The 135434-nt window shown below is 37.6% G+C and overlaps 3 protein-coding genes and 1 pseudogene across 8 annotated transcripts; 2 read left to right on the top strand and 2 right to left on the bottom strand.

The window, feature by feature from the left end:
* Window positions 1–17250: 17250 nt before the first annotated feature.
* TMEM19 (transmembrane protein 19) lies at window positions 17251–49999 on the bottom strand. 6 transcript variants are annotated; one of them, XM_045073357.1, is made up of 7 exons: window positions 49903–49999; window positions 49235–49357; window positions 46757–46870; window positions 39151–39288; window positions 38508–38762; window positions 37292–37501; window positions 17251–17352 (listed from the first exon to the last, which is right to left on the bottom strand). In XM_045073357.1, exons 1-7 carry the CDS (start codon window positions 49937–49939, stop codon window positions 17315–17317), a joined length of 915 nt encoding a protein of 304 aa, XP_044929292.1. In that variant the 5' UTR covers window positions 49940–49999; the 3' UTR covers window positions 17251–17314. The 6 variants fall into 6 exon arrangements, with proteins under 6 accessions (XP_044929292.1, XP_004752480.1, XP_004752485.1 ...); XM_004752423.3 differs by lacking the exon at window positions 17251–17352 and adding an exon at window positions 33863–35865 and having other exon boundaries at window positions 49903–49998; XM_004752428.3 differs by lacking the exon at window positions 17251–17352 and adding an exon at window positions 33863–35865 and having other exon boundaries at window positions 49235–49273; window positions 49631–49949.
* Window positions 50000–56364: 6365 nt separating this feature from the next.
* On the bottom strand, window positions 56365–67205 carry THAP2 (THAP domain containing 2). Its single transcript, XM_004752431.3, has 3 exons — window positions 66591–67205; window positions 59010–59205; window positions 56365–57181 (listed from the first exon to the last, which is right to left on the bottom strand). Exons 1-3 carry the CDS (start codon window positions 66659–66661, stop codon window positions 56792–56794), a joined length of 657 nt encoding a protein of 218 aa, XP_004752488.1. The 5' UTR covers window positions 66662–67205; the 3' UTR covers window positions 56365–56791.
* Window positions 67206–67304: 99 nt separating this feature from the next.
* On the top strand, window positions 67305–121831 carry ZFC3H1 (zinc finger C3H1-type containing). The gene is made up of 35 exons (XM_004752430.3): window positions 67305–68137; window positions 73384–73800; window positions 81395–81459; window positions 84405–84603; window positions 84844–85067; window positions 86878–87001; window positions 88927–89024; window positions 90414–90623; window positions 90807–90971; window positions 92170–92307; window positions 92920–93041; window positions 93627–93776; window positions 96669–96843; window positions 97136–97267; window positions 97642–98181; window positions 98267–98376; window positions 100573–100704; window positions 100800–100921; window positions 101964–102065; window positions 102369–102488; window positions 103321–103504; window positions 105037–105223; window positions 106804–106992; window positions 107616–107853; window positions 110765–110870; window positions 110954–111152; window positions 111697–111791; window positions 115702–115812; window positions 116087–116191; window positions 116321–116486; window positions 117541–117641; window positions 119754–119855; window positions 120488–120527; window positions 120764–120826; window positions 120956–121831. The coding sequence occupies exons 1-35, from the start codon at window positions 67543–67545 to the stop codon at window positions 121091–121093; spliced, it is 5964 nt and encodes a 1987-aa protein (XP_004752487.1). The 5' UTR covers window positions 67305–67542; the 3' UTR covers window positions 121094–121831.
* On the top strand, window positions 91131–91279 carry LOC123390099 (annotated as a pseudogene).
* Window positions 121832–135434: the final 13603 nt, after the last annotated feature.

Raw genomic sequence — 135434 nt, 5'->3', positions numbered from 1 at the left:
TGGAATGTGGAAGGGCAGAACGTTACGTGCTTGCCCAGGGAGTGTTCACCAGGCTAATGACCTCTCACAGCGCGGGGTCGCTGTAAGGCAAACCTGCCAGGGTGCACTTCGGTCTCTGGACGTTTTCTGTGAGATCCCAAATCCTAACTCTTGAACTTCCTTCAGTTCCCCAGACCGCCAGGCTTCCTCCTCATCTTTCAGTTCTCAGCTTGAACCAGAAAGGCTTGCCTGACCACGCGTCCATCTTCTCTTTGTCCCTCCCCTCTCTTCCCCTACCCTCAAGTGAAGTATTTCATGACGCTGGCTTACAGACCTTCCTTAGCAGCACCTCACGGAAGTTACTAGACCGAATACAGTCTCTTAGTACGCTATAGGTTTAAGGTTTAAGGACAAGAACTGTGTAAGACTTGCCCGCCTTTGAATTTCTAAGTCCCAAGTTCCAAGCACGGAATAGGCGTTGAATGAATGAAAGAACAGTACACCTTAAGTCACTACGTCTTAGCTACCCTGTTTTTCTCTCTTCCGTGAAGCTTCTGATGTTCCTTGTTGATTCCACCTTGAGAGACCTGGTTTGTTTGATGATTGTTTAGATTTCTTAAAGAGGATTTTTTTTTAAGATTTTATTTATTTATTTGACAGAGAGAGATCACAGGTAGGCAGAGAGGCAGGCAGAGAGAGAGAGAGAGAGAGAGAAGCAGGCTCCCCGCTGAGCAGAGAGCCCAATGCGGGACTCGATCCAAGGACCCTGAGATCATGACCTGAGCCGAAGGCAGCGGCTTAACCCACTGAGCCACCCAGGCGCCCCAATGATTGTTTAGATTTCTTGATCTGCCTCTCCTTCTTTTACGAAATACACTCTTCCCAAAAACCTAGTGGTGTTTCTGAAATTTTACAACTAGAAATCTGGTGTCAGTCAAGCAAACATATTATTTTTCATCAGGCTCCCTTTCCACTTCAAACCTGGTAGTTCATTCATTCATTCAACTAATGTTTGAAAGTGCCCACCAGGTGCCAGGCACGATACTGAACAACCTACAATGTCCCCGTCATCAAGAGTTTACACTTTAGGAGCACCTGGCTGGCTCAGTTGGTAGAGAATGCAAATCTTAATCTTGGGATTGTGGGTTCAAGCCCCATGTTTGGTGTAAAGAGTGCTAAAAAATAAAATCTTAAAAAAAAAAAAAAAAGCTTACATTTTAACAGGGGAAGACAGTCATTTACACGATGAATGCTTTTATCTTGATAAAGCAGTTCAGAGTATTTTGCAAAGCTGTATTGGGACCCAACTGGTTTTGCATGCCAGGGAAGCTGTTCCAGAGATTGTTGCCTTTGGTTAGGAGTAACCTAGGCCGGAAGGGAGGACAGGTTTGCAAGAAAAGAGAACAGTATGCCCAACAGTCTTGACATAGGAAGGAGCATTGAAGGTTGAGCAACTCAAACTGTGATAAGAATGCAGAGAGGAAGAGAGCTCTAAATGAGACTGGCAAGGAAGACAGGGACCAATAATGAAAGGGCCTTTCAGCAAATGAAGAGTTTTAATTAAGGGGCGGGCACAATCAGATTTAACTTTTAAAGAAAATTACTCTGCCTATAATTTGAAAAACGGATTGGAGGAGGATAACACTGTAATCTGATATGCTCTTCTTTGGGGGCTAGAACTGTGTCTGTCACTTTTTAAAAATCTAGACCTTGGAATGTAATGCCCAACTAACATTTATTAATTACAACAAGTAAACAAATAAAGCTAAACCTATAACGTACTGAAGTTTGAGAAATCCTCTTGGACATGTGGGACTTCGTTAAATAGAACTATCAAAGTATTTTCCATCTACTAAGACTAATTAGCAATAGAAAGAAAATAGTTATCATCTGTGAGCTTGCTACAAACTAAACCCATTTGTGAGTGCTTGGGTGACTCATTTGGTTAAGCATGGAACTCTTGATCTGGGCTCAGATTATGATCTCAGGGTGGTGAGATTGAGCCCCCTGTTGGGCTCCATGCTCATCTTAAAACACACACACACACACACACACACACACACACACACACTCTAAAGCCATTTGTTCCTTTATTTGCTCATTCAGCAACCTTTGTGGAGTGCCAGGCAAAATGTCTCTCCTTTATGGGGCTTATATTTTAGTGTGAGAGGCAACACAGAAACAATTACAATAATGTGTATTGGCCGTGTTTGATGCCAACTTGGCATCCACACATCCTTCTGCTTTCAACCAGAATCTGGTCCTTGCTAAGGTATCCACTAGTCGCATGCATCCCATGTGCCTCTAGCTTCTAGGGGCCTCTTTCTCCATGGTTCTTTCCAGCTTTTAGAGGCAACCACGCATCTGAAACAACAATTCAGATGCTTCTGGCTGGTGAACAGTACTAAGCTGTAATTGTAAGCACCGGCCACAAAGGGGCACAAGCAGCTCAATGAAATTTACCAGGTTGGCCACTTTACACTCAACACTAACTCAGAATTGCCTCCACGTGAAAAAAAAAAAAAAAATTGGGAGATTTTCTTCCAAGTTATAGAAAACAAGAATATTCCAAAAGATCTGTGCTCCAACGGAAGGGAGGAAAGGATCATTTTCAAGCTGTTTGTCCCTCAGATGACAATATTAATTAAAAGTATCTCCAAAGGGGCGCCTGGGTGGCTCAGTGGGTTAAGCCGCTGCCTTCGGCTCAGGTCATGATCTCGGGGTCCCGGGATCGAGTCCCGCATCGGGCTCTCTGCTCAGCAGGGAGCCTGCTTCCCTCTCTCTCTCTCTCTGCCTGCCTCTCCATCTACTTGTGATTTCTCTCTGTCAATAAATTTAAAAAAAAAAAAAAAAAAAAGAATGGGAAAAAAAAAAAAAAAAGTATCTCCAAAAATATAGTGTCTCAAGAAACTTTACATGTTTTTGTCAAAGAAGGAATTTAAGGGGACGTCTGGATGGCTCAGTGGGTTAAGCCTCTGCCCTCGGCTCAGGTCATGATCTCAGGGTCCTGGGATCAAGCCCCACATTGGGCTCTCTGCTCAGGAAGGAGCCTGCTTCCCTCTCTCTCTACTTGTGATCTCTCTCTGTCAAATAAATAAATAAAATCTTAAAAAAAGAAGAAGAAGAAGGAATTTAAGCCAAACTTTGAGATTCTCAGAACTTACCAATTTCTACTAAAAATATATGATCTCAACAGTTAAAAAGTGAGGACAGGAAGCCACTTTGTTTACTTGTGATGTGTATTATATTTATACTTATAAATTGTATTTTGAGATAACCAGAGCATGAGTCAGGCCAGTATGCTTGCTGCTTAAACTAGATGTCAGAAGTTGTATGGAACTGGAAATTCTAGAGACTTGTCCACTTAAACTAGGCCTGAATGGCTATACTTTTCCATTTTCTTGAGAAATAAATCAGTAGAGTGATGGAAAAGACTCTTAACAGATAAATCGTTTTGTTCTGGTGAAATAATTTAGTTGAGAATTCTTATGGGACATAAGATTTATGATTTTAGAGAGCTTTTTGAAAGCTGTGGATGCTCCCATGGGAAGTCTGTAAGAACATATATACTGAGGATTATAGCATTTTCAGTATCACTTGCTTAAGTGTTTTCTCCTATTGGTCACTCACTCCTGCTTGGTACGGCGTCATTTTAAATCTTACCATTCCTCTATACAACATTCTAAGTACTTCCTACATGTATCATTAAATATTATAATGACATATTTATTTATCAGTATTAAAGCTGTCAGCTGTAAGGTAGAAAAGATCTGTCTGCCTTGCTTACCATTTGTTATATCCTGTGTCCAGAATAATGTCTAGAATGTGGTAGATATAAAATAAATGACCAACCCTCCAAATACCAGCTCTCTTTTGCCTTCATTTTCAATAAATCTCTTTTTTCTTTTGTACAAATGTCTAATTCTTTGAACCTTCATATGTGGTCGACTCCCCACTCCATTTGCATAAGTGAACCTCCCTTAAATCATTTAGACTAAATTCCAATCTTGTGTATAAAGGGTGAAACTCCATGAGGCTGGTCAAAGAACAGCTGCTGAAAAAAGAATATTTACCTCCATCCTGAGTCCATCTAGCAGCCCTATCTCGGTCTCTCCATTCCCCCTACTTCTAGCTCCCTCATATCCCTACCTTCCAAAACCACCAGTTTTGGACTCTGTATTGAGGATCTAAACTCTTCTTTTACCACCATCCATTATTGTCTTATATCCTTATATTTCCACAGCATCATCACACAACACCAACCTTCAAGTAAACTTCTGGAAAAATTGTCTGAGCCATCTAGATTTTGTGCAAGTTCATAGTAATCAACTTCATTCTCGGGACTACCTATTAGTTCCTTTTCTTTTCTGGCTTCAGCTTCTACCTATACCTTTTTATCACTATTAACAAACTTGACTCAGTCTACTTCTGGTTCTAGTTTGAGTTTTTCATAGTATTTCCTTATTAGTCTTTAATGCGTGTAGGTCTTTACTGATCTTCCTTTTATTCCTCATAATGGTTATTATGTATTCTCTTCTTCCCTTGGCCAGTATTCCTAGAGATTTATCGATTTTATTCATTTTTTTCCTAAGAATCAGCTTTGGCTGATTTTTCTCAATTATTTTTTCAGTTCTCAATTTCATCGATTTCTATCTTTATTATTTTCTGCCTTGTACTGGTTTGGGTTTAATTTGTTCTTCAGTTTCTTTCTTTTTTTTTTTTTTAAGATTTTTATTTATTTATTTGACAGAGATCACAAGTAGGCAGAGAGGTAGACAGAGAGAGAGGAGGAAGCAGGCTCCCTGCTGAGCAGAGAGCCCGATGCAGGACTCGATCCCAGGACCCTGAGATCATGACCTGAGCCGAAGGCAGAGGCTCAACCCACTGAGCCACCCAGATGCCCCTGTTCTTCAGTTTCTTAATGTAGAAGTTTAGATTACTGATTTGAGATCTTTATTCTTTGCTATTATAAGTATTTAAATAGCTAATAGCTGCATCCACAAAATTTTAACACAATGTGTTTTCACTATATAGTGAAAATACATTGAAAAAAGAAAACCACACATATATATATATATATATATATATATATGTATGGTTTTCTTTTTTTCCCCTTGAGACTTCCTCTTCTTTGACCCAGTGATCATTGTGGAAGGCAGGATGATGTCCCTCTTCTTCCCCTCCTGGCCTCTAATTACGGGAAACTGTAAAAGTGTTACATTATATGACAAAAGGGAATTAAGGTTGCAGGTGACATTAAAATTGCTAATCTTCTGACCTTAGAATAGTGAGATTATGCTGGATTATCCAGGTAGGCCCAATGTAATCACAGTGATCCTTAAGTGGGAGCCAGAAGCAGAAAAGATGTGATAACAAAAACAAGGTGAGAGTGATGTGCTCCGGCATTTCCAGATTTAAAGATATAGAAAGGGAATCAGGGACTAAAGTATGCAAGTGACCCCTGGAAGCTGGAAAAGGCAAGTGGGGCCCCATGTTATATGTCTTACCTATGGAATTGTAAGATAATAAATGTATTTTGTTTTAAGCCATTAAAATTGTGGCAATTTGTTATAGTAGCAGTATAAACCTAATAGTTACTTATAAATGTGTCATATGATTTCCAGATATTTGAGGATTTGCCATATGTCTTTCTGGATTTTAATTTGTTATAGCTTATATGATGTTTATTTAAATTTGTTTTAAATTGTTTCCTGGTCAAGAATCTGGTCTTAGTGAACATTCTACGTGTATTTGAAAGGAATGTACATTCTGCTGTTGGGACAAGTTTTGTTTTGTTTTGTTTTTAAATTTTTCTTTTTTTCTTCTTTTTTATGTACTTTTTAACATCTTAATTTTATTTTATTTATTTCAGTGTTCCAAGATTCATTGTGTATGCACCATACCCAGTGCTCCATGCAATACGGGCCCTCCTTAATACCCACCATGAGGCTCATCCATCCCCGCATTCTCCTTCCTTCCAAAACCCTCATTTAGTTTTTCAGAGTCCACAGTCTCTCATGCTTTGTCTCCCACTCTGATTTCCCCCCATTCACTTTTCCTTTCCTTCTCCTAATGTCCTCCAGGTTATTCCTTATGCTCTACAACTAAGTGAAACCATATGATAATTGACTTTCTCTGCTTGACTTACTTCACTCAGCATAATCTCCTCCAGTCCCATCCATGTTGATACAAAAGTTAGGTATTCATCCTTTCTGATGGCTTAGTACTATTCCATTGTATATATGGACCACATCTTCTTTATCCATTCATCTGTTGAAGGGCATCTCAGCTCTTTCCATGGTTTGGCAACTGTGGACATTACTGCTATGAACATTGCGGTACAGATGGTCCTTATTTTCACCACATCTGTATCTTTGGGGTAAATATCCACTAGTGCAATTGCCGGGTCATAGGGTAGCTCTATTTTTAATTTTTGAGGAATCTCCACACTATTTTCCAAAGTAGCTGCACCAATTTGCATTCCCACCAGCAGTGTAAGAGGGTTCCCCTTTCTCCACATCCTCTCCAACACGTTGTTTCCTGTACTGTTGATTTTGGCCATTCTAACTGGTATAAGGTAGTATCTCAATGAGGTTTTTATTTGAATTTACCTGATGGTTAGTGATGATCTTTTTTTGATGAACACTTTTTCATGTGTCTGTTAGCCATTGGTAGGTCTTCTTTGGAGAAGGGTCTGTTCATGTCTTCTGCCCATTTTTTGACATGGTTATCTGTTTTTTGGGGGGTTGAGTTTGAGGAGTTCTTTGTAGATCTTGCATATCAGCCCTTTCTCTGTAGTGTCATTTGCAAATATCTTCTCCTATTCCATGGGCTGCCTCTTTATTTTGTTGACTGTTTCCTTTGCTGTGCAGAAACGTTTTATCTTGATTAAGTTCCAAAAGTTCATTTTCACTTTTGTTTCCTTTGCCTTTGGAGGCGTGTCTTGAAAGAAGTTGCTGTGGCTGATATCAAAGAGTTTACTGACAAGTTGTTTTTTTTTTTTTTTTAAATAAATGCCAGTTAGGTTAAGTGAATGATAGGGTCATTCAGATCTTCTCTATATTGATTTTCTATCTAACACTTCTGTGATGAAATCTCCAACACCAGTTGTGGATTTATTTCTCTTTTCAAGTTTTTGTTTCATCTATTTTGAACCTCTGTTGTTAAGTGCATATACACTGACTACTGTTACATCTTCTTGGAGAATTGATCCCTCTATTATTATGTAATACTTGTCATTATTCCTGATATTCTTTGTTTTGAAGTTTACTGTGTCTGATATTAATATAGCTATTGTAGGGGTGCCTGGCTGCCTCAGTTGGAGGAATGTGCAAGTCTTGATCAGGGGTTTTGAGTTCAAGTCCCACATTTGGTGTAGAGAATAATTAAAAATAAAATTTTAAATAAATAAATAAATATGTGTGTGTATACACACACCCCCCCACACACGTTTTAACACTTTTTAACACTCTTAATTATCTTTTGCATGGTTTATCTTTTCTTTCTTCTTCTTTTTTTTAAAAGATTTTATTTATTTATTTGACAGAGAGAGAGAGAGAAAACACAAGCAGGGGAGTGGCAGGCAGAGGGAGAAGAAGCACACTCCTCACAGAGCAGAGAGCTCGATCCCTGGACCCTGGATCATGACCTGAGCCAAAGGTAGATGCTTAACAGACTGAGCCACCCAGCGCCCTTATCTTTCTACTTTTAATCTGTGTTTATGAGTTTCTTATAAATGGCATAAAGTTAAATTTTGTTTTGTTTTAAAGCTGGTCTGACAACCTCTGGCTTTTAATTGGTGTTCCTGGTCTTAATCAAACCCACAACAGTTACTCTCGGTAAATGACTCTGCTGAGATCACTAAAAACTAGATCAGCAGGTATATTCTTGCTCAACTTCCAACTCTCTTACCTAATAATAAAAGGAATAGCTACAATTATTCAGTCTTTTTCATGTACCACAGTTTTATTTACAAGTATTTAGTAATTTAATTCCAATAACAGTGCTATGTTGTGGGTACTATTGGTTTCATCCCCAGTTTACAGAGAAGAAGAACCACAGTACAGAGAGGTTAAGGTTAAGTAACTTGACTAAATCACATTAGGAAATTTTAAAGGCGGCTTCCAAATGGAAACAGTATGGCTCTAGATATTAATCTTACATTGTATGACCCATCTTCATTTTTTAAAAGGATTTTTCTTATTTGACAGAGAGAGAGAAATCACAAGCAGGGGGAGGGGGAAAGGGAGAGGGAGAAGGAGAAGCAGACTCCCCAGTGAACAGGGAACCCAACACAGAGCTCAATCCCAGGACCCTGAGATCATGAACTGAGCCGAAGGCAGACATTTAAATGACTGAGTCACCCAGGTGCCCCTTGATCTCTATCTTTAAAGGAGTCTTCCATTTCAAATTCATGTTTTAAGTAAGATGTTATATTGCATTATCTCTGCTTTTTCAGTTAAAAAAACCATTCCATTTGTTTCTATAGCATTCTTCAGGTATGATTAAAAATGATGTTTATCTTACAAAATCCAGTAGACATGTCTTAATTATCTGTCTCTCTCCTTCTACTGCATTTGACTTTATTAACCACTCCTATCTAAACTGGATTAGGTATCTCTTTTTTGTGCTCCCATAATGCACAATATATATTCTTTTTCTTTGTTTTTAAATTATTGAGAACTTTCTCTTTTTGTTATTGTTAATATATAGTGTAATATTGGTTTCAGGAATAGAATTTAGTGATTCATCACTTACACATAACACCCAGTGCTCATCATAAGAATTGCTCTCCTTAATACCCACCCCCTTTTGTCCACCCCCTACTCACCTCCCTCCATCAACCCTCAGTTTCTTCTCTATCATTAAGAGTCTCTTATGGTTAAAGAGAGAGAGAGAGAGAGTCTCTTATAGTTTGCCTCCCCCTCTTTCCTCTCTCTCTCTCTTTTTTTTTCCTTTCCCGTATGTACATATGTTCTGTTTCCTGAATCCCAGATAAGGGTGAAATCATATGGTATTTGTCTTTCTCTGGTTGACTTATTTTGCTTAGCATAATACTCTCTAGATCCAACCATATCATTGCAAATGGCAAGATTTCATTTCTTTTTTACAGCTGAGTAATATTCCAGTGTGTATATATACCACATCTTCCTTAGCTATCTATTGGTTGATGGACACTTGGGTTCTTTCCATAGTTTGGCTATTGCTAATAATTCACTATGAACATCAGGGGTGCATGTACCCTTTCAGATTTGTATTTTTGTATCCTTTGGGTAAATGCCTCATAGTAATAATCTCTGGATCATGGGGTAGTTCTAGTTTTTTTCTTTCTGAGGAACCTCCATACTGTTTTCCAGAGTGGAAAACAGTTTGCATTGCCACGAACAATGTAAGAGGGTTCCTCTTTCTCTGCATTCTCACCAACATCTGTTGTTTCCTGTGTTGTTAATTTTATTCATTCTAACAGATATAAGGTGGTATCTTGTCATAGTTTGATTTGTATTTCCATGATGATGAGTGATGTTGAGCATCTTTCCATGTGTCTGTTAACTATCTGGATGTCTTCTTTGGAAAAATGTCTATCATGTTTTCTGCCCATTTCTTAATCAGATTATTTATTTTTTTGGTATTGAGTTGCATAAGTTCTTTATATATGTGGATACTGACCTTTATTGGATATGTCATTTTCAAATATCTTCTCCCATTCTGCAGGCTGCCTTTTAGTTTTATTGATTGTTCCCTAACTGTGCAGAAGCTTTTTACCTTGATGAAGTCCCAGTAGTTCATTTTTGCTTTTGTTTCCCTTGCCTCCAGTGATGTGTCTGGTAAGAAGTTGCTACAGCTAAGGTCAAAAAGGTTGCTGACTGTGTTTTCTAGGATTTTTATGGTTTCCTGTCTCACATTTAGGTCTTTCAACATTTTGAATTTATTTTTGTGTATGGTGTAGAAAAGTAGTCCAGTTTCATTCCTCTGCAAATTGCTGTCCAGTTTTCCCAACATCATTTATTGAAGAGAATATCTTTTCTTCCCATTGGGTATTCTTTCTTGCTTTGTCAAAGATGAGTGGACCACATGGTTGTGGGTCTATTTCTGGTTCCTGTTCTGTTCCTTTGATCTATCTGTCTGTTTTTGTGCCAGTACCTTACTGTCTTGATGATTACAGCTTGAAGTCTGGAATTGTGATGCCTCCTGCTTTGCATTTCTTTTTCAGTATTGCTTTGGCTATTCAGGGTCTTTTGTGGTTCCATACAAATTTTAGGATCGTTTATTCTAGCTCTCTGAAAAATGCTAGTGGTATTTTGATAGGGATTGCATTAAATGTATAGATTGCTTTGGGTAGTATAGACATTTTAATAATGTTTGTTCTTCCAATCCGTGAGCATGGAATTTTTTCACATTTCTTTGTGTTCTTTTTCAATTTCTTTCATAAGTGTTCTATAGTTTTCAGAGTACAAATCTTTTATTTCTTTGGTTAGATTTATTCCTGGGTATCATATTGTTTTTGGTGCAATTGTAAATGAGATTGATTCCTTAATTTCTTTTTCTGTAGCTTCATTACTGGTTTATAGAAATGCAACAGATTTCTGTACATTGATTTTATATCCTGTGACTTTGCTGAATTCCTGTATTAGTTCTAGCAATTTTTGGTGGAGTCTTTTGGATTTTCTACAGAAAGCACAATTGTCTGCAAATAGTGAAACTTTGATTTCTTCCTTGTTGATTTGGGTGCCTTTTATTGCTTTTTGTTGTCTGATTGCTGAGGCTAAGAACTCCAGTACTATCTTAAATAGTAATGGTGAGAGTTGACATCCCTATCTTGTTCCTGATTGTAGAAGAAAAGCTCTCAGTTTTCCCCACTGAGAATATTAGTTGTGGGTCTTTCATATATGGCTTTTATGATGTTGACATATGTTCAATTTATACCTACTTTCTTGAGGATTTTTATCAAGAAAGGATGCTGTATTTTGTCAAATGCTTTTTCTGAATCTATCGAGAGACCATATGGTTCTTATCCTTTCTTTTATTAATGTGGTATATTATGTTGCTTAATATCACCTCTGCAGCCCAGGAATAAATCCAATGTGATCATGGTGAATCATTCTTTTTTTTTTTTTATTAAAGATTTTTATTTATTTGTTAGAGAGAGAGAGAGATACAGAGCGCAAGCACAGGCAGACAGAGTGGCAGGCTAGAGGCAGAGGGAGAAGCAGACTCCCTGCCGAACAAGGAGCCCGAGGTGGGACTCGATCCCAGGACGCCGGGATCATGACCTGAACTAAAGGCAGCCGCTCAACCAACTGAGCCACCCAGGCATCCCGTGAATCATTCTTTTAATGTACTGTTGGATTCATTTTGCTAGTCTCTTGTTGAGAAATTTTTGCATTCATCAGGGGTGTTTGTTCATCAGGGATGTTGTTCTGTAACTCTCCTTTTTTTTTTTTTTTTTTTTAAAGATTTTATTTAGGGACGCCTGGGTGGCTCAGTTGGTTAAGCAGCTGCCTTCGGCTCAGGTCATGATCCCAGCGTCCTGGGATCGAGTCCCACATCGGGCTCCTTGCTCCGCAGGGAGCCTGCTTCTCCCTCTGACTCTGCCTTCCACTCTGTCTGCCTGTGCTCGCTCTCTCTCTCTCTCTCTGACAAATAAATAAATAAATAATCTTTAAAAAAAAAATAAAGATTTTATTTATTTAACAGACAGAGATCACAAGTAGGCAGAGAGGCAGGCAGAGAGAGGAGGAAGCAGGCTCCCGGCTGAGCAGAGAGCCGGATGCGGGGCTCGATCCCAGGACCCTGGGATCATGACCTGAGCCGAAGGCAGAGGCTTTAACCCACTGAGCCACCCAGGCGCCCCTGTAACTCTCCTTTTTAATGGGATTTTTGCTTTTAGAGTCAAGATAATGTTGGCCTCATAGAATGAGTTTGGAAGTTTTTCTTCCATTTCTATTTTTTGGAATAGTTTGAGAAGACTAGGTATTAACTCTTCTTTACATGTATGGTAGAATTTCCATGGGATGTCATCTGGCCCTGGACTTTTATTTGTTGGCAGATTTTTGATTACTGATTCAATTTCCTTGCTGGTTGTGGGTCTGTTCAAATATTCTGTTTCTTCCTGATTCGTATGTTTCTATGGATTTGTCCATTTCTTCCAGATTTCCCAGTTTGTTGACAAATAATTTTTCATAATATTTTTTGTTTATATTTCTGTGGTGTTGGTTTGATCTCCCCTTTCATTCATGATTTTATTTATTAGGTTCTTTCTCTTTTGTTTTTGATATGTCTGTCTAGGAGTTTATCAATTTTATCAATTCTTTCAAAGAACCAGCTCTTAGTTTTGTTGACCTGCTCTACTGGTTTTTTATTTGTCTCTGTCATTTATTTCTGCTCTAAATTTTATTATTTCCCTTCGTTTGCTGGATTTAGGCATTATTTGCTCTTCCTTTTCTAGCTCCTTTAGGTGTAGGGTTATGTTGTGTATTTGAGAATCTGGCTTCTTGTGGTGTGCTTGTTTTGCTATGTATTTCCCTCTTATGATCACTTTTGCTGTGTCCCAAAGGTTTTGGACTGTTGTGTTCTCATTTTCATTTGCTTCCATGTATTTTTTTTATTTCTTCCTTAATTTTCTGGTTAACCCATTCATTCTTAAGTAGAATGAATGCATTCTTTTTTTTTTTTAAGATTTTATTTATTTATTTGAGAGAGAGACAGTGAGAGAGAGCATGAGCGAGAAGAAGGTTAGAGGGAGAAGCAGACTCCCTGTGGAGCTGGGAGCCCAACGTGGGACTCGATCCTGGGACTCCGGGATCATGACCTGAGCTGAAGGCAGTCGTCTAACCAACTGAGCCACCCAGGCATCCCGAATGAATATGTTCTTTAATCTCCATGCATTTGTGGCCTTTTCAATTTTTTTCCTTACAGTTGACTTTGAGTTTCATAGTGTTGTGGCCTGAAAAATATGCATGATATGCTCTCAATCATTTTGTACTTGTTAAGGGCTGACATGTGACCCAGTGTGTGACCTGTTGTGATGTAGAATGTTCCATGTGCACTCAAAAAGAATGTGTATTCTGCTGCTTAAGCAGCAGATAGCAGATATAGTCTGCTTTAGCCGAATATATCTGTTAAGTCCAGTATGGTCCAGTGTGTCATTCAAAGCCCTTTTCTTGTTGATTTTCTGCTTAGATGATCTTTCTGTTGCTGTAAGTGGGGTGCTAAAATCCCCTCCTATTGTATTATTACCAATAAGTTTCTTTATATTTGTTATTAATTGATTTATATATTTGGGTGCTCCCGAGTTGGGGGCATAAACATTTACAATTGTTAGATCTTGATGGGTAGACCCCTTAATTATGATATAATGTCCTTCTTCATCTCTTGTTATAGTGTTTGCTTTAAAATCTAGTTCGTCTGATATAAATATCACTACTCCAGCTTTCTTTTGGCATTCATTAGCATGACAGATGATTCTCCATCCCCACACTTTCAATCTGCAGGTGTCTTTAGGTCTAAAATGAATCTCTTATAGGCAGCATATAGATGGGTCTTGTTTTTGTTTTTTTCATCCATTCTGATACCCTATATCTTTTGACTGGAGTATTTATTTATTTAAAGATTTTATTAATTTATTTAACAGAGAGAAAGACAGCAAAAGAAGGAAAACAAGTAGGAGTGGGAGAGGGAGATGCAGGCTTCCCGCTGAGCAGGGAGCCCTATGCAGGGCTTGATCCCAGAACTCTAGGATCCTGACCTGAGCTGAAAGCAGATGCTTAATGACTGAGCCACTCAGGTGCTCCTTAAATGGAGTATTTATTCCATTTATATTCAGAGTGATTATTAAAAAGTATGAATTTAGTGACACTGTGTTACTGTTAAGTTGGCATTTCTGGTGATGCTCTCTGTTCCTTTCTAGTCTTTATTGCTTTTGGTCTTTCCCTCCCACTCGAAAATCCCCTTTAATATTTCTTGCAGGGCTGGTTTAGTGGTCATGAATTCCTTCAGTTTTTGTCTGGGAAATTCTTTATCTCTCCTTCTATTCTGAATGACAGGCTTGTTGGATAAAGTATTCTTGGCTGCATATTTTTCCCATTCAGCACATTGAATATATCATGCCACTCACTTCTGGCCTTGTGAAGTTTCTATAGAAAAAGTTTCTATAGTTATGTCTATAACTGCTGCAAACATAATCTCTCTTCCCTTGTAGGTTAAGGATTCTTTTTCCCTTGCTGCTTTCAGGATTCTTTCCTTGTCCTTTTATTTATGTTCCTTGTATTTTGTGAATGTCACTATGATATGTCTTGGTGATGGCAGCTTTTGTTGGATTTAATGGGGGTTCTCTCTGCTTCTTGGATTTCAGTGTCTGTTTCTATCTCCAGATTAGGGAAGTTTTCAGCTATAATATAGTCAAATAAACCTGCTTCTTTTTCTTTCTCTTCTTCTTCTGGGAATCCTATGATACAAATGTTCTTACACTTTAAGGAATCACCGAGTCCCTAAGTCCCTTTCTTTCCCTCTTATTTTTTAGCTTCATTATTTTCCATAATTTTATTTCCTGCATCATTGATTCATTTGTCTAATCCATCTGTTTTCATTGTCATTGCATCCATTTGATTTTGCATCTTGGTTATAGCATTTTTCATTTCGGCCTGACTAGTTTTAGGTTCTTTTATTTCTGTAGTAAGGGATTCTCTATTGTCTTCAATGCTTTTTTTTCAAGTATCCTTATGATTATTGTTTTAAATTATGGTTTCAGACATCTTACTTAATTTAATCAATACATCTGTATTGATTAAATCCCTGGCTGTGAATTCTTCTTATTCTTTATGTTGGAGTGAATTCTTCCATCTTGTCACTATGTCTGAGTCAATGATTTTTGTGTGTACCTATGTGATTGTTACGAAAGCCTGTCGTATTCCTCCTCCTGAGTGTAATGGCTACATTAAGAGGGGGAAAAAAGAAAGAAAGAAAGACAGGAAAAAGACAGATAGACAGACAGACAGCTAGATCCTAGGTGTATTTTGGTCTGGTTGTTAAAAGAAGCTAGATCAAAACAAAACACCCTATAAAAACAAGAAAGGAACCTAAATCCTCAGTGTGTATTGGTCTGCTCATTAAAAACTAAATTAAATACAGTGCAGCCATCAAAAGAAATGAAATCTTGCTATTTGCAACGACATGGATGGAACTAGACGGTATTATGCTGAGGGAAATAAGTCAATCAGAGAAAGACAATTGTCCTATGATCTCCCTGATACGAGGAATTTGAGAGGCAGAGTCAGGGGCTTGGTGGGTAAGGAAGGTAAAAATGAAACAAGATGGGATTGGGAGGGAGACAAACCATAAGAGACTCTTTTTTTTTTTTTTTAAAGATTTTATTTATTTATTTGACAGAGAGAGATCACAAGTAGGCAGAGAGAGAGAGAGAAGGAAACAGGCTCCCTGCTGAGCAGAGATCCTGATGTGGGACTCGATCCCAGGACCCTGAGATCATGACCCGAGCCGAAGGCAGCGCCTTAACCCACTGAGCCACCCAGGCGCCCAAGAGACTCTTAATCTTATAAAACAAACTGAGGGTTGCTGGGGGGAGGGGGTTGTGGAGAGGATGGTGGGGTTATGGACATTGGGGAGGATATGTGATATGGTGAGTGCTGTAAAGTGTGTAAGCCTGACGATTCACAAACCTGTACCCCTGGGACAAATAAGACATTATATGTTAATAAAAATAATTATTTTTTAAAAAACTAGATCTAAAATAAAGTAAGACAAAATAAAATAAAATAAAGCTATATTCTATTTCCCCCAGAGCTGAAGCTTTGTGGCACTCCATGATCAGTAGACTTGGGGTGTACAAGGGGTTTGTGCTAGTCTTCTGGGGGAGGGCCTGCCCCTATGATTCTCAGGGGGACTTGCCCTAGTGGAGATGTACCTGCAGGGCACAGGGCTGCGGGGCTTGTTATAAGCAGCTCTGGCCTCCACTGGGTGGCGCTGTTTTCTCCATGAAATCAGTCAGTGCTGATGAGGGGAGAGAGGGAATGGTGTCGCCCCACTCTCTTGTCCCTGGAGTGAGGTGCTCGCTCCCTCCACTTTTCATGAAGCATTCACAGAAGAGCAATCATCTCTCGTGTGTCCCTGGCTTCTGCCAGATCCTCACCTTCACGTTGCCTGCATCCAAGCTGTCCCGCTGTTAGGCACTATAGCACTCCTGTGTTTAATCTCAAGCACACAGCTGGGTTCAAAACTTCAGATTTTAGCCATAGGCTTGATACAGACCAGTGCTGGTCGTCTGGGGGAGGATCTTGCTACTCTGTGGCCAGTACTGGCTTTTTCCAGAAATCGGTTGTGTGACTGTGCAGCAGTTCAGAGTTTATGGTAAAGCAGAGCTAAAAGCTAGCACCAAAGTTTGCTGCCCTCAGCCTGTCCCTTTGTTCCTGCGCTGGGGAGGGCAGGTCAGTGGCACCGGTGGGTCTTTTGTCCCCACACTGCCACTCCCAAATGCACACCAAGCAAGGGAACTGCTTCTCCCAATGCAACCCAGGGGATCATAAGACCATGCTGCCAGCTCCCAGGTCTCCACCTCCTTCCCTACTGGAGCACAGCTAAACCCACCAGGCATGACCCTGGCGATGGTGTAAACCACCGAACTTCAGATTCTGTGCTTCACTGTTTATAAAAACTTGTATTCAATCCCTTTCCCAGTCAATGGTTTTGAGGAGTTTTTCTTGTGCAGTTCCTTGCATACTCTCTCTCTCTCTCACTCCTCTCTCTGTGATTAGGGCTCCCTCCCATTTGCCCCATCTGCAGCTCTTAGCTCCCCCAAATCAACTTTCTGAAGCTCCTACCTTCCATGATGTGGCAGTTTTTCCAGTCCATAGTTGTGCAGTTTTGCTCTCTCACTTCTCAGATCAATTTCCTGGGTCTTCAAAATGATTTGATACTTATCCAGATGTTTTCAAGGGATGAGGCAAGCCTAGGGTCTCCTTACTCCTCCACCTTCTTAACTCCTCCACTTTATATATATTCTTATTTATGCACTTATATAATGCATCATAATTAAACGTTCTAGAGCTTGTTTTCTTACTATCTCATAAGCGCCCTGACATTAGAGACTTGTTTCTTGTTTTTGTATGCCCAGTGCCTACTATAGTGCCTGGCACATTATAGGCATTTAAAAATATTTTGTCAAATCAATGAATACTTGAAAGCCATTTACTGATAATGACTATACTATTTGTTATCACTTCTATACAAGCAAACAGAAAAACCTCTCAAAGTCACAGATTTTATGAGCTACATTATTTATTAAAATTGAATAGAAAGAAGGTGAAGCTTGGCTGAAACTCAACTATTCTTCTCTTTCCCAATGAAATCCCTTAGGATGCTCTGTGGAAAAAAAAGAAATTAATGAGATTTGTCTCCTTAATGTCCCCATGATACTCCTCTAGTGTGGTTTTCATTAAAAACAAAACAAAACAAAAAACAAACAAAAAAAACTTTCAGTGAACTATGGACTTGGCAGCATTAATAACATTTTACTGCTTCCACCCTCATGTGTTTTCTCTGCATTTAGGAACAAAGACACTTTTATCAACCATTTTTGGATGCTTTATCTGTTAAGTTCGAGAACATCAGGGACTCCTACTAAGAATCAGTTTAAGTTAAGGCTAGATCTTTCTGCTGCTCTGGGATTCCTCTTCCCTAACTATGAACGATTAGAAAAGGAGAGGGGGGGGGAATGAAACAAATAGACATAGGAAGCACAGAACTGTGATCTTTGAGCAAAGGAGAAACCAACTAGGTAAGCAGTAAAATTGCCCCAGCTTTCTGTGGGCCATTTTTGGTCACAATGCAGGAAGGTCTCATTAAGATGAGAAGATAATGATTAAAGTGCAGGGGTGCCAAGACAGCTAACATTGGTGGGACACGGAAGAGGAAGGAAAGATGCTAGAAAAAGAACTCTAGAAATTTGCGTAGGTGTCCTTCCTTTGAAGCTTTCGATATGTGTGATCGATCTGTGTGTGAAGGGTGAAACTCCATGAGGCCAGGCAATGATCAACTGCTGAGGAAGGAACATTTACAGAGGAGCTGTAATGCAGAAAATTCCTGAAGCTCAAACAAGTCTTGAGATTATTCTAGTGCCCACCCGACTGAAAGCAGAGGTCTCATTGAATAAATGGGTCATTCAGTAGAGATCTCAGAGGTTCCACCTTAGTGGTAGAGCTGAACTAGTTCTAGAAAAAAGATTACCTATACACACATGCACCTAAAACAGTTCAAATCAAACCTCAAAAAAATGAATTTGATCCAAAAGTAAGTTAACTACCTGCCAGAACACAGTTCAATACTGCACAACATTTAAAAGGAATATTACCAATAAAGTTCAAAAGGCAGAAATCAGAGTTAAGGCTAGAACTTCTGAGACAGAGAACTGGAGAATAGGGCATTGCCCAGAGAAACTTACAGAGAACTGTAGAGGAGTTCCTCAACTATATGACTAAGAATTGATATACATATAAGTGAGAGGAATCTTGGAAATAGCCACTGGAAAGAAGTAAGCAGACAATTCCTGGAGTTCCCACAGGATAGGGAATAGTTTATGTTCTCACCAGTCATGGTAGAGAGACTTCATTCTACACAGGGCATTGGGTACAGCCCTCAGAAGAGCCAGGACTTAGTAGGGATAGAAAGCACAGAGTAAAGTCTTTGCTGGACCTGATCTACTATAATAAATTTTGATAATAAGCCTGAAATGGATCAAGGTGATCCTCAAGTAGATTTAACAAAATCAGTACTCTCTCTCTTTTTTTAAAGATGTTATTTTCTTATTTGCCAGAGAGAGAGACAACACAAAGCAGGAGGAGCAGCAAGCAAAGGGAGAAGACAAATCTGGCTTCTCGCTGAGCTAGGAACCGGATGCGGGGCTCGATTCCAGGACCCTGGGATCATGACCTGAGCTGAAGGCAGATGCTTAACCAACTGAGCCACCCAGGCGCCCCCACAATCAATACTCTTCAAAAGGATAACACTTGTGTACTGTTAGTGGGAATGCAAAATGGTACAACCACTATGGAAAACAGTATGCAGTTTTTTCAAAAAAATAATAAAAAATCACATGATCCAGCAATCCCACTCATAGGTACATATCCAAACTAATTCAAGGCCAGATCTCAGAGATATTTGTACATCTGTGTTCATTGAATATTATTATTCACAAATAGCCAAGAAGTGGAAGAAATTGGAGTATCCATTGACAAATTAATAATTGAAAATGTAGTACACACACACACACACATACACACACTGGAATATTATGCAGCTTTAAAGAAAGGATATCCTGTCACATGCTACATGCAGCATGGATGAACCCTGAAGACATTATGCTAAATAAACTAGTCACAAAAGAACAAATACCATATGATTCCACTCATATAAATCTTCTAAAGTAGGGGCGCCTGGGTGGCTCAGTGGGTTAAGCTGCTGCCTTCAGCTCGGGTCATGATCTCAGGGTCCTGGGATCGAGTCCCGCATCGGGCTCTCTGCTCGGCAGGGAGCCTGCTTCCTCCTCTCTCTCTCTGCCTGCCTCTCTGCCTGCTTGTGATCTCTGTCTGTCAAATAAATAAATAAAATCTTTAAAAAAAAAAAGCTCTTAAAGTAGTCAAAATCATAGAGACAAAGTAGGAAGGTGGTTGTTAAGGGTTACAGGAAGGGGGTGAAGGGAGGGGAAAAGAGTGTAGTTTCAGTTTTGCAAGGTGAAAGGTTCTAGAGATCTATTACAATATGAATATACTTAACACTACTGAACTGTATACTTAAAAATAGCTAAGATGGTAAATTTAATGTTATATGCCTTTTAACCCACAAAATATATCTTTCCAGTTAATCTGTCACCTCTGTAGTATCATATATTCACATATGTATATGTATAAAAGATTTTTCCCTATTCTAATCCATCAAATATGTCTTTTTATAGTATCATATTGATTTGATAGAATATTTGTATTAAATGCTCAAAATGTAATAAGACAAATCTCAATGCAGTGTACTTACTTCTCTCTCACAATTTTCTTGACTGTTCTGTAGAATTTAACCTTCCACATAAATGTTAGTTATATTTTATCCAATTCTGTAATACACATAATTTGGGTAACAACTAATTAATATATTACTGGAGCTCCTGGCTGCCTCAGTCCATACAACATGTGACTCTTGATCTTGGGATCATGAGTTCAAGCCCCACATTGGGCATAGAGCTTACTTTAAAAAAAATTAGTAATTACTTTTGGGAGAAATTTTTTTTTGTATTTTTATGGTTTTATTAACAGAGATATGACATGCACAACAAGCTGTCTATTCATTTTCTTCGCTGCATAACCTGGCATTGGGATTGGTGACTCTGATTGCCAGCTGGGCTGCTTTTTCCACAATAGCTTTGCGGTTCTCAGAGGAGACGTTGCCCCTCCCCCCTGCTTGTTCTCTGTCTCTAATAAATAAATAAAATGTTTTTTTAAAAAAAGATTTTAAAATACATATTTTTAAAAATTTATTCTGATTTCTTAAAATAAATGAAAAAGCTTTCTAATTTAAACAATAACTTTCTTAAAAAAGAACAGAATTATCTGTTCTTTAAAAGTTGTAACTCCCATCTGGTACTGGAACCTTTTTCAAGTAGTAAAAAAAAAAATCATCTTTACTATATCTCTTATAAAGATGGCAATTTTATACAGAGTGCACATATTTGATTATAGTTTGCTAGAAAATTATCCATTTCATCAAAGGCTTTCAAATTTGTTATTATAAAATTGCTTAGTTGTATTCTCATAATTTTTGTGAATATCTGCTGAATATGTTGTATGTCTTCTTTCTCATGCCCACTTGTATCTATTTTGGCTTTCTTTTCACTTATCAGACCCATGAGTTTATCTATTTGTTATCCCTTCTTTAATATTTTTCTGGATGAGTCATGTGAATGATCTATTCTCTGAATTACTGCACATTTTCTTTTTTTTTTTTTTTTAAAGATTTTATTTATTTATTTGACAGAGAGAGAGATCACAAATAGGCAGAGAGACAGACAGAGAGATGAGGAGAAGCAGGCTCCCTGCTGAGCAGAGAGCCCTATGCGGGACTCCACCCCAGGCCCCCGGGATCATGACCTGAGCCGAAGGTAGAGGCTTAACCCACTGAGCCACCCAGGCGCCCCATGAATTACTGCACATTTTCAAAGACTGTTCTTTCACTTGACAGGCTAATGTAAAGAATCTTGCCTTTTCTCATTCTAAAGATGCTATTCTATTGTCTTCAAGCTTCTAGAATTACCAGTAAGTCCAATGCGAATCTGGCTCTTTTTTTCTTTCTCAATGCTTTGTTCTTTCTAAATGGTGGCAAATAGTATTTGCTCTTTAGTCTTAGAGTTCAGAAATTTTTATCAGATTGTGTATGTGTGTTTTCTCATCAATTCAATCTACTCTGGATTCTGAGAGCCTTTTTAATATGCAAAATTAGGTCTTTTAGCTCTCATGAATACTTCTTGTCTGTCCAGAGTGCCCATTGTTTATATGTTAGGTCTCTTGCCTTTCTGTTCCGGTTGCTTGTTTTCCCTCTTGATTTCCTTGTCTGCTTTTATTTTGCTCTTTAAAAGGCTCTTAAACTTTACCTTCTAGGCCACTATAGTGACCAATCTTTTTTCAATTTATCTACTATCTATATTTAGTTGGAGATTTCTATTTTTTGTATTTCTAGTAATTGTACTGCACTTGAATTTCATTAAGTAGTTTTAAAAAACCACGTTGAGTTGTTTTCTTTGGGGTAAGAGATTATTTTCTTTTTCTTTTTCTTTTTTTTTAAATTATTTTGTTTATTTGACAGAGAGAGATCACAAGTAGGCAGAAAGGAAGGCAGAGAGAGAGAAGGGCGGAGGAAGCGGGCTTCCTGCTGAGCAGAGAGCCGGATGCGGGACTCTGAGATCATGACCTGAGTTGAAGACAGAGGCTTAACCCACTGAGTCACCCAGGTGCCCGAGATTATTTTCTATTTATGACTTTTTTCCTGGTCTTACCTATATAGGGTTCTTTTCTTTTCCCTTCCCCTTCCTCTTTCCTTTACTCTTCCCCTCCCTCCACTTTCCCCTCCCCCTCCTCTCCTCTCCTCTCCTCTCCTCTCCTCTCCTCTCCTCTCCTCTCCTCTCCTCTCTTCTCCTTTCTTTCATAAGCTCTATGCCCAATGTGGGGCTTGAACTCACAGCCCTGACATCAAGCTTTTGTTTTTCTTTTTTTTTTCTTATTAGGGATCGTGTCTGGATTTTTGAAGAATTTGAAGTCTAACAAGCAGTTATGCAAGTTTACTAGCAATGCAGGAAGCAGGCAGGTTATCACCTGTCTTCTGATTCCAAAAATAGAGATCTTAAAGTAGATAAGAATGAAGACTTTGGAGCCAGATTGCCTCATTCCAAGTACCAGCTCTGGTGTTTACTAGTGATGTGGCCTTGGGCAAATTATTCAAACTCTGTCTCGATTTCCTTATTAATACAGTGGGAGAAATAATCAGAGCATTCTTGTGTGGTTATTGTGAGAATTATAAGAGTCTACTTTTGTGAAATACTTAGAACAGTTCCTGGCAAGCATATGGGCTATTTTTAAAAATTCCTTCTGAAAACTGATGCATATGTGGTAGAACAAAAACTTCGAGCTTTCTAGCTTTCCCTCACTATTGTTCCCAATTTTGGCTGGACATTTCAATCACTGAGAAGCCTTTAGAAATTCTCTTGCTGTACCCCAGGCTAATTAGGTGAAATTTCTCAAAAGGGGGAACAAAGCAGTGGAAGTTTTTAAAACTTCCCAAGGGATTCCACTCTGTAGCCAACACTGAGAACCATTGCCTTAAACCCTATACCAAAGAAAATTCACTGTTTGCCTATTGATCTACTCGTGAATTAGTCATGGTAGATATGAATTTTTTTCAGACAGGTTCTTTTGCTCTTCAGAATGCAGATTTTAAAGAGAGGTCTATAGAGTGAGGCTAAATCTGATATTCAAGAAACTTCGGAAAAATGCTGCAGTTATTTTCCACCAGACTAAGAAAGAGCCCCAAATCTGACAAGGCAAGGCTCTTTGGGGATCCAGTCCCTGTCTGCTTGCTCCTCCAGTCTCCTCACAGCATTTCCTCCCTGCTCACCGGGCTCCAGCCTAGCCAGCTACTTTTGTGTCAAACTCTTTCTGTCTCGGGGCTTTTCTGTTCCAGGAATGCTCTCTACTTCCTACCCTTTCTTTACCTGGCCATTACTTGATGTCACGCTCAGAAAAATACTCCTTGAGCTTCCAATAAAATCAGTCCCTCTAGGGCTCCCTATTCACCAACACTATAGTTTTCTTCAAAGAACCTACTACAATGTGTAATTATTTGCTTGTGTGATTATTGGCATAATGCCTAACTCCTAGCTAGACTATAAGCTTTATGTTTATTTTATTCTACTTATCTTAATGCCTTATGGCTAACACTGTGCAATATACCCAAGAGCTCATGAATAAATATTTAATAAGTTAATAAATGGAAAGTATTTGTTCTTAATTTTGATCAGTGATTAAAAGATTGAAATTTATGGGCACTTGGGTGGCTCCGTTGGAAGATTGTGTGACTCTTGATCTTGAGGTCATAATTTTGGGCCCGACATTGGGTTAGAGATTACTAAGAGAGAGAGAGACAGGGAGAAAGATTGAAATTTAGTCCTGAAAGGGGTTTTTAATTGTCTATTTCAAATAGTTTGTGGTTTGAAGAAACTGATACTCAAGGATGTAAATTACTTGCCCCAAATCATTCAGCTAACTGGTGATGGATTGGGACTCTGTCTCATTTCTTCCATTTCTAAATCTAGTGAACTTTCCAGTACTAAGTGATTTGCTACTGTAGATATAAAACAAGAGGATCAAGAAAGTAAATTTTAAAAAAGATTTTATTTTATTTATTTGGTGCAGAGAGAGAGAGAGATCACAAGCAGGCAGAGAACAGGCAGAGAGAGAGGGGAAACAGACTCCCTGCTGAGTAGAGAGCCCAATATGGGGCTCAATCCCAGGACACTGAAATCATGACCTGAGCCGAAGGCAGAGGCTTAACCCACTGAGCCACCCAGGTGCCCTGAAAGTTATTTTTATATATGGAATGAATGAAGATTTAATGCACTCATCATTCAGAAAAACAATCTTTACTGAATAATACAAAGTGAGTGTTAGAAGATACTGAAAACTAACTGAGTTTCAGTTTTCAAGTGGAAGCAGAAGTGAATAAAGGCTTTGTTAATCATTGTGAAAGGTTGCTAATCCTTAGTCCAGATTAGATTACTATTTGGAATGTGCCCAGATCCTCAGAAAAGTATGCTATCTACAAATAGTAAAGCAACCATTCATTAAATTCCTATACCATGCTAAGTGATTTGCATGCATACAACCCAAATCTCTGCAACTTTGCCAAGTAGGTATTATTATTCACAGATGAGAAAAGGAGACTCGTTATCACACAGTTCATAAATGGTTAACATTGAAACCACACCGGTGATTTCTGATTCTCATCAGACACATAAAGAGCTTGGAACTCATCACTTCCAACCTCACAACAAGAAAAAAGCTGAACAAATTGAAATCAACAATTCTTAGATGTAGCTGAGAAATGAAGTCCCAGGGCAAACTGCTTTCCTGAAAACTGAGAGACAAACAGAATCACAGTTTATAAGAGCAGAAGCCCAGGAGCAAAAGCCAGCAGCTGGAGCCACTAATTAGCAAGAAATCTTTAAACTGTAACTAACAAATTGCTGGAAAACTCACTGCAGACTAGGCTGAGAGTTAAAAGTTCCTAAGGGGCCCAGGATTAGGGGGGGCCCTACACTTTCCTGAATTTTACCTCTAAGAGCTATACCTAGTTTTTACTGTAAGGACCAAAGAACCTATAAGGACCCTCCAGGGGGAGGGGAAAAGTAATCATTTTTATTTTTTTAAGATTTTAAAATTTATTTGACAGAGAGAGAGAGAGAGAGCACAAGCAGGCAGAAGGAGAGGGAGAAGCAGGTGCTCTGCTGAGCAGGGAGCCCGACCCATGGCTCGATCCCAGGACCTTGGGTTCGTGACCTGAGCTGAAGATAGCCACTCAACCAACTGAGGCACACAGGTGCCCAGAAGTGTTTATTTTTAAAGTGTTAAAGAGCTCTCAGTTATCCTTAACAAAGTTCTCCCTCAAGGAAAACTGCTTTACCAGAGCCTAACTGACTGGCGTTTAACCAAAGCCTAAACCTACCTGGGGGAAGGGAAATACCCAACTCCAGCCTCCTCTAGCCTTTGACATGGAGGAAAAGGGAATACCTAACTCAGGCTCACTAAAAGTCTGAGACTTAATTTCAGGATTATAGAACACTTCTCCTCCCACACTCGGCCACCCCATCAATAGGGCTCCTGCATAATAACAGGAGATTAAAGCTAAAAGAACTACAAACTTCAGACTCTATTCTTACATTCCTCTTCTAGTAACACCCAAAGACAATTGGGGAGACAAAAACAAGGACACTAGAGGAAATTTTAGCCTTTGACACCACAGCAAAGCAAACATTAAACATAGTGCAACTCCTTGCAGGTAATCATAAAACCTCATACTAAGGCCTACACCTGGTATTGCATGTCCAGCTTCCAACAAAAAATTACAAGGCATGCTAACAGGCAAAAACCAGTCTTAAGAGACAAAGCAAGCATCAGAACCAGATTCAGATATGGTAAAGATTTTGGAATTATGAGACAAGTAAGTTAAAATAATTGATATACTAAGGGCTCTAAAGAAAAAAGTGGACAATATGGAAAAACAGATGAGTAATATAAGCAGACAGATGGCTATCCTAAGAAAGAATCAGAAGGCAATGCTAGATAGAAACAGAAATGAAGAATGCTTTTGATGTTCTCATCAGTTGCTGAAGGAAGAATTAGTAAGCTTGAAGGTATGTGAGGCAAAAACTGATAGAACTGCAAGGAGAAACAGCTATATCCACTCTTAGAGACTTCAATACCTATGAGTAATTGACAGATCCGACAAGCAAAAATCAGTAATGATAGAGCAGAACTGAAGAGCACCATCAATCAACGGAATATGATTAACATTTATAGAATTCTTCATCCAACGAAAGTTAAATACACATTCTTCTCAAGATCACTTGAAACATTCACCAAGATAGACCACATTCTGGGCCATAAAACACACCTTAGCTAATTTAAAAGAATAAACTTCGTACAAAGTTTGCCCTTAGACCACAAGGGAATTAAACTAGAAGTCGATGACAAAGATAGCTGGAAAATCCCAACGTATTTGGAGGTTAAACGATACACTTCTAAATTGTGCATGGGTCAAAAAATAAGTCTCGACAGGAATTAGAAAATATTTTAAGGGGCACCTGGCTGGCTCAGTTGGTAGAACATACAACTCTGGATCTCAGGGTCATGATTTCAAGCCCCATATTGGGAATAGAACTTATTTCATAATAAAAAAAATTTCAGAAGGTATTTTATAATAAGTAAAAATTAAAATACAACCTATCCAACATTGTGCCTTACAGTGAAAGTAGTGGTTAGATGGAAATTTATAGCATTGAAATGCATTTTATCTTATTTATTTATTTATTTATTTATTTTTAAAGATTTTATTTATTTGACAGACAGAGATCACAAGTAGGCAGAGAGGCAGGAAGAAAGAGAGAGAGAGAGAGGAGGAAGCAGGCTCCCTGCTGAGCAGAGAGCCCGATGCGGGACTCGATCCCAGGACCCTGAGATCATGACCTGAGCCAAAGGCATGGCCTAACCCACTGAGCCCCCCAGATGCCCTATCTTATTTATTTTTAAAGATTTTATTTATTTTGACAGAGAGAGAGAGGAAGAGCAGGGGGAGTGAGAGAGGGAGAAGCAGGCTCCCTACTAAACAGGGAGCCTAAAAAAAAAAAAAAATAAAAAAAAAAAATAAAAAAATAAACAGGGAGCCTGATGCAGGTTTCCATTCATGTGCGTGCCCTTTTCCTGACCTAATCACCTCCCTAAATCCCCATCTCCTAATGTCATCACATTGGGGATTAGGATTTTAAAATGTGAATTTTAACAACATATCAACCAGTATCAGCAAAAATTCAATTTAACAAGTCTCAATTGGCTATTCTCAATTAGAATAGCCAAACCTGGATTAAGAAAGCAAAAGCAGGGGCGCCTGGGTGACTTAGTCAAGTATCTGCCTACAGCTCAGGTCGTGATCTCAGGGTCCTGGGATCAAGCCTCATATCGGGCTCCCTGCTCAGTAGGGAGTCGTCTTCTCCCTCTCCCTCTGCCCCTTCTCCTGTTCATGCTCTCTGCATCTCAAATAAATAAATAATTTTTTTTAAAGCAAAAAATTAACTAATTAATTCAGATTTGACCTAGTCTCCCCACCCACCCTCAGCTTGAACCTACTTTAGGCTGGAAGCCTGCAGTGGGAAAGAGGAACACGGTTCTCTGTTCTCTCAGTTCATCGACCTACTCTTCCTCTAGTTTCTAAGAACAAGAGAAATGTCAAGGGCTTTTTGGAGTTCTTATATAAGGTTATGGGAAGTTGATTCAAGGGGCAACAGAAGGCAAAAATAAAAATTACCAAAAAAAAAAAAAAAATCACAGTAGGGGTGCCCTGGATGGCTCAGTGGGCTAAGCATCTGTCTTTGGCTTAGGTCATGAGACCAGGGTCTAGGATGGAGCCCTGTATCAGGAGAGCCTGCTTCTCCCTCTCCCTCTGTCTGCTGCTCCCCATCTCCCTCTGCTTGTGCGGTCTCCTCTCTCTCTGTCAAATAAATAAAATCTTCATTAAAAAAAAAAAATCACAGTAGACACATATTTGTTTGTGGTAGTCACACACATTTCTCTCCCCCATATTTATCAGAAGTGCCCGGTTCTTGTCCTATACATCTTTGATTCACCAACTTCAAAACACAGTACCTAAAGCACAGAAGCACCACACAAATGTTTTTGGGTGACTGGAGGCTGAAACTCAGGTTTCCTTACCTCAAGATTAAACTCTCTCTCTCTCTCTCTTTTTTTAAGATTTTATTTATTTATTTGACAGAGAGAGAGAAAGAGAGCGATAGCACAAGCAGAGGGAATAGCAGAGGGAGAGAGAGAAGGAGGCTCCCCACTAAGCAAGGAGCCTGAGGTGGGGCTCAATGCCAGGGCCCTGTGATCATGACCTGAGCTGAAGGTAGATGCTTAACCAACTGAGCCACCCGGGTGCCCCTTAAGCCCTCTATCACATGAATTCACTGCTCAGGTGTGAGACTAGGGACATCATATAGTGAGAATCAAAACAGAATGTAATGCCTGGGACCAGACCCACTTAACAATCATGGTTTCTTCTATACCAGGACACACAAAAGGATTTAGATATTTTCTTTCCTTCCTAAAATATTAAATATACTAAAATAATAATCCTGTCTTTGAGAAGGATTATGAATCTTTTTCCCTTCTACACCTTTTTCTTTTTTTAAATTTTATGTAATGAATATATTACCTTAAAATTGAGAAAAAAACGGTTATTTCAAAATATATTTCGATATATGCCAGGGTACAAGTTGTGTAACTGACAGAGAAGCTGCTTATTAATCACTGAGGAAACACACTTGAGAATGGTTAGTGTTTGGACACAATTTAGTGCCCTACTTTATGGAAAAAACTGAATTAATCTTGTTGAATAATATATTAGTCCATTATAAAGATCAACTTTAGGATCAAATTTTATTGGAATTATAACTGAGTTGTTATATGCAGCATTACACAGATTATCACAATAGAAATATGGGGACCTGTATCTACCACATCCAGTTCTAATGAGTTTATTCTCTGGTAATCCTATATGGTAACACCATTTATTGATTTATTTTTTATTTTTATTTTTTTAACACCATTTATTTTTATTTTAAGATGTATTTATTTGGGGGAGAGAGAGAGGGCATGCAAGCAGAGGGAGGGGCAGAAGGAGAGGAAGACAAGCAGACTGCCCACTGACACAGGGCTCAATCCCAGGACCCTGAGATCATGACCTGAGCCAAAATCAAGAGTCGGATGCTTAATCAGCTGAGCCACCCAGGTGCTGCTAATCCTTTATGATATTGCTATTTAAGACATTGTAGCCTGATGAGATTAAGAGAAAATAATAGAATCCCTATCATTAGTCTAGCCCCACAAATGGACCTAAAAACTATATTTCGTCCTAAGGAAACGTTTAGTGCCCTTTCTACATGTGCATTTCTAAGAACATGTACACAGTTCTTAGCAATAGGGAGACCAGTAGTTTGAAGAAAAAGGTTAAGTATTAATATGCTGAATTAGTAAATGTTCATTGTGTGGTAACTGCTGTAGTTACAGCGTAGAATGTGTATGGGGATACCTAATTGACCCTGAGAAGATTTTTTTTTTTTTTTAAAGATTTTATTTGACAGAGACACAGCAAGAGAGAAAACACAAGCAGGGGGAGTGGGAGAGGGAGAAGCAGGCTTCCCGCTGAGGAAGGAGCTCCACTCGGGGCTTGATCCCAGGATCCCGGGATCATGACCTGAGCCGAAGGCAGACACCTGGTGACTGAGCCACCCAGGCGTCCCTCCCTGAGAAGATTCTTGGAGGAAGCTCCGTTAAGCCATTAAGCCGTTAAGCTGTGTTTGAAGTGTCATTAAGGGAAGGGAGAGGGTAGGAATTCCAGGAAGGACAGGGTATGCAAAGGTCGGGAGGCATTCATGTTAGAAAACAATACACTCACTCCTGTAAAATGGTATTTTTTAGTTTCAAGTCTGGGCAATGAGCTGAGAATATTCCTGAAGGTTCTTTGTTCTAGAATTCTATGACAATGTGTTGAGAATTTTGCCAAGGTGTTTGTCATGTATAATTTCAAATGCAAACAGTTAAGATCAGAATGATGAAGTCCCAGAACCTAAGTCAGGTTCGGTGGGGTGAGGTTCGGAGCTGATGACTAAAGAAAGAATTCTTAAGACATCTTTGGTGCAAAATGGTGGTTTATTAAAGCATGGGGACAGGACCCGTGGGCAGGAAGAGCTGCTGCCCCGGGTTGTGAGGAGTGGTTGGTTATATACACAGGAGTTGGGTAGGTGAGGACAAAGGGGTGTCCAGAAGGGCTATTGGGGCAAAGAATACTATCAGGATATTGAAGACCTGGTTACTATCAAGTAAAGACAATTGGAAGTCTGGTGGAATGTTACATTCCTGCTATCAAGCATCCTTGTTAATGAGATTTAGGTTTAGAAGAAATTTAACTTTACTTTTCCTTCTACCTCTGCCTCCTTCGCCTCCTTTGGTTTTTTATGGAGGGGAGGGTGACATTAGGGCTTGAGGAACTGAGTTCTGTGTCTTTGGAAATTGGGCTATTGATAAGGTAACTTCTTTGTTGTAATCTCAAGGACATTTGCAAACCAAGGGAGACTCCTGTCTTGCAGGATTGTGATCTCAGCAAGTTAACTATTTATCATTTTATGGCAGTCAGGGGTGCCTGAGGAATGCTACACATATGGAGGGGAGCGGGTGAAGGGGGGTGGTGCAAAGCGCCAGCTCTTGCTTTGTCCTCAGCCAGCCTCCTGCTCCCTCATCAAGAATTTGAAAAAAATGGAAAAAAAAAAAAAACCCACACTCAAAATACACCATTCAGGTAGAGATTTGTGATACTTGTATTAATTTTTGCATAAGTGCAAAGTATTAAAGTATTGCTTTGAGTATCCACTGTTAATTTTCATTACGTTGTATTCAACATAAGAAGATTCTTTTTTTTTGTAAGAAGATTTTATTTGAGAGAGAGCATGCAAAGGCAGAAGGAGAAGCAGGCAGAGGGAGAAGGAGAAGCAGGCTCCCCCGGTAAGCAGAGAGCCAGATGTGGGGCTTAATCACAGGACCCTGGGATCATGACCTGGACTGAAAGCAGACGCTTAACCGACTGAGCCAGCCAGGAGCCCCTAAAGTTAAAGCTTTAACACTTGGATTACACTGGTGCTTCAGGCTTCAAGATAGGGAATCTCAAACAGACAAACAAATTTGTGTTTCTTTTTTTTGAAGATTTTATTCATTTACTTAAAAGAGAGTACACAGCAGGGGGAGGGACATACGGAGAAGCAGGCTCACCACCAAACAGCAAGCCTGAATGAGAACTCAATCCGAGAACCCTGGGATCATAATCTGAGCTGAAGGCAGACACTTAACCGACTAAGCCACCCAGGCACCCCCATTTTATTCTTGTAATTGATTGCTAATAAGATAGTTTATAAAGAAAAGGAATACCATTTAAAACGATGATGGGGAGGGGAAGATGGGGAAGAGGAGTAATTTCTGGAGATTATTTTGTTTGAATATTTTGATTGGTAGAAGAAACACATTTGACTGTAGAAATTTTAGAACACATTATTATTTTGGTATATACCCTTCTAACCTTTTTTCCTTGGAAGGTAGGCATCAACTTAAAAGCAGCAGAATGATAGTATTAATTATAACAAAATTTCATTAAGAAGAATGTATTAAAACACACCCAAAACAGGGATGCCTAGGTGGCCCAGTCAGTTCAGCATCTGCCTTCGGCTCAGGTCACGATCCCAGGGTCCTGGGATTAAGCCCCACATCTGGCTCCTTGCTCAGTGGGGAGCCTCCTTCTCCCTCTCCCTCTGCTTGCCCCTCCCCTGCTTGTGTACTCTGTCAAATAAATAAAATCTTAATAATTAAAGAGATTTAAAAATAAACCCAAACATGGGCGCCTGGGTGGCTCAGTGGGTTAAGCCGCTACCTTTGGCTCAGGTCATGATCTCAGGGTCCTGGGATCGAGTCCTGCATCGGGCTCTCTGCTCAGCAGGGAGCCTGCTTCCCTGTCTCTCTCTCTGCCTGCCTCTCCATCTACTTGTGATTTCTCTCTGTCAAATAAATAAATAAAATCTTTAAATAAATAAATAAATAAATAAGAATAGATCCAAACAATTATTTGTAGAAAATATGTCAAATTTCTAACAGTAGTTATTCTGGGGAAGATAGAAAGCTTGGTTTATTGAGGGGGTTGTGGAGGCAAAAGGATATTTTAGCTTTAATATTCTAACATTTTAAAAATAGATTCAGTGTAGGGTACCTGCATGGCTCACTTGGTTAAGTGCCTGATTTTGGCTCAGGTCATGATCTCTGAGTCCTGGGATAGAGCCGTGTCTGGCTCCCCACTGAGAAGGGAGTCTGCTTCTCCCTCTCCCATTCCCTCCGCCCTCCCCGACTTGCGCACTGACGCACTCTCTCTCTCAAATAAAAATTTTAAAAATCTTTAAAAAATTAAAAGAATAGATTCAGTGTGTTACATAAGTAATTAAATATCAATTGAAAAAGAAAAGAAAAAGAAAAGAAATAAAGCCAAATAAATTGGCTCAGTCAATGGAGCATGCAACTCTTGATCTTGGGGTCGTGAGTGCAAGCCCAACAATGGGAGTAGAGATGCCTTAAAAAAATAAAAAATGCAAAAAAAATCCCCAAACATAAAAGGGTTACCACATGTATAAAATTTTGAAGGGGGTGATGAAGAACAGTTAACAAGTCTAGTCTTGGCAGAGAAAACAATTTTAGGAGCCTTGCCCTTACTATCATTTCCTGACTCATTAGTTCCGGAACCATTAATAGTGTATCACATGATTGAGAAATGTTGGATTCATCACAGTACTCAGAAATTCAAGTAGCCAAACTGGTTTTTTTATTTTTTATTTTCCTCCAGAAAAATGTTCCTGATTATCAACTGTCAGTGACTCTTAAAGAAAACACTGTTTACAGTCAAACAACTTAATTTAACAAACATATATTGGACATCTACATATTTTTAAAATATTCAGGACCATTTGGAAGTACAGCAACAGATACTCCATAAGGAGATTAAATAATTTAGTTGCATAATTTTGTTTTCATCTTTAAAGCATATATAATTCACCTGAAACTTGATGGCTACGACACTTTTTTTCTCATTGTGATGACATCAGAACAGCAGACGAAACACCAGGGACATCAGATGACTGGGCTCCAGTATACCCGCTGTGCACAACAGGGAGCATCTGTTAATGCTACAGGAATGAGGCAAAGTTTATGATTTTTGCATGATTTTTCTCTATACTAGGTCTTTATCTAATTGGGATGGGGTTGGCATTTCTAAAGCCAGCACCCTACATAGGTAGGAGTTAGAAACAATAAAGATATATTCAGCTTGGCTGAGGCATACATAACCCAAGTAATGAGAAAAGCTAAGAATGGAATGACCGATTTTATCAATTCATTATTCTCCTGGTACCTCCACTGATGAGTCCTCAAATGCCACTCCTTTAAATTTTCAGGTCTTCTTCAAAAGCTTCAAAAGCCTTGGGCCACATACACCTTCCTCTCCTCTACTGCATAATAGTGTTTTAAGAAATGGTATGTATACCTTTAAGCTGCTGAGATAGGCAGTACATATTTTTTTATTATACTGTTATATGGAATTCTATGAAAGTGGGTTTTTTTTTTTTTTTTTTTTACAGATTTTATTTATTTATTTGACAGAGAGATCACAAGTAGGCAGAGAGGCAGGCAGAGAGAGAAGAGGAAGCAGGCTCCCTGCTGAGCAGAGAGCCTGATGCAGGGCTTGATCCCAGGACCTTGGGATCATGACCTGGGCCGAAGGCAGAGGCTTTAACCCACTGAGCCACCCAGGCGCCCCTATCTTAGACTCTTGAGAATTTGAGGAAAATATATGTACTCTATTAGTGTTCTAAAATCTGAAAATTTTGATTTCAAAACACAATTAGCCCTAGGTTTTCAAATAAAGGCTTGTCAAGCAGTATTTCCCTAATCTGTTAATGATATGGTGATTCTATCAAACCCAAAGATGGTTACAAAAAATATTTTTATTCCATGGTATGTCATGAGGATGAGTCACCAGGAAAAGAGAAAAGGCATATTGGAACAGCTATGGGAATAAACAGGCTGCATCAAAAACACAGGAATGAGCTGGTAAGTGATATAGGTATAATTATTAGAAGATATCACTGTATAAAGACAGCATATAGCACTGCTACTAATAGCTGCCTGTATAAAAATGCAAAGTCCCACTCTTTTGAAGCTTCTTTTATGCATAGTGCTTTAGGACATTCTGATTTAGTAGTTCTCAACCTGTTTAAAATTTGAATCTCCAGGAGAGCTTTCTAGAAATAACCTATGCATGAGCCTCACCTTCAGATATTCTGATTTACTTGATCTAGGAAGGGGCCTTGGCAAGTGTTTTTAAAAATGCCCTACCCAGGCTGGCTAAGTCAGTAGAACATGCAACTCTTGATCTTGAGGTTGTAAGTTCAAGCCTCACGCTGAGTGTATAGATTACTTTAAAAAAAAAAAAAATCTTAAAAAACCAAAAGACACCCTAGATGATTCTCATGTGCAGGAACAAGAACTCTTAAAAAGTGCTAATACCCAGGCTCTAACCAGGAAAAGGTAAATTGGAATCCTTCCAAGTGAAGCCCAGGACAAGATACTCAGGTGATTCCAAAGTATACCCAAAGGTGAAAACCAAGGATTGAGACCCCCTCTGTTGCCTGGATTAAGTGTGTCAACTGCATTTTTCTTTCTTTCTTTCAGAATCAACTCAGTTCTCAATTATCACTGTAGTAGAGTCACCAGTAAAGAAATCTAAGCTTTATCCACTCTTAATAATGGTGGGTTATTCATGGAATCTCTCTTCAGTTTCAATTTCAATGTAAAAAAAGTATGGGGGCGGGTGTATGGAAATCACATGAAAAATATTTTTAAATAGTTTCAGCAAAATAATCCACACCATTTCAAACTCCTTTAGCATACAGTAAATCATAGTGAAGGATAAAACAGAAAAGTAGAATTCATTTTAGTTGAGTCTATTATTGTACAGGAGAGCATAACTTCAGCACAGAATAGGAAATCATAGCATCTTCCAATCAATTCTAGGTAGCAAATAAAAAAATAATTATGATAGTTTTCCAGTGACTAACTGTTCAGGGTGCCAAAGTAAAACAGATTTCTATATAAATTTCAAAAAAAGCTAGAAATACATTAAAAAATATTAAATTCAAGATAATGTCTGCTCAAAAATCAACTAAAATATAAGTAAGGTGCACATTTTATTGACAGAAGATAAATCTCTTTTGCTTTTACTTAAAAATAATTTTTTTCATGCATTCTAATGGTCATATGAAAAAGATATTTACTTTTTTTTCATTACTAACCCTGAGGAAGGAAGAACACATGTGGAATAGCTCCCTAAGAACCATACTCCACACTTCTCACAACCGGAAATGGCAAATAATGGAGGAAGTGAAGAGTATATTTATTCAGGCTTCCACACACATCAATTTAAACCACCCAAAACTAAAATTTGGGCAACTGGCACAAGTGGCATTACACTTTTAGGCCAACATACAGCAATATTTAGGGACATCAGAGCTTCATTGCTCAAGAAGCTCTATTTAGCAGAAGAAAAACACAAGTAAGTTCTATGTACACTTATCTTTCACTACAAAGAGGTTGGCTGTTTCAAGGGAGTTAATGAGAAGAAAAATGTGGAATCTCATCACAATGAATATGGGAAGAGCCAGTATTTTCTCTTTGTCAATTACAATTATTCTTCTTAGGGATTAAACTTGGAATTGCAAATTTAGCTGAATTTACCACAGTTTCAACCTTTGTAAATGAAAAGAAGTTCACTCCCTGGGCCAAAATCCCCACGCAGCAGTTGGGAGTAAGAGGGCAATGAGGACAGAAGAAAACAGATTCACTGCGTTGTTATCAAGAATTGGTTTCCCTGCTATGTACTTCACGTCATTCGCTGGGCTATTGACCACCATGCCAGTGCTTTCATCTAAACCTAGAGTGGAAAAGAAGCAAGTGAGGTGGAAAATCCAAATGACTTGATTTAAAACAAATTAGCTTTTCTCCTCCAAAGAATATAATCTTTGAAAAAGTCTCAACCACTTATAAATTGACTTCAGTGGATAATTATAAGGTGAGAGATATGGAACCCTTGATTACCAAGAACTTTTTTTGAAATGTGAGTTTTAGTACACTTCAATACTGTTTTCTCAACACTGCTGGAATTCCCTCACCGGAAGAAGGAAGAACATTAAAAGCAGAGATAGCATGAAACTAGAAGACTAGGTCTCCAAGACCAACCTGTGAGATCTTTGAGAAAAGGAATCCTGTATTTAGCCTCTGCAATGGAAACCCAGGACCCAGTGTGGTGCCAGCACAAAGTAGGCACATAAAGAATTTACTGAAGGAATTAATCTTTCCCACAGCCCACATTAATTTTTTCAATCCACTCAACATGATCAGAAACGTCCCCAGTTAGGATTCAGTGTAGAATAAAACCTAGGCTCCTAAATAAACAAACAGAAACCCAAAAACAGAGAGGGAGGGAGAGGGAGGGAGGAAGGGTAAGTGTGTGTGTGTGTGTGTTTGTGTATGTAGAGTTAGTGACCTTGATCTTGAACTAAAATCAGACTGCTTCCTCCTTGGTATTTAGATAAGAGAAATGAATCTGAAAGAAAAAACATTCTGATAGGTGGGGAGCAAAGCAGAAGGGTAAGAACAGTATCTTGGTAGATGAAGAGAACTGGAAGGATTGTACACAAGGAAACTCCCCAAACTCCCAGCCTCTTACCTGTATGAATCAAAGGAGAAAACATGGTTGGTCAGAATGTGGAGGAAATACACACCTAACAGAATATGTCAGTACACTGAAATGACAATGCCTCAGAAGCAAAAGCATAAAGCAAAAAGCATAAAGTAAAAGCTCAGAAGCAAAGCATAGAAAATTCTGGGGAAAACCAACTCTCCCATATACCTTGAGTTGGGGCTAAAAATTCAGTGGGGACAGAAAGCATTATGTCACAGTAGAAAAACAGGTCATATGTGTACAGAGTAGTACAATAATTCTCTCTCAAAGAGACTTGGAAGACAAATGGAAGGTGGAGCATTAAAATGATCTGATCCCAAATGTTCTGCTTTCCTTGGGATTAGGTGAAGTCCCCAAAGCAAAAGTATCTGTTTCCTGCACTATTATCTTCCCCAAGCAGGTTCTACTCATTGCTCTGTGGAATTAGTTCTCTTTCAATTAATTTAACAAAAAAAATTTTTTAAAATCAGAATTGTAGAAAAAACTCTGTCTTGTCATTCCCTGGCCTCTTGATTCTTCTGTCTTTGGGACTGTTTCCATTGCCATGTTTTTCTCCCCCATATTTCTTTCCCATTTACTACACCAACAAGTTACAATAATAAAGTGATATACTTACCAGTAAACTGCATTGTAGCTCCTAAATATGAGTCTACAACTGATCCTAGTAATCCAGCCAGACCCCCAAATGCAATAATTGGCCACTGGGGAGCAGAAATGTCTAAATCATTAACAAAAACCAACTGGGTGAGGAAGTATGTGATGCCCACAAAGGTGCCACCAAGTAGACTGGAAGCAAGGCCCACCATTGTGACCCCTCCATTGGTCCCTGAAGAAAAAAAAAAAAACCAACCATAAAATAATCTGGTTAACAATCAACAAACACATAAAATCAAGGAAACAAACAACAAAATTGGTACCTATCTTATCAAGACCAACTGAAGAAAAGGTTCTCTTTCATACAATCCAAAGACCACAGTCTACTCAAAAAGTCTTTTCTCCCCATTAACTCCTGACATTGTAAGCAATGCAAGGGAATGGTTCCATGAAGCCAAACTGCCTGATTTCAATCATAGTTTTGCCATTTCTAAGTTATGTGCCTGTAGTTAAGTTACTTAACTTCTCTTAATATCCTTGTTAGTAAGATGGAAATAATAAAAGAACTAATTCACATGAATACTCAGGGTATTAAAGAGGATGATGATAATGATTAAGAGAAAAAAATGAGGGACGCCTGGGTGTCTCAGTGGGTTAAGCCACTGTCTTCAGCTCAGGTCATGATCCCAGGGTACTGGGATCGAGCCCCAAATAGGGCTCTCTGCTCAGCAGGGAGCCTGCTTCCTCCTCTCTCTCTGCCTGCTTGTCATCTCTCTCTGTCAAATAAATAAATAAAATCTTAAAAAAAAAAAAAAGAAAAAATGAAAAGGATATGAAGAAGAAAAAGAAGAAGAGAAAGTAGGGGAGAAAAAAGCAAGGAGGAGAAGGGAAGAAAAAAGGGAGGGGAGGTGATGATGAAGATAACAATATAGTAGTATTAGTAGTTAACAATAACAGGCAAGATCTGTGTTAAAGCACTAACCACATACCAGGTCCTCATGAAACACTCTAACATTCTCTTCTTTTTCCTCTCCTCCTGATACATCTCTGTGTTTCTGTATTGTTTATCTAGGACTTGCTATCATCTCCTGCAAATATTATTTATCATCAGCTTAATAGCCAACAGCAATTTTCCAGTTAAGAAGACTAAAATTCTTAACAGTCTCTTAAGTCAGAAACATAGTAAGTCAGATTTTTTTTTTGTTCATTTCATTATTTAAAGAAACTTAAATACTCACCAACTGGAACTTTTTCCCAGGTTGTTATTAGCCTTGGTGGACTTTTACTCAGAATTGGACCAACTTCTGAAGCCCATGTGTCTCCAGCAGAGCAGGCCAGTGCAGCCAGGAGAGACAAACACATCCAGGAAGCAGTATACTGCTTGGAAAAATCTATTGGGATTTCCCCGGGGCCATTTTCTATCATGTAGAGCAGGGCCAGCTCAGTGGGCACAGCTCCATTACAGAACACCTGAACCCAATTCCTCTGCCCACCTACAAACAAACAAGTGGATAAACAGGACAAGAAATGTTTTCTCTTCAGAAGGAAAATCATGCAGTTACAGGAACTTAAAGTTTAAAGAAAGAAAAATTACTATAATTTTAATAATGACTAAAAATCAAATGGTACCTTTGCTTACATTCTATATGGTTTTAGAATAATGATAGATTTTAATGCTTCTAAAATTCCACTGTTACTATTGTGCTGAAGTAAGGATAAACTAAATTAGGCCGCTACTTAAAGTTATTCTCATGCAAAATTTATCTGTTTCAACAGTCTAAACATGTTCTGATTATAAGCTTATAGTATCTTGGGATGAAATAAAGTGATAAATTATAAGTAAAATAAATTATAAGTGATGTCAAACATAATTCATTTTACCTTCTTTGTATTCTGAATCTAGACGCTTCTTTATTTCTCCCTTCCATTTAGTGAGTTTTGAAGAAGAAAGGAAAAACATCAGCAAAGAGGTAAAAAAGCTGAAATTTGCAATGGTAAGGATAAATCCAACCACAAGCCCTGAAAGAAAAACATACATACACAGAATTATACTCATTCCATACATTAATGCAGTGAAAAAAAGAATGGGACTTTTTTCAGTTATTTTTTACATTATGACCTGAAATGTACATTACGAAAACATTTTTATTTTTACCAATTCAGGTATTACCAAATAGTAAACTAAAAACTGGTTTGATTAAATTGAGATAAAATTTTTTTTTTAAGATTATTTATTTATTTATTTGTCATAGAGAGAGAAGCGAGAGCAAGCACAGGCAGACAGAGTGGCAGGCAGAGGCAGAGGGGAGAAGCAGGCTCCCTGTGGAGCAAGGAGCCCGATGTGGGACTCGATCCCAGGATGCTGGGATCATGACCTGAGCCGAAGGCAGCTGCTTATCCAACTGAGCCACCCAGGCGTCCCAAATTGAGATAAAATTTTTTAGCATATTTTTACCTCCTTTCAAACAAACTATAAATATATGAATGTATGTTATCATTCTAGACATACTTTTTGTAATCAAATTGTAGAACACAATAAATAGCAGTAATTTATATGTAATATTTGGATAGATAGCTAACTTTCCAAATTAGCTGTGGATCTCCCAGGGAGGTTTAGATTGTACAGTCTTTCTAGCTTCTAATTTTTATATTTTCCCTTCAGAGCCTGAATCTTTTTTTTCTTACAGGCTAGCTTTTCATGCTTTTCAAAACACTTTCAAATGCCCTTTTGTTGAGCCTCATAAACTACGTGAGAAGATGGAGGTAGTGTTTCTTAGTTATGTTTTAATATGTAAATCTATCAAAATAATCCTGGATTTTATGTGGAATCAAAAATGGAATACTTTCAGGGCGCCTGGGTGGCTCAGTGCGTTAAGCCGCTGCCTTTGGCTCAGGTCATGATCTCGGGGTCCTGGGATCGAGTCCCGCATCGGGCTCTCTGCTCAGCAGGGAGCCTGCTTCCTCCTCTCTCTCTCTCTCTCTGCCTCTCTGCCTATTTGTGATCTCTCTCTGTCAAATAAATAAAATAAAATCTTTAAAAAAAAAATGGAATACTTTCTGTAAATGTGATTTCAGATTTTTAGACTTTTTTTTGTTTCTTTTATTTGGACAAAGAAGAAAGGGGACATCCTTCATTTTTCCATGGGTAGACAATTTCAAGGAAGGCTTATAATACCTACAGTCTAATCAGAAGAACAAACAAGATTGTGCACATGCATGATTGCATGTGCAATGGGCGGGGTGGAGGTAGAGGCAGAGGGTGAAGGAGAGAAGCAGACTCCTAGCTGAGTGTGGAGCCTGACACAGGGCTTGATCTCACGACCCTGAGATCATGACCTGAACCAAAATTGAGTTGGATGGTCAACCAACTGAGCCAGCCATGTGCGCCCCTATAGGTTATTATAAAGAGAAGATGCATATCTGAATTAGCTTTTTTTTTTTTTTTAAGATTTTATTTATTTATTTGACAGAATGAGACAAAGTGAGAGGGAACATGAGCAGGAGGAGTGGGAGAGGGAGAAGCAGGCTTCCTGCCAAGCAGGGAACCCAATGTGGGACTTGATCCCAGGTCCTGGGATCATGACCTGAGCCGAAAGCAGACGCTTAATGACTGAGCCACCCAGGCACCCTGGAATTAGCTTCTTAAATTACTCAGATTAGGGGTGGCTTAATTGGTTAAGTGTCAGAGTCTTGATTTGGGTTCAGGTCATGATCTCAGGTGGTTAGGTCGAGCCCTGGATGTCAGGCTCTAGGCATGGAGCCTGCTTGGGATTCTTTCCCTCTCCCTCTGTGCCTCCCAACCCCCCCACTGAAATGACTCAGATAATCTTTAAAGGTCTTTGTTACAAATTTTGAAAATGTTCTTAGAGTAAAATTGGTGGTTAAGCAGCAGAGTACTCGTGTTTCTATTACCACAATGGTTAGTTAATACTACAAAAATGAATGGAACAGAGGATATGGGGAAGACAGAAGAGTAGGAAGCACCAGGAAATCTGTCTTCCCACCTAGACAACAATTGCACTGGAACAATCTAAAAAAACTGTTTTGGAACTCTGGAGTCTACTGAAGGCTTGTAACTTTCAAAGGAAGGCTTGGAAGGGGAAACTGCACCTAACTTTGGTCAAGTTCATTTCTTAACAGTGTAGCCCCCTACCCACTCCCACGGCAGGAAGGGCAGGAACTGCAGGTGCAGTCTGTACACAGCTTGTGGGAGCCAGGTTGGGCAGGAAAGACTTATTGTCCACCTACCAGGATTTGATATTTTTGAAGATTTCATTTACTTATATGACAGGGAAACACAGTGAAAGAGGGAACACAAGCAGTGGGGAGTAGGAGAGGGAGAAGCAGACTTCTCACTGAGCAGGGAGCCCACTGCAGGGCTTGATCCCAGGACTCTGGGATCATTACCTGAGTCAAAGATAGATGCTTAACAACTAAGCCACCCAGGCATGTCTCAGGATTTGTATTCTGATCAATGATTGCTGCTTCTGATTATGGAGGTATAGACATAGAGGCTGGCAGCTGTTATTACACTCCACCCCCCAACTGTTACAAGCCCTTTCTTGTCTGGTTGAAGAGACTTCCAAAGGATTTAAAGGACTGATGCTAACCTTCCTTCATTTTTCTGTTTTTCCTCCTTTGGAAAGCCAGACATTAAAGACTAGGACATTCAAAAGAAACTCCATTTATGGGGAAAATTAGAAGGTGATAGTGCATACCCAGGGAAAGGTATAGGCTCAGAAAAGACTGGGAAGATCTTAGGTTTATACATCAAGGTGATCCCTGGCACAAAGACAGATGCAACAATCAAAAGCAAGACAAAACAAAATGAAAGAAAGCAAACCCTGGGGACAGAGGAAATTCTGATTTCCAGAGCTGCCACACTGTTAGATTTAAATGTCCAGTTTTCAACAAAAATATCTTGAAGCATATGAAGAAACAGACAAGTATGGCCCACTCAAAGGGAAAACAAAATGAATGGAGACTGGAAGGCCAGATGGTGGACCTACTAAGCAAAGACATCAATCGTTTTAAAGATGCTCAGAGAACTAAAAGCAGACATGAAGAAAGTCAAGAGAACAATATGGGACAATATAGAAATAATAATAAAGAGACAGAAATCTAAGAGAAACTGAAAGGGAATACTGGAGTTGAAAACAATTCAGTAGAGATTCAAAGGCACATCAGAGCAGGGAGAAGAAAGAATCCACAAACCTAAAGACAGGCAATGGACATGATTCCATATGAAAAACAGAAAGAAAAAAGAATGAAGAAAGGAGAACAGAGCCTGTGGGACATATAGGACACCATCAAGGAGAACAACACACATGTGGGAAAGCCCAGAAGGAGAAAAGAGAAGGAAAAGGGGGCAGAGAAATTATCTGAAGAAATAATGGCTGAAACCTTACCAAGTTTTTTTTTTTTAATTCCAAAGTTTGTTGAAGACATACATATAAACATACAAGAAAGAAGCCTAGAAAACTCCAAGTAGAATGAATTCAAAGAGAGCCACACTGAGACACATTATAACCAAACTGTTCAAAGACAAAGACAATCTTGAAAACAGAAAGAGGTAAGCAACTTATCACATATGAGGGATCCTCAATAAGATTATCAACAGGTTTCTTATCAGAAACTCTAGAGGCCAGAATGCCAGAGGCCAGAAGGTTGATATACTCAAAGTGTGAAAAGAAAAGGAAAAAAAATCTGTCAAACAAGAAGCTTATATCCAGCCAAATCATTTTTCAAAAGTAAAGGAGAGGGGTATCTGGGTGGTGCAGTTAAACATCCAACTCTTGGTTTCAGCTCAGGTCATGATCTCAGGGTCCTGGGATCAAGCCTCACATCGGGCTCTACACTCTGCAAGGAGTGTGCCTGAGATTTGCTCTCTCCAGGACACCTGGGTGTCTCAGTTAAATGCCTGCCTTCGGTTCAGGTCACTATCCCAGGGTCCTGGGTTCAAGCCTGCATCAAGCTCCCCTGCTCACCAGGGCAGTCTGCTTCTTCCTTTCCCTCTGTCCCTTCCCCAACCGACATACACTTGTACTCTCTCTCTCAAATAAATCTTTAAAAAAAAAGAGATTCTCTCTCTCCATCTCCTGTTTGTATTGTTTCTCTCTCTTAAAAAATAAATAAAATCTAAAAATAAATAAATAATAAATAAATTTTTTAAATCTTAAAAAAAAAATAACATATAATGTATTATTAGCCCCAGGGGTACAGGTCTGTGAATCGCCAGGTTTACATACTTCACAGCACTAACCATAGCACATGCCCTCCCCACTGTCCATAACCCAACCACCCTCTCCCTACTGACCTCCCCCGCACCCCCGGCAACCCTCAGTTTGTTTTGTGAGATTAAGAATCTCTTGGGGCACCTGGGTGGCTCAGTGGGTTAAAGCCTCTGCCTTCGGCTCAGGTCATGATCCCAGGGTCCTGGGATCGAGCCCCGCATCAGGCTCTCTGCTCAGCAGGGAGGCTTAACCCACTGAGGCAGAGGCTTAACCCACTGAGCCACCCAGGCGCCCCAAGGCAATGTACTTTTTTTTTTTTTTTAAAGATTTTATTTATTTATTTGACAGAGGGAGATCACAAGTAGGCAGAGAGGCAGGCAGAGAGAGAGAGAGAGAGAGAGGAGGAACAGGCTCCCTGCTGAGCAGAGAGCCCAATGCGGGACTCGATCCCAGGACCCTGAGATCATGACCTGAGCCAAAGGCAGCAGCTTAACCCACTGAGCCATCCAGGTGCCCCAAGGCAATGTACTTCTAAAGAATGATTTCTTTCACGTAGTTTAAAAATACCTTGGTATTTTCTGCAACTCCTAACTATGTCTGAACTCTGACTCATATACTAGTCCTATGAGACAATGAGCAACAGAAACTGGTTTTATTAGGTCTGATCAGCTCTGGCTATCTGACAAAATGACACTTTTATTTCAGAAAGACTGAACACCAGACACAATTTGGTGACTTAAAAAAAGCAAGGCCACTCTTGTGAAATCACATGAAGCACAACCACTGGCCTTTCTAGACAGTTCTCCATTTGCGTGCATTTCCACTACACTTACAGCATATAGCTCTGGGGATTAAATGCCTCAAACCCATCTCTTTTATCATCTGTGTCCCCTGACTAAAACAGTAAGCTCTCTGACAATGGGATTTTTATCCATTTTGTTTATTACTAAATCCTAGGTGCCGAGAAACGTATGTGGCATATAGGAGACCCTAACAATACACTTGTTGAATGAATGACTGGGAAAAAAAAAGTAAGCCACCAAGCTGAATAGTTCTGGTAAGTGAAATTAAATTTAAACTTGTCGAATCCTATTGGCTAGTATTCAAGTGATGCCTGTGTGGCTCAGTTGGTTAAGCATCTGCCTTCGGCGCAGGTCACGATCCCAGGGTTCTGGGATCAAGGCCCACATTGGGCTCCCTGCTCAGGAGGGAGTCTGCTTCTCCCTCAGCCTGCTGCTCCCTCTGCTTTTGCTCGATGTCAAATAAGTAAATATATTCTTTAAAAAATAATAAAACCTGTCAAGCCAAAAATCCAATGACAGACTATCCATACTGAAGGAACCAAAGGAACACAGTGAACAACTGGACTATATAATACCTCCTTCGAACAAATCATCTACTCAGTGCTTTACAGTTTATAGTCATATTCCCATATGTCCCCTCATGTGATCCTCCTTATTCTCAAAATAATCTCTCAATGAGATCAGAGGCAGCAGGGTGTGTTTACAGTGCTAAATTAGGACTAATGACCACTAGTATTTTGAAGGTTGGGTAGATATCTGGCTTCAACGTGAAGGCGCACTTCTAGGAGAGGCACCTGGATGGCTCAGTTAGTTAAGTGACTGACTCTTGATTTCCACTCAGGTCAAGATCTCAGGGTCATGAGATGGATTCCTGTGTTGGGCTCTGCGCACTCAGCACAAAGTCTGCTTAAGATTCTCCTTCCCCTCTCCCTCTGTCCCTCTGTTCCCCAAGTGCATGCTCTCTCTAAATAAATAAATAAAATCTTTAAAAAAAAAAAAAAAAAGACCTCCCAGTTCTAAATAATCGTCATTCTGGGGGCACCTTTGGCTCAGGTCATGATCCTGGGATCCTGGGATCAAACCGCGAGTTGGGCTCCCTGCTTGGTGGGAGACCTGCTTCTCCCACTCCCACTCCCCTCTCACTTTGTCTCTGTCAAATGGGTAAAATCTTTAAAAATAAATAAACAAACAAATAAATAAATGTCATTCTGTAGTGATCTCATCCTGCCTGTAGTATTTGAGGGGTAATCCTCATGGTTTGGGGCTTATAACACTAGCAGTATATCAAAGTCCTGATGTCACATCAGATCATGTCACCCCCTTGATTTGAGGCAGGGGAGATTCCACCTAGTTTGGAATAAAATCTTTACTATGGAGCACCTGAGTAGCTCAGTTGGTTAAGCATCAGTTTCAGTTCAGGTCATCACCTCAGTGGGGACTCTGCTTGGGACTCTCTCTCTCCCTCTGCCCCTCCCTTGTAATGAGCTCTTACTCATACACACACGCTCTCTTTGCTAAAATGAATAAATCTTAAAAAAAAAAACTTTACTGTGTCCAAGACTCCTTATTACCTGGTCCTTGCCTATTTCTTTAATTTTCTATACCCCCCCCCCTTTTTAAAGTATTTTCCAGTCAAATGAGTCTATTCTCATACCTAAATAAGCCAGGGTATATGTCAGGGTCTTTACACATGTTATTCTGTCAGCTTGGAACAAGCTTGTCACTGCTAGCTTCTTCAAGTTTTGGTTCAAAACTACGTCCTTAGAGTAAAGGGTTATGCTTGACCCTATATACAAAAGAACGCCCACATTCCCTAACATACACACTTTATTATTTTAATTTTTCTGGTAAAATTTATCATTATATAAAAAGTTTTATGTATTTTGTTACCTAACTGTTATAAAGAATAAAAGTTCCACCAGAACTTGAAACTTTGGCCTTGTTCAGAGCCATATCCCCAGTTTCCAAAAGAGGGGCATATAGTAAGTACTCGAAAAATATGTCCTAAAAGAACAAAAATCTGGCCTATCCCTAACTCAGTTATGAAAAATAAATCTAGGATACTTAATTTGGACTGCTTTGTTTGAGGCTACTAATAGCAATTTCCTAGAATGATTCTTTCCAACAGCTCCTCTACTGTCCACCTCCCAGGAGTACTCCAATGTTTCTGACAGCAGGTAATTTACTACAACTGAAAGAGCAGAATAATCAAGGAACTAAAAAATCTATTCCACTAATCTACTTGATATCAATTAAAAGTTAAATTTGTACATTGCACTGAGTATGTCAGTATCTGAAATTTTGACAGAATAGGAATGCTGAGTAACAACTTTATCATTGTCTAAAATGCATAATGGGATTTATAGTCTCATAAGTTCAGAATTTAGAAAACATGAGTTTAAATTATATAAGCAAGCACTTATTACATAAACAGTTAAAAGAAAAACATACCTCCTAAAGCCCCACTGTGGTCTAGACTTTTCTTTTTAAAGCCATTAGAGACGATCAAAACAGGAACAACAACAGAAAACAGCCAACGCCAAGGAGAAACAGGCTGTAAATTACCTAAAAAATTGAATTTACAGGTAAGTCTTGGTTATAAGCTTTGATAACTGCATTCTGGATTAAAATACTATCATAAGTAGAGAAACCGAGATGAAGTCACCAAAGTAAAATAACTATGTTAAGATTTGTGTATTTCCAGAGAGACAGTCCTTTTGGGAAATGACCAAGTAAGTACTGTCTAAGTTTTGGTACTTCATATGTATTTGGAGATTTGAGATATATATCTAGTTCCCCACTGTTTTGAAAAGGAGGCATGTATTAAATCTCAAGGATTGTAGAGAGCATGGGGCACCTGGGTGGCTCAGTTGTTAAGTGTCTACCTTTGGGGTTGTGATCCCAGGGTCCTAGGATTGAGCCCCACATCAGGCTCCCTGCCTCCACTTCCCCTGCGCATGTTCCCCCTCTCACTAGGTCTTTGTCAAATAAATAAAATCTTAAAAAAAATAATAATTGTACAGAACAAACTACTTTCTTAGCAGGATTCAATTATTCCTCTTTCTGCTTTTTAGAGAGATTTATTTTTTAAAGTAACATTCTTACAGGCTACACACCTCTATTCAACAATTAGCAACTGATTTTTCCAAAGGTTGCATTCACCTCACAGATGTTTTTGTTTGTTTCTTTGTTTGGCTAGCATAATGTTTTCAAAGAGTTGGGAGTCAATATTTAAAGATTAGGAGATTTCATATAAAAACCCAGAACCTTGGCTTCTGTTTTAAAAACTGGATGCTCAGGCCCACATGGCAGAACTGACCACAGTGGAGAGAAACCACCCTCTTTAGACAGGTCAGAGCTTTCTCGTTTAAAATCCCCACAGTGGGGGACGCCTGGGTGGCTCAGTTGGTTAAGCAGCTGCCTTCGGCTCAGGTCATGATCCCGGCGTCCTGGGATCGAGTCTCACATCGGGCTCCTTGCTCCGCAGGGAGCCTGCTTCTCCCCTCTGCCTCTGCCTGCCATTCTGTCCGCCTGTGCTCGCTCTCTCTCCCTCTCTCTCTCTGATAAATAAATAAATTAAAAAAAAAAAAATCCCCACAGTGGGACGCCTGGGTGGCTCAGTTGGTTAAGCAGCTGCCTTCGGCTCAGATCATGATCCCAGCATCCTGGGATGGAGTCCCACATCGGGCTCCTTGCTCCACAGGGAGCCTGCTTCTCCCTCTGACTCCGCCTGCCACTCTGCCTGTGCTCGCTCTTGCTCTCTCTCTCTCTGACAAATAAATAAATAAATAAAATCTTTAAAAAATAAATAAATAAATAAAATAAAATCCCCACAGTTCCTGACAGACTCCTACACAACAAGACTAAGTTAAATACGAAAAATGTGAACGAAATGTTCACATTTTGTTAAATACGAAATGTGTTAAATGACGAAAAATGTGAACTATTACTATGGCCCACATTTCTATCAAAAGTGGGAAAATAGAAGGCAAAGCAGGCCAAATGTTCAAAAACAAAAATTCTACTTCTGAAAATGAACACAATTCTTGTGTGTTTAAGATGCAAAAATCAGGTGCCTGGTTCCAGAGGGACACTTTGGTTTACAAATCCAGGTTTATTCCATGGAGTTCAAGTCAGACTTAATAATAGCACAAACAAAAAAAATAATAATAGCACAAACAAGAATCTCCTCTCATGCTCTACTGTGATTCATTATGAATGAGGAAGTCTGAAAGCTTCTGAACCTGAACACCACTCATTCGATTATTCACATGTCTCTGAAAAAGGCTAAGGTCTGAAATGGCAATCCCTTTCTTGCTCTCACTTTTTCCTTTCAGCTGAACAGAACTCCATTTTTATAGAGTACCAAGGAAATTTCTGTAAAGGCATACTTAAACTCTAGAGTATTCAAAACTGTCTAGGCTTGAGTCCAGAATATCTTATAAAGTGGGGCTTCAGATTTTAAAAAAGATGTCTGTTCTTTTGAAGTGACCAAAGACCAGACAAATCCTCCAAAAACTCCAAATGTAAACATTATACCACCTTTTATTTTTATTGCTATTTTTACAGGATACATAAAACTGATAAACTACTTACAGACATTCTTACTAAACGCATCGCTGCAATTGGTTTACAAAACTGTATTTCATTTCACTTATTTCTCATGTAGATGTAATAACTACACACAACGCAGAAATGTATTTTGAAATGTTTCACCAGTATTATCAGAGGCAGCGTTTATTAAAGGTTTTTAAATCTTCAAAGCAGTGTTTATATTTTAATGTTGGTAAATTAAATTCAGGCTGTGGAAGTTAGGAAAACATAATTTATAACCACTCATAAGATACAAGTTTTGGATTTCATTAACGATACAATCTTCAATTCCACCAATTAGATTAGAAGAAAACAACTCAGAACATTCATACTTACCATAATAGGTGCTTGCAGTCATAGATATAATCCAGAAAGCTAAAGAAATGCAAATGATCAGGCTCAATATAACTATATTGGTTATCATCTTTATATACTTTTTGCAAATATTGTCGTCAGGACCTGTCATGGAAAATAACAATATGAGCCCCTGAGGGACAGAATAGTGTTTCTAGGGAAAAATAAGTCGTTTAAGTTGCCAGTAAAAAACTCCCGGAGGCAAACATAAATGCCAACATCTTCCACCGACCGCAAAAATAACATAAATCCTAACTATTTCTGGAACCTGCGGCTGACGGATAGCTCAAACTCCTGTGGGCGATATTAAGACCTCACTGGAAAAGCATAGCTCATTCCTTCCGAGCGAGGGGTCCTACCCTGGCGGGCACTTCACACCTGAGCTCCGCAGCCAGGAAGGCGAAAGGAAAGCGGAATCAGCCAATCGCCGGTCCTGGGACAGCGGGCTCCGCCTCCACCACACGCCCACGCGCTGACGCGGGGTCGAGGGTGGGGGGGCCGTCGGTCGCACAGAGACTAGGCGCGCAGCCAGAACCAGGGTGGGTTCCGAGGGTGAGCCCTGGGCGGTGGGGCGCAGTCCCGTCGCAACAGCCGCGGGAACCGCCCAAAGTTCAGGTCCAGACGCCCAGGCCGCGGACCCTGAAGCTCACCCGCACGCCGAATCGCGTCTCCGCTTCCTGCGCGCATGCGCTGCCGCCATCTAAGGGCGTGGCTTCACTCACGTAAGCATTTAAAAGGCGGCTCCAGTGCCGGCGGCTTGGCAGAAGCACCCAGGGGCGCCAGGGTTTGGAATTCTCCTCTGAATAGTGATCTGGAGGCTTAGAATCTTGCATTTGAAAACATACTCAGACAGGGGAAGATGGAAACTACCACTAGGGTAGGAATAGAAAACAGGAGTGTAAGTGAATTTAAACCCAGCAAGTCCATTTCAACCGTGATTGAATGCTTTTTCATCTATAAAAAGTTCATGCCATATAATAATACGGGTTTTTAAAAAGATTTATTGATTTGTTTTAGAGAGAGAGCACAGTGGAGGGAGGGACAGAGAGAACCTCAGGCCGACTCCCTGATGAGCCCGGAGCTTGCTCTGTGGATCCTGAGATCATGACCTGAGCTGAAACCAAGTCAGAGGCTTAACCCACTGAGCCACCCAGGGGCGCCTAATATTACGGTTTTTGTTGTTGTTGTTGTTGTTGTGTTTTTTTTTTTTTTTTTTTTTTTTTATTTATTTAACAGAGAGAAATCACAAGTAGATGGAGAGGCAGAGAGAGAGAGAGGGAAGCAGGCTCCCTGGTGAGCAGAAAGCCCGATGCGGGACTCAATCCCAGGACCCTGAGATCATGACCTGAGCCGAAGGCAGCAGCTTAACCCACTGAGCCACCCAGGCGCCCCGTTGTTGTTGTTTTTAAGGGGAAAGGGGATATATTGTTTTGGAGGAGCAATTTCATGACTGAGAACATTATTTAAAATGACACTGTTTAGCACCTATAATGTGAGGGACATTGCTGGTTGCTGGAGATGTAAAGATAAAGTGGGGCATAGTTCCTGCTATTGAGCTCAAATTTATTGTTGTGACACCACTTACATTGTGGAACTCTGTTCCTACACCTCTCATTTTAAGTGTGTGCCTTCAGTCAATTCATTTAGAAAACAGAATCTCTTGTTAACACCAAGTTTGAACCTTGTGGCTTATGTCACATTTGAAATTAACTTGTGTGCCTGGGTTAAAATTAAGTGATAATTATGACATATCTGAACTTTTTCAGTCGATTGCTGACAATGTAAGAAGAGGAGGCAAATGAGTTTCAGGTGTAGTACCCAAATGTTTTTTAACCCAGAGTACTTTTTCTTTGAAAAGTAGTGTTTGTTTTTTAACTACTAAGTACTTTTAAAAAACACACAATTCTAAATTTAAGTAACATGCCAAGACAACATCCTTTTCTTTGGTAAGAAATCTAATTAACTGTGAAGTGGGATTAAATAGTAGTGTCCATCTTATTTGACTAAATTTATATATGGTCTTCCTACAGAAATTATGTGCTCACTTTATTTTTGTCTTATTCTGTTTGGTACAGATAAATAATTGAATTACCTCAGCAAGTTGACTGGCCAATATCAGTCACACCAGATAATTGGGTAGGGTTAATGTCACTTCAGTATGCTAAGCGAAGTGTTATAGAAAGAGGGATTGTCAGGGCTAAGACGAAAGATGACAAAGTTAAGTGACCAAGCTGAGGGAAGGGCATTCGTAGTTGGTTAAGGAGAGCATGAAAATAGGAAGTCCAAGAGAATGGAGAAGAGTTAGAGATAAGGTTTGAAATATTGTATCTAAACAAGCTGAAAGTTCACCTAAGAGATAGGCACATACCTGCTTTCTTTTCTTTTCTTTTTTTTTTTTTTTTTTAAAGGATTTTATCCATTCATTTATGACTCCAACGAGTTGGGAGTAGGGGCAGGAGAGAGCAGCAGACTCTCTACTGAGCAGGAAATCCAACTCAGGGCTCAATCTCAGGACCTTAAGATCATGACCAGACCTGAAGGCAGTTGCTTAACTAACAGAGCCATCCAGGCATCCTACATACTTTTCTTGATATTAAACTCAAAAGTTTTTCTTTTTCAACCTTTGGAGCACAAGTTTTAAAAGCCTAGGCAGCAATCTGAAGACTGATTTCTTATATTAGATTCGACTCATTGTAAAGGACATTAGGAAGAGTGCAGGGAGCAGGAGTAAACAAATGGAATATTTCCTTCCAGTAGTCTTGAGGACAGGGACCTTGTTTGGTTCATCCTAGTTTGCTCAGTGTCTTTTAGTGAGAATATTAATATACTATTTTTTGGATTAAAGTATCAAATTAAAAAATGAATTAAAGAAAAATCACATCTTATGGGGCACCTGGGTAGCTCAGTTGTTAAGGGTCTGCCTTTGGCTCAGGTCATGATCCGAGTCCTAGGATTGAGCCCTGCGTCGAGCTCCCTGCTTAGCCAGGAGCCTGCTTCTCCCTCTCCCTCTACTGCTCCCCCTGCTTTTGCTCTCTCTGTCAAATAAAGTCTTAAAGAAAAATAAAACTAAAAAATCACATCTTATTTCCTATTTTGTCATTAAAATCATGCTTTGGTAATTGTATTTACAAATAAATCTTCGTGTAAGCCTCTGAATTATTGTTGGGAGAGACAGAATTTTTATAGCCCTGTATATCTGGTTTAGATTGCATAACCAGTATGAAACAGTGCAGTGGCACAGGGTGGCTCAGTCAGTTAGTTGTCCAACTCTTGATTTCGGTTCAGGTCATGATTTCCAGGTCCTCTGCACTCATCGTGTTGGGCTCTGTGCTCCGCACTTGGCCTTCTCCCTCTGCTCTTCACACTCCCACCCTGGCTCGTGCTCTTGTGCTCTCTCTCTCAAATAAATAAATAAAATCTTAAAAAAGAACAGCAAAAGCAACAACAAAAAAAAAAAACCCGAAAAAACCACTGCAAACAAACTATAATGCATGCTTAGATATAACTTGAGCTATGAAAATAAAAATGGTAATTCCTCTTCTAGTCTTTACATAATCCCTATTCTGTTTACAGTTTGCTTCAATTTAAGGTAAAGGATTTCTACAGAAATATTTTAGTGGGTCCATGTAAGGAAAAGACTTCCACAGAGCTAGTCAGGTGTCTTTTGTTTAAAAAAAAAAAAAAGTCACGACAGTAATTTCCTTGTAAAAAATTTTTTAATAACATTCTCAGAATACAATAGTAATTGTTTAATATACATTATAAAATGATTAATTTTAGGAAGTTTTCAACTGTCTAAATACCTACAGAATCCCATATTCTGGCATAAAGATGAACTATTTTCTCTATTATACCAACATTAAAATTTACCCGTATTCTAACATTGAGAACTGAGATAATTTACCAACATTATAAAAATCTACCTAGAAAAGATCTACAGTGATTTCATAGATGATCTTAACTACATATGTAAAATTTTTTATTTTAATTTTCTGAGACACACGACTTGTCCTACTTTAGTAACATGATTCATATGTTGGATGGGAGTTATAATGTGGAGGGCAAAGCAAAGGATTTGAACGCTGAAGACCATTGCTCAATCTAGGGATTGCACTTCCTAGATTGCTGGCACTTCTATCCTTTGTGCCTCTTGGCACATTTTAAACATCTAAATAAATAAATAACATTAACAAGGATTTCTTCACTTGTAAATTGGGAGATAATGCTACTTACGGCACAGAATATTTGTAAACAATAAGAGATCAAATGGATGCCATAGTGATTTGTTAACCTTCAGACGCTGAACTAAATTATTTGTAAAAATCTTTTAGCAAAGTTTGTTATTTTATAAAAATATCAAATGTCAAATAAACTTGAGTACTTGGCTGATACAGTATTTAGTTGTATTTTCCTGTTAAAATGATACCATTAACAATTTGTTCAGTGTTCATTTTCAAGTTGAAGTTGAAAAATGTCTTATAACTCATTAAAAGAACACTGTATATAATTCAGATCAATTCTGATATTCTTCTGTCTCCTTTGGTTAAGTCATAAGAAGAAATCAGTTTTATTTCAGGGGAAAAGTTTTTTGGAAAAAGGTCTAAAGTTTATATCTTTTAAAATTCCAATTCAACAGCATTTACCAAAGCACTTCACGTAGATTTCTTTAATAGCATTTATCATATTGTATTACAAATATATATTTTTTTCTCAGAAGACTTTTGAGGAACTTAAGGGCAGATAATCATGTCTTCTTTGAGTCAAGTCATTAGCCCTTGTCTGGTTCTTCATAGAGGTTAGTGCCTAGCAGGCGTAGAATGAGTAGCACATAAAATGAACAGAGGATATGTGTTGGGTCCAGCAGAAGAAAAAGAGGTGCTTTATTTTTATGGTAGGTGGTCAAACTGATAAGTTTATCAACAACAGAAAACAGGATTTAAAAAGATTTAGGTTTTTCTCTATGAATGAGACTAGTTTGAAGGTAGACAGATGTATGTTTGTTAATGAAATAATTTGATTCAGGGAGAATTTGGAGCATGTTATCAGGACAGTAACGTGAAAATGACAAGGAGAAAACACCAAAAAAATGTACTTTAATATTACTTAGTGGTAGTTTATTCAGTAGTCTCAAATAATAATGAAGTCTAGTTAACTTTGCTAAAAGCTTGTATTTTATGTCTTATTTTTGTGATTTTTAAAATGTTATATTAAGATATCAAGATACTATTGTAGATGGTAATGAGCCTGCATTAATTAGTATTTTGTTTTATATAGGGTAGGGGTGATGAACCACATGAGAGTTTATACTTGGGAAACACAGTTTAGGTTTAGATGATTATTTGCTCAGCTTATTTTGAGGTATAAAAGCTATGGTCAGTAAGTGAAGAGATATTTGACACCATATTAGAAAAGAGAGATGGAATGACAATTTCAAGGAGCTATGTCCAATATTTGGGAAAAAATGACTTAAGGAGGTTTATAATACTCACAAGAGGATTTTCAAAAATATTTGTTTAAAGTGCCCCAGGATAACCACACAGACTTTTCTTACCTTTGCCTTTGTGAATCTAGTTGCTTGGGAGGCATTTGTTATGAAAAGAAAGGGTGCTGCGGCACCTGGGTGGCTCAGTAGGTTGAGCCTCAGCCTTTGGCTCAGGTCATGAATTCAGGGTCCTGGGATTGAGCCCCACATGGGGCTCTCTGCTCAGCGGGGAGCCTGCTTCCCACCCTCTCTCTGCCTACTTGTGATCTCTCTCTCTCTCTCTGTGTCAAATAAATAGGTGAAATCTTAAAAAAAGAAAAAGAAAGAAAGGTTGCTAATATTGTAAAAAGACTACCGATAGGATCCAAGCAAATGTCACCAAAAACAAAACAAAACAAAACAAACACAACCCAATCCTCCCTCCCCAAAATTCTTTATAAAATAAAACAACCATTACCTTAAAGGAAAAATTTCTAACAATTTTGGTTCAGCATATACATGCTGCTTTCATATGGTAGTGTCAGAAGCTTGAACTAAAACTGAGTAACTTGATTATTACGCATTAATAATTTTAATGTGATTTGCCCAAAGCTATTTAAAGGAAAGGATTCTTACTAAAATTAAAAATTTATCTGGTGAAATAAGGTGAACTCTTTAATTAGTTCAAGTGGCAACTATCATAGTTCTCATATTCTTTTTTTTTTTTAAAGATTTTATTCATTTGACAGAGAGAGAGAAATCACAAGTAGGCAGAGAGGCAGGCAGAGAGAGAGAGAGGAGGAAGCAGGCTCCCCCGTGAGCAGAGAGCCCGACGTGGGGCTTGATCCCAGGACCCTGGAATCATGACCTGAGCCGAAGGCAGAGGCTTTAACCCACTGAGCCACCCAGGTGCCCCCATAGTTCTCATATTCTATTTTTTAAAATAATTAGCATTTTCATAGTTTTATCAGACACATGTATTTTTATAGAAAATACATTTCCTTTCCCTTATGAGACACAGTTGTTCTATTTGACTTGTTAAAAAAGGAGATAAAACAAGCTGATAGGTACAATAAATTGATTCTGTTTTAAGTTATAAGTTGTGAAGATAAAATTTGGTAAGTGCTTTTCTGTGATAAAATCCTAATGTGGACTTTTGGGGTTAAAAAAAAGCTTATGAGTTTTGGTATGTATATTGATACATACAATATTAATGGCGGTAGAGGAGGTTATTACTAACATGGAACTTTGCATCACATTGCCTAATTAGTGGACCAACTTTAAAATTGAAAATGTGGAATTTTTATTATGAGAAAAAAGTAATATAAATATATCTATTTAACTAAGGTAAAAGCTAGATCACAATGTCTACATTATTTCACAACATACAACTGGCTATCAGTTTTTCTAGTCTCAGTTACTTGAGGCCTTACCTTGCTTGGATGACTCAAGAGCATTTCACATTCAAAATATTATATAATCTGTTTTAAAAGCTAATATTTTCATGAAGGAGGCCATGACTTTTATCACTTTTGTTAGTGAGCAGACACAGAAAGTTTAAATAACAGAATTTTCCTTGTACCTCAGACTTTTTCCTTATAAAATTTCCCAATCACAGTGCCAGTAATAGTTCAATTAATACAAAACCCAGCAGTTTTAAAGTCATATTTAATGTTGGTTAATTCTTACTTACCATCCTATTTAGAATGTAATATCCCAACATTGGTACAGGAAAAAAAAATTTCTATTAGAAATTAAACATTGTCATAGACAGTTCTTTAAAAGTAGTTTTAAAAGACAAAAACACAAAACACCTTGTAAACATACAATTTCCTAGCAAAATTTTTAAGTACATAATTCTCATGTAAGGCACTTCCATTCTTTTTCAAATATAAGTTTCATAGAAAGTTTCATTTTTTTAATAATCAAGTCTTCATAAATTATACAGTAATAATGGTACTTCAAGTAAAACTTTATTAAATACCCAATTTTGGCATAATTTCCTTAAATATTTTTACCTTTGAATAGAATGAAGGATGGGCATCAAGTTCTTTGTGGGCTACTCTTAAAGGAATGTTTTATAGAATTGGTAATGTTTTATCTTGTTGATCAGGTTCAAGAATCTTGAAATCTTCCAAAGGAAGACTGCTTAAGGCAGTTGGTAAAATGTGTTCTGATGTGCCCTTAGGTAATATGTTATTTGCTTCCAGATTCTTCACCAAGCATGTGGCTTTGATCCATCTTCGTGTTGCTCTGCGTTCTTTTTGTAAGCAAGTTTTCATTTTCTTTCTTAAACTTGCTATTTCTTTTTCCAGTTTAATTATCCTCTTTTTTGCCTCCATAGGATTCCTAAAAGCATAACTGTGTTCAAGTAGTACTTGCTGGCTACTAATGTTTGATTTTAAATTAGATGGTCCTGTTGGGGTACAACTGTTGTTTTTCTTCAAAAGATTCCTTGACTTGAGTTTCTAAGCCAAATAAAATTAGAGAGTCGAACATAAATTATGGAATATCACAAATAAGTAAAATTTGTCCAGTTTTTTATAAAAGTAATTAAACTGCTCTTTTAAAAACTGATTTTAAAAGTTTGATAGGAAACATCAGCTGCCCATCTCATGTAGTTATGGATTCAAGTTCCTCAACTTGTTGCATTAGCTCCTGCCACCTTATTTCATTTTATCATTTCTCTTCAGAGGGATACAAACATTGTTTGTATTTTAGGGAGATTTTAAAAATCTTTTGCAATTTTCTCACTAAGGCCAATGTAATGTATTTAGACATTTGGTTGATCTCTGATACTGATTTAATCTCTTTTTTAGGTAAACACTATTCTTTCAATTTGATATTTCAAACCTGGGGTTCTATTTAATAAATAATTATCCCCAAGTTATCAAGCTCCTGAATAGATTTACCTATTAAATGTTCACAATTAAATCTTCCATTCTAAGATTTAAAATCTGGCCAGGAACTTTATACCCAATTCTGAGGACCCTGAGGACTTTCCCCCCTTTATCTCTTTTACTCAATTGTCCTCAAGTCCCATTAATTCTACCTCCTAAGTATCTCTATCATGAATCCTTTCTTCTCCATCACTCTTTTTTTTTTTTTTTTTTTTTGGTTAAAGTGTGTTTCTTTTTCTTTTTTTTTAAACTAACATATGATATATTATTTGTTTCTGTGATTCATCACTCTTACACAATTCACAGTGCTCACCATCACATCCATTATGCTTAATGCTACTGCCCACATCAGGCCTGTATCATACCTGGCTTGAATATATTAAAAAATTCTTTAATGATGTCCACCTCATTCTGACCCTAATTCATATTCTGCCACCAAAATAATTTTTCTAACAGATCTGATGTTTCTGTAACTGGCTAACTTTCTCTTTGCTTTATTATCTAAAGACAAAAAAATCTTTACATAGCAAACTTACAATACAGGATCTCACCCCATTCTGCCATTCACCATCTTGATTCATACTCCCATATGAAATCACCTTCCGTTCCCAGATTATGTCTTAACTTCCTAAATGTGCTTCTTTTATTGATTCAGCAAATAGTATTAAAAACACAGGAATTCATTTTTTGACAAATAAATTTTCCTCTCTGATCAGATTTTTATCTAGATTCCCAACTGGATAAAATATTGTTTTAATACATTCATTATCTACCTTAATTCTCTCCTTCCTTTTACGTATCACTTGCTAACATTTGATTATTTTCCACTTAACCCTCAACCCATTGACTTCTGTTCTCCTCATGTTGTTGTAATTGTCCTATGCAAGGTTAAGAACCCTCTCCTAGGTTCTAAACTCCAAGCTCAACTCCAGCACAAAATCTAAGCTAAATTTCTTAGCTTGATGAAGTTTTCTGTAATGCCCTCCTCTGAACTTATATTCTTTATTGTAACTCTGGTATTCTCTGTGCTGTTCTTAAAGCTCATCACACACATTTTGAATATTATCTTAAAATCAAGAACAGAATGATGCTAGAAGTATCATTGCTCATGATTTCTCAGTTTTACCATTGGTTCAGTTACTGATAATAACTGGAAGTAATGTAAAATTCCAATATAGTAAAATCAGTTTGGATTGCGGAAAGAATACTGAAGTCAGGAGACCTGAGCTCTAATTGTAGTATGTACCTTTCCTGCACAAGAGAAGTTTTGTGACTTACTTGAGGCCCAGTATTATATATGAATTTTGATATATTCTGAATTGTTCTAATTTGTAAACAAAAAAGAATGGGTACCAAAAATGGTAAAAACGGATAAAAGAAAAGTAATGTTACCTACCATAGACTTTAAATGGGTACAAAAATCAAAAATGGTTGGAACAGCATCCATTTTAAGTCGTCGAGTTTGTCCTGTTAAGTCAAAACAGGAGGCTTCAAAATGCTTTGAACAAAGAAAAGTGTGTTTTCCTGGCACAAAATTTTTGCGCCTAAGCAGGCGAATCCATTCTTTTCTTCTTTTAGGATCCAAAGGAAACCTTTAAAAAAAAGAAAGAAAAGGCAACTCATATTCCAACAATTACACTCTGGTTGCACCTTAATTGGTTAAAAGAAATTTTAAAAGATGATGATTTAAAGTGTCTTCCATCTACATAAAAAATTACAATATCCAGACATTGGAACAAAAAGCAATTCATGCTATTTTTTATAAGTTGCAAAAAAATTAATGAAAAACTGACTTGAGTGTTTTTATTTTTCAGGGTTTTAAAGAGATCTTTCTTCTCAACCTGGTTCTTAACATGGGCAGTAAAAATAAACAAGACTATACTGATCTAGATCAAGGTTACATAGAACCATTACGCGCACACGTAATTCCCAGTGCTATGATCTGCTGATGTATGTACATGGTCAAGAAAAATCAAATATCTGCAGATTAAATTTTATCAAGGAAAGCCTAGACACAGTCTTGTATTCCTTCCTCTGTGTTCCTTCACTGTGACACTTACCACATTCTTTTATAATTTTTCCATTTTAATAAATTTCCAGTGAAATAAAAGTACAGTGTAAGTTTCTTGAGGACAGGGATCATTGTATCATCTGTTTATCTTTAACACTTAGCACAGTGCCTTTCAAACAGTAGGGGCTCAACAAATATTTGCTTAATTGATATAAAAATATATAAATTAACAATTCACTGTATTAATTCCATGTAAACTGCATATATTTTTAAAAAATGAACTCAAGGGGCGCCTGGGTGGCTCAGTGGGTTAAGGCCTCTGCCTTCAGCTCAGGTCATGATCCCAGGGTCCTGGGATCCAGCCCCACATCGGGCTCTCTGCTCAGCGGGGAGCCTGCTTCCTCCTGTCTCTCTGCCTGCCTCTCTGCCTACTGTGATCTCTGTCTGTCAAATAAAAAAATAAAATCTTAAAAAAAAAAAAATGAACTCAAGCTATGTAGTACACTATAAAGCATAATTATTTCAAAAAGTAAAATGCTGCTGACAAGGAAAGCAGGAATGTTATTTCTTTCATATTTATTTTAAATACAAAATATACTGGTATGTACAAGTGTATACCTGTTAAGGAAGAGAAAAATATAAGGGACTGCCCCAAAATTCTAGTGGTAAGTATGCTGACTTGAAAACATAAGAAATCAACATTCATAGTTATTAGAGTTGAGCTCTTCTTTAGTTTGATTACTTTATCCTTCACATATTATGAACTAACTCGGATTTAAAAAGAACTATTCAAATCATGTTAAAAGATAATGTGACTCTGAAACCCAAGTGAAGCTTTACCAGGTAAAGCTTTTGCTAGACTACATATAGTAGGTTTGCTCAAATTACCAATAGTGATGGGCACAAATGAAAAACCAGATTAACTGGTAAGTAACCCCATTTCCTGTCCCTATTACCGTACCTAAACAAACCCTAATCTGAAAATAGTAACATCTGTATGTCACTCTACAGTTCATGTTTTCATATATATAAGTTTTTTCTATTTCACTAGAAACTCCTGATTTATCTACTCTGCCTAGCCCTTACTTGTTAATAATAATGTATTCTCATTTCAAAGATCTCTGTTCCAATATTTAAGGGTTTGGAAATGTTTCCTGTGGCCTCAGCTAAAAGTCAAGCTTTTTACAAGCACATTTCTCTTTTGGGCCTCAATAAAGATGCAGAACAAATAAGTATCATTGCCATTATCATTGTTATAAGAACCTTCAAATATATGACAACTGTCAGATACTGTTTTTCTGTTTTTCAACTTTTTTTTTTTTAAGATTTTATTTATTTATTTGACAGAGATCACAAGTAGGCAGAGAGGCAGGCAGAGAGACAGGAGGAAGCAGGCTCCCCGCTGAGCAGAGTAGAGGAGAGAGCCCCATGCGGGGCTCAATCCCAGGACCCTGAGATCATGACCTGAGATGAAGGCAGAGGCTTTAACCCACTGAGCCACCCAGGCGCCTGTTTTTCAACTTTATTTTAGCTCTTTGTAGAAAACTTGTTTTCTTCCTTTGCAGAAACTTTGTTATTTTTTGGATTTATTATTTTTTATTTAATTAACAAAAATGTACTATTTGTTTCAGGGGTATAGGCCTCTGATTCTTCAGTCTTACACAGAATACCCAGCACTCACCACAACATATACCCTCCCCAATGCCTATTAAAAAAAATTTTTTTTTAAAACAGCATTTTTTTTTAAGATTTTATTTATTAATTTGACAGACAGAGATCACAAGTAGGCAGAGAAGCAGGCAGAGAGAGAGGGAGAAGCAGGGTCCCCGCTGAGCAGAGAGCCTGACTCGGGGCTCGATCCCAGGACCCTGGGATCATGACCTGAGCCGAAGGCAGAGGCTTTAACCCACCAAGCCACCCAGGCGCCCCCCCCCAAATTTTTTTTTTTAAAGTAGGTTCCACGCTCAGTGTGGGGCTTGAGCTCGACCCCAAAATCAAGAGTGGCATGTTCTTTCAATTGAGCCAGCCAGATATCCCTAGCTCTTTTTTTTTTTTTTAATTTTATTTATTTATATGACAGAGATCTTAAGTAGGCAGAGAGGCAGGCAGAGAGAGGGAAGCAGGCTCCCTGCTGAGCAGAGAGCCCGATGCCGGCCCGATCCCAGCACCCTGGGATCACGACGTGAGCTGAAGGCAGAGGCTTAACCCACTGAGCTACCCAGGCGCACCCCTAGCTCTTTTTAAAACTCATTATGAAACCATTGCCTAATTGAACCTTAACCTGAGCCAATTTTCCTTGCTTATTTTAAGATTCAATTTAGGAACCCCATATTCCTAAGGAAATTCCATGGATTAGACTAGATGTTCCTATATCATATAGAATACCATTGTATTCTAATTGTTTACTTTTCTATTTCCACCCCTAGATCATAAGTTTCTCCTGTGTAGGAGCTATGGTTTTCACTACTTTATCCTGTGAAGTAAGCACTCAATGAACTTTCTCAGTGAATCAACGAATGAACAAACTAATGAGATTAGTTTGGCATTACTAATGTTTACCTGTGTTGAAATAGAATAAAAATAATCATTTTAATTTGAAGCAATGCTTTTATACAGCCTTTACCTTATATTTTGTTTTTCATGAGTTTGGATTTTTCTCAGCATATTCAACAGGTGAGAGATGTAGCCCATAAACTGAATTTAAGTAATAATAAATCCTCCTATAAATATTAAAAAATTAACATGGTGGTTAACTGATGGATTTGTCTACCAATAATAGAACCAAGCTTTCAGAAACATTAGATGCTTTGGAAAATAATGCTACTTTGCTTGAGTCTTTATTAATAGCTGAATGCCTTTTCTATTCCAAGACTGTCCTAGGTGCAGAAGACATAGTGGTGAACAAAACTGACCTACCTTTATGCTTTAGGGTATCTACTTTTTACATGAGGATATATTGTAATGGGAAGGACAGAGAATCAAATGGCTTGATGCAGTTAGAAAGGATGGCTGAGGGGCGCCTGGGTGGCTCAGTGGGTTAAAGCCTCTGCCTTCGGCTCAGGTCACGATCCCAGAGTCCTGGGATCGAGCCCCACGTCGGGCTCTCTGCTCAGCAGGGAGCCTGCTTCTCTCTCTCTCTCTCTCTCTGCCTGCCTCTCTGCCTACTTGTGATCTCTGTCTGTCAAATAAATAAATAAAATCTTTAAAAAAAAAAAAAGAAAAAGAAAGGATGGCTGAGAACATGGTCTTTGGAGTCAAGCCAAGGTGCCAGTCCTGGTTCCCTCAGTGTAATACCTGAGTGACATTAGGCAAACTGTTTAGTTTTAGGGTTCAGTTTTATCAGTTATACAGTGGAGTAATATTTGTACCTAGTAGGATTCCAGGGATTCAATGAGATAATGTAAGTAAATAATTCACCCAGTGCACAGTACACAGTAAATACTAAATAAAGGCTATTTATTAATATAAAAGTAATTACAGATGCCAGGAGTGTTATCAAAAGGTAAGTATAGGGTGGCAGGGGATCATAAAATAGGAAGAGCTAATCTAGTCAGGAGGTTTTAAGAGAGTAGGCATTAGCTAGAGAAGGTAGGATGGGGGTGGCAAGAGTGTTAACTATCACGGGGACAGTGAAGAGTGTTATGACATGAAATGATGCTGGAGGGGCTTCTAAGTTAAAGAGTAATTTTGAACTCATCCAAAAGGGTTTAAGAAGTCCATTAAAAAGCCTAATTTAAAGAACTGATTAACATAAAATTTTTTAACAAGCTGTTAAGCACAGCCATTATTAAAAATGTACATTTGAAATGAAATGAAGACCAAAGATAATAAATACTGAAACCCATCATTTCATAATTACTTTACTATTATCTATAATAGTAAATAGTATCTGAAAATTATTTGTCTGTTTTGTGTGTGGTACTGCACATTTCTTCCTGATTGTATGATTAGTGATGTCATACTGATAACTTGAAACTAGCCATGGTAGAGAATTGATATTGTGGAAATTGGGCAATTGCTACAGATCAGTGCTTTCCCCTTTCCCTGGAGATCCTGCTGTTAAACCTGTTAAGAACATACCATTGATTATCACTGAGCCACCCAGGCGCCCCCAAACCATTGATTATAGAAGAGAGGCTAGGAGTGCCATCAATAGAAGCAGTGAATCTGTTCAGAGGCTGTTGTAATAATCCAATTAAGAGGAAATATGGGAGGGGCACCTGGGTGGCTCAGTGGGTTAAGCCTTTGCCTTCTGCTCAGGTCAAGATCTCAGGGTCCTGTTATCCAGCCCACATCTGGGCGTCTGCTCAACGGGGAGCCCACTTTCCCCGCTCCCTCTGCCTGCCTCTCTGCCTACTTGTGATCTCTCTGTCAAATAATTTTATATTAATAAATAGCCTTTATTTAGTATTTACTGTGTATGGAGGCACTGGGGAGTCAAGGGAGGATGACCTCCCACTTTTGGGGTGGATGATGTTTTCATTTACTGAGAAAGGGAATACAGGGGGTGAGATGGTGGTAAGAGCAAATTCATTATTATAAAATTTTGATACATTGAGCCTGAGCAACTGAAGAGAGACTAGGGAAATACTAAGACACCAAAGAGTTAAACTGAGACCACAGGAACAGTTGAAATCATTTTGGCAAGAATAATAAGACCTAAGTCAGAGGACTGAGAAGGGAAGAGGCTGGCAGAGAAAACTGAAGACAGGTCAAAGAAGATGAAAATCACAAAATTAGTGTCAAATAATTCAAAAGTAGAGAGTATTTCAAGGAGGAAATGAAGACATGCCATGAAAAGAAATACAAGAGTGATAACTCATAGCAACAGCAGTTTCAGAAGATTATTGGGGGATTTAGACTGGAGTGGGCTAAGAGATAAGAAAAATGGATAGTGAGTTTAGAGAACATAAATTGTACACAGGGATAAAGAAGTCTATCAACATCCTAGGAAAGAATTAGTCAAACATTGTATTTATGAAATAGGAATGTAATTTATTATAATGTTAAGATCTAAGTTTCCATAAAAAGGTTACTTTCATAGGAGGCAAAAGGTCAAGTATGCATGTTACTGTATCACTGTGTATCTCTTAAACATTCAAGATTATTGGTGCCTTCAACTCTTCCCTCTCCCTCATCTTCCATATCAAATGACCATACAGTAGTTTCTACTCAAACATTTCTTAAATCTGTTCACGTCTTTCTATCTCTGTCAGTATCACTCTATTCCAGGTTACTGGTAGATGCTCCCTTCTTTTACTCTAAGTTCCAGTTTTTTCCCTACTAACTCTCACCTCTTCCAATCTAGTGCTGGTTGTGCCAGCAATGAAGTACATAATTTAGCTTAGTTGACACTGTAGGAGAATTTCTCTGTGAAAGAAGTGGTAGATAAATTAATATTGTGTAATAAGCTCATTTTGAACACTTTAAGTAACACCATAATTCTCCACACTGCTGCCAGAGGGCTTCTTAATATGCAAATCTAATCAAGCTGTTCTTTTAAAAACTTTTGTGTCTTCTCAAATACTCACTGGATAAAAGATAAAATCAGTAAAGTAGCATACAGGACTAAATCTATGTCATCCTTTAGTATCATCTGAAATTTCATATCCTTTTGAGAAATATTCTTTGACTTTACAAGGCTACAGGCTAGGTATTGAGGTGTCTCTTCTGTGGCACTTAACCATAATTATCCTTCTTTCTCACTACCTACTAAATTCAAGAAGTATAAGAATTTTCCGGGGTTAGGGGGTGGGAGGGCGCCTGTGTGGCTCAGTCGGTTAGGCCCCCAGCTCTTGATTTTGACTCAGGTCATGATCTCAGGGAAGCGAGTTCTAACAGCCAGGGGCGCTCCCCACTTGTTGGGATAGGCTCAGTCATCTTCTCCCTCTGCCCCTGCCCCCGCTCCTGCATGCTCGAGCTCTCTCAAGTAAATCTTAAAAAAAAAAAAAAAAAAAAAAAAAAAAGAAAAATTTCTGGATCGCTGGCACAACGTCAGGCAAATTAGAACCCTGTACACATTTGATGGATGAATGAATGAAGCACTACATTTCCATGAAATACCTGAAAAACAAACATCACAAGGATTTTTTTTTAAAGTAGCGGTTTTTTATAAGGGATCATTTAGTCATAATTAGGCAAGGAAATAGTTAAGGATATAATTTCTTCCCCACATTCTAAGATCGTACTAAGTTGCTAGATATAGAAAATCAGAACTATTTGCACATAGCTTTTTTTTTTTCAATGCTTCTTTTCTTCAGGCACAGGGCAGGCACTTGCACAGAAGGTAAACATTTACCGAGTACTTACTATATTTCATGCAGTGTTCACAATGTTTTCAAAAGTTCTGATTTGACAGGACTAAAGACTTTTGACTGCTCTTCCAACAAACGGAGGAAAAACGAAACCTAAGTTCTTTTCATTCCTCTATTCTGGGAAGAACAGAAGGCTCATCTTTTGCACTTTCATTACCATCTCTTCATTCCATGGATACCAATGATGACTCAACTCCTCCGCAATAACTGTATGTGACTATCAGAAATCTAAATGCTTCCCATGTCAATTTAGCTAGTGAGAATTTCCTAATATTGATGGGAGCACAGCAGGCTTTTAAGGCGACTGCTGACTTGAACGGGAAGGTTTCGCTTCCTTTTAAGGCATCATTCAGGTCAAGACCCAGCCTAACACAAAAGAATAGAAAATTAAGATGTTCTTTTACTTTTTCTCTAAGGCGTAACCACCATACAGAACTTGGATTTCTTTGACAAAGTGAGTTAACTCTCCCCGAAGAAGAAAAAAATTGGACAGATTTGAGAAATACACACAAAGGGCAGAACTGATGCTTCCTTGCTACTACCTAGGTAGTGAAGTCATTAGAATTAATAGGATCCTCTTATTCCTTCCACACAAGCGACACCCAATCTAGGAACTCCCGTTTCCGTCACCCCCACTCCCTGCCCAGGTTACCTGTGGAAGCTGATGTTAATGTGCTTGTTGTAGGTAGTAGCACAGCCCGCCGCGGCGCAATTGGTCGGCATTTCCCTTTCCCCCTCATTCGGCGCTGCCTTAAGCCTGTTCTGAGGCGCCGGCTGCTACGCTTCCTTCGGGCAAACGCTAGGCAAGCGAGGCAGGGGACGGGCCCACCGAGAGGAGTCGTGAAAGCCGAGTGGGATAAACGGGTTTGTCAATGGGGGGATGGGGGGGTGTCAGTCCTCCCTGTCTCTTTATTAATATGGCGGACTTCAGCCAGCAAAGCAGACAGTCCTGGAACTCCGGTCGCCTACGTTTACCTTCACCAACATGGCGGACACAAGCCGCCCTCTCCCGGCTTCCAAAAAGGGAGTGGGACTACTGCGTCTCTTTGGCAGCGGTCCTCGGAGCAATGAAAAAAGTGTCTCTCCCCCACCCCTCTGTCACTATGAAACTCTTGCGGCCAAGACTAAGAATGGGACCGCCCACCCCGCCACGCACCCAGATATCCCAATCTGGAGTCGGGGGTGGGTGTGAGATAGAGGTTGGAACGACAAACCCGAAGACAGAGGGGGAAAAAAGACTACAAGTCCCACTAAGCATCGCTTTGTCCTAATTATTATCGCGTGAACTGGACGCTTGTTTCCTGCGTGCCGCAGGAAGTGACGTCACGGGCCGAGCCACTTCCAGAGGCCCTTTCTCGCGAGGCGGAAGAGCCCCGATCGCGGAGGAGCAAGGGGGCGCTAGGGAAGGGAACTGGGTTGCGACGGTCCGGCGAGAAAGAGCTGGGGTGCGGGGAAGTTGGGGAGCAAAGCCCGCTAGGTGTCCGAGTAGGGTAAGGCCGCACCGACCGGGTCCGTTAGAAAAAAAGGGAACCGGGGAGGAGAGCAATTGTCGGGCGGATCCCCGGACGGAGGGCTAAGGTTGTGTGGAAGGCGCTGCTCCCGGGATGGCGACCGCAGATATTTCGGCCCCGGCCTCCAGCGGCCTCTCGCCCAAGGAAGAAGGGGAGCTAGAAGATGGGGAGATCAGCGACGACGATAACAACAGCCAGATACGGAGCCGGAGCAGCAGCAGCAGCAGTGGCGGCGGGCTGTTGCCGTATCCGCGGCGAAGGCCTCCTCACCCGGCCCGGGGCGGTGGATCTGGCGGAGGCGGTGGCTCCTCCTCGTCGTCGTCCTCTTCTCAGCAGCAGTTGAGGAATTTCTCACGCTCGCGGCACGCGTCGGAGCGGGGCCACCTCAGGGGACACAGCAGCTACCGACCCAAAGAGCCGTTCCGGTCTCACCCGCCCTCCGTACGGATGCCTTCGAGCTCACTGTCCGAAAGCAGCCCCCGGCCGTCCTTTTGGGAACGGAGCCACATCGCCTTGGACCGTTTCCGCTTTCGAGGCAGGCCTTACCGGGGTGGAAGTCGCTGGAGTCGGGGGCGAGGAGGGGGTGAGCGAGGAGGCAAGCCGGGGGGCAGACCTCCTCTGGGAGGAGCAGGATCCGGATTCAGCAGCAGTCAGAGCTGGCGAGAGCCCTCTCCACCTCGGAAGAGTTGTATCCTTAACGTGGCGGTCCGCCCTGGGTGTGTCACTTACTAAAGTTCCCTTTAGCGTCATTATTAGGTCTATGAGATGAGTAACTTTTCTGAACCATCAGAACCGCTTATTTGTCACTGTGTCAGTATACTTTTAAGTTGTTCTTTGGTAGTCTCCGTGTGTCACACTATATAGACCTGTTTCTTAAGGTGTTTGTGTGTGTGTGTATTGCTTTTTAACATTAAGGTATTACGGATTGGGGACAGGTTAGTGAGATCAGATTTGCAATAGTACATCGGAAAGCCAGGTTTCAATAGTATTTACTTTCACCGGTACAAGAACTTCGTTTTTAATGTAAGGTTGACTTAGATTGTTAGAAGGAGAAAAAGAAATCATAAACGATTTGGGGAATACTGTTGCTTATACAGTATTGAACTTTGACATTGAAAATTGTGAAGTTCCATTCTACATAATGCTATAGTTTTTATTCGTGATTCTGCTTTTACCTTTCCTGATTAATTTTTACACATGCTGCCTTTTAAAGTGGGGGAGGGGAGAAAGATCCGTATCTTTACCAACTCTGTTGAATTCATACAACCTTCTGCAAAACTTTACCTCCTTCTTTATTTCTTATGTTCAGTTTTTGAACATTTTATAACTCAAATGTAGGTTAGAGAAAGATAAACACTATTTTAATTTCAATACATTGAAAGCCATGGAGTGTATGAAAGGGTGAGATTATGGGGAGGTTGAAAGGAAAATAGCAAAAATATCTGATTTTTGTTGTCTCTAATCCCATTATCTGTAATTCTTAAGTTTACTTAAAATTTATACTGGGGAATCAGTCATCTGAAGGTTTGCTAGGTTATGATGGGTTTTGTAGACCTAGGTTTTATTTCATGATAACTGCATAAAAATCATAAGTACAGTTATTATTGGTTGTAATTTCTATGGTATGTTGATTTTTTAACATATTATGTATGAAACTTAACATGTAATGACATTTGTTTGGGAGACATTCAACATTATTTTTATAGAATACTTAGGATCAAATGGTCTTTTCCAGATGACAGAATAACAAATGGGCAAGAAATGTTTTTAAGTTTAGGTACAAAGTGGCAGTTTCTGGTGCTAGTGCCCCGAAAAAACTTAATTTTGCAACCAAAAGTTGGATTAGGAGCACCTAGTATTGTTTCAAAGAAAATCAAGTAGGGATTTAACTTTTAAAAAGATAAATGATGTTCTTTCAAAAGAAGAACTCTGCCCAAGATATTTTTTTAATGAAGGATTTGTTAGTTGTTGATTCTGATTCTAAAAAGAGGCTGCTTCAGCACATATATATATTTTTAAGAACATAAAAGAGGAAGCTTAGAATTTGTGTTGGAGAGACAGATGTGAGTAAATATAGTTTAATAAATATATAGTTTAATGTAAAAACTTCAAAATGAGATACGTATAAAGTACTCTGGGAGCAGAGTTTTTTCTTCATTTAATCTGTATTAGAGAAGGTGGTGATGAGGGAATTTGCTTAGCTCCTGCCTTTGCCTTCTTTCTGCCCATTCATTCAATACCAGTTCGGTCTTTGCCATATGTATACTTGTTAATTGTTAAGCTTATATGTTTCTTTTAATAAACAGGCGTATGATGTGAAAAATGTACAGGGATATATCTAATCCGATTTCTGTAGTAACTTAGCAGAAATGAGCTCTCTTGCTCTTTCTTTTCTATAGATGCTGCACTTGAGAAAAGGATGGTTGTTTTAATCCTCTGCTCATTTAATCCATCCTAGAGGTGGTATTCTTTGTAAGAATTTGTGAAGGAAAACATAGTTTTCAGCTACTCTTATATAATGTGAGCTAACAAAATTTGTAATACAAAATTTTATTAATTTAAATTCCTTAATACCAAGACTGTATTCAGGCTTATTCGTATATCCACTGTGCACTTACAATAATGACAGTTTTATTTTATAAATAATTATTTTAAGAAAGAATAAGAGTTGGGACGCCTGGGTGGCTCAGTTGGTTGAGCAGCTGCCTTCGGCTCAGGTCATGATCCCAGCATCCTGGGATCGAGTCCCACATCCGGCTCCTTGCTCGGTGGGGAGCCTGCTTCTCCCTCTGCCTCTGCCTGCCATTCTGTCTGCCTGTGCTTGCTCTCTCCCCCCCACCCCTGATAAATAAATAAAAAAAAAAAAATCTAAAAAAAAAAAAAAAAAAAAAAAAAAAAAAAAAAAAAAAGAATAAGAGTTGTGGGGCACCTGGCTAGGCCAGTCAGTAGAGGATGTGACTCTTGATCTTGGGGTTGTGAGTTCAAGCCTCATATTGGGGGTGGAGTTTCCAAAAAAAAAAAAAAAAAAGAAAAGAAAAGAAAGAATAAGGGATATACTGTGGTTCATTTCCATAATCTAGAAGTGAAGTAACATGGGTAGTAGTATTTGTTTCTTTGTTTTTTTGTTTTTGACTTATTTTTCTGTAATGATTAAGGTAAGCTAGGTGCAGCTTTAAAGAAATAAAATGAACCACTCAGGACACCTGGGTGGCTCAGTCGGTTAAGCTGCTGCCTTCTGCTCCGGCCGGCCATGATCCCAAGATCCTGGGATTGAGGCCCACATGGAGCCTTCTTGCTCAGTGGGGAGCTGGCTTCTCTCTCTGCCTCTGCCTGCCACTCTGCCTCCTTGTGCTCACTCTCTCTCTGACAAATAAATAAAATCTTTAAAAAAAAAACAAAACAAAAAACAGATTCCGATGTGGCACTTATTTCCATTATCATTCATTTAAAATTTTTCTTAGTGATAGACACTTTGTCAACCCCTCTTAGCATATGTTTCCTTTGGTTGATTACTGTTTTAAACTTTCTAATATGAGAGGTAACATAATTAGGCCAGTGTCTCTCATCAGTAGAAAGTCATTTTCATCTGCAGTTGGAAAGAGTTTTTTTTTTTAAACCAGATTTCACTTAGAAATTACATCTTAACTAGTTTAAAATTAAATCTTCTCTAAGTGTTGGTTTCATCCTAGTTGTCCTGTATTAGACAGAAATAGGAGATCTTATTTAGCCTTGACAGAGATTAGTTACAGTTGTAACTCCGTTGCTTTTCCTCATTTATCTGTCTTTTCTGTTAGTGTATTGAATCTTTTCTCTCTACAAATCTTGTCAAAGTCTTCAGTTTTATTTTTTTTAAATCACTGGTTCTGCCTTTCGATGGCTCCATTGAAAAGTGATGTGTAGATGAGGATAATTGCAGAATTTATGTATAAAGTATATAATGGTGAGGGGAGCAAGTAATGCTCTGGCTTCAGATAGGAGGTTCATTTGAATTTTAGATTGGGGTCAGTTTGAAGAACAGAACAACCTAAATATAAAGCTGTGCATAAATTGAACAGGGGAAATGTGAGATTGGAAAGGAAGTACAGGTCAAATGAAGGCATTGTATACCATTGTAAGTATTTTGGATTCTGTTCTTAATGAGATTTAAACAAGGGGACAGATCTGATCAGATTTGTCTTCTAGATACATTAGTTCAGCAGCAGAGTAGGGGATGGCTTGTGGAAGATAAGACCCAGAATATCTATGATGAGGCCAAACTTCTTGTATTACGTAAAATACAGGAGTGCACTAGAATGCTCAAAAGGAAAAGTGAAAGAGGCTAAATAGTGAGAACACCATTATTATAGGAGTTGGAAAGGAGTCATGTCTTAAAGGAAGATAGAATGTAGGGAAAAAAGAGTGGAGTTAGAAAAGCCAAGAGAGAAGTTGTTTGCAGTGTCCAAAGCTGCGGAGAAGTCAGGTAAAATAGTTTGAAAACATGGTGGATAAACAAACTCAGCTGGCAGAAGCCAGATTCTGTTTGGTTGAAGAATTAAGACAGGTTATGAGAGACTGACTAATACTGTTTGAAGAAACTTGCCTCTGAAGAGCTTAGGTCACAGAATCAGAGGTTTACTAAAACAGTTTTGTTGCAGAACTGGTTTCTTTTTTTTAAAGATTTTTCATTTGTTTATTTGACAGAGATCACAAGTAGAGGCAGGGAGAGAGAGAGAGGGAAGCAGGCTCCCCGCTGAGCAGAGAGCCCGATGCGGGACTTGATCCCAGGACCCTGAGATCATGACCTGAGCCGAAGGAAGAGGATTAACCCACTGAGCCACCCAGGTGCCCCATTGTTGCAGAACTGTTAAGATTTTCAGTTGTAATGCTAGTTTAGTTTCTGGAGTTAATGGTGGTGAAAAAAAATTTGGTGGTGATTCCCATTCTTTCTATTAGTCATCAGGGAAATTTTAAAATATCTGAAGGTTGATTGGTACTGTAGGTTGTTAAACAGAGGAACCATCTTTAGGGAACTGTAATGATATCCTAGCCAGTTTCCATAAATGACATATTGTCACATAAAGTACTTGTCTTTAAATCTTGTTAATTTGTAGGCTGGAGAAGTGAGGTGTAACAGTTTTTGCCAGTGTGAATTATTTTGAGTAAAAATTATAGTTTGGAATTTTGTAGCCATTTATTTCTAAGGAGAAAGTTATGTTCGATGTATCACTGTGTTAGAGGAGGAAAACATTTTTTGGTAGTATTATTCCCTATCTTCAGAGACAAATTAGTTTATAAGATATACATTTTGAATACTATGGAAGTTACTTTTTTAAAAAATAATGTAATTCCCTCGTTTTTTGTTGTGCATATGTTGCATATTAGTATACTTGAGCTTCAAGATTCTTAGGTATTTGGTTTTTAAGAAAATGCTTCCTATTTATAAACTAGTTTTAACTATTGGTTGTCAGTGTTTTTACCTTCTTTTTTTAAATTTGAGACTTGAGAAGAAATGAATTCCTCCTCATTATCTGAAATGTAAATTACCCATATCTGACAAACCATTCTATTTCTCCTCTCTTCCTTTAGAAAGGAATCTTTAAGATACAGCTTATATAGGCTTTCCTGATAACAATGGAAGGAATGCTGCCCTAACCTAATTAGGTGGAATACCTGTAGGTACTGCTGATAATAACTGATACCAGTGATTTTCTAAGTGGATTGTTCTGTATTGTTACTTGTTAAATTTGAAATACAGGCACATGTTACTTGTTAAATTTGAAATACAGGCACATTAAGAAATTGGGCATACAGTAAATTAATTTAGTAATTAAAAATACTAACTCGTCTTTTTTGAAATACATGCTAAAAGGGAGATAAGTCATCTATAACCTAATGAGTTTTTATTAAATTTACTGGAAAATCTGCAGAAGCTGGTTTCCTTAATATGCTTTTCAGCCAAAAGTTTTGGAAGATCTCCATCAAGAAAACAAAATTATTCATCAAAAAGTGAAAACTGTGGAGAAGAAACTTTTGAAGACTTACTTTTGAAGTATAAGCAAATACAGTTGGAACTAGAATGCATCAATAAAGATGAAAAACTAGCTTTGAGTAGCAAAGAAGAGAACTTGCAGGAAGATGCTAAAACATTGAACTTTGAGGACCAAACAAGCACTGATAATGTCAGTATTACAAAAGACCCAAGTAAAGAAGTAGCTCCTGAGGAGAAAACACAGGTCAAAACTTTTCAGGCATTTGAATTAAAACCACTCAGGCAAAAATTGACTTTACCAGGGGATAAGAACCGGTTGAAAAAAGTTAAAGATGGAACAAAACAGCTTTCCCTGAAATCTGACACTACTGAACCTAGTCAAGGTAATGAAATTAAAATTTTCAGTTAGTACTAAGATTCTTCTTTCTCGATGAGGTAACTAGTTATTTTGGTAGTGTGCTTCATTGAAATGATTTTAATACTTTATCTGTGAATTCTTTTTGCACTTTCTACATTGACATATTCAGTAATGATAGATTTAATTACAATCTGATCTTTTTGTCCTTCTAATACAATTTTTAACATAAGTGTATCAGTGGACCTTCATTTCTTAACTTACAAAATGCTTTGGATATTTGTGATGTTAGATTTTTTGGAGGTATCCTTTGTTGGGTAGAAAGTTTTTATCCTTCCTTTTCCTTGTTTGAGATCTTCAGGATGAATGGATGTTGAAGTTTATCACATCTTTTTTCTTCATTGAGAAAAACATCTTATTTTTCCTCTTTAAATGTATTAGTGTAATAGATTGTGTTAGTTAATTTTGTAGTGTTAAGCTACTCTTGTGTATTTAGGATAAATCCAGGTAGTTATTATGTCATTTTTGTACATCATGGATTTGATTTGTTAAATTTTTTCCATTTTTTATGAAGGTATAATTTATATGCAGTAAAATTTACCTTTTTTAGCATGTAGTGCTTTAAGTCTTGATAAATGCAGGCAGTTGGGTAACCATTGCCAGGCACCTCAATTAAGATCTAGAACAGTTTTGTTAACTCTCACAGATTGTCCATGCCCCTTTGTAATCAGTCCCTTCCTCCCTCACCCCACCATATAATTACTGATTGTTTTCATTCTCTATAGTTTTGCCTTTTCCAAAATGTCGTATAAATGGAATCATGCAGTATTATTGCCTTTTGATTCTAGCTTCCTTCATTTAGTTAGCATAATGTATTTGAGATTCATCATGTAGTTGTATATATCACTAGTTCATTATTGCTGAATGTGCCATTGTATAGTTATGGTACAATTTGTTTACCCATTTCCATTTGAGGATATTTGAGTTCTTCCAGTTTGGGGCAGTAAAAAGTCTTCACAAATAAAGATTTGCTATTTAGAATTTTTTTATCTGGGTTAAGAGCCTATAATTTTTATTCCTTTTTCCTTGCCAAGTTCTAGTATAAGGTTATGATGATGGTCAAAATGAGTTGGGGAATGGTTTCTTCTTTATTCTCAAGAATAAAGTTAAGAATTGGTCCTGGATTATTTGGTAGATATTATTGGTAGAAGTGTCTGGGTCTGGATGGAATTTTTTTCTGAGGAGGTTTATACTATTAACTGTTCATGCTTTTTATTTTTGGTTAATACAGTTTAGATAAATTTATTTTTCTAGTAATGTGTCTGATTCCTGTAAGTTGTGAAATTTATTTAAAAAAATTATTATTATTATTTTTTTAAGATTTTGTTTGTTTATCTGACAGACCGAGATCACAAGTAGGTAGAGAGGCAGGCAGAGAGAGAGGAGGAAAGCAGGCTCCTTGAGGAGCAGAGACCCAATGCAGGCCTCGATCCCAGGACTCTGGGATCATGACCTGAGCCGAAGGCAGAGATTTTAACCCACTGAACCACCCAGGTGCCCCTATAAAAAAAATTCTTAAGAATCTCACTTTTTGGGGTGCCTGGGTGTGGCTCAATTGGTTAAGTGCTTTTGGCTCAGGTCATGATCTCAGGGTCCTGGGTCCCTGCTCAGCAGGGTGTGTTTCTCCCTCTCCCTGTATCCCCACTTCTCTCTCTCTCAAATAAATAAAATCTTAAAAAAGAAAAAAGTATCTCACTTTTCTATTATTTGCAGCATTTATAAATGATATCCCCCAGTTTTTAGTTTCCCTAGAAATAAGTACATAGCTTTTAAAACTGGTGGTGCCTGGATGGCTCAGCCCTTAAGCTAATAAGCCTTTGGCTCAGGTCATGATCCTAGGGTCCTGGGATTGACCCCCCACATTGGGCTGGCTCCCTATTCAGCAGGAGACCTGCTTCTCTATCTCCCCCCCCCCCGCTTGTATTCTCATTCTCTCTCTCTCTCAGTTAAATAAATACATAAAACCTTAAAAAAAACAAAAACAAAAAACTTGTTAGTTTTCAGTCTCTCTCCTATTAAGATTGGTTTGGGTTTTGAAGTTTTTACTTTAGCTGTTTGTGATATATAATTTTTTCCCACACATTTCTAAATATTTCCTAATTTTTGTTTTTCTTTGACCTGTAGACTATTTGGAAGTATGTTTCTTAACTTCCAAACATGAAGCTTCTTTATAGTTTTTGTTACTGGTTTCTAAGTCAACCATACTGTCAGAGAAGGAGCTATTAGAGAAAGAATGAGAATATAGATATTGTCATATTTATTTGAGACTTGCTTTATTGTATGGTTGATTTTTTATAAGTGTTCTTTGTGTGTTCACATCTTTATTCATTTTTTGATCTGATTGATTTATTTCTGAAAGGTTTGTTAACATCAGCCACTATGGTGGTGGATTTATGGTTTTCAGTTTTTGTTTTAAATACTTTCAGGCTGAGGATTGACTCATTATTCTCTAGTTATGTTTCTGACTGAAAGACTTATCTTATGCCAATAGTTAACACCATCTTTCTTTCAATAAGTATAAATGCCTTGAATATTATTTTCCATTCTTTCAGTCTTTCCATATTCTCAAGTCTCAAATGTCAATTGTATATAGTATAGAACTAGATTTCTTTTGTAACTTAGTCTGACAGTCTTTGTCCTTTATTATAATATAGCTCATTTGCATTTATCATTATTACTGATAGTTGGATTTTTTTTGTTTTCTTTTTCTTTCATGCCTCTTTTGTGTTCCCCCCTTCCCCAATTACAATTTTTTTTCCCTTTTACTGGTTTGGAAGTTAGATATTAAGTTTCTTGTCTCATATTGTTTCCTTTCAGAATTGTAACATGAATTTTTCTTATCAGTGCTTAAAATTAATCAAGGTCTTTATCCTCTCCTGTACAAAGGCCAGTAATTTGCCTATCTTTGCTCATAATTTAACACTTTCTTCGCTCACTTTTCTATGGCTAGAATTTTTATCCTTAAAAGACATCTTTTAGAATTTAGATGTGTCTGCTGGATAGAAAACTTATCTGTTTGCCCTTTCTTTAAAGATAATTTTCTAGGGTTGGAATTCTACACTTGATCTTAGCCAAAAGGCCGAGAGGCGATCTAGGTTTGGAATTCTGGATTGGCTAATTATATTCTCAACATATTAAAGATATTTTCTGGCTTCCATTATTGATTTTGGTGAAAAGTCAGCTGTCAGGCTTAATAGTTTCTAATTTGAAGTTAATTTATCTTCTTTCTCTGCTTGCTTTAAAAATCTAATTTTTGTTTCTGATATTCTTTTTTTTTTTTTAAAGATTTTATTTATTTATTTGACAGAGATCACAAGTAGACAGAGAGGCAGGCAGAGAGAGAGAGAGAGGGAAGCAGGCTCCCTGCTGAGCAGAGAGCCTGATGCGGGGCTCGATCCCAGGACCCTGAGATCATGACCTGAGCCGAAGGCAGCGGCTTAACCCACTGAGCCACCCAGGCGCCCCTGTTTCTGATATTCTGCAGTTTATGATGTGTTGATTGTGATTTCTTTTTATTCAGAATAGCTTGCAATTTGTTGTGCTTCTTATTTTCATTGATTCTGAAAGATTGTCATCTTTTAAATGTTTTCTCATTCTCTTTTTTAGAATTATGTATGTATGTATATCAAATCATCTTACTTTATCTTCCATTTCTCTTAATTTCCTTTAAGTTTATATCTCTCTGTAAATCTGCTCCATTCTAAATAATTTCTTCTGATGCATCTCTCAGTTCATGGATTCTCTTTTTAGCTGTGTCTGATTTGTCTTAATTTCACCTATTGAATTTTAAATTCAGTTACAGTTTTTATTTTAGCTTTTTTTTTTTTTCAAATTACTTTGGTCAATTTTAGATTTTTCTGCTTATTTTTTCAAATTTATCTTTATTTCTTTAAGCATGTTAACCATAGGTTTGCTTTAGTTGTTTCTTTCCCTTGTTTGCTAATTTTCAGTAACTCAGTTTTTTATGGGTCTCATTTCTGGTTTCCATTTTTGATACCTTTTCTTGAATGCTTAGTGATTTTTTTTTCTTTTCTTTTTCTCTTCCTTTTTTGTTTCTTAAGGTGCTTATTTTAGTTTCAGTTTTTTTTGTGGGAATTTTTTGAGGCCTGGGGCAAAGATGAATTTCCAAGAGAGTGGTTGCTTTTGCCACTGCCAGGCTTTATATTTTTGCTCTGGGACCGCTTTATATTTGAAGTTTTCAAGGCCTTCCATGTGTACATTGTATTGCAAACCTGAGTGGTGACTGTTTTTGGTTACATACTCTCAGGAACATGTTTTTTCTTCTTCAGTTTAGCACCATGATTCCAGGTAGGAAATTTCAAAAAGTATAACTCAGTGGGATAGAAAAAAAACACAAATAACTATTATAGAGTATAAGAGTTATGTATGAAAGCCTGCAGTAATACAGGGAAAGGATCAAATATGTCTCCCTGGGTTTAGAAAGTTTTCATAGTGATGGAAATGTTTGATTTGTGGCTCAAAAAATTAGTCTTTTCAACTTGGGAAGTATGAAGGAAACAAATGAGCAGATAAAAAGCACAGAGAACTTTTAAAGGCTAATTGAGATTGATCTGAAATGGGGGCAGTGTGGGATATATGGTATGTTTCTTGGAGGAGTTGGATATAAATTTATAAAAGGGTAGATTGAAATCACATTGCAGAGGGCCTTGAATGTCTTGGCTAGGGAATATAGATTTTCTTAAATGTCAGGTGGGACATCAGATATTTTTAAATAGGAAAATTATGTTATCAGGTATCTGTTTTAGAAATGTAACTGACAGCAGTAAGGAAGAGGAGTTGGAAGAAAACCGAAAAAGCTAAAATTTTATCTGAATAAATTATATTGGTTAGTTTCTTCATATGCATCCTCTCCACCCCCTACTGTATGCTTTCCCCAGTCCTCAGCAAGACTCTCAGCTCTGCCATCAAGCATTTAAACTTTTAAGCATTTTTAGGAAATGCTTTTCCATTTCTTTCAACAACTCTTCTAAACCTTATTATTTTTTTCAGGCTTTTACTCCTATTCCTATTATTCCTATTGTTCAGCCTATGGGTGTACCTCCTATTTCAGGTGATCTGACTCAGCTTTCAGTTTCTCACTTTCTTACTGTAAACTTATAACTGTACCGATTTTCACTTCATTTCATTTTTGTTTATGGCCACTTCATATTAACCTGTATTCCTGGCTCTGACCTCTACCTTCTCTGAAACCTTGCCCCGTCTGTTGTTTATTTTGATTCATCTTTAACCACTTTCTCTTAAGGGGTTCTTAGTATAAACATATTTGCATTTTCCTTCCCAAAATGTAATCACTTTCTTGGATTTCTCCCAGTCTGTAGTCTCCCTTAACCTCTGTCTTTTCAACCAGACTCCTTGAAAAGCTGGTCCAGGCTGACTTTCCACTTTACCTCTCAATCCAACGCCATCTGCTTTTCTGCTCTTCACTGAAACTAGTCAGGGCAGAGTTACTTTGAAGTAATTACAAAATTAATTTTAATCTTCCTTCATTTTTTTATTTCATTCTTCCATTGATTCAGAAATTGAGCACCTTATTTCAGGCTTTGGGAAATCTATCCATGAACAGATTAGTAATTTATGCCTTCATGGGTTTGTGTTTCAGAAAGGGGGGAGAATAAATATGATTAGTAAAAAACAGTTATGGAAAAAAGTATAGCAGGGTAAGTAGAGGGATGGCAGATATAGATTGCAGTATTAATTAGTAATAAGGAGAGGCCTGAATTTGAAGGTGGGATTTTTAAAAAGGCTTTGAAGACCATGAGGGAATATCCAAATTGATATGCGAGGGAAGAGCTTTTCTAGGCACATAATAAATAGCTAGAGTAATGATTTTTTTTTTTTTAAGATTTTATTTATTTATTTGACAGAAAGAGAGAGTGAGAGAGGGAACACAAGCAGGGGGAGAGGGAGAAGCAGGCTTCTTGCTGAGCAGGGAGCCCGATGCAGCCCTCAGTCCAAGGACTCTGGGATCATGACCTGAGCCAAGGCAGATGCCTAACAACTGAGCCACCCAGGTACCCCTAGAGTATTGATTTTCTCACTTTGGCCCTTGGACCAGCATTACCTGGAAACTTGATACAAATTCAAATGCTGGGGTGCCTGGGTGGCTCAGTTGGTTAAGCAGTCCGTTAAGGCTGCCTTGGGCTCATGTCCTGATCCCCGAGTCCGGGGGATTAGCCTGTCATCCTTTGTCTACTCAGCCCGGAAGTCTGTTTCTCCTTCTGCCCCTGACCCCACTTGTGCTAGCTCGCTCTCATGTGTGCGATCTCTCTTTCTAGCACATGTGCGATCTCTCTCAAATAAATAAAAATTGTTTAAAATTTTAAAAAAAATGAAAAGAGAAAAATGCAAATGCTCAGGCCCTATCCTAGATCTACTGAATTGGAAACCCTGGAAGTGGGGCCCAAGAATCTGTATTTAACAAGCCTTCTTGTTGATTCTAATACCTGGTAAAGTTTGAGAATCAACAAACTAGAATAACTACTGTTAAGGCAGAAGAGTACCTGCCATATTTGAGGAATAACAGGCCTTGTCCCTAAAGAAAAGAGAGTGGGGGTGCAGAGTAGTGGAAGACAAGAAGTCAGAGATGATGGGTTGGGTAGATCACATAGAGCTTCATAAGAACTTGGTTTTTTATTCCAAATGAAATGTGAACTACTGCAGGATCTTGAGCAAAAGAACTGGTATAATTAATTTATATTCTCAAAGGACCATTCAGGCCACAATGTTGAGAATATTCTCTAGGGAGTAGACATATCTACTATATTTAGTGATGTTCTTCTTGATAAATATGAAATTTGGGGGTTTCGATAATACCATACACATCTAGAATTTCTTACAACCTTCTGATTTTCCCTTTTTTTTTTTTTTTTGAAGTTTTCCTTTGTATTTGCTCAACTGTCGAATGCCCTCTGTTCCATTCTCCAAGGGTGTTCTTCATTACATGGTTTTTAACTACCACCTGTGTCCTGATGATTGTCTTTAGCTCAGTTTAGAATTCTGGATAATAATTTTTAAAATACAGCATGACTGCAAAAACCAATTTTGATCTTGGAAGTATTGAGTCAGAATTGAAATAACTATATTGTAGAGACCCATAACAGTGGTAGGACAGTGTCTAACTACAGGTTTGGTGAATTAAACAATTACCTGCTTTTATAGACTTTGTGTAAAGTTAGATTTATAGTCTGAAATTTATGGTTTATACTTGTTTTTTAAGGTAGATTTGTGCTCATAAGGTGCTGCCAACTTAATGTAAATTTTGTTATTGAAATAATTACTTTTAATTCTTAGTCCTTTTATCAAAGTACAGTTTTAACTTTTTTAATATTTTGAATCATTTTGCCTGATAACTTTAGAAATGAGGCTGATATGAAAAGTCAGATTGGTCAGATTTTCATTCTAATAGAATTCTTTCCTTCTTAGTGATTCTGAAAACGAGAGACTTCTTAAAATAATTACTACTAAATATCATACAGCATTTTATTTTAAATTGATGATAGCTGTTTTTTGGAGTATTGAAAGTATGCTGTTTTATTTTAAAGGATTAGAAGATAAAGAACAAAATATAACAAGAAGAATTAGTGCCTCAGACATTCTATCTGAAAAGGTAAGATTCTGCTTTCTGGAATTGGGTGTCTCTGTAAGACTGATTCTTATATTGCTTTACTCTGTTCTTTTGAAAGAAGGTTCTGTCTTGCTTTCTACTCATTTCTTTTATGTCATTTCTTTCATCATTACCTCCATTTGGACATAAATCTTTTTTTTTTTTTAAAGATTTTATTTATTTATTTGACAGAGAGAAATCACAAGTAGTCGGAGAGGCAGGCAGAGAGAGAGAGAGAGGAGGAAGCAGAGCAGAGAGCCCGATGTGGGACTCGATCCCAAGACCCTGAGATCATGACCTGAGCCGAAGGCAGCGGCTTAACCCACTGAGCCACCCAGGCGCCCTGGACATAAATCTTAAAGATAAAATTTGGAGAGATGTCCTTCAGTATCTTTGTGCTGGGTTCAGTTAAATTGAATTTAATTGAAGTGTTTTTTATATATATCCATAGATGATCTTTTTTGTTAGTTTTTTGAAACTTTTAATTTTCACCCAGAGAGTTTGTTTTCCTGCTTTTGGGGGATTATCCTGTATGGGAAATCTTTGGAGTTAGACCTTCACCTGCTCTTCGGTTCTAGCTCCTCTTAATAGCTGAGTGTTCTTTGCCACTTTGCCAGCTCTTTGCCTTTGCTTGCCTTGATTTCCTTTTCTACAGAATGAGTGTGGTATCATCTGTTCTCTGGATCGTGGCCAGGTTGAGCAGAATAAAGTACAGAGGCACCTGGCACTGTGTTTGACATGTAGTAGGTCTCAATAGCCCAAGCCTTTTCTTTGTTGAATTAGAGATCTGAAATACCTTCAGTTCCTTCTTTTAAGATTTCAGTTAGTTTTTATGAGTAAATTAAAATGAAGCAAAGAGCCTAGAAGCCTTAGAAAAGAGATGATCCTGAATTTAAGATTGATAATACAACATATACCCATGTACACACAAACACACACACACACACATGCATATGTGTCTGCATGTATATATATTTTTTAATGTCCTTAAAATAACTTCATAAATTAGGGAGACATTATTTGGTTTACAAATGAGGGAAGATTTATATGGATAGGTTAAGTGAGTTACCTGAAATTATGTAGGACTTAAATGTTAAGAGCTAGGAGTTAAATGGGGTTCAGTAATCTTGCTGATCAGGTAGCAGCTTTAAGTAGGATATAGTTGTATGACTGAATGAGTAACTTCTTTCTTTTATTCCAAAAGGAGTGGTTGCAAAAAGTAATCAAAGACTTTTAAGTCTCCATGGAACAGTGATGATCTAGCTTTATTTTAAATGCTTTCGATCAGCACTATCCTATAGAATTTTCTACAATAATAGAAATATTCTTTATTTGCACTTTTCAATATGGTAGCTATTAACCACATGTGGCTTTTAAGCACTTGAAATGTGATTAGTGTGGCTGAGGAACTAAATTTCTTATTCAATTTTAGCTAATTTAAATTTAAATAGCCACATGGGGCTCATTGCCACCTTACTGGATAGCACAGTTCTAGAACTACAGGACCAAGTAGTAGAATTTGGTATGTTTAAGTGACTTAGAGTTAAAAAAAGATAATTTTTTTCAACTCCTTTGTTACATATATTTCCCAACAGTGGAAAGGGTACTTATAGCCTGGTTTGGATAAACTGAAATACTGAAATATGTGGTGGCAATTCAGTTAGGCATTTATAATAGTTCATAGTAGAGTGAAACCAGTAGGAAGTACCCACTGTTTTCTTTATGGTTAAGGTATCTTAAGAAGTTAAGTAATTTAATTGGATATTAGACAAATGTGATTATAATTCATGTGTAAGCAAAGATTATTAGGTAAGTGAGCCTTGATCTTTTTGAGTCTTAGTTTCTTAGTCTCTTCTGATTCCCTCCTTTTTTATACATATGCATAAAAGAAAAACAGTTTTGCATTTAATTTCAAAGCATGGGGAAGCCAGAGGACTCCCAAATATGTCTGTCCCCACTATATCCATGTACTTCAATTAAAAATCTGTGCTTAGGGGCTCCTGGGTGGCTCAGTGTGTTAAGCGTGTGCCTTCAGCTTCAGCTCAGGTCAAGGTCTCAGGTTCCTAGGAACGAGTCCCACATCCCCGCCTCAGGCTCTCTGCTCTGCAGGGAGCCTGCTTCCCCCTCTCCCTCTCCTTGTCTCTCTGCCTACTTGTGAGGTGTCTCTCTCTCTCTCTCTGTCAGATAAATAAAATCTTCAAAAAAATTATCTGTGCTTAGTTTACCTGACATTTTCAATTATATTTTAGCTAAAATGTAGAGAATAGATTTTAAAAATTACCTTAAAAAAAGGTAGGGTGAAAAAAATTTAAGATATTTCAGTTGGAAAAAAGCTTCCAAACATTTGTCCTTAACCTGTTTTCCTGTTTTAGCTTCCCTGTAGGAAAGTCTTGGGAGTTCAAAATAGTTTTAGAACATATATTGTTTAAAAGTAAGTAAATCTAAAGAATTATAAAATACATATTTTGTTAAAAAGTTTGCAAATTTCAATCTTGACATTCAGTGTACCTGTTCTCTGTATTACTTGTAAAACAATAAATCACATGTTTATGGAACCACTTCATTCTTCATTCTTGACCTCTTCTGGGTGGATTTCTTTTTGCATTTGCTGTAATCAGATTTTTACTTTCTTGCTTGGGAGGCTCAGTTAAATGCTGATCTCTGACACTTAACTTCCCTTTTGCATCATACTATTCCATCAGTTGTATTCATCCCCTCTAACTCTTTTACATATACACACACCCTCCACAGGTTGATCTGTCTGTATTATAGGGATTGGAGGTGTAGGGCTGTGGTAAATAGTGCAGTTTCCTTATTTTACTTATATTGCTGTTAAGTATTTGCTTTACAACTAAATTCTGATCCTTGGAAAGGTTTGACTTGGTGAGATGTTTAAAGTCAAATAATAAAACTAAACTAAAAAGTTACAACTATTTCTTTTTTCAAAGAAACTTGGTGAAGATGAAGAGGAACTGTCAGAACTACAACTTCGTCTTTTGGCTCTTCAGTCAGCCAGTAAAAAATGGCAACAAAAAGAACAGCAGGTGATGAAGGAAAGCAAAGAAAAGTTGACTAAGACGAAAACTGTACAGCAAAAAGTTAAAACCAGTACGAAAACACATTCAGCCAAAAAAGTTAGCACTACAGGTGATCATTTCTGTCAAATTCTTTTGATTTCATATATCAATACAGTTTTGATTTTAATTCAGAAAGTTTGGAGTTTGGGAACTCTAGGGCCCCGAATGGGGGACAGTCCTATATAAACAGAACTTAGAGGAGCATTTGTATATTTGATTTAATGACAATGAAAATAAATTATAAAGCTCTTCTTTTCTTTTATCTAGAAAGTTCTAATAGATACCAATGTTTCTGTATTTTTATTTAAAGCTAAACAAGCATTAAGGAAGCAGCAAACAAAAGCATGGAAGAAACTACAACAACAAAAAGAACAGGAAAGACAGAAAGAAGAGGATCAGCGGAAACAAGCTGAAGAAGAAGAGAGAAGGAAAAGAGAAGAAGAAATCAGAAAAATTCGAGATCTCTCAAATCAGGAAGAGCAGTACAATCGATTCATGAAATTGGTTGGTGGGAAGAGGAGATCAAGAAGTAAGGTAAAGAGTGTAAAAATATAAAGTCAAAACATTATTCAAATTTTAGTGTCCTTATTATCTTCATAAATACAGTCAACTAAGAAAAAGTGTAGAGTTTTTGTGTTCAATAGAACTTGTTAACAACTTTTGGGGGAAAGAGGGAGGTTTGATTATAATTAAGAATGAGTTTTCTGGGGCGCCTGGGTGGCTCAGTGGGTTAAAGCCTCTGCCTTCGGCTCAGGTCATGATCCCAGGGTCCTGGGATCGAGCCCCACATCGGGTTCTCTGCTCAGTGGAGAGCCTGCTTCCTCCTCTCTCTCTGCCTGCCTCTGCCTACTTGTGATCTCTGTCTGTCAAATAAATAAATTAAAAAAAAAAAAAAAGAATGAGTTTTCTATTGTTGTAGATACAAGAAATAGAAGAAATGAAAAATAAAAAGTATGGTTAGCGAAGTCTCCTTATGGCTTTTTCATCTTTCTCTTTAGATGAAAGTAGGATTACTGGGGCGCCTGGGTGGCTTAGTCATGAAGTGGCTGCCTTTGGCACGGGTTGTGATCTCAGGGTTCTGGGATCGAGCCCTGCATCAGGATCCCTGATTGGCCTGCTTCTCCCTGCTTGGCCCTGCTTCTCCCTCTCCCACTCCCCTGGCTTGTGTTTCCTCTCTTGCTGTGTCTCTCTGTCAAATAAATAAATAAAATCTTTAAAAAAAAAATAGGATTACTAAATTGTAGTGAGGACTTATCTGGAAAATGGCCATACCCTAAGTATAGGGGCAGAATTTCTTTTTTTTCTTTTTTTTTTTTTAGCATTTATTTAGTATTGTAGAATTAAAAGTGTGTCACGACTAATTGGTATGGACTATTTTAAAGAAAGTTAAGTCATCATAGCATTAGTGCTTGTGCTTATTTTAGTTACTTATTTAGCATTTGTAAACTTTTACTAAGTAGTGTCATTGATAATGATTGTCATTGTTTATTATGGATGGTGTCAGGCAGTAAACTGGAGATTTAATAATTAATCTTGTGATATATTATCAGTGACAAATTTCAGGATTTTGAGATTTGAAATTATGCTTGTGAATGAACTGTTGAAGAAGAGAGGGATATTAAAGAATAAGAGCTCTTTAATTTTAAGGAGTTAGAAATTAGGTTTGCTTAAGCAAGCAATTTATAATACTTGGAACTTCTAAAGAGTACTTTGTTAGAATCTTTTTAAAGAGAAAAGTATGTATTTGCACATTACTCTTACCAATCTGGTTAAGTTTTGTTAGCTATAAACTGTCTCTGAATGAAATGTAAGAAATACAAAAAGAAAACTACACACAGACACATCACCTAAGAGTTTCTAGTTTGCAGCTGTCATCAGTGTATTCATAACTAAGATGTTAATGTATTTTTTTCAAAATACTTTAAAATATAGGGTTTTCTAAAAAAGATTTTTATTCATTAGAGAGAGAGAGAGAGAGAAAGTAAGGGAAAGGGACAGAGAATCTGAAGCAGACTCTGCACTGAGTACAGAGCCCAGTGCAGCGCTTGATCCCACAATCATGAGATCATGACCTGAAACCAAGAGTCACATGCTCAATCAACAGAGCTACCACGGAGCCTCTAAAATATAGTCTTGAAGGCAGAAAACTTGAATTTATTCATCCAGTTTCTCATACAGAGAGGCTCTAAGTGTTCAGGAACTTGGTGTCATCTTATTTTATAGAGGAATATGATTTTTGATGCTGTTACCTAGAGGATAACTGTCCATTGTTTTGTAATTTCTAGCCTAAGAATAGACTAAGACAGAAAATGATTTGAAACTGAAAAATATCTTGTGTTATTAGTCTTCAGATCCTGACCTAAGACGATCCTTAGATAAGCAACCTACTGATAGTGGAGGTGGCATTTATCAGTACGATAACTATGAAGAAGTTGCTATGGATACAGACAGTGAAACCAATTCTCCAGGTATGAGCCCAAATTGGAAACATTCACATATTCACAAGTTTTCATAAATGGACAATGATCATAAAGCTACCCAAAAGCTTGAAAGAAATGTGTAATGAAAGTGATGTTAGTTGGTGAATTGGGTAACCGTAGACATTTAGTGGAGATACTTTGAAAGCAAACCTCAAATATATAATATTAACCTTTCTTTCAGGTGTTTCTTTCTAGATAGCATTTAAATAAAAAGGCAGTGTTTAAAGTCTGCTATTAACTGTTTGTTCTTAAAAATGAAGATTGTGGGAAAGATGAGAACACTGCTTTTAAATAAAAAAAAATTTTTTTTCGTCTCAAGTTATCTTTATATCATAGACAATTTCTGCTTTAGTGGAAAAAAAATCTTCCGTGTTCTTGGGTTCCTTTCTCCTTCCAGTGATGTTACTTTGTAGGAATTTGGAAATGGTAAGTGGTACTACTAGTGGCATCTCGGTAGGGGCTGGTTAGAACTGCTCAGGGCAATGTTCAGTTAGATTGCATATTGTAGGATGTGATTCTTCTTGAGGGCTGGAGACTTGCTTTAGTTGCTATTCAGGGGTGATTCTGTGGGAGACCTATTTTCTCACTAATTAAAACATGTAAAACAAGCAGATAACTGAATGCAGTTGGCATTCTAGGAACTGGAACACTTACTTGAAAGATCATATCATCAGTGTTTTGCTCCCTGTGGTCATATTGTTAGAACAAAACAAAATGAGAATCTTACTTTAGTGTGTCTAGACAGAAACAGAAAAATCTATATGATTTGGGTTATGTTTACCAAAAGTGTTTATTTTTTGGTTACTCTTTAGGCTTATGTTTGTTTCATATTATGTTTTGTTTCAGAATATTATGTTTCGATTTCAGAATTTAACTCTCTTTGGTCAGTATTAAGTTTTCTTGCTTCCAGGTTCTTCAAGATATTTCATTGTATTCCCAAGTATTAACAATATTATTAATACTTTGTTTCTATAAAATAATTTTACATACTATGCTTTTAAAAACTTTTGTAAAAAATTAGTAGAGAATGTACTCTTTACTCACCTTTGTCAAATTATAGCTTTTTGCTATATTCACTACCGGTATTTATTTTTAAGAAGTAAAATGTTCTAAAGGCCAATTGAATTTTCAACTAGTATCATACAGGCACAAGTTAACCATATAAATCATGTGGGTAATGACCATATTGACTTGTGAGACAGCTAGGATAAAGAAGCATTAGTTTTTTTACCTGAGGATTATAGTTACTGGGTAGCAAGAGTAGTTTCCAATCTGCCGTATTTCACTGACTTAAGAAACCACTGAAGGTAAAATGCATGATTATTTTTATCTGCTACCAGGGAAGAGAAAAATGCTAACAGTTTCATTGAGAGGCATTGATTCTAACTATTTCAGAATTATTAAATGTGACAGAGTGTACATTTAATTGATAAATACAGCAGGAAGCAGTTCTTTTCATTCCTGCAATTTGCTTTCTATACAACTTAAGTAGTTCATTTTTTCATTCCACATAAAGGGAGGAATGGAATTACCACATTAGTGGTTTGTTTTTTGTTTGTCCTTTGGTTAGAACACTTCAGCAAATTCAGGAATTTTTTGTTTTATTATTCCTTTAAAAATAGTTTGTAAAAAAGAAAAAAAAAGTATTTTTCTTGTGTTTCTTGTTCTCTTTCCTGAAGATGATTGGAAGTGGAACAAAATGTTTTAAGGCACTAATTGTCAACTTAAGTTGGAAGGCTGGCTTTCTGATGACAAGGGACACTATTGAATGGGTAGGGAGGTCTCATGGAGGTTAAAGATACTAATTTGCACTCTGTTTAGATAGATGTATTTGTATTTCTTCAGGCATATCATAATCTTAATTTATTCCTTTCAAAGTATATTTGTTTGTAAACTCCTAACATTTTTTACAGCCCCTTCACCGGTGCAGCCACCATTCTTCTCTGAATGTTCCCTGGGGTATTTTTCTCCAGCACCGTCTATTTCTTTGCCTCCACCACCTCAGGTTTCTGTAAGTGTGAATTGATGTGATTTTTAAGAAAATTATACTGTTGTTTTGTGTCTTTTCTAACTTGTTTTGAAAAACTGGTATGTAACTAAAAGTAGTTAATATTTAAAGAGAGCTTAAAGTAGAATTGTTTACCAAAATTTAGTAGCTCTGAAACCTATAGAATAAATAGTTAATTAAATATTGGCAGGCTGTCCATTTGGAGATTTTTTTCATAGCTAATTTTTAATCTTATGTGTACTTCCTTTCAGTACTTAGCATGTTTCCATTTTACTTCTCAGCTGGTAGCTATTCCAAAAACTTACTCTAAAGCAGAATAAGATTATCTGCTGTTTTGCATTATCTTCTTTGGCAGTTGGGCTTAAGTGCATTAGGATACTTTCAGAAATGAATTCTTTTCCTTTTTCCTCTTTTGATGAGTACAGTTATTTTTAATTTGAAATTTCATCTAAAGAATGTTACGTTGTATGTAGAAGTTAGTTTCTTTTTCCCCCAGCTTCTTTTTAAGAGTACAGCAGGCCCTCATTTAAAAAAGAAAGAAAGAAAAAAGTAAGTGGGAGAATCATAAAGTAAAAGTTTTGAGGTTATTTCTAGTTGGAAAGAACCTACAGACCAAGTCGGATCTCTCAGTAGGTTAATGGGTTCTTTGTCATTTCACAGTTCCTAGGTGGACATCTGGTGTCCTCCTTGGAAGCTTAAGGTGAGGGGAATCTGAGAGCACAGAATGAAAAAAAACTTTTTTTTCCCCTTCTTGCTTGAAATGTTTCCTTTTGGGAAATGGAAAATAGATGAACTAAATGCCGAGAGAAATTCTGGCAGTTCTTTGGAACAAAAATATATCTGAACTCCGATATTTGTATAAATTTAGTTTTCTTCATAAGTACTTTCTAAGAAACCATTACTCAAACATCTAAGAGATTCTTTTGGATAGTTCTTGAGATACTCTGGACTCTTTCCAGAATTCCTTTGGTGCCTAATTTTTTTTTTTTTTAACTTAAATATCTATCATATGTTTTGGTTTTCAGTATCCTCACTTGTTTTCAGGTAATTATCTAGAGAAGAGACCCTGTAAACTTTGATTTCTGTCTTTTGGAAAGCTGAGTGAAAATAAGGGGAATGGAGAAGTTTGTATAATTACCCTGAAGTTCATAAATTAGATGTTTCAAAAAAAAATTTTTTTTTTACTTGCAAAAATTACACTTTTTATGGTTGAATATTGAATTTGGTTTAGTTTTAAGATCTACTAAGTGACACTTAGTTCACTTATGCTTACAATTAAAGTAGTAACCTAAAGTTTATCTTTTTTAAATTTAATGTTGCTCCAGAGATAAATATTTGAAATTTATAAAATTTGGCTGTAATTACTATTTTTTTCTCTTTTAAAAAAACTAGTCTATGCCACCTTTGAGCCAGCCTTATGTGGAAGGCTTGTGTGTTTCTCTTGAACCTCTACCTCCTCTACCACCTTTACCACCTCTCCCGCCTGAAGATCCAGAACAGCCTCCAAAACCACCTTTTGCAGATGAGGAAGAGGAGGAAGAAATGCTGCTTAGAGAAGAGCTCCTTAAGTCTCTTGCAAATAAAAGAGCTTTTAAGCCAGAGGTAATTTAGGTGCCTGAACCTCTAGGTGGTGCACTTGAACCTAGTTTTAGCTTTGCTTTTCTCTGGGTTTCATTGGGCCTTTCAGAGTAATGATAAGTCTGAAGCTGATTTACTCAGGACATTTCACGATGACAGAAATTTCTTTATTTAGTAATGTTTCATATTTCTTTTTTCCTCATTTAGGAAACATCCAGTAACAGTGACCCACCTTCACCTCCAGTTCTGAACAATTCACAGCCTGTGCCAAGAAGCAATCTATCGATAGTCAGTATTAATACAGTATCTCAGCCTAGAATACAGAATCCAAAGTTTCACAGAGGACCTCGTCTTCCACGAACTGTGATCTCGGTAAAAAAAAGCAACATAATTAATTCTGTTAAACAGTTTGTGAGAAATTTTTATGAAATTTTGCTGCTGTCTTATACCCTAACTCCTAGTTCATTTGAATATGTTACATATATTCATATATAAGTAAAAACAATTTTGATTTATTAATAGTGAAATGGCAGCTTTGCGCAGTGGCAGTATCGTAGCCAATGAGGTTTATCCGAGGCACGATTATTGCTAATTGAAAACTATTAATAGTGAAATGGGAGCAGTTTCTTTGCTTGAAAACTATTAGAGTTAGTGATAATGTTTTGGAGAAGCATTTTCTTTTTGCCTTTTTTTTTTTTTTTCATTTTTTTCTATATAAATTAATCCACTCAGATTTTCTTTGTTCTAGAGTTACTTTTAGTTTTTATTTCTTTCACCTTTGTTTATGTTTGCTAGTATTTTTTTCAATTATTGATTATATTGTAATGGCAGGATTTATTTACGATGTTTACTGATGTCCATTAAAGAAATTGAAATGACAGTTTCTTTTTACCTTGTTTTTCAATGGTTTTGAAATAAAATAATTGGAGCCAAAGCCAAGTTGAAATCTTGCCTCAGTTAGGTAAACCAGTTTTGGCCACTTACCCTCTCTATATAACCACAAAAGCCCCAAAAAAGTTTTGTCAGTAACTATATAGAATTATTAATTTTTTGTTTGGTTGGTAAGATAGCTAACTTAGGTGGCATTATGGTTCTTTATAGAAAGTTGGAGAAAATAGGGTGCCTGGATGGCTAGTTGGTTAGGCATCCGATTCTTAGTTTCAGCTCAAGTTGTAATCTCAAGGTTGTGGGGTAGAGCGCCTGCTTAAGATTCTTTCTCTGTCTCCCTCTGCCCCCCCTCTCCCGCCCCAGAGTAATTAAAGAAAAAAAAGAAAGTTGGGGAAAATAAAACTTAATGGAAAGGTGATCATAGGAATTTCTAGAAATATAGAAAATATAGAGTATTTTATGTGGTGGGTAAATAACTTGTATTGGTGAAGTGTGACAAAGTTAGATATTCAGCATAACCATAAGAAACCATAGACTGTCTCTACTTGGAGTCCATTATTTTTAGGAATTGAAATTCAAGAGATTAAATGACTTGTCCAATGCAACACATCTAGTTGGGGGTAGAACCAAGAAAAAATAGTTACTTTTGTCATCAGAAGAAACAAATATATTATTTTTGCAGCTTCCAAAGCATAAGTCAGTAGTTGTAACACTGAATGATTCAGATGACAGTGAGTCTGATGGAGAGGCTTCCAAGTCAACAAATAGTGTTTTTGGTGGATTGGAGTCCATGATTAAAGAAGCAAGACGAACTGCTGAGGTCAGTGCAATAATGAAAGATTAAAAGGTGATTTATTGATAGTCATTAAAGGTTTCTTTTCCTCCCCCAAAAATTAGACCTTAGAGGTCTAGATTTTTAATATATTGAATTGTGGAAATATTTTAAGTATTTGTGTTATTTAGGACTTTACAGAGTGAAGAATATGCAAATTTAATTAGATTTATCTATCAAAAATCCGTTTGTTTTTTTTTTTTCCAACTGACTAGTCCCTTTTTCAAACTAGTAAAAATTGAGTGGATAATTGTCCTCTGTACTAAAGAAATATATTGCTTTGAAAATTGTATCACATTACCAGAAAACAGTTTTTATTAAACATAAAATCTAAATATAACTTTTACCCCTATTTTTACTATATGTATGTAGGTTACATATGATTTAGTTCAATTATTTTAAAACTGTAAATTTAGTGGATCATACAGTTAAGTTGTTGCTAACAGGCTGCATTGTTTTAAGAAAAGAAATAGAAAATAATTATGAAGTTATTCAGTTATTTCTAACTACATAAATGTGTACCGGGTTGTATTGTGAAGTATAAATCTCAGTGGTTTTTTTTGGAAGCTGTTGATCTGGTTGACTTTAACTATTTTCTAGCAAGCTTCAAAACCGAAAGTACCTCCAAAATCTGAAAAAGAAAATGATCCCATGCGAACACCTGAAGCTTTGCCTGAAGAAAAGAAGATTGAATATAGATTGTTAAAGGAAGAGATTGCCAAGTGAGTAGCATTTTTTGTAATTAGCTTTAAAGGTATGTGCTATTTCAGTACTTAACTTAGTCTTTATACAGTTTATTGACATTGGGAGATGAGTGGTGCTGGTTTTATCCAAGATCCAGACTTAATGTTTTTATAACTCACAGAAGGGGGAGCCAGATAATCATTTATAGACTTGAATACAGTGGTGCACTGAGATATAAACAGCTTAGAGAAGAGATGAAAGCTGTTATAAAAGAGAACTACACTAAGTCATTTTTACACTTTAAATATATCATTTTGTCAGTTATACCTCAGTAAAGCTGAAAAAATACTTAGTAGAATCAGCAGTATTCTTTTTTTAAATTAAAGTGTAGTTGACACATAATGTTGCACTAGTTTTAGGTGTACAACATAGTGATTTGACAACTCTATACTCAGGCTACGCAGACTTTCAACTTTGAATGCCAGCTTGGTCATGCATATTGGTCATCATTATTAGTCAATATGATTAATATTTTTATTTTATGAAATAGAATAGAGCTTTGAAGATAAATAATTTTAATTTATTTCTTGGTATAATTCTTCTACCTTTATTGGTTATTTTAGTAGAGAGAAACAGCGTTTGATTAAATCAGATCAGCTGAAGACAAGTTCATCATCCCCAGGAAACTCTGATGTGGAAATTGATGGGATTGGCAGAATAGCAATGGTTACTAAGCAGGTTACAGATGCAGAAGCAAAACTTAAAAAACATAGGTGAGCCTCTTTATCTGATTAAATATTGGTATGTATTTAAATGTTCCTGTATTAGAATGATGTATTTTTGTGGCTGTATGTCATAAAAAGTATACTATATGATTACAGATTCTTTCATACTTGGTAAAACCATAGAAGACTATCATTTTATTGAATTGTATATTTATATAAAATAATAGTATTAATATTTAAATGAAAATTTCAAGACTTCAAAGGAGATTTGTTTCCCTTCAGATATACACATGGCTTATTCATTGCTAAAAACATGTATGAAACTCTTTGTTTTGGAATTTTCTTTAAAACTTTGACATCTTTTTGAAATACCTTCATTGGAACCATATTGTTGTTATTAAAGGTGGGCTGCTTTGTTGGAGAGAGTCATTACCCAGTCTGATGTGTTCAATAATACACATCATCAAATATGGTGTTATGAATGTGTGAATATTAAGTTACAATCCTAAACTTAACACGTTTTGTGAAATCACTGTGTTTTGAGTGGTGTTTCAAAACTTTGAAAACATACAACCTCGGGGCGCCTGGGTGGCTCAGTTGGTTAAAAGCCTCTGTCTTCAGCTCAGGTCATGATCCCAGGGTTCTGGGATCGAGCCCCACGTCTGGCTCTCTGCTCCACCTCCTTCCCCTCCTCTTTCTCTGCCTTCCTCTTTGCCTACTTGTGATCTCTATCAAATAAGTAAAATCTTAAAAAAAAAAAAAATAGAACCTCACAAGATGAACATAATGAATCCTAGAATTCATTCACATATTTGGGGAAGTTATTTATTCTGTTGAGGTATAATTGACATATATTATTATATTAGTTTCAGGTATACAACATAATGATACGGTATTTATGTACTGTATGAAATGATCACCACAGTATAGTAACATCTGTCCCCATATATAGTTAAAGATTTTTTTCTTGTGATAAGGACCATTAGCATATATTTGATAGAAATGATTATATTTGATTATGGCTATACATCTTTTTCACTCCACCCACCTTGAAATCATGGTTGGTGAAGAACAAAGTGTTAACATCAATACTTGTGAGTTTTCCGCTAGTCCCCCTATAGGTTTACATATGTAAGGTGGGGAGTTTCTGTTCAAGTAAGACCTTCCTTATTCTGTTGTTACTAACTAACTGACTTGTTCTTAAACTTCAAAGTTTGATTGTAAAAGTTGATCACAGTGATGAATTAGCAATGTATAAATAATTTAATGATTTTTAAAATAAGCTTCAAAAGTTCATCTACCCACAGTTAATGGAAAAAGGTAGAAATTTATAACCATCTTGGTACTCTTTATTTTTTTAAATCATGAAAAACAATGTAATTTGAAATGTTTTGGTAAGGCACCATAGATAGCTCAAGGACTTAGTGACTGGAAATTTTTTATAAGTAAACAGAAATATGTTCTGTTTTTCATTTCATTACAAGACATTGGAGATTAAGTATTCTGAACAAAATAAAATACATTTAAAAATAGTCTTTATAAATGTTTTCAGCATTTTATACATCTAAAGTATGCCATTATTTTATGCACTAAGAAAACCTGCTGCTAGCCAAACTATGATACACAGTGATGCTAAGACATTACTGATACTGAAGATCTGAAAAATGTGCTTCATAAATGAAATGCTGTGGTGACTGTAAATCTCCAGTGTTATCAGTATGAAATGATATTGTGTGTGTTTTAAAGGAGATTAAAATACATTCACTTAAGTTCCATTTATTTAGTAGGTTCAATAAAAAGTGAAATAAGGTAGGGGCGCCTGGGTGGCTCAGTGGGTTAAGCCTCTACCTTTGGCTCAGGTCGTGATCCCAGGATCCTGGGATCGAGCCTCACATCGGGCTCTCTGCTTGGCAGGGAGCCTGCTTCCCTCTCTCTCGCTCTCTGCCTGCCTCTCTGCCTACTTGTGATCTCTCTCTCCCTCTCTGTCAAATAAATAAAATCTTTAAAAAAAAAAAAAGTTTAAAAAAAAGTGAAAAGGTTTTCAAAAATTTTTTGTCTTTCTGTTCCCCATTCCATCACATATTCTCTGTCTTTATGATTCCTTCTAGATATCAGCTGTTGTGATTGTTGAAATATATCTTCAGGGAAAGAGCCATCATTTTTTTAACTATAATATTTAGTAGTTGAGAAAATGAAAATCTGTATCTATAAATTTATTTTTTGTTCTGTTTTTATTCTCATTTCCAACTTTACATCTGTATATTGTTTAAAAATTTAGACTTCCTTTTCCCCTTGCTTGCCTTGCTTTAGATAAAATGAGTTAGAGTTTTGAAGTGTGCTTGATTATGTTAATCAGATGTTTATTTGTGTGTATATTAAGAGCATTATAAATGATGTTAAACATCGCAGTTTTCTGTCCAAAGTCCTCATCTTTTAGGAGTCTTGTATGGTCAGATTCAGTCATATCTAGTAGTGGTTTTTCAACTGTAATTCACATTACTCAGACTTAAATGATTTTTTTTTTTTTTAAGATAAAGATCAGACTCCTTGTTTTCATAAAATGGAATAATGTTTATTTGAATATCTGTGTGATTAGTGCATATGAAAATAGCCATCCTTTTAATATCAGTATATATGTTTTTAAGATTTTCTGAGAGAATGTATGTACACATGCAGTAAGTAGGGGCAGAGGGAGAGGAAGAGAGTCTTAAACAGACTTCTTGCTGAGCACAGAGTCCATCGTGGGCCTCCTATCTTACCACCCAGAGATTATGACCTCAGGAGAAACCAAGAGTTGGATGCCTAACCTACTGTTCCACCCAGGTGCCCTGTCAGTATATTTTGTAAATCAAGCTATTGCTTTGTAAATTTTTTATTCTGATGATGTTAGCCTACTAGTTTAGAAAGACATTAATAAGAGTTTTGTTATTTCTCAATTAGGATTCTCTTGATGAAAGATGAATCTGTTTTAAAGAATCTCGTACAGCAAGAAGCTAAGAAGAAAGAATCTGTTCGAAATGCTGAAACAAAGATTACAAAACTTACAGAACAGCTTCAGGCAACAGAGAAAATTCTCAGTGTCAACAGAATGTTTTTAAAGAAGCTTCAGGAACAAGTAATGTTCTTTTTTTACATTAAGATACTGGTTTTTTGTGTGTTTTTTTTTTACGTTAAGATATTGTAGTCTCATGTTTACTCTACATTTTTATGGTCCAGATTTTTTTTAAAACAAAACCTTAAACCAAAGACCTCAAAATGTATAACCTTTGTACTGTTTTCCATTGTGACATAATATTGGCATATTTTTATTTTCAGGTGCATACCCTAAAGCTGCTCTGTGTTTAAGAAGGTATTTCCTCTCTCCTAAGGTTTACATTTACATTTCCAGAAATATCCTGTATTTTCAGATTCACAAAGTTCAGCAACGTGTTACCATTAAGAAAGCTTTGACTCTAAAGTATGGGGAAGAGCTTGCGCGGGCAAAGGCAGTGGCTAGTAAAGAAATAGGAAAACGTAAACTGGAACAGGATCGCCTTGGAGTAAGTTGTTTGTAGGAATATTTTATTTTTGCAAAGGAAAAAGTTTTCATGATACTTCCGAGGGTAAGAGATGTATAAAATAACTCGGGTTTTTTCCTGCATATTCACACAGGCTAAAGCTTTGTTTTTAAATGATGTCCACATTTTTGGAAGCTTTATTTTATAGTTCTTGTTTTGGCTTTGTCTTTTGTTTTTCATAGATTATAGATTAACTGGCATAACTATTGGGGAGTTTTGTCAAACTATTATATTCTTGTCAATGATTTAGTTTTTTAATATTGGCACTGTATTGTAGGGGTAACACATTTATCTTAACCAAAAAATTCTTATGAAATCATAGTGATGTAAAATATGTATATCATTTTTTTCTCCAGCCAAACAAAATGATGAGACTGGACAATTCTCCAGTATCAAGTCCCAGAAAACATTCAGCAGAACTGATTGCTATGGAAAAAAGACGATTACAAAAGCTAGAATATGAATATGCCCTGAAAATTCAGAAACTAAAAGAAGCCCGGGCCCTTAAAGCAAAGGAACAACTAAATATTGCTCCAGTTGTGGAAGAGGAACCTGAATTTTCTTTACCTCAACCGTCACTTCACGATTTGACTCAAGATAAATTAAGTCTGGACACTGAGGAAAATGATGTTGATGATGAGATTTTGTCAGGTTCAAACAGGGAACGAAGAAGATCATTTTTAGAGTCAAATTCTTTTACTAAACCTAACCTTAAGCACACTGATACGCCTAACAAAGAATGCATCAAACCTACTAAGAATACAGTAGAAAAACCAGAACTTTTTCTAGGGTTAAAAATCGGTGAATTACAAAAATTATATTCAAAAGCTGATAGCTTAAAACAGTTGATTTTAAAGACCACCACAGGCATTACGGAAAAGACTTTGCATGGTCAGGTAACTGAACATTTCATACGTTTTATAAAGTCTAGGATTTACCCTAGCTGTCTTTGCTTTATGCAATTACTGATTTCTTTTGCAGGAGATTTCTGTGGATGTGGATTTTGTGACAGCACAGAGTAAAACAACAGAAGTGAAGCCGTGTCCTTTTAGACCCTACCATAGTCCTCTTCTAGTTTTTAAGTCCTACAGGTATGAAAGAAAGACTCGACAAGCTTGAATTTCAGGACTGCTCCTTGATCTTAATGACAGTATAATCTTGGCTAGTTCATGATAATGAAAAAAATAATTGGCGTCATGGTGACTGAAAAATGAATTGTCCTTTTAGGGAAAATGAAATTGTCTTATTGTCAGATTTGAACCTTATCAGGAAGTAAGGTTTAGCTCATACTAGGTTTATTCTTACCAAGTTCTAATTTCTGGTTATTGGGGGAATTGTGGAGAGCTCTGAATTATCTCTGGTAGGGATTTTAGGAAAAATAATTAGAGTCAAATAAGAATTATTTTTATTTATTTTTTTATTTTAATTAATTAATTAATTAATTAATTTTAAAGATTTTATTTATTTATTTGACAGAGAGAGAGATCACAAATAGGCAGAGAGACAGAGAGAGAGATGAGGAGAAGCAGGCTCCCCGCTGAGCAGAGAGCCCAATGCGGGACTCGATCCCAGGCCCCTGGGATCATGACCTGAGCCGAAGGTAGAGGCCCAACCCACTGAGCCACCCAGGCGCCCCATTGAATTTTTTTTTTTTTTAAAGATTTTATTTATTTATTTGACAGAGAGAAATCACAAGTAGATAGAGAGGCAGGCAGAGAGAGAGAGAGGGAAGCAGGCTCCCTGCTGAGCAGAGAGCCCGATGCGGGACTCGATCCCAGGACCCTGAGATCATGACCCGAGCCGAAGGCAGCGGCTTAACCCACTGAGCCACCCAGGCGCCCCCAAGTAAGAATTTTTAAGTTTAAAAATAATTTTACCATTATTCTAAGTAATGCTTTGGCCAGCTTCCATAAAATTGATTTTATGGTTGATACGGTTGAATTGATTGATAAAGATGGTAACTTTATTGAGGTTGTCTTTTTTTTTTTTTTTTTTTTTAAAGATTTTATTTATTTATTTGACAGAGAGAGAGATCACAAGTAGGTGGAGAGTCAGGCAGAGAGAGAGAGAGAAGCAGGCTCCCGCTGAGCAAAGAGCCCGATGCGGGGCTCGATCCCAGGACACTGAGATCATGACCTGAGCCGAAGGCAGCGGCTTAATCCACTGAGCCACCCAGGCGCCCCTTGAGGTTGTCTTTTTAAAAAGACTTCTACTTCCAGAAGGAAGTTGTGAGACTGTAAGTGGGTGGGATTTAATCATAAAATTGTAAAATGCATATCAAGTACTATAGGCTTTTCCCTTAGTTTTTTTGTTGGCTGGTAACGTGCAAGAAATACCAGTGTTGGGGCACCTGAGTGGCTCAGTGTTTTGAGCGTCTGCTTTTAGCTCAGGTTGTGATTCTCAGGGTCCTGGGATCCACCCCACATTGGGCTCCCTGCTCAGTGGGGAGCCTGCTTCTCCCTCTCCCTCTGCCTGCAGCTGCTCCCCTGCTTGTATGCTGCTTACTCTTTCTCTCTCTCTGTCAAATAAATAAAATCTTAAAACAAAAAACAAAAAAGCATGGGACCCCATGGGTGGGTGGCTCAGTTGGTTGGACGACTGCCTTCGGCTCAGGTCATGATCCTGGAGTCCCGGGATCGAGTCCTGCATCGGGCTCCCAGCTCCACGGGGAGTCTGCTTCTCTCTCTGACCTTCTCGCTCATACTCTCTCTCACTGTCTCTCTCTCAAATAAATAAATAAAATCTTAAAAAAAAAACAACAACAACAACAGAGTGACACCAATATCCCTAAAAATGTAAAAACATCATTTAAAAAAAACAAAAAAAAACAAAAAAACCCCAGTGTTTATATACCATTTTATTATGTGATACAAAACATTATTTTTAAGGATTTTATTAGGGAGTGAGACAGAGAAAGAGAACACGAGAGAGCACAAGCACAGGGAGGGGCCAAGAGAGAGGGTGAGAATCTCGAGCAGAGGGAGCCTGCAGCAGGGCTCAGTCCCACAACCCTGAGATCATGACCTGAGCTGAAACCAAGAGTCAAACACTTAACCAAAATACAGGGTTTTTTGTTGTTGTTTTCTGTTTTGGATATTCTGTGTTCTAGATATAAAAAAGTTGTCCCTGTCATTGATATTCTGGTTATTTAGAGTTCATTTTGATATTGTTAGATAAATAGTAAACCGAAAGCTTAGAAATTTTAATTAAGAAAAATGAAAAATTTCCCAATTTTCTAGGGAATGTTTGTCGAGTATAATGTCCTTGTCTACCTTTCTTCTCCTTAGATTTAGTCCATACTATCGAACCAAGGAAAAACTTCCCTTAAGCTCAGTATCATACAGTAATATGATTGAACCGGATCAGTGTTTCTGCCGTTTTGATTTAACAGGAACATGTAATGATGATGATTGTCAGTGGTGAGTAGCTTTTATTTGTGAATATTTTATAATTTGAAAGACAGTTTGGTTTCATATTACACGATGATCTTTTGTGTGTTGTCGTTTTGTTTTAGGCAGCATACACAAGACTATACACTTAGCCGAAAACAGCTATTCCAGGACATTTTGTCATATAATCTATCTCTGATTGGTTGTTCGGAGACGAGCACTGATGACGAAATTGCTGCTGCAGCAGGTATTGAAAGAGTTTTACTGTTCTCCAAGAGAAAATTTAAATGTAGGCAATTAGATTTGTTTAGTTGTTGAGTCTTTAAGGAGTTGTAATAATAATTCAATACATTCACCTATGGCATTTTATCTAGATTTGCTGTAATACAGTAGTCACTAGCCATATCTTGCTTTTCAAATATAAATTAATTAAAATTTCTTCCTTAGTTGCTGTAGCCACATTTTAGGTGCTTGATAGCTGCTTTTGAGCTCAGTAGCTCATTAGTGGTTAAGTCCTTACCAGTAGGATAGTGCGGATAGAAGATATTCCATTGTTGTGTGAAGCTCTTTGGACAGAACTCATCTTAATAGTTCAGTTTATTTAGAGGAATATAGTAACATACTTGTTAACTATTATTTTTAATATTAATATTTAATTTTAACTATTTTCTTATTTTAATAACTATCATTAAGTAACAATTTTATTATTGCTTTTTAAGTAGAGCCCTATTTTTATTCATTATTGTTTTAATAAATAGAGAAGGATTGGAAATTGTGGTTTCAAATTCTACAAAGAAATAAAAAAGACTTTATACACCTTGATATTATAAAAAGCATAGATTTTTATGGCATTGTAAGTAAATACTGATAAGGTTTTTTTTTAGATTTGTTACCAAATATCCAACCTTAAACTGCAAGTATTTTAGAAGTAAAGGAATTGGTTTTTATTAAATTTAGTGTTTACCGCAACCCAGAGTGATCATGAAGTCACTGAATCTATATAGTCCTTCTCAATTTGGGACTTTAATTTTCACTTGTTTGGTTTGTTTCAGTAAATACTTTTTTTTTTTTGAGCCCAGCTTGGGTGCATGATGTGGTAAGATTTGCCATAGTAGTTAAGGTAATGGAAGCCTTGCCTTTTAGGAGGCATATATGTTTTTGACTGGTAACATATACTTTATTTTAATTTTTAAATTACTCTTCTCTTTATATTTTTTAATTGGCTTTGTCTCTGTAATCCATGTTTTTTATGCTTTTTATAAATAAAGATAATATTCTTCTAATTTCAGAAAAATATGTTGAGAAACTTTTTGGAGTAAATAAAGATCGAATGTCAATGGACCAGATGGCTGTTCTCCTTGTTAGCAATATCAACGAGAGTAAAGGCCATAGTGAGTCTCTCTCGCTCTCTCTCTGGCGCGCGCGCATACACGCACACACAGACACACACAAGGACCGTGTAGTTTCTTTATGATAGCAAATTTTCTGATGTTATGTTTTCCAAAATAAATACACATGTGTATATATATGTATGTAACATGCTCAAAGAATAGAATAACCATCTTTTTCTGTAGGGCAGAAAATACATCTGTATGTCATTTCTGACTAAAAATAATTTTAGCTCGTTTTGAGTATTGTTTGGGTACCCTTTTAAAATCTAGTTATATCAGGTAATAATCTCCTATCTACTTTAGCACCTCCATTTACAACCTACAAAGATAAAAGAAAGTGGAAGCCAAAGTTTTGGAGGAAACCTGTTTCAGAGAATAGCTTCAGTAGTGATGAGGAACAGTCTACAGGACCAATTAAGTATGGTAAGAAGTAATTTAAGGCCTTGAATCATTACATTGTGGTGTTCTATCTTTGTCTAACACAGTACTAATTTTTTGGTGTATCTGCTAGCTTGGGCTTTTTGTTTTGTTTTGTTTTGTTTTTTGTTCTGTTTTTGTTTTCTTTTTTTTTTTTCTTAGAACAGTGACGCCATTTGGCATTTAATGCTGTTCCTCATTGTGCAGGATTGCCCATTGCCTGGCCTGTGTCCTTGAGGGCAGGTGTAGTATTTTATTTTGTTTTTGAGTCTGTGCTTTCTAACATGCAATGGGATCACAGAATGAATAAATAATGAACAAAGTGAATATGAATGAGTTCTGTATTGTCAAGCACATCTTACATTATTATAAATTTGTGTTACTTATTAAAGTTTGCAAAATTTGTTCACTATTTGTGGATTTGATATCTAATAGATACATGATCCCATGAGCTTTTTTACAGTAATATAGTACTTTTTCTTTAAGTATAGTGGAATAAATTATCTTCATAAATGATAATTTTGTTTATTTTACTGTTTAGTGAATGTGAATTATTAGGTGAAGCCACTTACCTTCAAAGTAGGGAGACCATATTTCTGGTTTGCCCAGCAGAATCCTGGTTTATATTTGTTATCCTGGTGTAGTTTTTAATAACACCCCCTTCACTTTTAGAAGTGTCCGTTTGTAAATTATATTACAGTCTACTTTAAAACTATGAGCTGATGTGTTTATTTTGATTCTTTAGATTTTTAGATTATTTTAAAGATGAAGCCAGTTATTTTTTTCCTCGGTCTGTGGATAAGAGAAAGTATAAAGCTAATGATACTTTCCCTTCCAGCCTTCCAGCCAGAGAACCGAATAAATGTTCCAGCTTTAGATACGGTTGTCACTCCAGACGATGTTAGATACTTTACAAATGAGACTGATGACATTGCTAATTTAGAAGCAAGCGTGCTTGAAAATCCTTCTCATGTACAACTTTGGCTCAAGCTTGCATACAAGTACTTGAATCAAAATGAGGGGTAAGTCTACTTCTATACTTTGTGTCATCTGTTGCACAATTATATTTTTATGTTTGAAGTTTGTTTCATCTATGGTACTCACGTTTCCATCATGGTATCAATGAAGTCTTTGTTTTTGACAAAGCCAGGAGCACTTTATTGTTTAAAAGCTAGTAGAAAAACTCTAAATCTTGACTGGTTTGCGTGGTTCAGTGTGTGAGTAATAATTATCCCCAGTTTTTAACTCTAGTAGGTTCTTATTTCAAAGTAGGATTAGTTAAAACAGTAAATTCTGATGGTATAAAGATTGATTATTGGTTTTTCTTTTTAAAAGGCAGGTTTTGTTAGTAGCATTTTTTTTTTTTTTAAGATTTATTTATTCTTGGAGAGAGAGAGGACACATGTGTGCAAGCACACCTGAGGAAGGAGCAGAGGGAGAGGGAAAGAGAGTCCTAAGCAGACTCCGAGCTAAGCACGGAGCCCTACACAAGGCTTGATCTCATGACACCAAGCTCATGACCTGAGCTGAAACCAAGAGTCAGCTACTCAACTGGCTGTGCCACGCAAGTGCCCCAGTAGTGATAGTCTCTTAAAATTATGATAAAATCACAATAGAACAACTTAAATAATATGTTAGTTTTTTTATTTAGAGATTTAAAGCTTGTATAGGAACATTAAATTCTGATGAATTGACTTTTTTTCTGTGGGTGGTATTATATGCCTTCAAATAAGGTAAATAGTAATTTTTCTCACTAACCTATTGCATTTTCTGACTCCTACTTTTTGATAGTATTAGCAGGAATAATCTTTTATTACTAGGAATAACCTTTTATTACTATGATTTAAAATTATAATTTAATCTTTGAAAAAAGGCCTTCTGAATGTCTGTCTGAAAACTTGGTATAAAAGCTTCTTCAGTGAGGCAGCATATAGAATGGTAATATATCACACATACCTGAGTATGGTGCTTGTTTAACTTGCCTTGTGTGTCATTTCCATGTGGGATAAGTTACACTGTTTTCTTTTCTGACTCACTTACTGAGTGAAGGCCAAAAGAACTGTATTATTTTATGAATAGGATCATGAGAAACAATTATCTTCTTCAAGAGATAGCAAGCTTTTGACCGTTGAAAAAACTGTTACATTGAAAGCTTTGATATTTTGTGCTGGCAGTAGCTGGCCTTGAGGGGGAATTGTTTAACTTTTCCCATTCCCAGACAAGTGTAACTCATAAAAGGTATTGCTGAACATGGACATAAAGTGCATTTGAAGTTGATAATCTAGGGTTTTATAACATTGTGTTTTTATCTGGTAAATGCTCACTGAATATCAACTTAAAAAGGAATTGTTAGGTCTGTGGGAAATTAGAACCCTTTATGGACTGATGTGATTTTAAAATCCTAATCTATTTTTGTCATAGGCGATTCTAGCTCCTCAGTAGGTTCCAGTAGAAACAGAACTTTAAAATGGATTCATTACATAATATCAGCCTGATTTAAGAATATTTTAAAACATTAAAAAAGATGTTCTTGTTTCTTCTTTTATACATATAGGCTTTGTTCAGAGTCCTTGGATTCTGCTTTAAATGTTCTGGCTCGAGCTTTGGAAAACAACAAAGACAATCCAGAGATTTGGTGCCATTACCTCAGATTATTTTCAAAAAGAGGAACCAAGGAAGAGGTGCAGGAAATGTGTGAAACAGCTGTTGAATATGCTCCCGATTATCAGAGTTTTTGGACTGTGAGTAGAAAAGATAACATAGTTCTGTGTGTGTGTATGTGTGTGTTTATAATTCTTTGGATCATCTTAAGTATTGTTATGTAACTTAAGTCATATGCTTAATCTGTACATAGATACAAGAATTTTTCATTGTCGCATAACCTCAAAACCACTCCTGGGTCAGGATTAAATTCAGAATAAACAAGAAGAAAATATTTAGTGAAGAAGCAATTTTTCTTGTTAACTTTAGAACATTTTAAAACATTCTATACTTACTACTCAGAGGCAGTTTTAAAGTTTGGGCGAAAGTTAAGTGAATTGTTTCTTGTAAAGCACATGAAAAGAATTTTTTTTTTAAAGTTTCTTATGTTTATATAACATTTTCATGAATGTTGAGAAACATTTTGTTTTTATTATCTGTTCTCATTACTTATGAAAATAATCTATAATCCATACTAATATTGAACTTGCCAAAATACAAAGATTTGGTGAAAAAAATCGTTTTCTTCTTTATTTTTTTTTAATTTTTTTTTTTTAAAGATTTTATTTATTTATTTGACAGACAGATCACAAGCAGACAGAGAGGCAGGCAGAGAGAGAGGGGAGGAAGCAGGCTCCCCGCTGAGCAGAGAGCTCGACGTGGGGCTCGATCCCAGGACTCTGGGATCATGACCTGAGCCGAAGGCAGCGGCTTAACCCACTGAGCCACCCAGGCACCCCTCTTCTTTATTTTCTGAGATAATGGGGTGTTTCCTACCCATGCTTAAACATAAAATTATACTTGTAAAACAAGTATTCATTAATATCTGAATTTTTGCCAGCCAAACTCAACAACCATAAGATTTAGCTAATCTGTTACTGTCAGATCCATCATTTACTTGCTAACTGAAATTCAGAACCAATAGATTTGGATAACATGGTATTCCTTACTGAATGAACTTGCCACTCTCTTACTCTCCTAACTCAGGTATGGAAGTGAAAGGTGCTTGATTTTTTACCTGGAGCCTTGTGCTATAGTTAATGCCAGTGATCCTCGTAAGATTTTATAGGGTATAATGTTTTTCCTCAAAGTTGTTTGGTCTATAAAGGATCTCTTAATTTTTTAGGCTCTTTTGTTTTGCCACATATATTTAATTTGTATATGTTCGTACACCTAAGCAATATAAATTGTATGTGATCATAAACCTGAACTTTAGAAAATCTGTCGTGGTCTTACTGTCATTTATTTGATGATTCAAGGAAAGGAGAGATGAAATTGCTTCAGGGTTATTCTAAGAATACATCTGTATTAGTTTCAATGGAGTCTATTTTCCAACTTGTAGAAAGGGAAATACGGGTTATAGTACTGGAAGATGTGTGTTGTTTTAAGTGGAGCTCTGTGCCCAGCATGGGGTTTGAACTCATGACCCCAAATCAAGAGTCTCATGCTCTATGGACTGAGGCACCAGACAGATGCCCCAGGAAGATGGGTTTATACATATTTATAATTATCCTTCTTGCAGAAATTGAAGATTTAATAAAACATTTAATGAAATGTGGAAAATCTGTAGCTTTACAGTTTATTTTTATGAAATATAATTATATGAAACCTCTTTGGGCAGTTTCTCCACCTAGAAAGCACCTTTGAAGAAAAGGATTACGTATGTGAAAGAATGGTGGAGTTTCTGATGGGAGCAGCCAAGCGGGAAGCATCAGATATTCTGTCCTTTCAGCTCTTAGAGGCCCTCTTGTTTAGAGTTCAGCTCCACATATTTACTGGAAGATGCCAGAGTGCACTTGCAGTTTTACAGGTAAACATTTGTTACAGCGTTTAGTTACACTTTAAGAGTTTTGTAGAGGTCTAAAACACTATAGGTTAGCATTGTTTAATAAGAACCCAGACTTCAGATTTGAATCCTTGTTTTGCCATTTACTAGTAAGTTGGGTCAGTTTATGACTGTTTTTCATTTGCTTAGTGGAGATAATGCGTTTTTAAGAGTGTTCATGAGGTTTAGATGAAAATAACATATGAAAAGTACCCACCAGAATAAACTTCAATATTTAGACATATGGGAAAATAATCTATACTGAAAATCTCCTCTGAGGGTATCGGGGCCTTTTTTGATTTGTTCGTTTCACTCTTTTCTTTTTATCTTACTAGATTTTGAATGTCAAGACACTTAAAATGTACAAATAAGTTGAATTTTTTTCACAAATTTTATTATAAATCTTAGCATAGTAAAAATCTGATATTGACATGTCGAGTTTTTTTTTATTAAAAAAATTGTTGACTGTCACTATTTTGACTTAGGTATTTAAGAAGCACTCCAAAGAAGTAGGAAGTTTGTATTCTTCTTTGCCTTCACATTTGAATCTTAGGAGAAATAGGAGTCATTATTTTTAAAAAGACAGATTATTTTTTCATTTTACCTAGAATGCTTTGAAATCAGCTAATAGTGGAATAGTAGCTGAATACCTTAAAACAAGTGATCGATGTTTGGCATGGCTGGCCTACGTACATCTTATTGAATTCAACGTTCTCCCTTCAAAATTTTATGATCCATCTAATGCCAATCCTTCAAGAATCGTTAACACAGAATCATTCGTAATGCCATGGCAAGCAGTTCAAGATGTCAAGACTAATCCTGACATGTTGTTAGCAGTTTTTGAAGGTAAGTGTAAATGTTTAGAAGTTATTTAGAACATAAGCTTATCCCTTACTGTGAGTCTTCATAATTAAATGAAACAGATCTGTATGTATATATTGCAAGTTGTAGTTTGACACATTATTATGTAAGTGCTTGGAAGATTAAGGATCAAAAAAGAAGATGATTAGGAATTGAGCCATATAAGTTATTAGACATTTGGTATATATGAAAGCCAGGAACTGTGCTACATTACATAATTTTTCTGATTATGGTAAAAAGATACTTGCTAAATATGTAGGTAATAGAGATTCTATATAGGTTTAATGAGTTGATTAAATTAGAGAATGAGGTAGTTTTTTTTTTTTTTTTTTTTTTTTTAAAGATTTTATTTATTTGTTTGACAGAGAGATATTACAAGTAGGCAGAGAGGCAGGCAGAGAGAGAGGAGGAAGCAGGCTCCCCGCTGAGCAGAGAGCCCGATGCGGGACTCGATCCCAGGACCCTGGGATCATGACCTGAGCCGAAGGCAGTGGCTTAACCCACTGAGCCACCCAGGCGCCCCGAATGAGGTAGTTTTTTTAAAGCAGTGTATCAAGCTGAACATTTAAAGATTATATCTTTTTTTTTTTGTCAGATAGAGAGAGCGAGCACAGGCAGACAGAGTGGCAGGCAGAGTCAGAGGGAGAAGCAGGCTCCCTGCGAAGCAAGGAGCCCGATGTGGGACTCGATTCCAGGACGCTGGGATCATGACCTGAGCCAAAGGCAGCTGCCTAACCAACTGAGCCACCCAGGCGTCCCTATATCTTATCTTTTCTAATAACTAGAAAACAGGAAGGTGTAAAGCCTATTTTCTCTTTGTAGGAAGTATATAGCCTATTCAGAAGATAAAATCTATACATTTGATATAATTATTAAATTATGAGATCATGTAACTGTATTGGTATATAGTTTAAATTCTGTGCTTACAGAAGAAGCCAAGATCTGTTATTTATAGAATTATATTGTACAGGTCATAAACTCAAAGGAAAGAGGTTATTGTAGGTTGGCATGATGAAGGAATTCTTCATAGAAGAATTAGGACTTCGAGCTGGACTTTGAAGCTTGACTCTAATGTGACATATATGGCTTGCTTAAAGATGGAATCCTTGTCTTACTTACATCTGTATGTCCCAAGGACCTATAATGTCTGGCAGCATACTAAGTGCTTAGTAAATACGTATTGAATAAACCAGTGAAGAAAGGAAGGAAAAGAAGGATATTCCTGGTAGAGGAGCTAAGTAAACAAAAAGCAACATAGAAATTGGTATAGTGGACTTGAAGGGAGATTAGGAGAAGGGAGAGTCCTTACCAAAGTCAGAGTTTATGCTGGAGAATAGTAGGAATTAAGCTTGTTAAGTAGAATGATACCAGATTTTCAAGAACTTTGTAAGTGTGGTAGACTTGTTGATGGTGGTTCTTGAAGAAAGGGAGAATGTGCCGAAGAGGAATGATCGCAAAGGTATGAAAACAGCCAGAAGCTGATGGCCAAAAGTGAAGCACAAAAAAAGTAACCAGGAAAGAGGGACTATTTATTGGAGCTATTTGGAGTTTATCACATAGAGATGTGGGGACTGATTAAATGTCAGGGAAGAAGAGAAGAAATAGTCAAAGATGATTTCAGGGTTTTGAGACTTGGAGAAAGAAAGTGTATGGATAGAACACAAGTAAATTTGGGAAGATTGATTTTGGTAGTAGGAGTAGTATTTGTGGTAATTGGTCATCCAAGTGGAAATGCTTGTTTGCAGAGGAGATAAGTAGACCTTGGACCTTAAGTGGGTGATTATGGATAGAGAAATGATTTGAAAATTACTAACATAGGGAGTTATTGTATTAAAAAATGCTTTACAGTTTTTAATATGCTTTTGCAAGAAATCATTCCATAGTTGAAGCAGTGAGATATTTTCTCTGAGGTGTAACAGGCATTTAAGAATATAGCAGTAAGAAGTTGAAAGAGAGGAGTCAATGAATGAGACCAAGAGGACATGAAGAAGAAGAACATTATCAAATGCTAGTCAAATAAATGGAGAGCTGGGCCTTTAGGTTTATTTAGATGATTTTTATAAGTAAACGTCAGAAGTGCAGTTTCAGAATGACATTCACTTTTAAACTCTAAATCTGGGCAATCTTGATACCACTGAGCAAGGAGAACATGGTGGCAGTTGTTTGGTGAAACAGTGGCCCACTTTCTGAGATGCAGAGTGGGGATTTTACAAGGGGAAAAGAGTGTTTTTTTTTTTTTTTTAAAGATTATTTATTTATTTATTTATTTGACAGAGAGAGAGAGAGAGGTCACAGGTAGACAGAGAGGCAGGCAGAGAGAGAGAGGGAAGCAGGCTCCCTGTTGAGCAGAGAGCCCGATGCGGGACTCGATCCCAGGACCCCGAGATCATGACCTGAGCCGAAGGCAGCGGCTTTACCCACTGAGCCACCCAGGTGCCCGGAAAAGAGTGTTTTGAAGGAGTATTGAAAGATCTAGTTTAAGGGGAGACATTTAAATGGCTGTAGAACAGAAAGCAGGGCCTCTTGAATTGGGTGAAAGAAAGATGAGAAATCATTGATTTTCTTTTTTGAGATCATTTTTAAGGCATTTAGGTAAATGCAGAGACACTTTTTAAGTGAAAATGTTGATCCATGCGAGAGCTTACATAGCATGGTTTTATTACTGGGAATGTGAAGGTAAGAGATGAATTTTAGGGAGTTTGGAGATACCTGAAAATACCTCCTTCAGGTAATAAGTAAGTTCAGTAAAGATAGAGTTCAGTAAAGATAGTAAGATGATAGTCAGGCAAAAGGAAAGGGTAGGCCACCATATTTCATTGGTCTCTTAGAATTGAAATAACATAGTCACATAATTCGTTTTATGTTTTATTTCTGTTATTGTGATGTTTTTCGATAGATGCCGTGAAAGCTTGCACAGATGAGAGCCTTACTGTTGAGGAGAGAGTAGAGGTCTGCGTTCCACTTTACACAAACATGATTGCTCTGCACCAGCTTCTAGAGAGGTAAAACTTAATCGGCAAGCAGTTAACCTTGTGTTAAAAATGATTTTTACTCATGTGTTTAGACCTGCTTTTTTCTTACTAAGGTACGAGGCTGCAGTGGAGCTTTGTAAATGTTTATTGGAAACCTGTCCCATGAACTGCCAATTGTTGGAAGCCCTTGTTGCTTTATATTTGCAAACAAATCAGCATGATAAAGCCAGGGCAGTGTGGCTTACTGCATTTGAAAGAAATCCTCAGAATGCAGAGGTTTTTTATCATATGTGCAAATTCTTCATCTTACAGGTAAAAAGCCTCAATTCTTAAATATTTTTTTTGTGTTTCACATTTTCTTATTCATTCTTCACGATGTTTCAGACATCAGCCTCTCTAGGAAGCTTTTCCTAGTCTTTTTCCCTTTGGAGACTGTGTTAGGTATTCCTTCTGTCTTTGCTAGAAATACTCTGTGCATAGTTCTACCATTGTACTTATTCTGTGGCTTCGTAGTTTTATTTGTAGCTGCTTTATATAATGTAATAACGACTTTGTGAGGGCTAGGACCATGTCTTAATCAGATTGAGAGCCCCCAACAAACCTAGCACCAGCGCTAAACATGTAATAGAAGCTTATTAGACAGTTGTTAGATGTGGCATATTGGGTGCTAAACTGTTTAATGGTTGATTGGATTTAATTGGAGATCAGAATATAGAAGTTATCTCTACCCCCATCTATTAGAGAAACTTAATTTAATCAGTAGGGGGCAGTTAAGGGCTTTTTCCTCCCTTGAAAGATTTAATTAAACATTGTAAGTCACATTAATGTGTATCCTTCATTTCTCTTTTTGAAATAGAATCAAGGAGATAATCTTCTTCCATTTTTGCGGAAATTTATTGCATCCTTCTTTAAACCTGGGTTTGAGAAGTATAGTAACTTGGATCTGTTTCGGTAAGTTTGTTAAACTCTTGACTTTTTTTTAAAAATATTTTGTTTATTTATTTGAGAGAGAGAGACACAGCGAGAAAGGGAACACAGCAGGGGGAGTGGGAGAGGGAAAAGCAGGCTTCCTGCCAAGAGGGAGCTTGATGTGGGGCTCGATCCTAAGACCCTGGGATCATGACCTGAGCTGAGGGCAGACGCCCAATGACTGAGCCACCCAGGCACCCCTGAACTCTTGATTTTATAGAAGAAAGGGACAATATAGTTTAGTGGAAAGATTATAGATTTTTTTTTTTGGTGGGAGGATTACATTTAAGACTAATGTAAAAAAAATACTTGAAAACTCTTACAGAACTGTTATGAGGGCAGTAGAACTGAATAAAAACAGAGAAAAGGTGTAATATGCTTTGCATTCTTTGGATTAAAGGCACTGACAAAGGAAGAAGGCTTGTATTAACATCATGGTGACTCATTCTGCTTTTAATTCATTTGTTATTGTTAATTTTAGCACTTAATACTATAGCAATTATCTGAGACAATCTCAAGTAAGTTTTGAAAAAAATGAATTTTAATTTGATTGTTGACCTCAAAGGGATGTAAATAATACACGTTTTACCTTTTTTAAGTCTGAAGAGAACCACTCTAGCCTCTGAAATACAGAGTGAGAAGTTTTCAAGCAGTCTTTTCTGGGCATCATTTTCTCAGTAACTTATGTAAAGCTCTGTGTTTACTGCCTTTGTTTGGTTGTGAGTTCTTACTCTAACCAGAGAACAACAATAAGAGGCCACAGAAAGTCATAAAGAATTATTTGGGGGTGGGAGGGAGGGTTCTCTTTCCTTCTTCCCATCTTCCTGTAGGCATCAGCGAACTTTTTCACTTAAGGGCCAGATAGTAAATCTTTCAGGCTTGCAGGCCATATGGTCTATCACTGACCATCACCTATGCTGTTTCAGGAAGAAAGTAGCCAGAGACAACATATAAATGAATGAGCATGGCTGTATTCTAATAAAACCTTATTTATTCAAAACAAAACAAAAAAAACCCCCACAAACCTTATTTATAAAAATAGGCATAGTCTGCTGATTCCAGGTAAAACAGCATCAAAAGGAAAATACTTTATCATTACATACTTTACTTTTTTATGTTAGGAAGAACTAGGAGAAGGAAGGCCCTGGGGCACCTGGGTGACTGTGGCTCAAGTCATGACCCTGGAGGGGATTGAGCCCCGCCTCAGGTTCCCTAAAGTTCCCTGCTCTGTGGGCATTCTGCCTCTCCCTCTATTCCTCCCCCTGCTGATGCTCTTTCTTGGTGGTTGATTCTCTCTCAAATAAGTAAATAAAATATTTTTTTAAAAATTAAAGAAAAAAAAAAAAAAGAATGGCCTAGGCTGAATATCTCCCAAAAATTTTTACTGTAGAAAATAGTACAGATAACATTTTGGTTTTATATATGCAAGTCTAATATTTAGAAATAGTTTTCTTAATTTAGGTGCTCACTCAGCCTACCCCACAGTGTAGCAGTATTACATAAAAACAGAAGTAATTCACATTTTGTTAATTTGGTACTCCATCTACCCTAGAATATTTTACGAACATTCCAGTTTTAGTTTAGATTCGGCAAAAGTTGGAGTCACTGTTTTTTCCTAGACTTGAGTCTTTATGTCTGTCCTTAATGATAACCAGTTTATTGACATAGTGATTTTAGTACTGTTTCTGAAGTTCTTTCTGCTCTCTAACATCTTGGTTAATACCTTAAAGTTAATTACAAAAGAACAATTTAAAATACAGATTAATGGAGAAGAATTAAACTGTTCTATAAGAAACTTAGAGATTGTTCAGCTTCCCCATGCTGACTTTGTCCATGTTTAAATTAGAGTGCTTTAATGTCCCAAACTTAGGCACAGGACAGATCCAAAGCTGACCTTTTTACAGACTTTGCTGGTTCTGATCATCCCTTGGGCATGGAGGTAATTGGTTTAGCTTAAAAGATGCTGCCAGTGTCTACTGTGGTAGCTAATCAAAGATCTTCAGATCTTCTGGATGTCAGCTTAATGAAGCAGACTAAATAACTGTCAGTCAGAATTTGGAAATGGGGTGCTTCCATATAATCTTCTCATTGTTTACTAAGTCACTGCTTTATTCAGATTTTCATGGGAATAGTCATAATTCACAGTGTACTAAGAGCTGACAAAAAGAGTCTCTTGTGCTTAGTTTATTTAGACAATACTAAAGACCTTATTCATACAGAGTGTGCTTTTTTTGTTAATTTAGGAAATATTTTTTGAGTCAATTATTGGAAAATGAGAATGGCGATAGGTGAGAGAGTTTTTAGCATTGTCATATTTCTTTTTTTTTTTTTTTAATTTTTTATTTTTTATAAACATATATTTTTATCCCCAGGGGTACAGGTCTGTGAATCACCAGGTTTACACACTTCACAGCACTCACCAAATCACATACCCTCCCCAATGTCCATAATCCCACCCCCTTCTCCCAAACCCCCTCCCCCCGGCAACCCTCAGTTTGTTTTGTGAGATTAAGAGTCACTTATGGTTTGTCTCCCTCCCATTAGCATTGTCATATTTCTTACTGATACATATTTTTTAAAAAAATTTATAAATACAGCCAAGGTTTATTAATGGTGCTGGTCAGTGCTCTTACTAGGGTTAAAAAAAAAATTTTTTTTTTCAACTTCATAAGTAGAAACTGTAAAGCAAGATGTTTAGAACCTTGTATGTATTGTAATATTTACCTAGAGTTGGATTCTGTCATTTCCCGTGTAACATTTACTGTAAGGACAGAGAGGAGGAGAGGTGTATGGGTGTGTCAGTGGTTAAACCTTCTGACTCTGGGTTGTGAGACGGAGTCCTGTGATAAGCTCTACATGTAGGGTAGAGTCTGCTTCTCTCCCTTCCTCTACGGTTCCTCCTTGCCACCTTGCATTCTCTCTCTGTAAATAAATAAATATATCTTTAAAAAAAAAGAAAAACTAGATAAGGTAATTTTCATGCATCTCAAGTCATTTCGAATTTTAGTAGATAGCTACAGAAGTTAACTTTGGGATTTTTTTCATTTTACTGAAGTTAGCCTAGGGATGGAGTCCTTCATTGATTAGATTTGAAGTCATCTCTTACATCATTTTGCAGGTGACAAATCTAGTATCTTTAGAAGTTAAGTGATTAGCTCATGATTCCTGCAGATGTTAGTAAATGCTGTACACACAAAATCAGATACATTAGGGAGAAATCTTAATTAGTAAGAGTCAAATAGATTTCTTTACTGATTGACTTCATAGAGCCCTATTAAATATCCTACTGTGGCTTTTTAAGAGAGGGCTGTAATTTTCAGTATTTCTCAATCTTATTTGATCATGGACCTCTTCTGACAAGTGCCTATGGACCAGTATGTTACAGAATATACTTCGATATCATATCTAAAATGAAAACTATCATGGTATGTATGTGTATGTATGTATTTGAGAAAGATTGTTTTCAGATGTCAAGTTTCATCAAGCTCTTAAAGAACTTTTTTTTTTTTTTTTTTGGTGAGAAAGTATAGATGTTGTGGAGAAGTTTTAGAGACATGGTAATCCCATTTGGTGTTCTCTGTTTTTAATTAGATTTAGTTAGATGATTATGGAGTTTGTTTAATTTGGGGGATAGAATAAATTCATTTTTGAAAAGGAGTTACTTATGTAGGTATAAAATAATAGATTGTGTGATGCTAGAGATGTGACCAAAGCAGTATGGTATACATGTGAACACAAAGTCTCAAGACTCAAAATATTTAAAAAAACATTTAAGTTGAAGCAGAGGTGTTTTTGTTTTGTTTTGTTTTTGTTTTTCTTAAGTATTAGTAACCCATGTGTGCATAGACATAATTTCAAACAGAGGGGGTTTCTTGTTTTGTTTTGTTTTCAGGTATCTTTTAAATATACCAGGACCACTTGACATTCCAGCACGTTTATGTAAAGGGAATTTTGATGATGAGATGTTCAACTACCAAGTTCCTTATTTGTGGCTGATTTACTGGTGAGACATTATCTGCTGTGGAGAGAAATACTGCATATTAGACTTGTATTTATTATTTATTACTGAGTTACATTATATTAAAACTAATTTGATCTTAAAGTCATTGAAGCAAAATTGAAGGGATGCTAAGGTTTATACATTATTAAAGAAGAAACCTCAAAAGAAGGATTCCATTGTAGTAATACCTGTAATGTTTAAAATAATACTTTGTCATTCCTTTACCTAATTGAATTGAGCTGTAGACATACAATGTTTTCCTTCATTTTTTAAACAGCCTTTGTCATCCTCTTCAATCAAGTATTAAAGAGACAGTGGAGGCATATGAGGCAGCATTAGGGGTGGCCATGAGATCTGATATAGTGCAGAAGATTTGGATGGAGTAAGTTTAGTTCCTCTTAATAAGAATGGGATTTGGGAATAAAGGGATATGGTGGGGAAAGGGCTGATCAGCTTTCGGAGAAAAACACTGCCTTAATTATTCTAAATTATAATATTTTTCTTTTGGCAGTTATCTTGTCTTTGCCAATAATAGAGCTGCTGGATCCAGAAACAAAGTCCAAGAATTCAAATTTTTTACTGATTTAGTGAATAGATGTTTGGTTACAGTCCCTGCCCGATACCCCATTCCTTTTAGCAGTGCTGATTACTGGTCCAACTATGAATTTCATAATAGGGTAAGAACTTAAACTTTTTTTCTTTTTATATTTGCAAAAGAAAGGGACTTCAAAAATGACAGCAAAACTATTTTTTATATCAAGAGAGCTTTTCTTAGGACCACTTTTGTAGCATCTAATGTTATTCTTGACTATGTTTCCTACTTAGGACTTAAATCTAGGAACAGAACCCTTTAAGTTAAGATAAAATGTGCATATTGATTATTATATTTAAGAACATTTAACGTTAAGTAGAATTGAAGAGATGTTAAGGTTTAAGACATATTAAAGAAGAAAGATCAAAAGAAGTAATTATAGTATCAGTAATGTTTTTCTTGATTAGTTGGAAATTTTACTCAATGAAAAATTCCATAATGTACAGTGTAGCTACTTCTTTTGGTTATTGTTTTGTCAGGTGAATATTAGCTATACACTGAAATTACACAGTTTAGATTTTTAATAGTAGAATATGACTAATGTATTTATAAGGTTATTTTCTTACAGGAAGGGAAGCACAGGTTTGGTTTTGTTTATTTTCAGAGACACTTTTCATTCAGTGCGGTGCAGGCTAAGAGCTCCAATTAAAGCTCCATGTAGACTAAAACATAAATGTGTTTTATTTTCTTTTTTGGTGGGATGGTTTTGTTGCATTTGGGATAACCAATTATGCTTTGTACTTCTATGCCATTCTTTATCCCAGGATCTCAAACCACATTATGGACATTAAGTCATTTACACACGGGCATTCCATGAGCAAGATGTGGCAGGTATTATTAGTCTTATGACTTGCCCAGCTATACAGCAAGTAAAGGTAGACTCAGGAATGTAAACCCGGACTCCTGGCTTCTTGCCAGTGTTCTCAGTCCATGGCTGTCATCACTAGATCATATTACCTAATTCATATTTGGAAAGTCACTAATATAATTAATGGTAGGAACTGTAACTCACAGCATCATACATTGTTATAATTTATACATTCATGTCTTAAAGACCATTTTGGTTTTCTCATTAAAACACATAGGTAATTGGATTTCACATTTTGTTGCATTCATTCCCCCCCCCCCAACCTTTACAGGTTATTTTCTTTTATTTGAGCTGTGTTCCAAAGACTCAGCATTCCAAAACCTTGGAACGGTTTTGCTCAATTATGCCAACTAATTCTGGACTTGCACTGAGGTAAGAAAAAATAAAATTATTTTTGGTCTCAGCCTACTAGTATATAGCTCCTCATATAAAATTATTCTTAAACTTGATAAGATTTGTCTGTTCTTTAGCCTTTTCTCATTGATACATACTACTTCAGTTTCAGAGTTGTTGAGCAATATATACAGCTGTTCCTGTAAGAGTATAAATATCTGGTCACTTTAGAAAACTGCAGGTTACGGGCGATTCACAGACCTGTACCCCTGGGGATAAAAATATATGTTTATAAAATTAAAAAATTAAAAAAAAAGAAAAGAAAACTGCAGGTTATAAGGGGCATGTAATTCAAGTAAAGTTCATCTGCATTCACTAAGCACACACTATCTGTCCTTGGCACATGCATTATAAGCAATGATCATGTTTTATATAGCAAAGGAGTGTTACTTAAAAGGTTTATGCAGTGTTCATGGAGATAGCAGCTAACTATTTATATTTTGGTTACTATGACTTGTTTTCATGTAGATCAGTCACGCTCAAGTATTATTATGCATCAGAGTCTCCTGGGATACCCATTTATAATACAGATACCTGGGGGCACCTGGCTGGCTCAATTGGTAGAGTGTGTGACTCTTGATCCTCAGAGATAAGAGTTTAAGCCCTATGTTGGGCATTGACCCTACTTTAAATGTCAGTTTATTAATTAAATAAAATATAGATTCCTGAGCTTGAACCCTCAAATATATTTGAGAAACACTTATTTAGGGATTTCATACATTGAATTAGAGGGAGATTTCTGAGCATTTCTTTGCTCTGACAGAGTAAACTTACTCTCACCTTCAAGAATTGAGCATTTTAATTCAAAACAGTACCCTCCATGCTAATGCTTTGGCTTCTAATTGTGCAGTCACTACCACTGCATCAGTTGTGTCTTGTGTTTCTAAGTTTGTTTTGTGGATCATAAGGTACCTAAAATACAAGTATTTCCTTGTGTTCCATTTACATTCTGCTTAGCATGTATGTGGGAAAATGGTATGAGATTGAAAAAATGGAAAGGCTTAAGGCTATGGCAAGAATAGTGTTTCATAATAAAAATTCTTAGTAAGCATTCCAGTCTGCAGAAGCTAATGTGGAAATTTCTATTACAGAGCATCACCTTTGCGGCCCCTGGGTGGTGGCTTAGTTAAACATCTACGTTTGGCTCAGGTCATGATCTCAGGGTCCTGGGATTGAGCCCTGTGAGCAGGGAGTCTACTTCTTCCTCTCCCTCTGCCCTTCCCCTGGCTCGTGCCCTAGCATGCTCTCTCCCTGTCAAGTAAATAAATAAAATCTTTTTTTTTTTTAAGATTTTATTTATTTATTTGACAAACAGAGATTACAAGTAGGCAGAGAGGCAGGCAGAGAGAGAGAAGGAAGCAGGCTCCCTGCTGAGCAGAGAGCCCAATGTGGGGCTCGATCCCAGAACTCTGAAATCATGACCTGAGCTGAAGGCGGAGGCTTTAACCCACTAAGCCACCCAGGCACCCCAATAAATAAAATCGTTAAAAATAAATAAATAAAGCATCACTTTTGGTAAAACCTGAAAACCTGAAAATGTCGTATTTTGACTATTATGACTAGGATGGGCATTTAGGAATACAAGTTTGTTTAATTGTTGGTTTTGATGGTATAGCTCTCTTTCTGTGTTCTGATAGTTATTTCCTTGTGGTCATTCTTCTCTTTTTCTCCCCCCCCTCCCCAGAGTAGAGAACTTAATAATTAGTGTGCTTACATTTTAACCCAAGAAACATTTCATATTTACTCTGTTTAGTAAAGAAAAATACAAGGAAATTGTATTAACATATCAAGTCATTATTTTCAAAAATTTGTGCGGTGGGAAGCACATGGAGTGAATGCTTTAATGGGAATATACGGACCTATTTTAGTTTGTTGAATGTGGCATGGGCCTTGACTGGGCATCTTGATAGTTTGCCTATTCCTGTCCCAGGGCAGTTTTTGTAAGAGGCATTCTACAGTCTCTTTCTGAATGACCTTGAGGGAATTAAACTGTTCAAAACTTAAACCTCAGCAGACATTCTGCTCATAGAGCACATTTGGGGTTCCCTACACTTGCAATGCTTTGTTCATTTTCCTGAATGTACTTTGCAGGCTACTTCAACATGAATGGGAAGAAAGCAATGTTCAGATTCTGAAACTTCAAGCCAAGATGTTTACATATAATATTCCAACATGCCTGGCCACCTGGAAAATGTAATGCAGCAATCATGTACATGTTTTTATAGCTTTTGCTTTTATTTGTAAGGTTTGCTCCAGACAGGTAAATCTGAAATGACATCTGTTTTTTTTTCCTGGACAGATCTCTACTCTAATTTAGATTTATTTTTGGCACTTGCTGAGCTTTTCTCCTGAGAGTAAGGGCATGCTCATTAACAGTTGCTTCTAAAAGCAGAGTGGATGAAGTTTTAATTTTTTTGAAGCAGAACATTTAGATAACAGTATTGTTATCAAACAAATCATTATGCACATTTTAAGACCATCTTTTTTCTTAAATGCGGGGGTTTTCCCCCTCTTATAGTCTGATGTACTCTTTCTTTTAAAGGTATTATTAGTGTCAGGTGTTTTTACTAGTAATTATGAGTATTTTTCATGAACGTTATCTATGTTCAAAACACTGGTCTGCTTAATTCTTGTAAAGTTGATAAAAATTGTTGAATTTTTCTTTTCACTATAGGTTACCCTCCTTGGAAGTTTAGCCTGTTACTTTCAGGAAGTTTTGTACTCAGATTCCCACAGTCAGTATTCTGCCAGTGGTAGTATCTCATTTCATTCAAAGATATATAAATTTTTCTTTTCCCTTTTCTATATTCCTTTTTTCTTCTTAGAGCCATTGCTGCTGAGATTGTTCTAAAGGGACAAAGAGAGGTAAGCTATGATTGATTTATCAGATGGGTCATTTTATTTTTAAGCTGTTCGGCCCCTTTTGTTGACTTCTCAGTTTGAAAGGATTAAAACAAAAACATTTACATGCTAAGAACCTAAATGTTTGGGAACTTGAAAACCTGTTTTGTATATTATGAGGTCCCAGTTAAATAATTAGGATTATAAAAGTGTTTTTCATCATGTTTCCTGATGGAATTGTGTATATATCTATCTTATAGGTCCACCGTTTATATCAGAGAGCCTTACAGAAGTTACCTCTTTGTGCATCACTGTGGAAAGATGTAATGCTTTTTATCTTTTATTTCATCTTGAAGTTTTCCTATAAATTTTCTGCATGTGCCATATCCATTGATGTGGTGATGCTCAAAATCTAGCTAAGTCTTACTTCTGTGCTTCCCTGTCTTTTACAGCAACTCTTGTTTGAAGCATCAGAAGGAGGTAAAACTGATAACCTGAGAAAACTAGTTTCCAAGTGCCAAGAGATTGGAGTCAGCCTAAATGAGCTCTTAAATTTAAACAGTTACAAAACAGAAAGCAAGAATCACTGAACACTGGGTGCAGTCAGTTCTAAGTCCTTATAATAATTGCCAAAATTATTTGAATGATCCTTCAAGATTAGGCTGATCCCTGGCTAAGGTCTGCGTAAGGCAGACAAGCATTACTGATCATATCAAGTCCCCTACAATATACTATTCTCAAAACCGGAAGCAATGAACATGACCCTCTTCGGTTGGATAAATGAACTTCCTGTTTGGCCTACTTCTGGGCCCTGCCAGATTCTCATAACATCATGTACGTAAGTATAGTTCCTCAAAGTGACTGACATTTATTTTAATTTTGCTTTGTTTTTGTTTTTATTTTTTACTTTTCCCCTTTCTTTACGTTGTGCTATTCCTGATTCACTTGACACTCTCTGATGCCTGAGAGATTCTTGTTTGGGATTTAATTTCCAGGGCTGTGTTTACAGTAAAATGCAGGCAGTCCCTTTTAGTTCTTCTTTAAACCTTTTGAGATTCTTCATTTCAGGATTTAAAACTTAAGCAGTCCATCTTAAGGAAAGTGTAACTGCCATGGCCACAAGTCTGCTAGTTGCACTTGAATGCTCTAACAGGGTTGTTAATTGCCCTTTCTACGTTCTGGACTCCTTGCCGAGACTGTTTAACTTGAAGATTAAAGAAACTATTGCAAATGCCAGTGCATCAGAACCTAAGAGTGGTCAAATATTATGTGCAATTTTTTTGTAAAGAAATTTTAATTTATAATAAAGTTTAACAGTTTAAAGAACAGTTAATATTTGAACTGCTTTGTATTGAAATACTACTTTGTAGTATTAAAATTGTTTATAAACAAAATATTTTTAATATAAGTTAACTTTCTAAAAAATGTTGCTGTCTTTATTCACTTTTCACACTGGTGGGAAAGGGTTGAAGTAGGAAATCTGGATTTTCACTGTAACTATATCCTAACCTGCTTTCCTATAAAAACAGTCTTGTGACTTTTTCATTCATGACAGGATAGGTTCTGTTCTGTTTTAAGGACAGTGAACACATAGATTTGCATTACTATTTTCTCATTCTCAAGACCCAGTGTTTAGAAAGTATTTCCCAATTGTAGTTTGAATGATTTGTTTAGTGACAGGCTTTCTTATATTCACTATCAGTGTGACCAAATACAAAGAAGACCTTGCATTTTTTTTTTTCTCATCTCTAGTCCATGGTTTGCACTTGGTAGAAAATTGGTTAATCACACACACACACACACTCTTCCACAAATCTGTTGTTATAGCCACAATTCAGTCTAACTGTTTGAGGCAGAGCAGCAACCCCCTTGAAATAGCAGGCAAATTTGTACATCTTGTACATTTGTATAATGCTTAGTCAAAATAAAACCATGTTTTGAGGCCCCACTGTGTGCCAACCAGATGGTGCATATTTGGCGAGTTAGTGCTGTTGGGTGCAGTCAGGAACGAAACCCACTTGTCTAGTGTTTTTCATTAAATCAAAAAGAGGCTGATTGATTTTTCTCTAAAACCAAAGAAAGTTGGGTAGAAGATTATATTCTTCCATTTTATGCATTTAACTATTTAACCTTGAAAGCTTTTCCTGCTCTATTATTTGAAAGCCATTGTTAGGTGATTAGAAAAATTTTTCCAGTCTGTTCCCACATAGGGTAACAGCTTTGATGTTAGTAGCTGAAGTATCTCAATAGTTTTTTGTGTTTTTTTTTTTATTGAGACAGTGCTGATTTTTGAACTTTTATATATTCTTAAACTATCATTTGTTGCATTAACAACTTATCAGCAATAACTTTTACATCTTTTTTAAAAAGAATACTTTACGGGTACCTGGGTGACTCAGTTGGTTAAGCATCTTCCTTCAGCTCAGGTCATGATCTCCAGGTTCTGGGATTGAGCCCTGTGTTGGGCTCCCTGCTCAGTGGGGAGTCTGCTTCTCCCTCTCCCTCTTTTCTTCCCCCCTGCTCATGCTTAGTCTCTTTCTCTGTCTCTGTCTAAAAAAGAAAAAGAAAAGTATACTTTGGGGGCACCTGGGTAGCTCAGTCAGTTGAGTGACCAACTCTTGATTTTGGCGCAGGTCATGATCTCAGGATCATTGTATCAAGCCCTGTGTCAGGCTCTGCCGTGGGCCAATAGCCTGCTTATTATTCTCTTTATCCCTCTCCTTTTGCCCCTCTCTATCTAACTTTCTCTCCCTGGGGGGCGGGAGTGGTGGTGAAGAACGCTTTGGTGCATCACATCTAAGGTCCCCCCATGCAGGCTATACACTATAACAACTCCAGGGGTCACCATCACATACTGTGCTTAGTCATGCAGGCAGAGGACCTAGCTTATGTTAGTTGTTATACTTAAAATCAAGAAGCTTGGGGTGCCTGGCTGGCTCAGTCAATAGAGCATGCTTGATCTCAGGGTTGTGAGTTTAATCCCCACTTTGGGGGTGGAATTTACTTTAAAAAATAAAAGTATTTTACATAAATAAATCAAGAAGCTGTTATATAGAAATTCTGTTCCTTTTAAGATACCCTCTTATGTCACCCAACCTGTCATCTTACAAATCCACTTCAACGTCAAAAAAAAAAAAAAAAAAGTAAGCACTGCTTATAGGTGAGGTATATGTATATGTTTTGGTCATCCTTCCATATTCATTTTTATCTGTTTAAGTGCTTTCAACATAAAATAATTAGAATATTAAAACTTGGGGTTAAAGTTGATGAAGGTTCTGTGGTAGGATAAATATATTTAAGATGCTGTATGACTTAAAGTCTTTGAGCAGAGAAGTGGCATACAGTGAGGACAAGTTAGTCATTGAGGACTGCAGTTCTTTGCACTTCCTTACTCCCACCGGGGGGTGGGAGTGGGAGCAAAATACAAAAGAGGGATTTTAGACTTTGGGGTTTTATCTCTGGTAAAGAAAGTGGTGGGGCATATTGCGGTGTATTTTTATGTGTTTTCCTTCATTTTAGAGAACAGCTTAATATTTCTATTTGCCTTTTAACGGAAAGTGGACCTTGTAACATTGTTGTCACTGGATTATCTAAGGCGGTTTGCTTTCAATTAAAGGGCATATAAACCTACATCATAAAGCAAGCAAGAATCTCCAGGTGCAACATCTAAGAGCTAAAGGCACTAAGCAGACAAGCAAAAGGTGATTAAGACTGACAACAAATGTAGGGAGACTTTATTGAAGATTGTAGTTCAAATATTTATTTTTCAAGGTTGTTGAAAATGTAGGAACATGTGGCTATAATACAAAGCAGGGCCACTCTTCTTGCTTAAAGTTGTCATGTGTTCACAGATAAATCACAATTTCCTTAGTCCGCATCCATATCTGTGTGTTCACATCAGTGTGAGGGAAAAATGGGGAAATGCAATTTTAGTAACCTTTTAGATTTGGGTATTATGCCTGCAAATGTATCCTGGCCCCTCAGTACAAATTAACAGTAATTATACAGAGCATTTTGGAATAACAACTGTTAAGAAGGCAGACTTCCAAGGAGCACTTTTGACATCGTTTCTTTTTTGTCCAACATCACAGTTTCACAGTTGGATCTCTTACCTTTGTCTTCCCAAGCTGTGGTTCCTAATGTAGGTGGTAGACCTGAGCTGGAAAACAGTTTTTCTTTTATTTTTTTAGGCTGTATTCCATTTACCACCAAGAAGTCTTCCTCACTTTCTGCAGGTATTCTTCAGTTGTGCGTTTATTATTTTGGGGGACAGTGGATAGCCATGTAAGGACATTGCTGCCCTGCCTTCATTCCCATGCCCCGCCACCACTCACTCCGCCTTCTCAGTAACAGTTATGCTGTACTTTGTGAGCGACATGACTGAGGTGTCTGCAGTCAGTGTGAAAAGAGTTTCTTTTTTATTTCTCTGGCATCTTTGAGGTAGATGGTAGCTGTGTCTGTCTTTCATGATAGTAAAATGGTTGTAGAATTTGTCTCCACTCTTCATTTCATTTGATCTTCACATGAGGGACCATACAAGTTTTCAGAGACCTCACAGAACAGAATCACATTTTTTTCATTTCAGAATCAATTTGAGGGGCACCTAGGTGGCTCTGTTGTCTGCCTTCTGCTCAAGTCATGGTCCCTGGGTCCTGGGATTGAGCCCTGTGCTGGGCTCCATGTTCCGCAAGGAGCCTACTTCTCCCTCCCTCTCTGCTCCTCCCTGCCTCTGCCTCGTGCTCTCTCTCAAATAAATAAAATGTTAAAAAAAAAAAAAAATGCCTGGATGGTGCAGTCCATTTAAGCGTCTGCTTTCAGCTTAGGTCATGATCTCAGTGTCCTGGGACTGAGCCCCGCATCAGGCTCCCTGCTCAGCGGGCAGTTTGCTTCTCCCTCTCACTCTCTCTCTCTGCTCTCCCTGCCCCCCGCCAAATCAATTTGAACTTTGTGCTAGATATACAAAGATGAAAAAAGAGGCCACTAAATCTAAGAAGAGTATGTGCTAAGGAAGCATCTTTTTAAAAAAAGATTTGACTTATTTGTGTAAGAGCATGGTGGAAGAGGTGGGGAAGAGGGGGAGGGAGAAGCAGACTCCCCTCTGAGCAAGGAGCCCAATGCTGGGCTCTAGTCCAGGATGAGCTGAAGGCAGATGCTTAACCGCTGAACCCCCAGGTGCCCCAAAACCTGTACCATTTTTTAAAAAACTTTCTAAAAAGCTGCTTCAACTTTGTACTAATTTATTCACAACTGTTTGTTAGACATGACAACAGGTAGGACATGTAAAACTCCATACTAACCACATCTGTCCATTTTGGGGCATGTTGTGCTTCCAAATTCGCATAAACATGCTTATCAGGCCCAATTTAAACAGCCTCGATGTGGGGAGTCTGGAATCGAAACTGCTGCTACTGGTTTCCTTTTTTCTTTTTCTCAACTCCTTCAGTAATGTATGAATGAAATGTTACTCTGAACAAAGACTAGTATCTGCGAATACTGCAGAGCCCGGTTCCAATCCCAGTCAAGGCTACAAAGCTCTGCCATGACTGTCTTTAAGACTCACTGCTGTTTTTCTATCTATAAAAGAACTACCTGGAGATAACCCAGCTTTTAATGGTTTAAACTGATTTTTCCAAATGACACATTTTAGCCCAACACAGGAACTGTTTCAGTCAGCGTGAAACTCAGTAATGCCAGGAATGAAATAGTTCAGCTGGGGAGCAAAAAATTTTACATGAGCTTGGAAGAAATATGTGCTCCCTGGTTTTCTTCAAGAAAGCAGGAGATCTGTACTACTGGAAGCAAATTTAATTGGTCTTAAGTGTTGTGACTTCGATATGAGTGCTGGTGGGCCGGAATTTTTTTCCCTCCTGTTTAAATGTACAACTTACTGCATAGAAGACAGTGGAGAGGGGCACCTGGGTGGCTCTGGGTTAAAGCCTCTGCCTTCGGCTCAGGTCATGATCCCGGGGTCCTGGGATAGAGCCCTGCATTGGGCTCTCTGCTCTGCGGGAGCCTGCTTCTTCCTCTCTCTGCCTGCCTCTCAGCCTACTTGTGATCTCTGTCAAATAAATAAATAGAGTCTTTAAAAAAAAAAAAAAGTGGAGAGAATATTAAGAATGTGTGTCAGCTGTTTTCACAAACACCATAGAATAACAAATACTTTACTTTTATGGAAGATGTTAATAAATTTGAGGGGCCACCCAAAATATAGATGAATGCGACTCTTCAAAGGGCCATCTTCTATGAATTAAGTAAAGGCCTAACTCCCCATAAGAAAACTTCGCACAGCTCTTCTAAAAGAAAATGCTGCATTTGCCCTTGGTAATTTAAAAACTTCAGGATTATCAACTGCAGCCAAAATCAAAAGTAGGTTCACAATATTGTTTGGTCAGTCAAGCAAATTAAATCTTGCAGATGTTCTTCTTACCTAGTGATGTAAGCATTATGAAAGAGAATGGTAGCCAGTTGCCTGAGGGAGCTGCACCAATTAGGAAGAGTGAGAGGACTGGGAGCTATTTCCATTAACGGAGGTAATCAGGACATCTGTTGCCAAGGCCAAAACAAACACTAAACTTAGAACATCATACACTCAAAATTTTGACTGCCTGTGGATAGATTTGGCATTTCATATTGGTCAAAATGGAGCTACAAAGAAATAGTTTCGAGAGTATTAACCAATGTGAGTAATGAAAAAAAAAAAGCACATATCGAAAAGATCTGGATGTGATTTAGCTCTACCATTAACTAGCTGCGTCATCATTGACAGGTCATTTCATTTCTTCTTGTCTGTCTCCACATGTACAAAATATGGAAGTATGTGCATTTACTTCAGGGGTGTTGAGAGATTATATAGTAGAAATTATCTTTTTAAAAACAAGTAATATTTTGAGTTTGGGATCATTATCCAAAATTTTGAGGGCACAGATGCTACAAAATAAGTTTGCCTTTTTGGACGTAATTTCGTTACTGTCCGTTGGAGCATGTGACCATACAAATACTCAAGTATGAGTTAGTTGTCTCTAAGCAACACAATAGAAAGCACTACCATTTAAATTCAGTGGTGTTACTGCCCAAAATAACAGGTTAAAAAAACTATCCATTAGCAAATGGTCTTTACTTCAGGTTAAGTCAGAAGAGATCAATATGAAGATCCTGTCCTTTTCGGTTTTGAGGTTTCCTCAGCATGCTAGCGGGCTTTTTTGGTGGTGTAATGGGGGATAAAGACTACTTAATTCAAGACCCTGTTTTCACTTCTTGATCGGTGTAGAACGAGCATTCACTGCTAATTTAAGTATAGTTAGCTAATCTAGCCACCTTCCACTTTTTATTGGAGTTGCCTATGAAGGCCGTGGAACTAGTGACCAGTTTCAGCTTACTTATTCTTGCAGGCCAGGAGTAATAAAGTGACCTAATCAGGCGAGAGTCTGCATGATCCCCAAGCTGGAAGACAACCCTCCAGGAACATACTTTAAAGAGAAGGGAATGGTCTTTTTTCTTTGACCATAATTTTACCCTCTACTGTAATGAACCCAATCCTGGTGGAAGCTCTGGTCCCAGTAGTGGAAAGAGGAAAAAAAAAATCAGAGAATGTGTAACAGAGGGTAATTGGTAGCATTCACTTTAGGCCATTGATAAATGCACTACCAAATAAAAGCAATGTGATGTAGTGGGGTAATAAAAAGTATGAATCAAAGTAGCCAAGAACAAAATCCAGGACTTTCAATATGTTGCAAATGAGCCTTCTGGGTCAGGACTGACAAAAATGAAAATAACAGCGACTTAAGTAGAAATTTCTTCGGTAAAAATCCAAGGAGATAGGCTGACAGGTGTGGCACTCTATGGTGATAGAATCTTAGACACCTTCCTTCTTGCTGCTTTGTCCTGTGTGATCTCCATTCTCAAGAGGGCTGCCACATGTAATTCTGCTGGTCATTTCCTGCACATGGCCAAAAGGCTGAAATAATGGGGGTTGGAATTAAGCCATGGTCAGCTTACCAAGCATCCTAGGGCACTGGCAGAGTCAGCCTGGAGAAAGGAGGACCTTTTTCTAATTCACACAAAGGGATCAGCTGGACCCCAAGTTCTGTGGGAAGTTGGGCCTTTTTCTAAACTGGGTAGCAGCACTCCAGGTGGTGGTCTTAATTCAAGATGGCTTTTCCAGTCACAGCCCTTTTGTTCACATTACGTGTAGCAGGAAAGAAAAACAAGAACAAACTTCCTATCTTCAGGGTACTTCCCAGAAGTTGAACATAACCACATCTGCTTCTATCTTATTGTTTAGAACATAGACGCTTGGCCACGTCAAGGGAGGCTGAGATATTCAAGCATAAAGAACAGAATACATATTTGGGGACAGCTAAGCATCTCTGCCACACCACGATGAAAGAGTAAACAGACTATAGGATGAGGTTAGTGACTTTCTAATGGCAAAAACTGTCTAGTGGCAGACCACTAAAATCCCTTCCGGTTCTACAGTCCTACTCTAAAAATCTTCAGTTTGGTATAGAAAAGCAGAAAGTATGTTTCCCAGACTTAGCTGGTCAATGTACGTTCAGGGCATTCAATAAGAACTAATGGTTAACTGAGACCTTACTTCGTTAAGGGCTTGAGGTTTATGAACTTTTTAAAATTCTCACAATCCTATGAAATACTGTTACAATCCCCATTTTATAGATGATAAATAAAGTCAAGGGAGGTTAAATGACTAAGTCACCAACACAGTAAATGACGAGTCCAGGAAGGTAGCTCCTGAGTACGTGCCCTTAACTTGCAATTGAAAGCGATAATGTGAATTTAGTAGGTCCCCTGAGAAGCAGTCTTGGTTGGAGCCTTTGAGGGAATTATTGAGCAGAGATCTTTCTTCTTACTACTAAGCTAGTAGAAAGTAAGCCTGGAGCTGTGATAGCTACCTCAGCACAGCATTGTGAGGGCCCACGGGGAGTGAGGGCCCAGAGGAAGTCTGAGCTGAGGGTGGAAAGAGAGCTATTCAATGTGCCAACAGGATTCACTGTGCCTGAAACTGGATACCCCTGGATTTTTCAGGTATTTAAAACTTCTCATTCTCATTTCCTCCCCCACTCCCCACACCTTTTTAAAATGAACTTCTGAAATTCAGTAGAGGTTCCCTTCCTCTGACAACACAGCAGGTTAACCAAATTCAGCTAAGCGCTTGTGAACCTGTTCCTGGAAAACCTAAGTAGCATCACTGATTAAAAACACTGAGGACAGAAAATAGAGTAGGTTCACAGCCACATGAATGAAGCAACTTAAGCAGTAACTTTATGTTGAAGTTGAGGACTCCGGAAGAATGGAGAGCCGGAGATTTGCATATTTGGAGATGGAGGGACTGAGGGTGAGAAGACAGACTCTTCAGAGAGAAAATTATGTCTTAGTGTGTAAGATCTCGGTACTCCGAATTCAACACCCAGCGACATGATCTTGGGAAAATTCACCTAACTCCTCTAGGCCAACATTTCTTCATTTGTGAGATGAGATTGATACTAGTAGTGATCTTACTTGGCTCATAAAGATAATAAGATCATACAGGTTAAGAGCTTAGAACAGTGCCTAGAACACAAAAATAATAGCATTAGGTAGCCAGAGCAGATGTGATTTTAGAGTCAGTTTGAAGAGGAAGCCTCAGCAATGTGGGGTAGGGCAGCAGTGCAGCATAACAAGAAGGCAGCTTGTGTGTATGTGTGTGTTTGTGTGTGTTGGGGGTGGTCTAATTACTTGATAAAACTTCCTGAGAGTAAGGAAGATGTGAAGAGCATATTGGGACAAAGAAAGTGGAATAATGAAGTAAATTACTATTATCTATATTATTATTGTTAGGTTAATTTGGACCTATTTACTTGGCAAAATAAAGTTCTAATGAAGGCTTGGAAACGAAATGGTGCTGACGGATGGGGCTGGGACTTGCAAAGAGATGAAAAGAAAGCACGGCTTTTTCAGTTGGAGATTCCCCAGCATGGGAAAGGTACTAAAGAGATTGCAGTGATCCTCAGTGTGGTTCTAGATCTAGAACATCAGGAACATCTGGGAACTTGTTAGAAATGCAGGATCTCAGGCCCCACCCCAGACCTACTGAACTAGAATCCGTATTTTAATTAGAAACCAAGGTGATTTTATGTATATTAAAATTTGAGAAGCACTGCTCTAGGGTAGAGAGAAATTTACGGATTTTTATCTTTTAAAATACAAAATAAGAAATGTAGTCAAATCATTGGAATATCTATTTAAATATCTGGAATATGGTGGCTGCAAGTTGCATAGTTTTCTTCAGGCTCTGTCATTATGAGGTGTGTACCTACCAGGTTTCAGAAAACAGTACTGACCATGGATGTACATCGTCATCAGTGCTCTTTCCTAGAACTTGCTAAGGAATAATTCTGGCTCCGCTCTCTAGAGTACTTAAATCTTTAAGTATTCTAGAAATTTAAGTGAAAGAGAATTCCTTGTTTATTCACAGGAACATTGTATTAGTGATGTATTGCTATGCAACAAGTTACCCCCAAAGCAAGCAGTTTATAACAACAGACTTTTGTATCATGGTGTCTCTGGATCAGGGGTCCATCAGGACCTAGCTGGGTGGTTAGGTGGTTTGGCTCAGGGTTTCGTAAGAAGTTGGACTGAGCTGTTGGCTGGGGCTGCAGTCAGTCATCTGAGCCTAACTAGGGCTAAAGGATCTACTTCCAAGCTTGGTCACACAGTTGTTTGCAGGCCTAGGTTTCTTACCACTTGAATGTCTCCATATACTGCCTGAGTGGCTTCATGCATCAGGTAGCTGGCTTCCCCAGAATGAATGATCCAGGGAAGAGAGTGACCCACAGAGACAGAGATAGACATGGAAGTTGAAGTCTTTTATAACCCAACACTGGAGATGACGTGCCATCACTTCCGCCATATGCTATTGGTACTAAGGAGATTGCAATCTCTTTAGTACCACAGACCAACCTTGGTGCAGTACGGAGGGGATTATCCAAGGGTGTAAATATCAGCAGGTGAAGATCATTGAGGGGCCATCTTGGAGCCTGGCAACTACAGTGGTGAAGGAAGTTCTTCCGTATGAGCAGTGAAACCCATCAGTAGCTCTGGGTACAGCTTACACAACTAGGAGCCTCTGCAGTCTCCATGGATAGGAAGGAACACAAACAATAAATGACCTGCAGATCTCACACCCATGTTTGAACTACTTCAAGGGCTACTGATTCAAGCACAAATGGATTTTTGTCCTAATTGGACAGGGAAAAGAGGGGTCTATAGAAGCAGAGAACACCTATTCAGTTGAGACAGCCTTTACATTCCAAAAAATCTGGATCCAGAGTGGTCCCAGCAGTTCTTTAATTCATAATTGTATCAAAAAGTGGGGAGGAATGTTTTACCTGAAAATAGCCAAACTGATTCCTCCAAATAGGCCATACTCATCATGCATAATGACCTTCCCACATCAAAGGTTGGCCTTTTTGATCTAGAGCCAAAGAAGCATTGATTGATGAGTATAACCAAATGGAGAAACTTCTGCAACTCCTCTTACCAGCAGGCCAGCATATGAGAAAAAAAAAAAATTGTCACTTTGGTATCATTTCCCTTTAAAATGAGACTATATCCTTTTGCTTCAGGTGATGCCACCTCCTTCTTAAGCAGCTCTGTGTATCTTTCTGCAATCTCCTACATTGGACCAACCATATGATCAACTCAACTTACTTTATATCCCATTGTCCATAAACTGTAAAAATTAAAAAAAAAGCTTTATAGAGGAGCTATTGTCCATTTCCACTAAATTTTGATCAGGATACATGCCTCTAGACACACATGACAAATATTTAAATATTTAAACTTTATTTTTCATTACAAAGGTGTTCAGAAGAAAAACGGGATATTCCAGAGATTGTAGCAGGCAAAATCCACTATGCAATCTTTTTCTAATTATAACAAAGCAACACATCAGGAATTTTTATTTTTCCATTGGACACCTGGGTGGCTTGGTTGGTTAAGCGTCTGCCTTCAGCTCGGGTCATGATCCCAGGATCCTGGGATCAGGCTCCACATCAGACTCCTTGCTTGGTGGGGAGCCTGCTTCTCTGTCTCTCTCTGCCTGCTGCTCTGCCTGCTTCTGCGCTTTCTCTCTGTCAAAAAAAAAAAAAAAAATTCTCATTATTCTTATTTTTCCATTGGAAAATAAAGTTACGTTAATCAGAAACAATGACAATTTGGTCTACTTTAGATCAAAGGCCCCTCCATAACCCAGAGGGGCCAATTCTACTCTTGTTAAGACAAAAGCCTTGGGTAAAAAAATATGAGAGTGTTTTTTTCTTCTTTTTTGTGGATCATTTCTTTATTGTGGCTTCCAATAAATCTCTCAGTGGTTAGCAAGTTTTGACCAAAATGTCAAGCAAGGTCTTTTTCTACTGTGGAATGGAGATTTAAACTTTGAGGACTTAATCAGATAGGTATCAGATCAACAGGAGCTGCAAATCCCTCCAATGAAAACAACTTTTCCAATAATGAATATAGCTTTGTGCCCCATTTTACTCTCGATTTTTACAGTTAATCAGAAAATGCACTTTGTTGACAGAGGCACTGTACTGTGAGTATTTTATTAACCCCATTTTTTAGTGAGTAGTCTTGAAAGTGAAGAAACTTGCCCACTATTAAGCATTAGGGCTGGGACTTGCACCCATGCCCCCTGGCTTCAGGATCTGAATGCTCACTTTGCTACACTACTCCTCCACGTGGCCACTCAATGCATGGTTCACTAAATAATTGACTTAATGTGTGCTACACAAATTCTTTGTAGACAAATGTTAAACAAAGGATGAAGATGTCTATAAGGTTTTATAAATATTTCTCTTAGTCAATGCATTAGCCAACATTTTCAGTCACTTTTCTTTAATTTGAAATAAATTTTTTCCTGTCTGCCTCTATTACTCCCCCTTTCTCTACACTCAGGATAGCTACTTTCCTTTTCCTTTTGTTTCCCATTCTCCCTTGCCCTAGCAGTGATCGTTCGATTCCCCCTAAAGACCTAGCTCCCGTGGGCAGGAGCGGGTGGTGGTTCTCAAACGTGAGCTTGTGAGCCTGCATCAGAATCACCTGGAAGGCCAGTTAAGACACAGATGGACGGACTCCAGGCCCAGAGTTTCTCATTCACTTGGTCTGGGGTGAGACCTGAGAATATTAATTTCAAAGTTCCTAGAGACCATACTTTGAAAATCACTAGTGTAGCTATTCAAAGAAATACCTCTGAGACTTATCTTTACTATATATTAGGCAAGTGATCAAACCTTTGTTTGATCAGAACTTTGTGGGGCGCCGGACTGGCTCATCTGGTATAAGCATGGGACTGGATGTCAGGGCTGTAGGTTCAAGCCCTATGTTGAGTGGAGATTACTTATAAAATAAAATTTAAAAAACCCAACGACTTTATACTACAGTTTCCTCATCTATAAAATGGTGATAACAACAAGACCCATCTCATAGGCTTATCTCCTAATTAAATGAGGTATTATACTTAAAAGTACCAAATGCTGCCTGGCATAGTCGGGTCTCCAAAAATAGTTAACTATTGTTACAAGCCGGCTTTTCCAGATGTACTCACCCTTAAGACACATTTAATACTAAAATAATAGTTGTTAGCAATTTAAAAAATAAGTATTTCTTGATAATTCTCAGTAGGGAAGTTTTTTTCTTCTGTCATGATCCTGGCCTCTCAGCCTACTTCTCTCAGGAGAGTAGGAGAGATAAATCTTACTGGAAAGTCCAGGAGAGGCATCTGGCCAGCTTGTGTAATCCCTTTCCTCTCTTTTTAAAAAATTTGGAACTAGTCTGTCCAGAGGAACCATCAGTTCTGCTGCTCCCTGAAGTAATAGAAAACCTGTTCTCCATGTGGGGAGGCTGTGGTCACCCAGCGCTGCCCGTATCTGGGAAAAAAATATGGCTAATTCTAGAAAGCTCACTTGCTGAGATTCTTAAGACACACCTGCAATATTAAGTTTATTTTTTAAAACTGTGACAGATTGATCCATATCTGCTTTATTTTTTCTTATTTCTCACTTCCTTAGAACTCAAGCTGAGAGAAAGGGTGCCCTCCTTGGAACTCCTCAAATGCAGTGTGAGGGCTGGGCCTTTAGCTACGAAGTGTTTTGGCCATGGCCCCATTACCAAGGTTCATCGAGACTATGTCTATAGACAAGTAAATGTTTTTATGCAGGCTGCACTCACTGATGTTAAGCAAGATGGGGTGTTTGAAGGCTGAGGAAAGCCTGGTCTTTTGGAATCATGGCATCACAGAGCCCTCTGGTTTCTGCTTCTGTTCCTGTTGGTCCTGGGACTATTTCCAGAAGCTGTGCTTGCCATAGGGGAACAGCTTTGCAAAGGTGGATAAAACTGCCCAGCTACACATAACTGATACCCTCTCCTGAGGGGACAGCCACACACGGTGTTTTTGGTCACAACCCTGCTGATGAAGCCAAAAGGACTGAGTTAAAAGAAATGGTGAAGGCTGGGTTGGGGCTGGTGGGGGATCATATCCTAAGCCCCCTCCTGCCCTTTCCTTCCACATGCAGGGAGTGAGTGGCACGAACAGAACATACTCCTGGCAGCCTTTCATCCTCTCACTGCCTTGTCCTGGAGGGAGGGTAAATGACTTAGCTAGTAGAACTTATGAGATCTCAGTCTTTTCTTCCCTCAGCTAGTGCCCTCAAGTAGGTTCTGCTCTTCCGTGCTTTTATTTCACACCCTCACGTGAGGAGATCGGTGTCGGGCCAGTATGGCCTGTGACTCCGTGGACAAGTCTGAACTAGGCGGGTATTAGGAAGTATTAGGAAGCCTTAGGTATTAGGAAGCCTCCTTGTCTGCAGATGAAAGCCCTGCTGTCTTTCCTCAGCTTTATCAGCAATAAAGGTGATGTTTGACCTTCAGCTGCCTTAC

Source organism: Mustela putorius, unplaced genomic scaffold, assembly GCF_011764305.1.
Source record: "Mustela putorius furo isolate JIRA1106 unplaced genomic scaffold, ASM1176430v1.1 tig00537227_pilon_pilon_pilon, whole genome shotgun sequence".
In the NCBI taxonomy this organism is placed as follows: Eukaryota; Metazoa; Chordata; class Mammalia; order Carnivora; family Mustelidae; genus Mustela; species Mustela putorius.
The sequence above is the reverse complement of the archived record's forward strand: the minus strand, read 5'-3'. Positions and strand labels throughout refer to the sequence as shown.

What these genes read in the sequence shown, in the direction of transcription:
- THAP2 (XM_004752431.3), bottom strand. Translation starts at nt 66,661, where the DNA reads ATGCCGACCAATTGCGCCGCGGCGGGCTGTGCTACTACCTACAACAAG. An exon ending in ATTAACATCAGCTTCCACAG is followed by an intron (nt 59,206 to 66,590) that starts GTAACCTGGGCA and finishes TTTTTTTTAAAG; the next exon opens with GTTTCCTTTGGATCCTAAAA. An exon ending in GTACCCATTTAAAGTCTATG is followed by an intron (nt 57,182 to 59,009) that starts GTAGGTAACATT and finishes TATTTGGCTTAG; the next exon opens with AAACTCAAGTCAAGGAATCT.
- ZFC3H1 (XM_004752430.3), top strand. Translation starts at nt 67,543, where the DNA reads ATGGCGACCGCAGATATTTCGGCCCCGGCCTCCAGCGGCCTCTCGCCC. An exon ending in CAGTGAAACCAATTCTCCAG is followed by an intron (nt 87,002 to 88,926) that starts GTATGAGCCCAA and finishes CATTTTTTACAG; the next exon opens with CCCCTTCACCGGTGCAGCCA. An exon ending in TGCCTGGCCACCTGGAAAAT is followed by an intron (nt 119,856 to 120,487) that starts GTAATGCAGCAA and finishes TTTTCTTCTTAG; the next exon opens with AGCCATTGCTGCTGAGATTG.
- TMEM19 (XM_004752423.3), bottom strand. Translation starts at nt 49,939, where the DNA reads ATGCGCGCAGGAAGCGGAGACGCGATTCGGCGTGCGG. An exon ending in CCACAGTGGGGCTTTAGGAG is followed by an intron (nt 39,289 to 46,756) that starts GTATGTTTTTCT and finishes TTTTTCTTTCAG; the next exon opens with GGCTTGTGGTTGGATTTATC. An exon ending in AGCTACAATGCAGTTTACTG is followed by an intron (nt 35,866 to 37,291) that starts GTAAGTATATCA and finishes TTTCCACTCTAG; the next exon opens with GTTTAGATGAAAGCACTGGC.